The sequence below is a fragment of the Dama dama genome, chromosome 7, assembly GCF_033118175.1.
Source record: "Dama dama isolate Ldn47 chromosome 7, ASM3311817v1, whole genome shotgun sequence".
Classification (NCBI taxonomy): Eukaryota; Metazoa; Chordata; class Mammalia; order Artiodactyla; family Cervidae; genus Dama; species Dama dama.
Genome location: NC_083687.1, coordinates 22151497 through 22290364, shown reverse-complemented (window position 1 = coordinate 22290364; position 138868 = coordinate 22151497). Strand labels below are relative to the sequence as shown.

Sequence of the window (138868 nt, the reverse complement as noted above, 5' to 3'; positions counted from 1 at the left end):
TCCCTGTCCTGATGTTTTTCTTTATAAAATAATATACACACCATTCAGAAAGGAAGACATTTAGTTTTGTATTTTGAAGACTTCCTCCCCCACCCCGACTTTGTGAAGTTTATACTTTATTCATATAAGTAGGAAGAAAAGCATGCTTCCTACAAATCCATTATGTGAAAAGGAATGCATTTTGAACTACTGAGGAACGCGGGGAGGGCAGAATGGTCTGGTTGGACTATAAGGTGAGTCACGTGTATTTTTTTTTTTTAATTGGCTGAACCTCACAGCATGTGGGATTTTAGTTCCCCAACCAAGGATCAAACCTGAGCCCCCTGCCTTGGAAGCATAGAGTTTTAACCACTGGGCCACCAGGGAAGTTCCACATGTATTTTAAATATTTTAGGAGCCACTTTACAAAAAATCAGGAGGAAAAGTGAATTGCAGTAATACTTTTGATTTAACCCAATAGATCCAAAATTTTGGCATTTCAGGGTATAATTTATGTAAACTTCTTAATTAGCTATTTTATATTCCTTTTCGTTTTAACACCAAGGGTTCACCCAAGTGTTCTTTACACCACAGGTGCCCAGCAGATTTCCAGCGCTAAGGACCCACATGTATCTAGAAGCTGCTGCACCAGGGAGCACGGCTTAGAGCATAAATCAGGGACAAATGCTTCTGCTATTCTGTTTCCTCTCTCTGTAGGAATACCAGGGTAGGAAAATAAATTTAAAACAGGCCTTGCCACATCATTTGGGCCAGTCTTTGCAGAGACGCTACACATATGGGAGGTAGAAGGACCAGAAACCCATAAGGCTCCAAATATTGGGGGTGGCCATGAAGTTCATCGGTGTTCATGTTCATTCATGTTCATTCGTAACAGCTTATGGAGAAACCCGGACGACATTTTGGGCCACCCCCAACACTTCAGCTCAGCTCAGTTCAGTTCAGTCGCTCAGTCGTGTCCGACTCTTTGCGACGCCATGAACCGCAGCACGCCAGGCCTCCCTGTCCATCACCAACTCCCGGAGTCCACCCAAACCCATGTCCATTGTGTCAGTGATGCCATCCAGCCATCTCATCCTCTGTTGTCCCCTTCTCCTCCTGCCTTCAATCTTTCCCAGCATCAGGGTCTTTTCCAATGAGTCAGCTCTTCTCATCAGGTGCCCAAAGTATTGGAGTTTCAGCTTCAATACCAGTCCCTCCAGTGAACACCCAGGACTGATCTCCGTTAGAATGGACCGGCTGGATCTCCTTGCAGTCCAAGGGACTCTCAAGAGTCTTCTCCAACACCACAGTTCAAAAGCATCAATTCTTCGGTGCTCAGCTTTCTTTATAGTCCAACTCTCACATCCATACATGACCACTGGAAAAACCATAGCCTTGACTAGATGGACCTTTGTTGGCAAAGTAATATCTCTGCTTTTTAATATGTTGTCTAGGTTGATCATCACTTTCCTTCCAAGGAGCAAGCGTCTTTTAATTTCATGGCTGCAGTCATCATCTGCAGTGATTTTGGAGCCCAGAAAAATAAAGTCAGCCACTGTTTCCACTATTTCCCCATCTATTTGCCGTGAAGTGATGGGGCCAGATGCCATGATCTTAGTTTTCTGAATGTTGAGCTTTAAGCCAACTTTTTTACTCTCCTCTTTCACCTTCATCAAAAGGCTTTTTAGTTCCTCTTCACTTTCTGCCATAAGGGTGGTGTCATCTGCATATCTGAGGTTATTGATACTTCTCCCAGCAATCTTGATTCCAGCTTGTGCTTTTTCCAGCCCAGCGTTTCTCATGATGTACTCTGCATATAAGTAGGGTGACAACATACAGTTTAAATAAGCAGGGTGACAATATACAGCCTTGACATACTCCTTTTCCTATTTGGAACCAGTCTGTTGTTCCATGTCCAGTTCTAGCTGTTGCTTCCTGACCTGTATACAGGTTTCTCAAGAGGCAGGTCAGGTATTCCCATCTCTTCCCAATACTTCCCTTCCATACAACTCCTGCCCCTCCAAACTGGCTTGAAAGCCACACTCTTACACCCTGTTCTTGGAGATCGCTGAAAAGCATGAGGTATCAGTCCCGGAAAATGGCAGCTTCACATCTTTCCCAGGAAGGAGTAAGGGCCCAGAAATCCCCATCTCCTCCTTGTTGAAGGGAAAGCTTGAGGTCTCATTGGTGGGATGCAGCCGAAAGATCACGGCTCTGGGAGCAGAAGGCACTGTTCTTCACCCTCCCAGGCCCTTCACTAAAGCTCTCTGGACCTTGGTTTACCCATCTGAAAAATGGGAATCATTTTAATTATCTCTCAAGTCTATTCTTAAGCCCCCAAAGCATAGTTTATAGGAATATGTTTTGGAAGTGTCAAGTATCATGCAAATAAAAGATCATTTTCAGGACTTTCTTGGTGGCCCAGAGCTTAAGAATCCGCCTGCCAATGCAGGGGACACAGGTTCGAGCCCTGGTCTGGGAAGATTGCACAGGCCATGGGGCAACTAAGCCCATGTGCCACAACTACTGAGCCTGTGCTCTAGAGCCCGTGAGCTGCAACTACTAAAGCCCGTGTGACCTAGGGCTTGTGTCCACAGCAAGAGAGGTCACCACAATGAAGAGTGGCCCCTGCTCGCCACAAATAGAGAAAGCCTGTGCAAAGCAACAAAGACCCAGCATAGCCAAAAATAAATAAATAAAATAATAATAACTTGTTTAAAGCAAAAGATCATTTCCAGTATCACTTTGAAAGGCAGGGAGCAGCTGACCACAGGGGAGCTTTGGGGAGGGGACAGTAAGCTCTGGAGACCCTAGTGAGAGTCCAGGGGAGTTCTAAGCCTGGGTATCAAGGGTCATCAGGAGAGCCCTGAGTCAGGATGGGTAGGGCACTCTTCATCAGGTGCCCACGGGGGCGTGAGGGAGTCCTCAACAAATGACTGACTTCGAAGATTTCCTCCAAGGAAATCATCCTATAGGTAACAAGATGACTTTTCTCGCAGGACCCAAAGCACATAGACGGGTTGGCAATCTTTGGGCACTGTTGCTCCAAGACATGCCTTTACATTGATCTCTTGTGCTTCCCACAAGCATCCAGTCTGTCTTCCTGGAGTCCTAGGCATGGCCTTGTCCCAGGTACACACAGCCCAGCGGGCATATACTGGACCCCTGTCACCCACCAGTGTAGGGAGAACCATCAGAGGCCAGACCAGTCCCAGGTGCCTTCAGAGCCCTCCTGCAGGAGGGGACCCCTAGGGACTGACTTCCAGCCGTGACTACCTCAGGGCCCTTTGAGCTCAGGTCGGAGGGCCTGTCGAGGGGATGAAAGCCCAGGGAAGCAAGAAAGCCTATGAAGCCATGATGAGTGGGTTCCCAGGGGAGGCCTGCTCTGAATACAGCCTCCCCAGCATCAGATGGACTCCAGGTGTCCTCTCTCCCAGGAGCAGCAGCAGCATCACTCACAGGCCACCTGCCCCTCTGGGGGCTCATTCCAAATCATCCTTTATCTCTGCCAATGCCAAGCAGTGGCCGAGAGCAGAGAACAAATCTGCCCCCTGGGCCAGGCCTGTGACACATCCCCCTGTCTCTCTGTTCCCATCCCGGGTCCTGAAGGAGTGGGGTGGGGATAAAGCCCCTGATTGTTCCCATTTACCAACCTCACCGCCCCATCTTTCCTTATGTCCTGGTGGACAGATGTGGAAGTGTAGCCTCTTACACGCTCCAAGAGGAAACAATTTCCATGACTCTACTATTAGTGAATATGGAGCAGACAGGAAAAGAAAGAAGAAAGATGGGCACAATTACTGAAGCCAGCCCTGTGCCAGACTCCTGTTATTTATCTCCAAATACTAGTTTCCATGTGGTGTGGGTTTGATCTAGACACAAGCATCTTGTCTACTTTAAAAATAATTATCTAGACATCTATTCTTTCCTTTTCACCTGAAAACTTTGAGGTGAAGAACTGAAAGGTCATGAGTGCTCCCGCTGCACGAATGGGCCAACTTTGGGGGTTACTCCAGCCCATTCTCATCCCAAGGTTTTTATTTTTTTAATGCAGAGCCAAGTCCCAAACGAAGTATGCTGATGACTCTTAGAAACTAAACAGCAAATTCAGAAGTCCAGAAAAAAAGCAAACAAAAAACAACAAGAAAAAAACAAAACAAAAAACACCAGGCTCTTTCCTCATCAAGAAAAGAAACAGGAACTGAGTGGGCAAGTCCTGAGCAGATGTTTGCCACCTCCCAATTCCCATGTTCCAAGGTGGACTTAGGACCCCGCCTTTTTGGGAACCACTTTTAATGGGTACCATCCCAGGTCTTCCATCCTGCCAAACAGCCCACCCCCACCCCCTCACCCCACCCCATCAAATACAAGAGGCTTTTGATTTTGATTAATCGAGGAAATTCGCACATCCCTTTACTGCTTTTCTGGAACTGAGAGTGTTTCCCATGCCCAGAGGCCCAGTTGCCCTGGTCAGGACAATTCTGATGGACAGCGGGTTGGGCTGATGAGTGACAGTCGTTCTCCACGCGGGGGCTCCTCCCACAACAGCCCGCCGGCTTCTCCTGAGGCTTGATCGCCACCTGCTGGTTATTAGAGGAAGCGCCTCCTCGGAGCCCCTTGGCAGGACCTCAAAGGTGTGCAGCTGCTATTGGCGGGTGGCTGAGTCTGGAGGGCGGCGGGCAGAGGACCAGTAACTTGGGACGCATGGAAGAATGACAGAAACCAGGCACGAAGAATGGCTCGTGATGTCCTCCTCCTAACACGTTCATATTATGATCCTCGCAGGAGAAAAAGAAATGATGCAGAAAGGGATGTCAGATTATAGGCACGCAGTTCCACTGGGTGTGATGGGTTTCTGGGCAGGTGTGAATCCCAGGGACGGGGGAGCCTGGTGGGCTGCCGTCTATGGGGTCGCACAGAGTCGGATGCGACTGAAGTGACTTAGCAGCAGCAACAGTGCATTTCTGAGAGATACTAGTCAGGATCGCTCCCTCCTTCTGTCTTGTATCCTCCTTCACGGACAGAATCTTGTTTATTGATCTAAAAGCAAAGCTAAAAGCAGCCCCGGAAATCACCCGGTCCCCTCATTTCAGACAGGAGTGTAGAAGGCAACTTGGGGAAGTCAAACAGGTGCCTTCCGTGCTTCTAGGGACCTTCCCCCTTTCCCCTCTATGCGCCTTCTAGAGGATGAACCAGGATGGTCTTATTCCCTTTTTTTGTCATTCACCCACAGGAACCAACTGCTGGGCTGGGCTTTCATTTTCCGTCGGTATTGAATCTGCAGCTGTCCCAGGGATAGCGACACATTGGCCAGCAGCCACGGCCAGCTGGTCAGGCTTTACTCTAGTCTCTGGACACACAATGACAAGGGGGCCGCTGACTCTGCAGCCAAAGTGTGATCCAAGAAGATTCAGGGGAAGTAAACAGTACAGCTGCCGAAAGGGCCAGCCCTTGGGGCAAGAAGAACAAGCTGACCTGGCTTGCATGAGAGGCAGATGACTTCTGACTGCAGGGGAATGTCATATGACTGGGGTATTACTCATAGCCTTCAGGATAGCTCTCAGCCCTTCTCCTTGTGCGGGGCATCCCTCTAACAAACAAGATCACCAGGAGAGATGAGGCTTAATGTGGACCAACCTTCAGGAGAGGGACACAGCAAATGATAGCAAAGGCACCCTCCATGGAAAATGGCTGATAACCCTCTATGTTAACTAACATTTATTGAGTTCTTGCTATTTGTTTGGCGCTGTCCTAGAATCTCATTTAAGCCTGACAACAACCCCTGACAGGGTGGAGGAAGTATTTTTTTTTTCTCTTCATTTTGCAGATGAATAAGCACAGAGAGATTAATCGCTTTCCCAGAGTCACACAGCTCAAGAATGATATCGAATGCAGTGTCTGACCTAGAACATGTGCACATCACCACCTCGCTTGTTGCTTTCCTGTGATGCACACAGACTCCCATGGCGGGGAGTGTTCTGAACACAGGAAACGAGAGAGGGAGAAGCTGGTGACACAAATGGTGAAGTTAAGACATCTCCAACCTTAATGCCACTTTATAATTTCATCTTGGGGCAGCCCATGCTAGTGTTTTCTGCAAACATGGAACCACTTCCTTTTCCGGTCTCTGATGGAGCATGAAAGGATGCCAGCTTTACTGAAAGTAGATCTCTCCAATCTGAAAGTTAAACAGCACTCTGCATATATTTTAACTCTACGTTGTCTATCATCCCGTTTTATTACTCTGTAACCCTGTAGATGTTAAAGTGGGCTTAGAGACCTCCTTGGTGGTCCAGTGGCTAAGATTCCATGCTCCCAGTGCAGCAGGCTGGGGTTTGATCCCTGGTCAGGGAAGTAGATTCCACATGCCACAACTAAAGATGCTGCAACAAGGATCCCATGTGCTACAACTAAGACCCAGCACAACCAAATAAATAAATATTTTTAAAATAAAATATAGTGAGCTGGGAAGAGGTAGACAGCTATTACTTCCATTTGACAGATTAGTAAAGGAAGACCAAGCATATGAGTGATTTTATGACAATTGTAGAGCTAGTTATTAATAGATGGCCCATTCAAGTCTGTAGCCAGGGAGCCTAAAGTTCAGGCCTCTTTTCTGTCCACTAAAGCAGCAGTTCTCAGTATTAGCATCACCTGGGAACATGCTGGATGTGCAAATTCTTAGACTCCATCCCAGAGCTACTGAATGAGAAGTTCTGGGGGCAGGGGCTAAGGTCTGTGTTTTAACCAATCCTCCTGGGGATGCTGACGCACCTGTGGCTGGAGAGTTGGTGTTGGGTGCGGGGGTTGCGCCTGCTACAGACTCTTCTCACACCTTTGCATGAAAGGGACTCTTCTTAACACCTTATGTTTATTTCCAGAATGGCCATGAAGTATATACTTAGAAAGCTGATAATGTAACACCTTCCCAGATGGCGCAGTATGGTGCAGTAATGAAGAATCCACCTGCCAATGTAGGTGATGCAGAAGACTCAGGTTTAATCCCTGGGTCAGGAAGATCCCTGGAGGAGGAAATGGCAACCCACTCCAGTATTCTTGCCTGGAGAATCCCATGGACAGAGGAGCCTGGTGGGCTACAGTCCATGGGGTCACAAAGAGTTGGAGACGACTGAGCAACGGAACACACACATACACAAGGGATAGCCTAGACTACTCAGGCTCCTTTAAGTACTGATATTTTCTTTTAGGAAACTTCTAGAGCCAACTTTTTCTGGGGCTTGTGTTGACTGAGGATGGGAACCTCAGCTCTCCTTATTTGATCTCTCTTGCAGCTTTCTCGCCCCGGGCAGTGTGGTCTCCTTAGGAACAATGGAAAGAAAGTATGTCTACAAATACTTTCTTCTACCTGATACTTTCAATTTGTTACTAAGATAATTTTATACAGGAATAGTAGATCAAATACACTTTAAAACTTAAAAACAACTGAAAAAGACCTTTTGAATGATTACTCCCTCCCTCCACACAGACACACACACACAAATTCACATATAATTCTGGACATTTTGAAGGTACTGACAAAATAGCTTTTTGAATTTATTAAAGATTTTCCCCTAGAATCAGAGGAGGAAAGCAAATGCTGTTGCTAGGAGAAACCTTTATTTAAAATTCTTTAACACACAAGATCCTCAAAGAATAATAACACTATTGTGTCCGATGGAAAAACAGGTATTTGAGAATTGGATTCTGGTACAAAAAGAGACTCGTTGGAAAAGACCCTGATGCTGGGAGGGATTGGGGGCAGGAGGAGAAGGGGACGACAGAGGATGAGATGGCTGGATGGCATCACTGACTCGATGGGCATGAATTTGAGAAAACTCCGGGGGTTTGTGATGGACAGGGAGGCTTGGTGTGCTGTGGTTCATGGGGTCGCAAAGAGTCGGACACGACTGAGCGACTGAACTGAACTGAACAAACAGAAGTGTGCATTTCATTGTCTATGTCTTACCTGCAGTAGAAAGCAGAGAGTTTCTACAAGTTAGTTATTCATTCAGTTATTGGTCCATTCATTTGTTTTTGCTGACTGATCCCCTGTGCTGGGGCCAGGCAGGCTCCCAGGCATTGGGCTAACAGGATACAGGAGAGTCTGCCCACATGGAGCTTACCGTCTATGAGAAAGACAGTCCACTAAAGAAAGAATTTACAATCAGGGGGTATGAGTGCGATCACAGGACACACTGGGTTCATCGGGAGGGCAGAGCAGGGTGACAGAGCCACGTGGGGCCAGGGGCGTAGAAAACAGAAGCGTCACCCAGGAGGCTGGAGGCAAAGCAAAACTTTGGAAAAACAGCCCCAAACTACCCTGAGCAGCGGAAGGAAAGGGTGGGTCCAAGGGCAGGGGGCATGTCTGCTTCTGGCTGACGTCCTGGGGCATCACTGCCTTGACCTTTGGTAAAGGATGGAGATGATGGTGAAGGTCAAGAAGATCATGCTGGCCACGCCTCCGATCAGCAGGCCCAGGACGCTGCTATGCAGCTGCAGGGCCTGACATCGCTCCCCCGTGTAGAAGAAGGCGGGGCCCGAGACGCACCTGGGGAGACAGGACAGAGGGGAGGGTGGGGACCACAGAAGCTCCCAGGGCTTCCTGACCAAGAGACCCTCAACAACAATGGCCTTGTTAATCGCATTTGCATTCGTTAATGCTCATTTCTTGGCTTTGCTAATTGGAATTTGGTTACCGAAGATGTTGACTCTAGGTACTAGGAATTCTGTAGCATTGTATCAGTGTATTTGCACATCTGGAATTAGCTCAAAATAAAAGTTTAACAAAGAAGAAACAAAGTGGAGATCAAAAAATGCTGAGAAGGGGACTTCCCTGGTGATCCAGTGGTGAGGATTCTGCACTTTCACTGCAGAATGGGTTCTGCTTTAGGTTCGATCCCTGGTCAGAGAACTAAGATCCCACATGCCACAGGGCGTGGCCAAGAAAAAAAAACTCAGTAATTAAAGAACATTTCCTTTGCTACTAAAAAAAAAGAAAAAATAATACAAAAGTCCATGATGAATAAAAAAAGTTTAAAGAAAAAAAGAGGTCAGAAGAAATGTTGATATTTTGAACCAATCAGACCAGCTCCCACATCTGCTACTATTCTGTCAAATGAAAGTGATGCTTCTGTCATCCCATACAACCTTTTATGAAATATTTTATACAAATAACAAGCATTATAAAAAGAACTATTAAACAGAGCAAAGTACAGATGGTCAGACCTGGATGCAGTTCCCAGCTTCAGCATTTACAGGCAAATTACTTATGTCTTTAAGTTTCAAATTTCTTATGCCCTACAGTGGGATAAGAAGGGCCTTTATGTCACAGGGCGGCTGTGAAGAATTAGATCATGCATGCATATTGCTTGGGGAAGCACACGACATACAGCAAGCAGCCCCCAAGTATCAGGTATTTTTATTACTATTATTGAAAACATAACTATGATTATAGGACAATGAACTAATGGACAATAGAAATAATCATAATTAATAACTCATAAGAATATCTGTAGTCAGGGCCGATTTAAGCTTGGTCCTGAGTCTTGCCATGATGGAGCATGGAAGCTAAAAGCTCTGGGTCACTCTTAAGCCCTGCAGTAGAGTTCAAAATTCCAACAACATTCAAGCTGTTGTTGACGATGCCCCAGAGGAGATTCAGGACTCTTCTGCTCTGGCAGGACCCTGGCTCTGCCCGTCAATCCAGGGCACAGACTCGTGGAGTCCAAGACAGCCACAATTGACCATCTGATGCTATGGATGCTCTGACCTGAGAACTGTGCCTTCTAGCAGGATAAGAAGACATGGGGCTCCTCTCTGCCACCCCTCACCTGTGCCCCTCCCAACCACGGGCCTACCTGCAGCTCACCATCCCCTTCACGTTCACGCAGATGCCCTCATTTTGACAAGGGTTCGGGTCACACGGGTCTCTGAAGTACTGTGGCCAGTTGTGGTCCTCCAGAGGGCCTGTGTTGTCCACTGATCGCTTCTGTCGGCTATGCTGCCCTTGGTCCAGGCTGCTCGGGAGGGCTGTCTCTAAAGAGGCCTTTCTCGAATCTTCTGAGGTCTGCTGCTCCTGGCCATGGAGAACAAGGCCTTGGGGGGTCAGCCTGCTGGTTTGAACTTGAACTTCAGTCTGGTTAAGATGGGTGATATCTCGAGGAAATAGACAAAGGGACATGAGGACAATTCACTTTCACTCCTGGAGAAAGTTCCCTGGGCCGCGTCTACCGCTCTTGGACATCGCCTTTAGTGACACAGGAAAGTGGCTTTGAATCCAGTAGATTTTTATAATGTCAGCTATTTATTTATTATTTTTTATTTTTATTGATGTATACAACTGACTTAAATATTATATCAGTCTTAAGTTGTTCAACATAGTAATTTGACATTTTTATAGTTACACTCCCCATAAAGTTATTATAAATATTGACTATATTCCCGGTGTTGTACATTACGCCCTTGTAATTTATTTCATACGTAATAGTTTGTACCTCTTAATCCCCTCCCCCTAATTTTCCCTCCCTCTACCACTCTGGTTCCCTATATCTGTGAGTCTGTTTTATTATACTCGTTCATTTGTTTCATTTTTCAGATTTCACATATAAGTGAAAACACAGAGTACTTGGCTTTCTCTGTCTGACTGATTTCACTAAGCATAATGCTCTCCAAGTCCGTCGTGTTGTCACACATGGCAAGACTGCATTCTTTTTTTGCTGTGTTTATTTTTAAAAGTAGTCCAATTATGGTTTTATCTATTTAACTTAAAAAAAAGAAGCATCACATGAGCATGGATAGATTGACACTACACTGAAGTCAATCTGAAAACTGTCACATTTGATAAATTATGCAAAAAGATGGCACTAAAATTGTAGCTTCTCCCAAGGACAGTTCAAATCAAGATAGAAGACCTTGAAAAAAGGAGTAAAACCTTGTTCCCTTAGAGCACAGCTATTTTTTAACCTAGTTGCCCCCCAGAATATCCCCACCTTTCATGAGATGCTTAAAAGTCCATGTAAAATTAGTAGAACACCCAGAACACAGGATTCAGGAAAAGAAGCAAAATACCTTCAAAGTCCACAAAAATTATAAGGTCATCATTTTTAAGGAAGCTTCTCCTTTTCAGCATCTGGTGGGAGATGACAGCACTCCAACCCCAGTCAATGCTTCTGAAACATTCACAACTGTTGTCATAGGACCCCACGACCGAGGGCCTGTCCCAGATGACGGAGCCATTTATAGCTGCAAAATTACAGGTAACAGAAAATCACATTATCGCTTTATCTTTCACTTCCCATTTGTCTTTGATGAGTATAGAGAGTTTTGTGGGATTTTTTTTTTAAATTAAAGTATAATTGACTTACAATCGTATGTTAATTTCTACTGTACAGCAAAGTGATTCAGTTATACATGTATGTATATATACATTTTTTAAACATTCTTTTCTATTATGGTTTATCATAGGATACTGAATATAGTTCTCTGTACTATACAATAGAACCTTGTTTATCCATAAGGGCTTTGTTATCAGAAAAAAAAATGTGTTGGAAAAAATCAGGTTATTTACTTTTTCCAGGAGAATTAAAACTGAGAATTGGGAGAGGTAGGAGCAGAGAGAACCACTGCTCTGAAGGGCCATGGTCCACTACTGAGTCACTCCCTCAGTGAAGGGGAAGAGACAGCTATAGCGTCTTCCTTTTAAGGCTTACGTCTCTTCTTTTGAAAAAAAAAAAAAAAAAAAACTTGCCCATTTCTTTATTATGCAATTTTGCTTCATGGACATACTGACAATCAGTAATTTAGGAGTCAGTGCATCAGTTCAGCACAGAGCCTCACAAATTCTGAGTATTTAACCACTGACTAGCTCAGTGAAGCAGGATCTGCCTGATTTGCTTGTATTCTAAGGAACTGGCACAGAATTTGGCACATTGCAAGCCCTTACTAGATGCTCGATGAATGAATTTATGAACGTGAGAGAAGATGACATTGAAAATTTTAATTTACATAGAAAAACAAACATTACTAAAGGGGAAAGGGAGTAGGGGGGATAAATTGGGAGTTTGGGATTAGCAGCTACAAATTACTGTATATAAGATAGATAAACAACAAAATCCTACCGGATGGCACATGGAACTATATTCAACAGCCTGTAATAAACCATCAGAGAAAAGAATATGAAAAAGAATATATATGTATAACTGAATCACTATGCTGTCCACCAGAAACTAACACAGCATTGTAAGTAAACTATGCATCAATTGAAGAAAAAAGAAAAATTTAACTTAATGCTCCAACATGATGATATTTTTAAAATTTATTTTAAATTGGAGGATAATTGGTTTACAGTGTAAATTGCTTTATAATGTTGTGTGGTTCCTGGTGTACAACATGAATCCGCCATAAGTATACATATATCCCCTCCCTCCCAATCCCCCATCCCACCCCTCCAGGCGGTCGCAGAGCTCCTGGCTGAGCTTCCCGTGCTATACACTGGCTTCCCAGCAGCTATCTGTTTTAGGCATGGCAGTGGATATACCAATATGTGCCCAAGGAGGAAGTGTGAGAAGAAAGTTCATTTCTCCTATACAGATGGGAACCATATCTGTTGGCCCTTCCAGGTGGCGGGGCAGTTCTTCCAACCACCTACCTGTAGATGTCTGGGACTTGGACGTAGTAAACACCATGCTGGAGGACATTCTCTTCCTGACATCAGCTTCCTGGTCGAGTATCGTCATGATCACCTGTCTGTTCTCCACTGGCCACTCGAGGACAGCATCATTCTCCCCACTGCACAGGTGAAAGGTGAGTCCCAAGTACCCAGAGTTCCCGGAGCTCGTTCTGCCCTGAGGGTACAAGGTCAACCCCAAACCGTAGCCCTCTGAATTATAGAATCGAGGGCTGTGGAGTTTGTCCCCTTTCACCGTGTTCTGCAGGACCTGGGAGAAATTCCGGACTGTCCAAACCCCTGTGGGGCATGGGGTTTCTGTCAGAGTGACATCGTCCAGGTAAATTCCCCCACTCGAGTTCTGGGGGTCACCTTTTGTGCCCTGGAAAAGGTAGCGAAACTTCTTTTCCTCTCTGAGTGTCACATGGGCAATTTTCCAATTGTGATCAAAATCTCCTGAGGATAGAGAATAAAATTGGTAACAACTGTGGCCAGCATTTTTGGAGCACTCTTTGAGACTGGTACTGTGGCAAGTGCTTTATATGAATGATCTCGTGTGATCTTCACAAACACACACAGGAGAGATCTGCTATAAACTTAAGAAACATTTCCAAAGTCACACATCTGATATGGGAAAACAGCTAAAAAAAAGGAAAAAAAAGACCTACTCTGATTTATCATAAAAATCTTAATTATGAATTTGTTTTCTATTATTATTTCATTCTGCAGGTTCTGGGTTTTCCCCTGGTACAAACGTACCACACGCCTTAATATTAGCACTGCATGCTCCCAACAGACATTTGATAAGCCAAAAGTCAAAAGATGGCAATTTCATATGAACGTATTCACAATCCTTGGTAACACAGCAAATTCTTGCCTCTTAAAGGGCACCTGGCTGTCATCCCTCCATTTAATAAAGATACTCTGTAAATTTCAGCCAGAAAAGTGAACTCCTCAAAACCATTATTTGTAGCATTTTCTACTCACAGAGTGGCCTGAGTAGCCACAATTTGGGCCCCTGTTCTTCTGAGTAGCCTTTTACAAAGGAAGCCTCCTCCCTTCAAGAGCAGCAGCTTCTGGGGACTTTTCTAGTGGTCCAGTGGTTAAAACTTCATGCTTACACTACAGAGGGCATGGGTTCAATCCTTGGTTGGGGAACTAAGATCCCACATACTCGGAGGCATGGCCAAAATATTAAAAAATATATAAATAAAACCAACATTGACTGGTTTTGGGGACTTCCCTGGCAGTCCAACAGTTAAGATTCCACCCTTTAATCCAGGAGGCATGAGTTCCATCCCTTGTCAGAGAACTAAGATCCCACAAGCCCCATGGCACAGCCAAAAATATTTGTTTTTAAAAGATGAGCAGCAACTTCTTCTGGAAGTACACAGAATGCTTCATCTGGACTCATATCATTTTAACTGAGAAATTCTTTGCTGAATGAAAAAATAGAAAAACATATTTCTCCCTTTCTGTTTATGAATGAACCACCACCACAATAAAAGAATGTAAGAATGTAAGTACTTAGCTTTTATAACCCTAGATCTTGATTTTCAGCCAGATTACTCTCACATCCCCCTAACTACCTTAGCATTTTATTAATATGATTTTCATGATCTTCTCATAGAAATACACAAAATATCACTTAGGAATATATAAATGATTTTTAATGAAGTTAATGTATACAAATGGCTTCAGTTCAGTCACTCAGTCGTGTCTGACTCTTTGCAACCCCATGGACTGCAGCATGCCAGGCCTCCTTGGCCATCACCAACTTCCAGAGTTTACTCAAACTCATGTCCATTGAGTCGGTGATGCCATCCAACCATCTCATCCTCTGTCGTCCCCTTCTCCTCCCACCTTCAATCTTTCCCAGCATCAGGGTCTTTTCAAATGAATGGCTTACTTCCCACCAAATTCACAAGTAGGTTTCAAGGTACCTCAGTGTATTAAATAAAGGTATCCTTCACTTTGCTGAAACAGATGCAGAAACAATTGTAGTCCACTATCTAACCGTGTTCTTTCCCTCAGCATCAATTCCTGCTTCCTTTAACCTTCCAGTCTCCACCCTGGAATCACCAGTTTTCTCTGTCCTGGCTTTCCCCAAAGTTCCAGAGAAAACTGGATTTTATATTCTGATCGTTTCCTTTCTTCTTTCCTGACTGGCCTCTTACAATAGTATATTTCAGCCTCACCTGAAACTGCAGCTTTTGAGTGGTTAAAGCATCCCTTGAGTGGTTAAAGCATCCCTTGAGTGGTTAAAGCGTGCCAGGCATTATGCATTTGGAAGACAAGAAGGGAGGCCTAGGAAAAGGAGGAGGAGACAGAGGAGAGGAAGATTGGGAGGAGGAGGCGGAATGGAGAGGGGGAGGAGGGTGAAACGGGCGGGGGAGGGGAAGGAGGGCAAAGAGCACAGTCCTGGGTGTGAAGCCCAGTCAGTCCCCGCAGGACGCCTCCAAGTACCTTGAAAGGTCTTCACCTTGACCAGCGTGCGCACGATGCCCGTACTGTCATCCCTCCTGATCCAGACGACCAGTCTGTCTGAAGGGCTGCCTGTCATTTTATAGAAAAACTGCAGGCATTGCTGCTTTCTCTTGGGGTAAAGAATCCGAGACTCCAACATGGCTGCCTCCTCCGCTGCCCCGAAGCTGGTGTTCAAGTACATGAAGTAGCCGGCGCCTGTGGAGAGAGGACCCCAAAGTCCCATCTCTGCCCATCCACACCCCAGGCTTCCCTCAGCCCAGGCAAGGTGACAACAGTGAGGCCCGGCCATTATCCAGGCAACAAAGGCCGGAACTCTTCAGAGGAAATAGAAAGGTTGTTTGTCAATAATTATCTCCATTGACAGAATTACTGGTCGAAGCCATAGCGCCCCACTATCTCTTTTTGATTACCTTCGTTCCCAAAGTTGGGACATGTACACCTTTGACTTAAGGAAATACAGGGTTTAAGCAAAGTTGGATGGAATTTAGTGTCTATGAGATGAGTTCCATCTTCTTCATTAACTGTGTTGTTAAAAGATTCATTCCCAGGAAAAGAGCTGGCCTCCTAGTTATGTCAAAAATTGTGGGCTTCAAAGTTTTAAGGGTTAGATTTTACATATTCACAATGATAAAGATTCAGTTTCAACCTTTCCTAGCCAAATAACTGGGTGTAGATCACTAGTAACGAATCACCTTTCCTATGTCCAAAGAAGAGGCATTCAAAGCATGTTAGGCACCAATTGAAGGTTTCTCCTGAATGGAAAGAAAGTCTTGGAAGGACATTAAAGTAGGAGGTAAAGGGTCTATATTTGTGCCAGAGGTTGGGTTCACCCAACTCAGATATCTCAAAATTCTCTCCCCTCAAATAGGCAAGTGGCTAAACATAAACATCACTTGGAAAACCAGCTCACTTCTTCAAAGTCAAGGGCAATGAACAATTCTGGCATATAAAGAAGTCATTTAAACTTACTCCAGTAGTCATGTATGGATGTGAGAGTTGGACTATAAAGAAAGCTGAGCACCAAAGAATTGATGCTTTTGAACTGTGGTGTTGGAGAAGACTCTTGAGAGTCCCTTGGACTGCAAGGAGATCCAACCAGTCCATCCTAAAGGAAATCAGTCCTGAATATTCATTGGAAGGACTGATGCTGAAGCTGAAACTCCAATCCTTTGGCCACCTGATGGGAAGAACTGACTCATTTGAAAAGACCCTGATGCTGGGAAAGATTGAAGGCAGGAGGAGAAGGGAACGACAGAGGATGAGATGGTTGGATGGCATCACTAACACAATGGACATGAGCTTGAGTAAGCTCTGGGAGTTGGTGATGGACAGGGAAGCCTGGCATGCTGCAGTCCATGGGGTCTCAAAGAGTTGGGCATGACTGAGCAACTGAACCGAACAGAACTGAACTGAATACTCAACCTCTTACCACATGCTCCACTCAAAACATTTCACCAAGCAAAAAGGAAGTAAACATCTGGTACAGTTCTACGTTCTGTGACACTACAAATGCCTGCTTCATCCTGCCTCATACATGGGGCACATGCCTTCCTTATTGACTGCAAGCAATGATATTTAAATAAGCTTTCCATAAAGCTGAAAAATACCTTAATTGCTTTACTATTTCATCAGGGAAAATTATATTTTCCTGCATGATCTTCTCAATACTTGATCTTAGAAGCCTGAGACTTGAGTGTTGTGAATTGCCGAGGGCTTGGGTTAAGGTAAACAAGAGCTCACAGGTCTAAGAAGGTCTCAGGGTGGTCCTTGATCAGGAATTCCACCAGATATAGTCAGAAGTATGAAGTGCAAATTCAATAACTCAGTCTGGGGAGTCAGGAGTCCTGAATTCTTGTCCTGATGCTGCCACTGACTGGGTGTGCACTCATCTCTCTCGAGTTCAAGTGGGAAGTGGCTTCTGTCCTTCAAGTTCTTTGAGTCTATGCATCTACCCAAATAATGCAGTGCTGTCTAGTGGAGGAAACCTGGTCCCATTAAGTGCCTCCTGTGGAAGAAGCATAGTGGCTGGTCAAGTTAACCTAATAAAGCTTTTCAAGATCCTTCTTCTGGGTCGTGGTCCATTCCTTTCCTACTAAAGTGCTAGAATAGTCTGTCAGCAGATTCTTCTCACACAGAGGTCACGTTTCTGTTTAGCTGAACTTGCACGTAAACCTAGCAGTAAGCCTACAAGGAGAGATTAGATTAGAGGCTACGATGGGGATTGAGAGAGAACCTCAGGTACACATCACCCTTTGGACACTGGAGATTTTACGTTTAATAATCTGATGTGTGACAGAGACTTTCACCCTCTGTCACGGTGGGAGGAATAGGGGCCATGGTTTACAACCTCTGAAAATCCCCCTGCTGGCCTGGTATCTTGGTGATAAGCTAGATCCCTTCTGTGAAGGAACTCTAACCAACAGTCACACAGGTATGGACTAAGGGACTTGATAACAGCCCAGTCTTTAAAGGGCAATTATAATCTATTACCCCACCTGCTTGCAAATAGGGTTGACATGATTTCAATACCAAGCACATAATAAAAGGGTCTTAAGATAGAAATTTAAAAATAAATAGAACCTCCAGAGAAAAGGGGGAAATGGGAGGAAAAAGTAATAGGGCTGGTCTGCTCTTTAAGACTCTGTATGCTTTGTCTCCTTCTATGCTCATGATGAAGTATCAATAGCTTGATGGCTTGTTATTGTTATTTAGTCGCTCAGTCATGTCCAACTCTTTGTGACCCCATGGACTGTAGCCTGCCAGGCTCCTCTGTCCATGGGATTCTCCAGGCAAGAATACTGGAGTGGGTTGCCACTTCCTTCTCCAAGCTTGATAGCTTACAAAAGCCAAGACTTAACAGCAGCAACAAAAACAACTTCTTGTGGTCACAATTAGGCAGATGGAGCCAGATTTTAAACCCAGGTCTCCTCTGACTTTATGGCTTTTTTTTTCACAGCACAAATCATATGTAGGAACTATCTGAAGTTACGCTGTTCATTATGGTGGCTACCAAACATGCATGCTGATCGATCATTTGAACTGTGGTCAGTTCAAAGTGAAATGTGCTTTAAGGATAAAACAATACCAGATTTCAAATACTCACTATAAAAAAGGGTGAAGTACCTCATTAACAGCTTCTATATTGATTACACATTGAAATGCTAAGATTTTGGATATATTGGATTAAATAAAATATATTATTGAAGAGACTCCTTTGTTTCTTTTTTTATGTGACTGTTAGGAAATTTTACATTACATATGTGGTTCGCACTGTAGTTCTATTGGAGGGCACTGCTCTGGAGACATTACCTTAATTTACAACCTTCCATCCTTTTTTTTTAATTAAAAAATTTTTATTGAAGTATAGTTGATTTATAGTGCCATAATAGTTTTAGGCATGCAACACAATGATTCAGTTTTATATATATAAACTTTAGTGATTCAGTATATATATATATATACTACAACTCTCCCTTATAAGTTATTACAAAATAATGAGTATAGTACCCTGCACTACACACTACTGTATATAAAATAAACAATCTATAAGTACAAAGTTGTATCTTATCAACCATCTGCCTGTATCAGTTTTGTTATTGCTTAAATATATCTTTCTTTTGCATGTCCAGAACCTGGATGCTTTTTATTGAGTTAATAATAAAGATATGAGAAATATGTTTTGTCCTCATTCAGAGTTTCAGGTTTGATAACAAGCATTCCAGTTGAAGCAAAACCTGCGGCTGCCATGACCCCTTGAACCTGGTGAACCACCTCGGCGTAGTTCCTCGCTGCCTCTACTGACCTGTGCATTGTCCGGCCAAGGTGTGATCCGCTTGTCCAGGCTGAGCGTTGTCCTCATGGACCCAGTCAGTATCATCCCTGGTACCCTGAATCATCCCACAGATGTTTGCCTTCTCAAAATCACAGTGGTCCAAAAAGGTATGAGTTGTGGCTACAAATGATATTTTTGTCACCTGGTTAAAAACTTGTGGCAGGTCATTTCAAATGCCTAACGTCTTAGGCTACTAAGACCTCCCTGTGTAGCAGAATCATGAAACTTTTGTTTTTATTTTTCTCAAATACAAATCCTACTGTCACCCATTAGATCATGGAACCTGCGAACACAGATGCAGCCCTACACACCTCACAGAGTCAAATGATAAAAATGCTTACCGTCATGCTTTGCTGTAAACACCAACTGTCAACTCCTTTCAATTAAGAAAGAGGTACCAACTATGATGGGCCTTGCCCTTAGTAGATCTTCTCTACGTACGTGTTGAACAGGATTAAAGAATGTGTCTCAGAAGACTAGCAGAGCCATTTTAGACAACATCTCATCTCTGAGGATTAGATGACCCTAGGAGCCACTAAGCCCGACAAAGAATTTTGCAAGATGCCAAATACTTTCAAGCTTATAACTATCTTGAGCTTTACATGATGATGCATACTTCAGAAGGAAGCCAAAGAAGTAGGACAATTCCAGCTCCTTTCATTGGTCCAATACCCTCATTTCACAAAACGCAACCACATAATTGATTTTCGTAACCATTCTGTGAGGTAGGTGTTGTATTTTTTTCTAAGGAGAGAGAAACTAAGTTTATGTAGTCTGTCCATTTCCCTTAATGAAATGGACAGGAAATTAGCAAATTAACACAAAGGAAAATGTATGGGAAACCTATAAGGTCAATGGGGGTATCCAGTCCTCAGACTCAGAGGTACTCACTGCAGTTGTACATTCGGTTCAGCCTCTCCAAATCAATGGCACTGAAATCCATACGCTGCCCAATGATGGAGTTAAACTCAGGGATCTTGGCCGTGATGGTAGGGACACTATCATTCTTGTTAAATGAGAGAGGCCGGTAGTGCATCAGAGACTCGTAATCATAGGGTGTGTTGAGGTCTGTGATGAAGCTGTCATCATAAGTGTTAAAGTTGTGCTGGTAACCTGTCAGGAAGGAGTCCACACGTCCTGAGTAGCCACGCCATTTCCCTGTCCCACCCTCTGACTGGATACTCAAGCAGGGACCAGAAAGGGGATGGGGCAGAATAATATTTCTTTGATTTAAGTATATACACACATTTAACATATTTTATAATTATATAATATATATATTTATGTATTTATTAATATTTACTAATAATATTGCAATGTATTATTGTTGTTTAGCCGCTAAGTCATGTCTGACTCTTTGCAACCCCATGGACTGTAGCCCACCAAGCTCCTCTGTCCATGGGATTTCCCAGGCAAGACTACTGAGGTGGGTAGCCATTTCCTTCTCCAGGAGACCTTCCCGACCCAGGGATTGAACCCATATCTTCTGCATTAGCAGATGGCTTCTTTACCACTGAGCCACCAGGGAAGCCCTATTACAATGTATTAGTATGCTATATAATAGTATATAAAATTACTATAATGAACATTAAAGTATATATTATATTAATAAAAATATGCACATATTTAATAGTATATAATATAAAATGCATGTTGTTAAGTGTATATTTAAATCAAAGATTCATTTTTATACATATAAATAAATATGTGTGTGTGTGCATAAGACTTTGAGACAGAGAAGATAAAATATCAAAGTTGAGGCAGATATTCCTTATGGCAGAAATAAGGAGTTTTTGAATTCAGAAAAATATTCAGGATTGATTCATCTCACTACCAGCCAAGTACCTCATCCACCAAGAGTTATACCTGGACAACTCTCCGACAAGTTAGGAAAAAAAACCTGAGGGGCAAAGAAAAAGGTTAGCAGCTAACAAGAGCATCGCATCCTGTCAATCAAGGCTCACATTCTCCTGCTCCATAAAACGCCCCATGATGAGAAAAATAAAATAGGAAGAAAACGGACTTTCCTTTCAAAATAGAAAAGGAAAATATTTTTGATGAGATTAGCCCAAGGAAGAGAATGTGCATTGTAAAGTGAAATGCCAAAGTGAGATACCATTCAGATGTTCCGTTAATCCAGCAGCCATTAATAATTTACTGTTGTAGCTATAGGAATATGAAGTTCACAGATTTTTCATTTTCTTCTTAGGGAGTGACCAGAAAACTGAACGAGAATGCTCAGCTCTCTCAATCATAAATTTCCACCTTCATCTCCTTTTCCCTTTTTAGTTTTCCATCCAACTGTATTTTTTAATTAGAAGAAACTGTGATCACCTTTCAAAGATATCAACACAGGTACACTCAAAATTGAGGAACTCTGGCAGGTGGCCCCCAAATACTTTTGGAAAAACCTGTGAACCCCTCTGATCAAAAACTTGTTTTAAGTATAAAATGAGAATACTGATGTTTCATCTTTCCAATTCACAAGGCTTTTGTGGGGACTTAACCCGAGAGGGATCGCAGGTAAGACAGACTACAAGAAATAAATGACCCAGATAGGCAAGGAGGAAAGTCATTCCTTCTAGAGCACTTGGTCGTTCGATGGCAGTTAAGAGCTTAAGATTATAGAAAGCATCAAAGTGGTGTGAGGGCTAGGGTCAGGAATCTCCTGGTGACTCTCAGCGGCATCTTAGGCAAGGCACTTTCAATTCACTGGCTGTTTTCCTTAACTTTCAATACAATAATTGGATTAGAATAGATGACTTTATTCTTTATTATTCAAGGAGACTTATCAGAATGCTTGACCCAATAAATGCTTTTAATACATTTTAAAATTTAATTCAACACAGTTTTGTCATGCCTACTATTTACTGGGAGCTGTGTTAGTGGGTGGTGGCCCCTGGCAGTGACTAGGACAGGCGTGGTCCTGTCTTCAGGGAACTCATAACCGAGGGCTTGAAGAGGAAGTGACCTTGTAAAGCAGAGATCATGGGCAAGCCTTTGATGTAAAAGGTCAGATCGAAAATACTTTTGGCTTTGCAAGCTGTATGGTATCTGTCATAACTACTCAACTCTGCTGGTATAGCTCAAAACCAACCATAGGTAACACATAAACAAACAGGAGTGGCTGTGTTTCCATAAAGCTTTGTTTACAAAAGCAAACAGATATGGCCCATGGGCTGTAGCTCTATAGTTTGTAGGTTCCTGCTAAACCTCAGACGTGTTCTCCTTAATGGAAAAAAACAGATTCAGGAAACACAGTTCTGACTTCAGAAACGGAGATGGATTTGGGGAGAGAATTGTATTGCCCATAGAGTCTCTAAGGTAAGGTAAGGTGAAGTCGCTCGGTCATGTCCGACCCTTTGTGACCCCACGGACTGTAGCCCTCCAGGTGCTTCAGGACCCCCATGCTCCTCCATGGGATTTTCCAGGCAAGAGTCCTGGAGTGGGTTGCCTTTTCCTTCTCCAGAGGATCTTCCCAACCCAGGGATCGAACCCAGGTCTCCCACATTGTAGGCAGACGCTTTAACGTCTGAGCCACCAGGGAAGTCTCTTCTTAGTGTAAATAATGAGGCTGCCATCAGCTGAAGATGAGATGCGGCAAAAGTCATAAATTACCCTGAGTAATAATACTGCCATTGCTTATGATCTTAATTGGACTGAATGTCTCGCTTGAGAAAATTTCTCCAGTGATGGCAGGCAATTGAGGCATAAGGAATTACACCTGATGAAAACATAGACTGGAGATGAGCAAACATGGTGAGTCATCCATGCTCAACCCAGAGCTGAGCACATCTGCAAACTCTCCTGGCAAATGTGCAGAATCCCTCAAGAAAGGGGGTTTCCTACAGCCGTTGTTGTTGTTGTTTACTCGCTAAGTCGTGTCCGACCTTTGCGACCCCATGGACTGTAGCCCACCAGGTGCCTCTATCCATTGAATTTTTTAGGCAAGAATACTGGAGTGGGTTGCCATTTCCTGCTCTAGGGGATCTTCCCAACCCAGGGATGAAACCAGTGTCTCCCGCATCGCAGGCAGTTTCTTTACCACTGAGCTACCAGGAAAGAGCCTTTATGTAACCTGCATGCATGCTAAGTCACTTCAGCTATGTCCGACTCTTTGCAACCCTATGGACTGTAGTCTGCCAGGCTCCTCTGTCCATGGGATTCTCCAAGCAAGAATACTGGAGTGGGTTGCCATGCCCTCCTCCAGGGGATCTTCCCATCCAGGGATCAAATCCATGACTCCTGCATTGCAGGTGGATTCTTTACCACTGAGCCACCAGGGAAGCCCTCATATAGCCTAAAACCATTTTAAAAGCACTGAGCATCATGTTCTTCAAGACTTAAAAATGCGCATATTTTCTGCTTCCTCATGTCATGTTCAGCAGAGTTAAGTATACAGAGGAGAAAGTGAGAAATTCAGGTCCCTAGCAAACACAAAGTCTAATAACGCCCTGAGCCTCATAGTCAGAGATTTGGTTCTCTAACCTCTGACCTGCGCTCTTCTGTCCCCTCTATATATATATTTATATCTGACCCAGATATAAAGCAATTAGGCCAGGGAGACAAGCATACGTTTTTGATCTATTATTTCATACCTGGTAATGGATTAGGGTTTTTGGTTAAGTTTTCATTGAAGTTGTTACAATATTGCTTCTTTTTTATGTTTTAGTTTTTTGGCCACTCGGCATGTGGGGATCTCAGCTCCCTAACCCAGGGATCAGACCCCCACTCCCTGCATTGGAAGGTGAAGTTCCAACCCCTGGACAGCCAGGGAAGTCCTTCGATTAGGTTTTTACAAACCACATGCTTTCTCCTCCTCCCACCTGCACTCTACCTTCATAAAATATCAGAATAGGAGGTGCCAAGAGGGACACATAGTGTAATAGAATTAGCCATCTGTACCACCTCCTCCTGTGAGAACCACTGACGCGGCTTCCTCCCAAGGAGCTAGTTCTGGCAGAAGTCTTTTGGGGATTCACATTTTATTTTAAAGTATGGCCAGTCCTTCCAAGTCCTTAAAATTATTAGAGATGCACTACCATCCATGAACTCATATGTGAAATTGAGATCTAAATGAAACAGATAATTACAAGGCCATGATTTGCTTCATGAAAACCATGTGTGGTCATCACTAAGGCATTTCCAATCCATTAAGGTTTCATTAAGCTATCATTGCCAAAAATAATGCTTTTCCACCTCCTGGACTAATTCCTATTTTAAAACTAGGTGTTTTCAGAAACACAGCATGGAATTTCCCCCCACCCATTGGGCAATTCTTTGATAATAATATTTTCATGTACTCAAAAACTTTCAGCTTAGTTGTCTCAAACAAAGAAGGTAGGTAGTGTTGAAGGAAATCCAGCAAAACTACAGAACATCAGAATTGTTAGAATAACTGCATAATAACATGTGAAATAAAATTGTGTTATCCTTTACAAGGCATGGGCTGGGGGGGGGGGGGAAAGAGGCACTTAGAAAGGATAAAGAAAAGATTTATACATTTTGGTTAATCAAAACTCCAAACTATTAGCTACAGTTAACAAAATTGGGAGTATAATTTCAGCTAAAAGACCTTTTTTTTTTCCTAATGTAGTTGTTGTTCTGTTTTTAAACATATATTGTTGATTTGGTAAAAAACCACAAAAATCCTCAAGTATCTCAAGTTTATTACACAGTTTATACTTTCCTGAAGTTACATGAGACTTCACACCCAGAAAAAAAAGACCCTGACATCCTCAAGGATCTAGTTCATTTTACGCACTAAGACAGGAAGTAGAATTTTGGATAGAGTTTCAACAAAAACACTGAAGCAAAACAAAAGCATCTGATTAACTTTTCAACCCCACATTGAGATGAACAACATTCCTCATTTCCTGAGACCCTTATCTGGGATCAATTATGATCAGATCAACTCAGCCCAGAGAAGAGGAGGTCATAGTCTGTGTTCCTCCTGGAGAAACTGAAGCTCCTGTTCACACATAGGTTTGGCCTGGTCATCCCATGGTTGATCTGAGCAAGTGATAAAGGTAATAGCAAATCCCACCCAACCTCCTTGGGTTCATACACACCTGGAAGAATTTCATCCCACCAGATATTCACATAGTCATCTCGGTCCGTCCTTGACTGCTCATGGTAAAACCCCAGAGCGTGCAAAATCTCATGTTCAACGATGGCCTTATAGTCACATCCCTGACCAATAGAGAGGTTCTGTCCCACGTGTCGGTCGCCAACCTCAGACCAGCACCTTTAGAAAGGAGATAGAAATTTTCTTCTAGAGAATTCTCAAGTGGCTGTAATTCCTAAGTTTCCAGAATACAAATTTGAAGGTTAGGTTTGATTTTAAGAAGAAGTTGTTATTAGCCTTTTCGTACGCTAATGGTTCAAACTATGTGACTGGTTAAAAAAGCAACATTTCCTGGAGGGATTATTATGTAGGCTTTACAAGTGACAGACCATTATAAAAGTGGTATCCACTCAAAGGCAAATCAAACCTAATAATGCATCAGGTAAAAAGAAGGAAAAACTGGCTATTTTCTTCACCTTCACAAACCCATGGGGCAGTCCAAAAAAATAATGCTATTGTTTTTATACCACAAAGGTGTCTCTGAGTGGTGGCTATGGTTGATTTATACTTTCTCCTTTACATTTTAATGACTTTTCAAATTTCCTGTAATGAGAAGGTATATGCTTTATGATTATGAAAAAGACCCTTATTAAAAATGCAAGTTCATCAAGTTCATGTCTTGGGATTTTTCCAAATCTGCAGCATTATGACAGCACACAGCAGGCTCCCTAACTTATGTCTAAAAGGCTCCAGGCAAGAAGGACTCATAAATTCCCTCAGAAAATAGTGGACTCAGGAACTGCTGGCAGATACTCTAAATTCCACACATGCGGGCTCTTTCCCTCTTTTTCCCAATTATTTTTGTTTTTGCTCATAAATCTGATTTTCCATTGCTATTAGCAAACCAGGAGCTGCACACAAATTGTCTCCTTGCCCCCTTTAAGTTGAGGAACAAGGCTCTATACGCTGACCCATGCTCAACAGAATGAGAGATGTACCAATCATTTTAAATGCTACCAATGAAGTGTGAGTTCCCTGGTGACAGTCACATTAAATTACCTGCTATTGCTTTCCCCAAATTGCTAACATCTTATATGTTCAGATGCTAATAGACTTGAATTCTACTCAAAAACGGATCTTAGTTATTTTCTAACAACTTTATTAAGGTGTAATTTACATATCATAAAATTCACCAATTTAAGGGTACAACTCAACGATCTTTAGTAAATGTATTGAGCTGTGTAAATATCACCATATTTGCCTTGCCTATCAGATAATAGCATTTCATTACCAAGTCAGAATTTACTCTGCAAAATATCCACAATCCAGAGGAAGCATATATTATTTATCATTTTTAACATCCCTCTCCCAAAGAAAGGTATAAATTGTAAAATACCATGGCATTACCACTCTGAAATTTTGACCTTATCTTTCTGGAAGAGCCCTGTTAACCTCCAGCTTCAGAGCATCAGGATCTCCAAGGGTTTGGGCTGCTTTGGGCCAGTCATTCCCTAGACCTTCTTCCTCCCTTTTTCTCTCCCTCTAACTTAATGTAAGAGACATCCCAACCATAGGCAATGAGAGTCCCCAGACTGATGGGTTGTTTTGTGTTTTTTTTTTTTTCCAAGAAAGAATTTTATTTTCAAAAAATTTTAAAATGTACTATTTGCTTATCTTTTATTGAAGTATAATGTCTTTACAATGTTAGTTTCTGCTGTAGAACACCACGAATCAGCTATATGTATATATATCCCCTCCACCTTGGACCTCCCTCTCACCCTCCCCCCATTCCACCCATCTCTGTCACTGCAGAGCTAGTAGCTGAGCTTCCCTTGTTACACAGGATTTTACCTCTCTTCCCACTCTCTATTTGTTCTTCCTTCTCCTCTGCCTCTACAGTCTTCTCCCTCCTCCATCTCTCTGACACTCAGCGCCTCTTTCCCTGAGCCTTCGATTCCCTCTGCGTTAGAGATCCTGCGTCTGCATTCACTGTAGCATATTAGAGCTATTTACTTATTACCCCATCGCCCCTCCTGCCAAAGTGCACACCTTATGAGGTCTAAGACTCTTCTCTTGAGAAGCTAAAATGATTGCTAACTTCCTTCTCTACCTTTGTTATTCATCCATGATAAAATCCCCACCTTCACAACTAGACGACCAAATCCAGGCAACGCCTAGAGGCTGTGATGGGAACCACAATGTGAAGAGAAACTTCCAGGTGGGTCTTTTTTTTTTCTTTTTCTTAATTTTTATTGGACTATAGCTGGAGAAGGAAATGGCAACCCACTCCAGTACTCTTGCCTAGAAAATCCCATGGATGGAGGAGCCTGGTGCAGGCTACTGTCCGTGGGGTTGCAAAGAGTCGGACATGACTGAGCAACTTCACTCACGCATAGTTGCTTTACAATGTTCTGTTAGTTTCCACTGTACAGCGAAGTGAATCGGCTATATGTACACATACATCCCCTCCTTTTTTTGGATTTCCTTCCCATTTAGGTCACCACAGAGCACTCAGTAGAGTTTCCTGTGCTATACAGGCGGTTCTCAGCCAGTCAGTTCAGTCGCTCAGTCGTGTCCAACTCTTTGCGGCCCCATGAACCGCAGCATGCCAGGCCTCCCTGTCCATCACCAACTCCTGGAGTTTACTCAAACTCATGTCCATCGAGTTGGTGATGTCATCCAGCCATTTCATCCTCTGTCATCCCCTTCTCCTCCTGCCCCCAATCCCTCCCAACATCAGGGTCTTTTCCAATGAGTCAGCTCTTCGCATGAGGTGGCCAAAGTATTGGAGTTTCAGCTTCAGCATCTCATTAGTTACATATTTTATACATAGTATCAATAGGGTATATATGTCAGTCCCAATCTTCTGATTCATCCCATCCCTTCATCCCCTCCTTGGTATCCCTATGTTTGTTCTCTACGCCTGAGGTACATATAAACAATGAAACATTACTCAGCCATTAAAAAGAATGAAATTGTACCATTTGCAGAGGTGTAGATGGACCTAGAGACTTTCATACATAGTGAAGTAAATCAGAAAGAGAAAAGCAAATATCATATAATATCACTTACATTGACAGAACTTTTCATAGAAGTCTAGCCAACGGAGTACTAATAATTGAAAAGAGTACCATCAATAGAATGCAGCTTTAATAAACTTGATTTTTTTTAAAAAGGGCTGTAATTTAAAACATGACCTCAACCCAGAAAAGAACTGAGATGAGTCTCCCTGGTTCCTAGAGGTATCCAAACAATGCATTCTTCATAGAGCACAATAAAAATGTGATGCCACTTGAAGAAATTCACAGTGAAATATTTGATTTTGCTTTTAGTTTCTTTCCAATTTCTTTGTTTAGTCTTTAAAAGAGATCTGTCACTTTTTATAAGTCAGAGGATGGATTTCACACTCTGTAACATTTCATACTCACCCACTAAACTCCTGAAAGATGATGTATGAGCTCTCGCCTTCATAGGGCTTGAAATCCACACAGGACTTGAGGCGGAACATTTCAAAGGCATAGAGAATGGCTCCTTTGGCATTCAGCGCTGCAGAAATCAATAAAGCTATCAGTGAGCCTTAGCTAGCTCTGGGATAATATATATAACCTAGAAACATAGAAACTCATGCTGCTGTATGAAATCCACTGAAGTCCAAGATAAAATTTTGATAGTAAATACAGCCCTTGGAAACTAAAACTGACAAACCATTTGTGTATACAAACACACTAAATGCTAAATACATAATATGTGTGTGTGTGTGTGTGTGTGTGTGTGTGTGTATCTACAAAATAAGAATACACTTATGGTATGTGTGGCTGAACAAAATCATAAAATAATTTCCCCACTTTCTCCCTTTCGTTTTCCCTCATTTAAGCAAAACTTCTGAGTGCATTGCCTCAAGAGACCAACATTGCCGAGCAGAAGACAGAAGTGACTTGAGTCACTTCTGTCTTCTGGATAAACAGATAAATTACCTTGGAGAGAAGCGGTGACAGTGGGGTTCCTTCCCCCAATCTAAAGAGACTCTCCCTCTTGCTGGAGAAGGACAGCAGAGCTGAGAGAGGTTTGAGGGTTCTGAAAGCATGAGAAGTTAAGTGTGATATTTACACAGCTTCCTTGTAGGATCCCCATGAGATGACAAGGCTAGTCAGGGAGTTCTGCAGACAGCCTTAGAAAAGATTTCTGTAACCCAAGTTTGGAACCAAAGCAGCAGAAACCTATGTACCTGAATCAGCAAGAGTACTAGATGCCTGTTAGTAACCTTTGTGGATTGATGACCAAAGATCAAACGTCACTCCTTTTGCTTAACCTACACGTGTGCTTACCTTGGTATTGCATAAGACAAGGACGAGGTGGAGGAGAAAGATACACCAGAGGAAAGGAGATTGTTTCTCACTGTGTGTGTGTGTGGTTTTTAACCCCATCGTTGGTTGTAGGTCTCTGAGTTAAAAATTAAGCTAAGTTCTATAAAATTAAATTGTATTCTTGCATACTTGATTTTTGGGGATTCTCCCAAAGAGTTTATCATTCTTGGCACTTTACCATGTACTTATCTCACATTTTTCTGGCCTTTATTTAAGGAACTCCTGAGTTGGAGACTCTACATTCAGATGTCATAAAATCATATTAAGGTCATTAAAGGAAGTCATTGGAATAATCAGTAAATAAATTGTGGAAATAACACACACAACAACAGTAGGAGCATGCATTAAACCTGTTCGAAGATGTTCATGAACTTTTATGTATTCTCACTGAGTAACATCTTTAAATTGAAGACAGCTTGGTTGCCACAAAATGTAAGAAAAAAGTTTGATTATAATTCAAGTCGCGCTGTCTATAAGCTTGTGTTGCTTTTGTTATCTTCAACCCAAATGGTGGAAACACTGAGAGTGGTGGATTTAAAAATCACATCTCATCTGTTTGCAGGGTAGGAATAGAGATGCAGACGCAGAGAGTGGACATGTGGACTCAGTGAGGGAAGGGAAGGGTTGGACAAATTGGGAGATTAGGACTAACATATATACACTACCACGTGTAAAACAGATAGCTAGTGAGAACCACCTGTATAGCACAGGGAGCTCTGTGATGACCTGGAAGGGCGGGGTTGGGAGGGAAGGAGGAAGGGAAGTTCAAGAGGGAGGAGATCATGTAGTCACGTGGCAGATTCACTTTGCTGTAGAGCAGAAATTAACACAACATCGTAAAGCAATTATACTCCAATAAAGAAAATAACTGAGAACAATAGCATTTTTTTCTGTGTAACTTTTCTCCTGAAAAGGCGCTGGAAGCAACACTGATACAAGTGATGGAAAATCTTGAAACGCAATCTACATCTCCTGAGAGTGGGAGCAGCCCAGCAGCTCATTAAGATTGAGCAACACTGTCCTGACATCCCCTCTGCTCTGGGGTCTTCCCATCCACAGAGGCACAGAGGACGGGCCTCCCAGACAGGCATCGCATCATCGTGGCTGTTGAGCTGTTAGTCAGCTGCTTGAGGTCAGCCAATGTCCACACATGGTTTCTAATATTTATTTTATTTCCAACTACTCTTATTTCCAATGATGAGCAAAATCTAACTTATATTGTCCTTTTTCTTAAGAGACAGAAAAGAATAGAAAATTTTAATACCAAGGAACAAGAGTGATGACCATATGAAATATGGTCTTTTCTATTTCTCAAAAGTGTGACATGTTTGTTTTGCAACAGAAAGGGAAGAAATCAATATGCTGAAACTGATATCCTGGTACCATATTTAGAGTCACTCAAACAAAACTCTTATTTCAGGTGTACATTTTTCATTGCTATGATGTCAAATTGTATTTCATTTTTGTCCTTTGTGTTGCTCTCTTGGTCTAATTAACATGTTAGTGTGTTCTGCATTTTAAAAAGTACTATTTGACATTCTGCATCTTAGATTGGTTAAGCAGCATGAGTTTCCCTGAGATAAAGACTCCTCAGAGCTTAGAAACTCCTTTAGATGTTGGCAGTTACTCAACTTTGAAGCTGATGACCCGGAAGAGAGAGGAGAGAGAAGAGTTCAACTCAAGGCTTCTAATACAGAACAATTAATGTTACCCAGATTGTCGGCCAGGATGTAAGGGATGGGGAACTTCCACCTGGTGCTCGGGTCTCTCAGGCCATTTCTGGAATTCTGCAGAAACAAAAGGCAAAGCAGAGTGGATGGCTGGTCTCCTTGGCTTCCTTTCCCCTTTGTAAACTCTCACATCACAAACTATCTGTCACACTATTTAAATAGTCATGTTGTCTTCAAATTATAAAAACAATAAATGTCCATTATAGACAATATAGAAATTTCCAGAGAAATTTTTAAGACCAAATAAAGGATGCTTGCTCCTTGAAAGAAAAGCTATGACTAACCTAGACAGCATATTAAAAAGCAGAGATATTACTTTGCTGACAAAAGTCCATATAGTCAAAGTTATGGTTTTTCCAGTAGTCATGTACGGATCTGAGAGTTGGACCATAAAGAAGACTGAGCACCAAAGAATTGATGCTTCCTAACGGTGGTGGTGGAGAAGATTCCTGAGAGTCCCTTGGACTGCAAGTGAGTCAAACCAGTCAATCCTAAAGAAAACCAACCCTGAATAGTCATTGGGAGGACTGATGCTGAAGCTGAAGCTCCAATACTTTGGTCACCTGAAGAGCCTACTCATTGGAAAAAACCCTGAGGCAGGGGAAGATTGAAGGCAAAAGGAGAAGGGGGTGACAGAGGATGAGATGGTTGAATGGCATCACCAGCTCAATGGACATGAGTTTGAGCACACTCTGGGAGGTGGTGAGGGACAGGGAAGACTGGCGTACTGCAGTCCATGGGGATTGCAAAGAGTCAGACATGACTCAGCAATTGAACAACTATGAAAGAGACCTACATTTCCTCAAAACTGAAATAGTCACTTTCAGTATGGTGGTGGATTTCCTTCTCTCTCATTCTTCAATTCTTAGGAAAATTGGGTGGACAAAGAATTTAATAACTATAGACTCTTTCGTTTTAGTCACTAATGTTTTCATCTTTTTTTTTTTTTTTAAACCAGCAAGCACAGTGGAAGTCTTTGCGCACACGAATCATGGCTGAGATTCTTCCATCTCCACAATGGTCATCCCAGGCAGGGCTGGACAGAGCAGGGCTCACTGTCCTATCATAGCTAGTCCTGTGGGAACGTTCTGGTGTCACTGGAAGGTACTCACCTGCAGGAGGATGTCCCCTTGAAAGAGGTCCAAGCCTGCAGCTAGATGTGGATTTAAAAAGAGAAATATTTGAACAAGAATTGCTAAAACGCATCTATTATAAAATGAGTCTTTTCCATTGTTGTCCTTAGTTATTCATCTTTATGTGGTTAAACTCTTTTTGAAACAATACAAAAATTCATTTTAATTGAACAAATGTAAATAGCTAATAAATATCATATATTGTCACATCTACTGTTGCCATTTTTTGGGACAAGAAAACTTAGAGGGTATCCTGCTTAATGAAATAAGTCAGATGAAGAGAGACAAGTATTCTATGTTATCACTTCCATGTGAAATCTAAAAAATAAAACAAACTAGTGAATAATAAAACACAAACATAGAGACACAGAGAACAAACTCTTTACAAGTGAAGACTGAAAAGGAGGTTGGGAAGGGCAAGAGAGGGGTAGGGGATAAAGAAGGACAAACTACTGCTTATAAAATAAATGTCACAAAGATTCAGTGTACAGCATAGGAAATATATCCAGTATCTTATAATAACTATGAATGGAGTATGATCTGTAAAAATATTTGATCACTATGTTGTATTTCTGAAAGGAATATAATAGTGTAAATCAACTATACTTCAATGAAAAAAAAGAAACTTTGTCCAAGAATCTTAAAAAGTGAGAGGTGAATTAGATGGAAACTTTTTGGTCATTGGTGTCAAAACTCTTACACTCTAGGGATCAAAATGGGACTTCTGAGATAGGAAGTGAGGTACTAGGTGATCATTTCAAAATGAAAACTGGAAAAATGAATTTTTATAAGAAAAAATCTTGTTATATATTTCTAGAGCCACTGAATACTCACTAGTTCTAGAAAATTCAGTCTAACCATTATTCTCTTTTCATGTTTTCATTTTTCAGAAATGCTGCAAATTCTAATGAGGCACCAATGAATAGTTCTCTCCTAAAGTTACTCAATATCATATTCTGAAAGTTAAGAGATTTTCAGCAATTCTATCGCAGAGTTTTAAATTATTTAAAGACATTAATAATGGCAGAAATTACACCCACCTAAGTTGATTTCTGAAATATCCTTCTGTTCCTCAAATTCTCCATCATATACTGTTAAAAGTGGGGAGAAAATTGTTATCAGTCTTGCTGAGCAAATGAAAGTTCAGAAAACACTCTATGTATTTCATTCAATTAGTTCTTACCATTTCCTTTAGAAAGATGGTTAATCTGAAAAGAAATAAATATTCAGAAAAAGGATAACATATACTAGAATTAATATTTCTAAATACCCTGAAGAGCAGAACCCTACTTACCGATACAGCTGCTATGTGGGCAAAAAAACAGATGAAAGAAATAATGCAAACCAATCTCATCCAAATCATTGTTGCAAGTGAATAGATTTTAGCAACGACACCTTGTGATAAGCAAAGACACCTTGGACCTTGCTCCGGCTGTCATATTAGAAACTTTGACCCTTACCTATGTTCTGTAGCACCGAAGTCACCAGAGAAAACATCTTTGCTGATTTGAGGACAGATACGAAGTTTCACAGAAAAGCTCAAGTTCCAGAGACTAGAGAAGTTTGAAAAAGTTTATACTGAAATGAGCATACAAAAATAAGTAACATTCCTACATACCAGGAATAACCATTCATATACATAGCATAATGTAACAGGTAAAAGATCCATTTCCTAATAGAAATAAAAGCTATCTATAAAATTATAACAAATTACTTAAATCAAATAAAAATGATTTAGAGTTGTATGTAAATATAATCATTGAAGAACATAAAGAACTATCTATACACACATATATATTTATATTTTTATATATATACATAAATTTATATATATATTTATATTTAACATAGGAAATATTCATGGACAAGAAGACTCAGTATAATAAAGATGGCCATTAATTTGATATTAGTCTATAAACTCAATGTTATTTCAATAAAAATCTTTTTAAAAATTTTTAATTGATGTATAGTTGATTTACAATGTTGTATTAGTTTTGGGTATACAGTACAGTGATTCAGTTATACATAAATATATGCATATACTTTAGATTCTTTTCCTGTATAGTTTATTACAAAATATTGAGCAGAGTTTCCTGTGCTATACAGTAGGACCCTGTTGGTTATATATTTTATATATAGTAATGTGGATATGTTAGTCTGAGCATCCTAATTTTCCTTCCTTCCCCCTTTCCCTTTTGGTAGCCATAGTTTGCTTCCTATGTCTGTGAGTCTCTTTCTGTTTTGTAAATAAGCTAAATATCTTTTTTTTTATTCCACACATAAGTGATATCGTATGATATTTGTCTTTCTCCATTTGTTTTATTTCAGTTAGTATGATAATATCTGTGTCCATCCATGTGGCCCCAAACAGTATTATTTCATTCTTTGTTATGGTTGAGTAATATTCCTTTGTATATTTGTATCACATCTTCTTATCTGTTCCTCTGTTGAAGGACATTTAGGTTGCTTTCAGCCAGATAAGATTTTATCTTTCCCTGTCTTCTGAGACTAATTTGCACAACTTACTCTAGTGGTGAACTTGGAATCAGATGGATAGAAAAATTCAATCCTACATCTACCACTGGGCAGGTGTGGCATTTTGAGCATTTGCTTTCCATGTGTCAAGAAAAGGAGGGGTACCTATTTCATGGGTCTAATGTAGAGATTCAGTGAGATGACCTATGTAAACCACAAGGACCATAGGAAGCACTCAGTAAACTGTAACACTTTTATCCATGTACATACCTCCTGGCAAAGGACAGGCGTCCTCTGCTCAGCAGAACCTCTGGGTGGGAGCATATGTCTTCAGCAGGTACAGCTTCTCCCTGGTGAGTTTCTTTTTATGATCTCGATTGCAGGTGTTAATTAGTTACCAGTTATTTGTAGTCCCAGGCACTTCTTGTCCCAGGGTGTCAAGTGAGTAAGGCTGAGCCTCAAGCCTTAGGTTTGAAGGGGCCTATACCTTTGCAGTTAAAAGACAGATTATGCAATCCTTGGGGCAAGGTCCATGTTTTATTTTCTGTACCTGCCCTGATGTTTGGCACACAGTAGGCAGTTGGTGATCATGTTGGGTGAAATACAGTAAAAATACCTTTTTTTTTTTTTTTTAATGTTTTGGATGTAGTGATAAGCTCTGAGTTCAGTGAGGGCATTTTACAAATCAACCAGTTGAGAAAGCAGGGTGAAGACTGGAAGAAGAAAGCCATCGGCAGGTGGAAAGAGGGACAACTCTCCCGTAAGTGTTTCAGACACGCTCTAGCTTCACAAAAGCCCAGGCCAGACCTGCTCAGGACTAAGGTTGGAGGCTGCCAACATCTTCTCACCCCGTCTCCTTCTCAGGAGTGTCCTCTGCCCACTGCTTCCTCCACTTTCTGCTCTCTTCTGAGACACCTGTTCCTTCTCCTTCATGCACAGAGTTCTGCCCTCGGCTTAACCTCCAACTCAACTGCCTTTGCTGTACCTCCAGGGAATCAGCCTGTTCCCTGGGGATCAGAGGGTTTTAGAGGAAGACATAGCAAATTGTTTTCTGAAAAGGTCAAAGAGTAAATATTTCAAGCCGTGCAGGTCTTGTGATCTCTGTGGCAACTATTCAAGTCTGCTCTTGCAGCTGGAAGGCAGCCAAAGATCTGAGCATAAAGGAGTGAGTGTGGCCACATTCCAATAAAACTTTGTTGACAAAAATTATGTAAAGGGGCATAACTTACTGACCCCTGAGTTTTAGAGAATTGACTCTTTAAGATGGTGGAGATCAGCTCAGTTCAGTCATTCAGTCGTGTCTGACTCTTTGCGACCCCATGGACTGCAGCACACCGGGCTTCCCTGTCCATCACCAACTTCCAGAGTCTACTCAAACTCACGTCCATTGAGTTGGTGATGCCATTCAACCATCTCACCCTCTGTAGTCCCCTTCTCCTCCCACCTTCACTCTTTCCCAGCATCAGGGTCTTTTCAAATGAGTCAGTTCTTCACATCAGGTGGCCAAAGTATTGGAGCTTCAGCTTCAGCATCAGTCCTTCCAATGAACATTTAGGGTTGATCTCCTTTAGGATGGACTGGTTGGATCTCCTTGCAGTCCAAGGGACTCTTAAGAGTTTTCTCCATCACCACAGTTCAAAAGTATCAATTCTTCAGCACTCAGCTTTCTTTATAGTCCAACTCTCACATCCATATATGACTACTGGAAAAACCCTAGCATTGACTAGACAGACTTTTGTTGACAAAGTAATATCTCTGCTTTTTAATATGCTGTCTAGGTTGGTCATCACTTTCCTTTCAAGGAGTAAGCGTCTTTTAATTTCATGGCTGCAATCACCATCTGCAGTGATTTTGGAGCCCCCCAAAATAAAATCTGCCACTGTTTCCACTGTTTCCCCATCTATTTGCCGTGAAGTGATGGGACTGGAGGCCGTGATCTTAGTTTTCTGACTGTTGAGTTTTAAGCCAACTTTTTTACTCACCTCTTTCACTTTCATTAAGAGGCTCTTTAGTCCTTCACTTTCTGCCATAAGGGTGGTGTCATCTGCATATCTGAGGTTATTGATATTTCTCCTGGCACTCTTGATTCCAGCCTGTGCTTCATCCAGTCCAGCATTTCTCATGATGTACTCTGCATATATGTTAAATAAGCAGGATAACAATATACAGCCTTGACATACTCCATGGTGGAGATGAAGATGGTGATAACAGTTATAACAGAAACAACAGTAGCAGCAACTGACAAGTATTGACATGTATCAGTACATAGTTTTTACTGTGGCCTGGGCCACTATTCATTTAATCTTGAGAATAATTCTATGAAGTTGGCACTATCTAGCCCCATTTTATAGACTGAGAAACTGTATACATATACCATGGAATATTCCTCAGCCACAAACAGAATTAAATAATGCCATTTGCAGCAACAAGGATGAACCTAGAGAGTATCGTATTAGGTAAAGTAAGACAGACAGACAAAGACAAATATCATGTAAGATTGCTTATATGGGGAAACTAAAACAATAAAGATGCAAATGAACTTATTTACAAGACAGACGTAGACTCCCAGACATAGAAAGCAAACTTAATGGTTACCAAAGGGAAAAGGGAGGGAGGGATAAATTAGCAGTTTTGGATTAACAGATACATGCTACTCTCCACATCCAAGTGGGCTTTCCATTGGCTTTCATCTTGATTTCAGCTTTTCCTCCTCTATAGGATCTAAAGAAGATATTGCCACCCATATTTTATAGTGTGAGGAAGACAGACAAGAAGCTTACTTCATTTTTTCCCAGTTCTCTTCCTATTTATTTGAAATTGAAGCAGACTCAGCTGAGAGCTCTAAGATTGCCCCCTGATTTTAGGAAAAGTCTCTAACTCCTGCTGATTACAAGGGTTATCACTCTCCAAGAGGTCAAGTTGGACCATGACATCTGGGAGGAGAGACTAAATACATGAGAATTACTGATTAAAGGGAAGATACAGGGAGGGGGAGAAATAAACTGGGAGATTGGGATTGACAGATACACACTATTATATATAAAATAAATGGCTAATAAGGACCTACTGAACAGCACAGGGAAGTATACTCAGTACTCTGGAATGACCTACAGGCAAAAGGAACCTAAAAAAGAGTGAATAAATGTATAACTGATTCACTTTGCTATACAGCAGAAAGTAATAAAACATTGGAAATTGACTATACTCCAATAAATAATTTTTAAAAAATAAAGGGAGGGTACCATTGGGATGGGCTTTTCTCTGAAAGGAAATATGACTCTAAAGATGAAGAAGTCTAGCTATTTTCTACTGTCAAAGGACAAAACTAAAACAATGTAATGAATTTGATGTCCTTTAAGGGGAAATAATTCATGGGTCTGGGAAGTAGAGGGTCTCACAGGTCTCCCGAGGGATTTGGGGCAAGCGTTTCATAGAGCATTTGAAGAAGTGATCAGAAAACAAGGCATAATTGACTGGGGTTGCATATCTGACCTAATTTACAAAGATCAAGAAGCAAGGAAACAAGTATTGACCTCAGGGTCGGCTTAGCATTTGGGGACGGACCCAAATGGATTTTCTGTTTATCATCAAGCAGAGCATTCATGAGAACATGAAAGCTTGTTTGGCTGATGTGTCGCCCTGGGCAGCAGTGGGTCCGTCCTGAGCCTAGAAATATATTTCAACACTGCTGTCCCTGAAGTCAGGAGACAAAGAAACTCAGGCTAAAATTTCAGAAAGGATGCTTAATTGTTGGAGGCAAAGCCCTTCCTAATCATCTGAGGATTCTTGGATCCTGCTATGTTTCAAGGAGGCAGACAGCATTAGTCACAGAGAAAAACGCCAGAGTTGCCAGCTGGAGGGGGAGGCAAGTGCGAACAGATGAAATTCTTCAGAAAGAGATGATGATGGAGAAGGAATGGGTGGGGCCTTGCTTGGGGATTTTTCTTTGTCCTGGAAAGTCATTCAGTTTTGAGGTCATCTAATGGAAGCAAGATGATGGTAAGTCGGACGTTTCACTTGATCCAGAGAACAAGAGTCTCAGCCCTCTTAGAAAACAAATGAGAACTGCCATCTTATTTCCCTTTGAAAACCACAACATTGTTTTTGGTACAGTGAATTCTTCTTTGCAAATGGCCAGCAGGTCCATTCAGACCAATTACATTATCTGCCACTTGAACCAGAATCCGAGTTAGCACCAGGGGAAGGTAAGGGGAAGGCCTCTATGGGGACATTATGAGAGGTTTCGGGGATAATTGGTCAAAGTCAATAAGGAGGCTTGCTAAATTAGCAACAGGTCTGTTTATGTTCCTAGGTTGAATCAAAATTTTCAAAATAAGTTGATCTCATTATCAGTGGGGAAGATAGCAGTGGCAGCCACTTTTCAAAGCAATGTTCATTAATGAGAACAGCTTTGCATAGACAGGCAAGCAGGAACATCAGTCATGGATGCCCTGTGAATAGATGGGCTAAATCAGGGGTTCCCAACCCTGGGGGCCACAGACTGGTTCGGAACTGGGCTGCAGAGCAGGAGGTGAGCAAAGGCAAGTGAGCTAAGCTTCCACCTGTATTTACAGCCACTCCTCATCTTGTCCTCCCATCACCCTCAGATGAGACTATCTAGTTGCAGGAAAACCAGCTCAGGGCTCCCATTGAGTCTGCATTATGGTGAGTTGTGTGATTATCTCATTAGATACCACAATGTAATAATAATAGAAACAGCATGCACAAAAAATGTAATGCACTCAAATCATCCCCAAATCATCCCCTCCCTAGTCTGTAAAAACTGTCTTCCGTGAAACGGGTCCCTGGTGCCAAAAACATTAGGGACTGCTGGGCTACATGATGGCACGCCAGGAAAGGAAGAAAACTAGCTACCCCTTCATTTTCCAGTTGAGTTTCTGGGCAGAGCAGTTTGTAACTCCCTACAAATTTTCCTACCTTGAATGGCATTTCTTGTTATTCAAATAATAGCAATGATTATGATAACAACCAGATGACATTTTAGGCATTTATTACCTGGCAGGCATGGTGACAACAAACCATGGAAAATTCTTCAAGAGATGGGAATACCAGACCACCTGACCTGCCTCCTGAGAAATCTGTATACAGGTCAGGAAGCAACAGTTAGAAATGGGCATAGAACAGACTGGTTCCAATTCGGGAGAGGAGTACGTCAAGTTGTATATTGTCACCCCACTTATTTAACTTATATGCAGAGTACATCATGAGAAATGCTGGACTGGATGAAGCACAATCTGGAATCAAGATTGCTGGGAGAGTATCAATAACCTCAGATATGCAGATGACACCACCCTTACGGCAGAAAGTGAAGAAGAACTAAAGAGCCTCTTGATGGAAGTGACAGAGAAGAGGGAAAAAGCTGGCTTAAAGCTCAACATTCAGAAAACTAAGATCATGGCATCTGATCCCATCACTTCAAGGCAAATAGATGGGGAAACAGTGGAAACAGTGACAGACTTTATTTTTGGGGGTCTCCAAAATCCCTGCAGATGGTGACTGCAGTCATCTGCAGCCATGAAATTAAAAGATGTTTACTCCTTGGAAGGAAAGTCATGACCAACCTAGATAGCATCTTAAAAAGTAGAGACATTACTTTGCCAACAAAGGTCTGTCTAGCCAAAGCTCTGGTTTTTCCAATAGTCATGTATGGATGTGAGAGTTGGACTATAAAGAAAGCTGAGTGCTGAAGAATTGATACTTTTGAACTGTGATGTGGAAAAGACTCTTGAGAGTCCCTTGGACGGCAAGGAGATCCAACCAGCCCATCCTAAAGGAGCTCAGTCCTGAATATTCATTGGAAGGACTGATGCTGAAGCTGAAGCTCCAATCCTTTGGCCACCTGATGCGAAGGACTGACTCATTTGAAAAGACCCTGATGCTGGGAAAGATTGAAGGCGGGACAGGAAGGGGACAACAGAGGATGAGATGGTTGGATGGCATCACTGACTCAATGGACATGAGTTTGAGTAAACTCCAAGAGTTGGTGATGGACAGAGAAGCCTGGCGTGCTGCAGTCCATGGGGTCGCAAAGAGCTGGACACAACTGAGCCACTGAACTGAACTGACTGAGGCATGGTGTAAAATGCTTTCCATAGGCTATTTCATTTCATTCTTGCTATAATCCCATATGGTAAGAATTGTTGCCCTCATTTATAAAAGATTGAGCTCAGAAAGGTTATATATAGTATCCATAACTTGAAAAACATCAAAAGAGAGAAAGCAGCTTAATGATGTGTTTCCCTTTCTAGAGCAGTCTCCATGCTCAGTTGCTTAGTTACCCGTGTATTGTGTTCATTCATTCATTTGTTCATCTATGCATTCAGGTGCATTCTCTGTGCTGGGCATTGTGTTAGGCATTGAGGACAGAGTTGTGAACCAGACAGGCACTGTCCTTGCCTTCGTATAGCTTAGACGGAGGTGAACATCATGGGGAGGGAAACATTTACCACCATTTCACTAGATCCCCCAAGTAAAGATGGATCAACAGGTAAGCAGATAAACAAATGGTGATGTATTCACAGATCAGAAGAGGATACTGTCACAAGGAATGCTACTGCACAGTTGATAAGGGCTATATTACACTGCTATATGTAAAATGAATAAATGACAAGGACCTAGTCTATAGCACAGGGATCTCTGCTCAATGTTTTGTGGCAGCCTGAAGGGGAGGGGCGTTTGGGGGAGAATGGGTACCCATGTACTTATGGCTGAGTCCCTTTGCTGTCCAACTGAAACTATTGCAGCATTGTCAGTTGGCTATACTCTGGTATAAAATTTGTTTAGATAAATAAAATAAAAATTAACTAATTAGAAATAAAAATGATTGTACTACTAGTCTATACAGAAACATGAATAAATCTCCAAAGCATTATGCTAATAGAAAAAGAGAGATAAGAACCATATGTTGTGGAATTCACTTATATAAAATACTGGAAAAGGCAAAACTATAGTCAGAATCGAAATCAACAGTTGCCAGGGACCAGAGATTGGGAGCAGAGAGAGTCTGAAGGGCCAAAGAAAAGGTTTGGGGGTAAAAGAAATGTTCTATATCTTGATTTTGTTGGTGGTTATGCAACTGTGTACATTTGTCAAAGAATGTTTTGCTAAAGAATTGTTTGCTAAAACTGGTGAATTTAATGGCAGGTAAGTTACATCTCAGTAAAACTGACTTAAAACAATCAGCAACCTGGGTTCCACTTCCCACCCCTTTCACTAACATACTAGGTGACATTGGGTGAAATACTGAATCTATGTTTTGGTTTATTCTTTTGTAACATGGGTCTCATGAGACCTGTTCTGCCTCTTCTGTTACTAAAGTGAATGTGTTAGTCGCTCAATCGTGTCCAGGTCTTTGCAACCCCATGGACTGTAGTCCGCCAGGCTCCTCTGTTCATGGAATTCTCCAGGCCAGAATACTGAAGTGGGTAGCCATTCCCTTCTCCAGGGGATCTTCCCATCCCAGGGATCGCATCTGGGTCTCCTGCATTGCAGGCAGATTCTTTACCATATGAGCCACCAGGAAAGCCCCTTTTATTACTAAGTAAGAGAATTTCAAATGTGCAGGATAAAAGCTTTACAGGGTATTGAATGTCATGTGAATATGGAACTTCACTGTTATTGTTCCCTCAATGAGGACTATTCTATTCTAGAAGCTCAGAAGTCTAGAGTGAATTTAATTTGGTAGGCTTCTTAACATTTGCGGTCTTGATCTTCTGATAAGAGGGGCAGCCTCAGAGGCTGTGTATGACAGGGCTTCCGAGTCCCAGGTCAGCATGTTCCAGAGGAGACCCAGCCATCTGTTTTGGATTTGGACCATCAGGCAGCTGAGCGAAAGTGACATCTTCTGAAGGTCTTTGCCAATGGCCACACATCCCTACATCATGAACAAATCATGTCCCCTGCCCAGCTGGGTAAGAGACACATTCCAAGGGTGGATCCATGGAGCCTGGTCACAGAACAAAACAAGGAATAGATGGTTGGCTGTGTGTTCAGAAAAGCTCCTTGGTCCTCATCCAGGGATTCATCTCTTTCATGTGAACTGTTTTTCTGAAGAAGCAGAAACTCTTTCCAACTCTGAATGCAATTCCCACACCACTGATTTTTATTTTATTTAGTTTACAGTTCCATAAATCAACAGTATTTACACTATTTACACTAAAAAGGAATATGAGTGGCACAGAAAATCCAGCTTGGCATATGACCCACCCAACTGGTATTCGATCCAGTTACCAAAATTCTCTTGGTCCCATGCTAGATGCTGAGGAGAAAACAGGAATAATATTGCATATTCCTCGCTTTCAAGGGCTTTAAATATAACTTTTTTGAGAGTTCATCCTCCTCATTGAGTAGGTAAAGAAAACAAAAACAGTTAAAGCATGTTAGGATGTTCATTTTGAAACATTTAATAAACTATTGAAAAATATGAAAAAGAAAAAAATCACCACCAATCATACTCTTGACATATAGTCTGTTCTTCCAGCTTCTTATTATTTATATATGCATATTTATAATAATATAAAATTTTATCCACTTAAATGTTGGCCACCAGGGCTCTCAAGGAGTTATTGACACCTATTTTGGCTATATTATCCTTCTATAGAATGTTCATTTATGCTCAATCCTTCCCCAATAGATATTCACCAATGCAGAGTATTGCCAAAAATATAGTGGATACTTGGATGCCTCAGCTTTTTAAAGTGTTAGCCACTCAGTCATGTCCAACTCTTTGTGACCCCATGGACTGTAGCCTGCCAGGCTCCTCTGTCCATGGAATTCTCCAGGCAAGAATACTGAAGTGGGTAGCCATTCCTTCCTCCAGGGGATCTTCCTGACCCAGGGATTGAACCCAGGTCTCCTTCATTGCAGGCAAATTCTTTACCATCTGAGCCACCAGGGAAGCCTCAAACTTTTTAAAGGATCATGTCTATTAAGTTTTCCTGTATTCATCATCACTACTTATTCAATGCAAAAAGTTGGAAGACACAATACAAAAATGCTAACTTCAATCCTACCACCAAAAATAACCACTGCTAGCACCTTGGGATGGGTTCTAGATTTTCCCCCATGCTTGTTTTTCTTTATAAGAATGTTAGTTACATGTGATTTATAGACTGGGCCATAAATGCTTCCTCATGTCAGTATATATTCCTCTGCATCATACTTCTCAGTGGCTCCATATAATTCCATTGAATGGATGGGCCAGATGTAACTAACCAAGCCTATGCTATGTATGGAGGTTATTTTCAGTTGAATCTTCTTATCACAGGCTCTGCTGTAGTAAACATCCCTGCACTTGCAATTGTACACACTTCTAGTTTATTGCCCTAGAACAAATTCCAATAAGTAGAATTGCTGAGTCAAAATGTACTGAGTCGTTTTGTTTTTAAAGGAATATAATGAAAAAGACCTCCAATTTTTCCAAGCTCTGAAAGTATGTCACAGAAAGATGAAGGTGGTTTGAACTCCTTTAGCCAAAGACTCTGAGAATGCAGGAGTTAACTCTTTAAGAGGCAAGGAAAGTAATTATACTATCGTTTGAAGACTTACAAAAGGCAACACAAAAGTGAGGAATATTAGGATCAATAATATGGACAAAGCAATGTCCATTCTTATTCTTTGTTGAATGCTGTGATACAAGTAATAATACACTTACCAAGACAGAGAATATATTTCCAATAGTAGACCTTTCCCATGGACAATGTCTATGAGCACAGTAGACATGACAGGTGTCTTAGGGGGCAAAGAAATTCACCTGTGTTACCTGTATGCTGCAGCCAGAACAGAGTTAGTTTTTAGCATCATTACATCACTTAGTCTTCACTCAAGCCCTCTGATGTATGTTAGTGACAGAATGTGCCTGCTCCCTGTCAAATTCACATGTTGAAGCTCTAACTTCCAGTGCGGCAGTATTTGAGGATGGAGTCTCTAAAGAAGTCATCAAGGTTAAATGAGGTCATGGGGGTAGCGCCCTGATCTTATTAGAAGAGCACCACGGAGCCCACTCTCTCCTCTCCATATGCATGCGTTAAGGAAAGGCCAGATGAGGAGACAGCAGGAAGACAGTCATCTACAAGCCAGGAAGAGAGGTCTCACCAGACCCCAAATTTGCTAAAACCATGATCTTAGACTTTGAGCCTCAATGACTGTGAGAAAATGAATTTCTGTTCTTTAAGCCACCTAGTCTGTGGTATTTTGCTATAGCAGCCCAAGCAGGCTAGTACCCCATGAAGACCATCATCATCACCTATGCTATAGATGAGAAAACTTTGAGAAAAATTAATATCGTGTACAAGGTCACACAGTAAGCAGTAATCACCTTTTAAATTCATCTCTCTCTGATGCCCATGTTCCATCTGGATTATCCCTTTGATTCTCCAGTAGGAAAACTGGTGACTATCTTCCAAGTGTGACTTGAGACACTCAATTCAGTCATTTTAGAATCACGGAAGTGTCAATAGTTATCTGTCTCTGTTCCTCTAAAAAGCCAGATGGAGTGGAAGGTGGGAGGGAGACTCAAGAGGGAGGGGCTGTGTGTATAACTGTGGCTGATTCATATTTTGATGTATGGCAGAAATTAACACAATATTATAAAGAAATTATCCTCCAATAAAAATTTAAAAAATAAAACAAACCAAAAAGAACCCAGTGTCCTCTCTCCCAGAGGAGAACCCAAATTCTCTCTATTTTGTCCCCCTCTTGTAAAAGGCTGAAATCCTAAGAATAATATTTTTAAGCCAAGGAATTTGACATGTAGCCCCCTCTCCAAAGGTACAACCTACATGTAACTTTAGAACTTGTGTCCAATTATCTAAACTCAATAAGAAGACCAACTGGGCTTGACCAGTTTACCCACGAATGCAATTATATGGACAAACAAATGTCAAACAGGAGGCTTGAATCAATAAGGGGTCATCATTGAAGCTAAACGTAATTATTACATCATTGACAGCTACTTAATTCTTGTAATGACGTCTTAAAATTCTTTTGAAATTACAGGCATGATGAAAGTTTACTAACAAAAATAAGACAAAGAACAAGGTCTGCATTATGTTCTCAACTTTTTCTTTTTTGAGCCTCATTAACACTTGCAAGCCAGGCACGGACTTTCTCAAATGCCTTTGTTGTAAATTAAATATCCATGTGGATGTACACACTCACAAAAGATTTCAGACTGTGTGTCCTGATCCTAAAAAAAAAAAAACATGTAGACAACTCACCTATTAACTTTTGCAACCATCTTTACTCAAAGAAGCCCTTATCAGGACTTCCCTGGTGGTCCAGTCGTTAAGACTCCACACTTCCACTGCAGGGGGAGTGGGTTCCACCCCTGCTCCAGAAACTAGCATCCTACATGCTGTGCAGCCAAAAAGTTTTAAAAAAGAAGAAGCCTCTGCCTCAGTTACCATCCACCTAACTACTCCGAAACAGAAACTCAGAAACTATCCTTGCCTCTTCCCCCTCACAGCAGTCAATTTTAGTAAGTTCTGTGGATTCAGCTTCATAACCAACTCTCAAAACCATCTACTTCACACTCTTCCTAATAATCGCCACTCCATCACAAGTCAGCATCACCCATCCCTTTGAAACGGGATCAGCTTCCTAAGTATATCCCCCTCCCGCCACCAATTCACTCAGGGTATGGTGAAAATCTTCAAGAATGTTTAAAGAATACAGAACAGTAAGACATTACTAGAAGTTTTGTTTTTTTTTTAACTTGCCATTCTACATGTATGCATTCCTCTCGACATATATGTCTATGTGGTCTTTTATATTAATGCTGCTTTCATAAAGGGTCTTAAATTCTTAGCGCAACCTCAGATTTGTGATGCTTTATGATTTGAGGGCAGGTTGCTAACTTCTTGGAGCTTTGATTTTCTTATCTGTAATATGATGTCACACCTTCATGATTAACATCTCAAAATCTGAGGTTCTGTGATGTCTTGAAGAAACTTACCATCCACTTTTAAGATTTTATTTGCTTCTATAATTCAAAGCTAGGAATTCAGTGTGTACATTGGTAGGGCTATTGTATTTAGATAATTTAGTTTAATACTTTCTGTCTGAAATCTGTCTCTTTGGTATTACATGGTCCACAAGAGGGCGCCCACTTTTCAGCAAATTGTAGGTTAGCTGTAGTCTTGGTTTCACAGAAATCATCCTCTTAAATTTCAGAGAAATTTCAGCAAACACAAGATGTTAAGCAATTTAAAATGCACTTGTAATTTATTCAGATATTTCAAACCATAACTGTTAGTATAAATAAATTTCAATTAAAAAAGTAAGTGTCCTCACAAATGGAATGAATCTGTGACTTTACCCATGATGTTGAAGGGATGAAATACATAAAATCTGTATGAAGCTAAGCTTGAAGTTCTAGTCAACACCACGGAGAACCCCCAGTTCCTTAACTTTCCAGGTCAAGCTTTCCAGTTACTTTGGCTTCTTCTGCCTCAGAGGATTGTTATGGAGATTAACTCAAAGTATATGGAAACACTGGTCATGGCAAACACCCTCTCCCAACAACACAAGAGAAGACTCTACACATGGACATCACCAGCTGGTCAATACAGAAATCAGATTGATTATATTCTTTGCAGCCAAGGATGGAGAAGCTCTATACAGTCAGCAAAAACAAGACTGGGAGCTGACTGTGGCTCAGATCATGAACTCCTTACTGCAAAATTCAGACTTAAATTGAAGAAAGTAGGGAAAACCACTAGACCATTCAGGTATGACCTAAATCAAATCCCTTACGATTATACAATGGAAGTGAGAAATAGATACAAGGAATTAGATCTGACAGACTGAGTGTCTGAAGAACTGGATGGAGGTTTGTGACATTGTACAGGAGGCAGTGGTCAAGGCCATCCCCAAGAAAAAGAAATGCAAAAAGGCAAAATGGTTGTCTGAGGAGACCTTACAAATAGCTGTGAAGAGAAGAGAAGCTAAAGGCGAAGGAGAAAAGGAAAGATATACCCATTTGAATGCAGAATTCCAAAGAATAGCAAGGAGAGATAAGAAAGCCTTCCTCAGTGATCAGTGCAAAGAAATAGAGGAAAACAATAGAATGGGAAAGACTAGAGATCTCTTCAAGAAAATTAGAGATACCAAGAGAACATTTCATGCAAAGATGGGCTCAATAAATAAATAGACAGATATGGTATAGACCTAACAGAAGCCAAAGATACTAAGAAGAGGTGGCAAGAATACACAGAAGAACTATACACAGAAGATCTTCATGACCCAGATAAACACGATGGTGTGATCACTCACCTAGAGCCAGACATCTTGGAATGCAAAGTCAAGTGGGCCTTAAGAAGCATCACTATGAACAAAGCTAGTGGAGATGATAGAATTCCAGTTAAGCTCTTTCAAATCCTAAAAGATGATGTTGTGAAACTGCTGCACTTAATATGCCAGCAAATTTGGAAAACTCAGCAGTGGCCACAGAACTGGAAAAGGTCAGTTTTCATTCCAGTCCCAAAGAAAGGCAATGCCAAAGAATGCTCAAACTACTGCACAATTGCACTCATCTCACATGCTGGCAAAGTAATGCTCAAAATGCTCCAAGCCAGGCTTCAGTAATACATGAACCGTGAACTTCCCAGATGTTAAAGCTGGATTTAGAAAAGGCAGAGGAACCAAAGATCAAATTGCTAACATCCACTGGATCAGAGACAAAGCAAGAGAGTTCCAGAAAAACATCTATTTATGCTTTACTGACTAGGCCAAAGTCTTTGCCTGTGTGGATCACAACAAACTGTGGGAAATTCTGAAAGAGATGGGAACACCAGACTACCTGACCTACCTCCTGAGAAATCTTTATGCAGGTCAAGAAGCAACAGTTAGAACTGGACATGGAACAACAAACTGGTTCCAAATCGGGAAAGGAGTACGTCAAGGTTGTATATTATCACCCTGCTTATTTAACTTATATGCAGAGTACATCATGAGAAATGCTGGACAGGATGAAACACAGTCTGGAATCGAGATTGCCGGGAGAATATCAATAACCTCAGATATGCAGATGGCACCACATTTATGGCAGAAAGCAAAGAAGAACTAAAGAGTCTCTTGATGAAAGTGAAAGAGGAGAGTGAAAAAGTTGGCTTAAAACTCAACATTCAGAAAACTAAGATTATGGCATCTGATTCCATCACTTCATGGCAAATAGATGGGGAAACAGTGGAAACAGTGACAGACTTTATTTTTCTGGGCTCCAAAGTCATTGAAGATGGTGACTGCAGTCTTCTGCAGCCATGAAATTAAAAGATGCTTACTCCTTGGAAGGAAAGTCATGACCAACCTAGATAGCATCTTAAAAAGTAGAGTCATTACTTTGCCAACAAAGGTCTGTCTAGCCAAAGCTCTGGTTTTTCCAGTGATCATGTATGAATGTGAGAGTTGGACTATAAAGAAAGCTGAGCACCGAAAAATTGATGCTTTTGAACTGTGGTGTTGGAGAAGACTCTTGAGAGTCCATTGGACTGCAAGGAGATCCAACCAGTCTATCCTAAAGGAAACCAGTCTTGAATATTCATTGGAAGGACTGATGCTGAAGCTGAAACTCCAATCCTTTGGCCGCTTGATGTGAAGAACTGACTCATTTGAAAGACCTTGATGCTGGGAAAGATTAAAGGGAGGAGGAGAAGGGGACAACAGAGGATGAGATGGTTGGATGGCATCACCAACTCAATTGACATGAGTTTGAGTGAGCCCTGGGAGTTGGTGATGGATAGGGAGGCCTGGCGTGCTGCAGTCCATGGAGTTGCAGAGTTGGACACGACTAAGCAACTGAACTGAACTGGTATGGAAATAAGTTGAAAAAGTACTGAAATATACGCTACTGCTTTTAGACAGAAGTTTATTGCTGAATAATCAGAACTCAGGATGTGCGTACATTATCTTAAATATAATTAGAAATTCAAAGACTTGGACACAACTGACTAACACTTTCACTTCTCAGGAGGAAAAAAAAAGGTCAAATGAAATCATAAAAGATCCAGTTTTTCTTCTTGAAATGTATTTATTTGGAATTTTCATAAAATGGAAGATAGGTGCTCACATAAGTAGCATGTTTGCAATCAACAGCATCATCTGTTTTATTCTTTTTATGGTGATTATCAAAATAAAGCCATTGAGCCAAGTGCTCTCCTTATAAAAGTTATCTGAGGCAAAATTCTTTACAAAAGCAGAAAATATTTTGGAGAATGACGAAGCAGTTTTGAAGACTCTTCCAACTGTTTAGAGAAATTGATTCAAAGATGCTCATTTATGGGGTGTAGGTAAATTATAATGGGATTTGATGATGGAGAGTGGTCATTATGAAGTGGGTAGGGGAAAATTGATAGGGAAAAGGCTGGGGAAAAGAAAGGAGTGGAGGATTTAGTGCAGGGGTCTGGGCAGAGGATGGACAGATTAAAAGTCAAAGAGACCCTGTGGACAGGCGGACATTAGGTCAGGACCTCAGACAGCAGAGAGCAGCTGCCAAGCAAACCAGACATCTGAAGGACTTCAAATGTCTCATCAAAGGCAAAGCAGCCACCCAGGAGGCTGATCAGGGCATTACGAGATGTGATAGAGGACATTTAAAAGGACTTTAAAAAATAATAATTTTATTTATTTATTTTTTACCGTTCTGAGTCTTCACTGCTGTGTGGGTTTTTCTCTAGCTGCAGCTAGTGGGAGCTACTCTGTAGTTGCAGCGTGCTGGCTTCTCATTGCGGGGGCTTCTTTTTTTATGGGACACGGGCTCTAGGCACTGACTTCTGTAGTTGCAGCACCAGGGCTCAGCAGTTGCGGCTCCAGATCCTAGAGCTCAGGCTCAATAGTTGTGGCACACGGCCTTAGCTGCTCCTTGGCAGGTGGGATCTTCCTGGATCCAACCCGTGTCTCCTGCATTGGCAGGCAGATTCTTTACCGCTGAGAGACCAGAGAAGCCCACGAGGACTTCTTATATGAGGTTATAGAATTAGTAGGAAAAACATGGAATTCTTCTACATGGGTTTGAGTGGCTTTAAGACCATGCATTAATGTCCCTGAGGCTGAGTTTCTTCAACTGAAAAATGAGGATAATGATACCTGTCTCTCAGTGTTGTTGTAAGGATTCAATAAAGTAGTACAGAGAAACCCACATGCGGTAAATACTACAAAAGCATCATTAGGATCCTCCTTCCTCCTCTTCATCATCATCATGATCATCATTGTTTTTCTTCTAAGGCTTAAAGATGGAAGTCTTGAAGTAGATGTACTTAGTTAAGGGTTGTATGCCTTCCCATGCATGAAAACCAAATCAAAACAAAACTCTGATAAGGTACAACTCTATGGCCAAGAAATTCGACTCCTAGATGTTTATCAAAAAGAAATGAAACTATATGTAAATAAAATGTTCATTGCAATTTTGTTTTTTTGCAATAAGAACATTTAACATAAGGTCTATCCTTTTGACAAAATTTTAAGTACACAAAACAGTGCTGTTAACCAAGTGTAATGTTATACAGTTAGATCTCTGGAACTTAATCATCTTGCATAAATGAAATTTAATTTCCATCAAATAGCAACTTCTCATCTCCCAGATCCTGACAACTGCCAATCCACTTTCCACTTTTATGAGTCTGGCTATTTAATATACCACTTCATGTAAGTGGAATCATGCAGCGTTTGTCCTTCCATGACTGGTTTGTTTCACATCAGGTACTATCCTTCGTTTTCATCATGTTGTTTTGTATTACAGTATTTCCTTCCTTTCCAAGGCTGGTTAATATTCCACTGTGTGTATCCACTACATTTTCTTTATCTGTTCCTCTGTTTCCATATCTTTGTTTATTATGAATAAAACTTCTCTGCAGTTTTAACCATAATGACCTCAAACTGGAAGCATCACAAATGTCCATCAAGTGGTGAATTGATTTAAAAACTTGTGCTTTATTTATCTAGGGTACAAACTATGGATGCAGTCAATAACATAGATGCATCTCAAACACACTGTATTGAGTGAAAGAAGCCAGACACTAAGGAATGAATAGTAACTATTTTCTTAGATAAAGTTTAAGAATCAGTCAGTCAGTCAGTTCAGTCGCTCAGTCGTGTCCGACTCTTTGCGACCCCATGAATCGCAGCACGCCAGACCTCCCTGTCCATCACCAGCTCCCGGAGTTTACTCAAACTCATGTCCATCGAGTTGGTGATGCCATCCAGCCATCTCATCCTCTGTCATCCCCTTCTCCTCCTGCCCCCAATCCCTCCCAGTATCAGGGTCTTTTCCAATAAGTCCACTCTTCGCATGAGGTGGCCAAAGTATTGGAGTTTCAGCTTCAGCATCAGTCCTTCCAGTGAACACCCAGGACTTATCTCCTTAAGGATGGACTGGTTGGATCTCCTTGCAGTCCAAGGGACTCTCAAGAGTCTTCTCCAACACCACAGTTCAAAAGCATCAATTTTTCAGTGCTCAGCTTTCTTCACAGTCCAACTCTCACATCCATACATGACCACTGGAAAAACTATAGCCTTGACCAGATGGACCTTTGTTGGAGAATAGGTCAAAGTAGTTCATGGTAAGCAGAAATCATAACAGAGGTTGGGGGGAAGGAGATGGTAGAGATTGATTGGAAAGGGATCTAAGGGATTATCTTGGGCTCTAAGTGTATTCTAATCTTATTTAGAGCGGACATTTCACAGATATACAAGTTAAACTGCTCTTGTAAGCATTGCCCATCTGATGTCTGTAAATTTACTTCATTAGGCTTCCCAGGTGGCACAGTGGTAAAGATCCTCTTGCCAACTCAAGAGACACAAGTTCAGTCCCTGGGTTGGAAGATCCCCTGGCGGAGGAAATGGCAACCCACTCCAGTATTCTTGCCTGGAATATTTCATGGACAGAGGAGCCTGGCAGGCTATAGCCACGGGGTCACAAAGAGTAGGACATGACTGAGCACACACACAACATTTTCATACTTTGGGGGGAAAAGACAAAACAAATTGAAACAAACAAGACCGATATTTGACAAGCCCGAAAAAGCTCACAAAACAAAGCTGGACTACCAAGATATAATGGAGGTCGCACACGTAGAGATAACTTTTCTGGCAAAGAGACAGAAGCAGATAGTGATGAATAAAGCAAGAGCAACTTTCCAGAAGAGCAGACACATGCATAGCCATTCAGAAGATAATCAGCTGACATAGGCCATCTAGCAGAGGCTTCCCTCTGTGACAGCTGAGTTGTCAGCAGGCATAATCGAGGTCTCTGAAAGGGTTGATGGCGCTCATCCTGAGAATGTGTGTATTTTTTTTTTACGGAAGTGTCTGTTAATTTGTCTTTTCATCCAATAACTGGGCCCTCTGCTGGCCCTCTAGAGGAGGTCCATAATCTGGCTATTTCTCATGGCCTTTGCAGCATACGTTGTTGCCAAAGCCACCATCCTCTCTAGCCTGATTATGACAAGCAGGGTGTACCAGCTTCCACCCTGCCCCCTCTGCAGCCTGTTCTCAGCACAGTAGCCAGAAACACGTAGTTCACACTCACCAGTGGCTTTCCCTGACCCTTTAAACAAAATATCTGAGTCCCAGTTTGATCCCAAGGTTACATGAACCAGGTGCTATCCACCTCTCAAACCACAGCTCCTTCCCTGGGACTCCTCCCCCCTCTCAACCCTTCTCCTGCCCCCCATCTATGCTCCAGCCATAGTTACTGTAACTTCAACATCTGGGCTTGCCCCAAGCACAGAGTTTTATACTTGCCAATCCCTCCACTCAAAACGGTACTTCTCTACAGCTTTATTCTGGGTCCTTCTGTGAGGGTGTTTGGGGGTGAAACTGACATCGAAATTTCCTTCCTGAGTAAAGCAGATTGCCCTCCCTAATGTGGGTTGGCCGCATCCAATCAGTGGAAGGTCTGAATAGAACAAGAGGCTGATGCTTTTCTAGGTAAGAGAGGATTCTCATGTCTGGGGACAGAGAGAGAGAGAGATCGAGAGATGTTCTATAGGCTCAGTTTCTGTGAGTTTTATTTTCGTAAATGCTTCATTTTTCCCACAGCTCCTATCACCAGCTGGTGTGCTATATGAATCTGAGTTTATTTGTTTATTGCCAACCCCCCTTGTGTAAGTTCATGAAGGCAGGAACTTCACTTTATTCTACAGCCCAGCACACAGTAGGTGCTCAGAAAATGCCTAAAAAATTGTTCTATTCAAAAGGCTATCCAAGAATACACTAAAGGCTCTCTTTCATAATACCAGACGTCTAGAGTGGTGGCCCTCCCACTTCCGTTGTTCATGAGAATCCACGGGGGCCTTTTATAGATCTGATTTTGTGCTTTTAAAATACAATTTTGAGAAGAGGTTGTGTCACCAGACAACCAAAGGGGTCCAGGGTATGAAAAGGTTAAGAACCTACCCTGCTCAAGGAAAACGGCTTGAAGGCAGGAATGAGGCCTTCCTCCTCGGTCACAGAACTTAACACAGTGCAGAAGCTCAGGGCGTGTTTACTGAACAGAGGGAGGCTTGGGGGCCCCTCAGCGGGCCCACCAGCTCACAGTGGCTGAGCATAGCCTTCATGCCTGGTCCTGTGTGAGACACCGCACCGGCCTCTTTCCACTTAATTCTCACAGGGACAGTCTTTCGAAGACAGTCCGTCAGTCTCCTCAGCTCACAGACGAGAAGTTTAGAGAGGTGACGTTTCCAAGGTGAAATTCCTCACAGATACATCTGGCAGGGAATCCAAGCTTTCATTCACGGGGCTACACTGCCTCTGGGGGCTCCTCTCCCCTGGGCTACCCCAGCTTCCCTAGGTGGTCTTCATACCTTCATACCTTGCCCTGCTCCAATCTGCTTGCACGGCCACTGTGTCCCTCCCCTCCTGCTCCGGGAAGTCCCTCCTAGGCTGCTTGACACCATCCAAGCGCCATCCTAATGCCAGCTGTGAGTTGTCTTCATTTTACCATCCTGGGAACCCCACCCATCCCCACCCCAGGGCCACCCTTTTCACGACCCATTTTCATCTGTTATCATTTTGGGTTGTTTCACTTTTTTAGCTGGACGGGATCTAGTCTGTTTCACTCATTTAAGATAAGCAGCACGCACAGTGCCTGGGCCGTGATTGTCAGTAAGTGATGGATCCAATTTATGAGTCGTAAAGATATGGCTGTCTACTGTGAAGCACTCATCTATTTTTTACGAAATGCCTAGAAAAGATAAACCTATAGAGAAACAGAATCATGTTTTCTGGGAGGGGGAGTGGAGAGCACAGCCTATGAAGCAGGAGGGAACTCTTTGGTATAATGAAAATGATCTACAATGTTCTAAAATTCTTAAAATCATTGAATTTTACACTTACAATGAGAACATTTTTGACATGTTATTATCCATGTCGAACACATGTATAATATTGAGGTATCATGTACATGATACCTCAATAAAACTGTTAAAAAAAAAAAAAAAAACTAGTGTCTGTCAACTCCTTGCAAGTCAGTTCCAGAGATTTCTGATGGCGGGAAAGATACTCCCAAGTGGTATGTAGCTGAACATTTTTGTAAAAGCAATAATATTCAGACATCAAAGTTCACTGTTGCATAGGCAACCTTAACTTCTCAGTGGAAGATATTCACTATTTTGGATTCTTCAGGATCTGTGATCAAGTTTCATGGCAACCGATAAAGAATTTCAGAGTCACGTGGTCATGCAAATTAAATTTTTAGAAAGAAATCTTTGGGGCTTAGTTTGCCTAAAAACTAGAACGATGTACAGAAATGGGATGATGATGTAGCAATCAGAAGCTGTTATCTCCAATTTCTGAGCCCTTGGAGCAATATTGCTAAACAGTCCTTTGGTTCCTAGTGGGAAGAAGGTCACTCCTTTCTCTTCTACAGATTTAGCAATAGTTTGAAGTTTCCTAGGCTAACATGGAGGGACATAGGTGAAAACGGGAGGGCCTGGGACCCCAGTCATATTCTAGGAGGGAGCTGCTTCTTTGCCCTGTTCTGGTTGAATGAGAGGCAGCAAGATATAGCCTGCAAGGGGCTGCAGCTAGACCTAATGGACCTATGAAGTTGCTATATACCATGTTCTGGTTCTCAAACAAAAACCATGGCACTTCTCAGGTCAAAGGTCCTTGGAAAGCTCAAGGCCAGCTGCCTCAAAGCCCCTTGATCTTATGGGATTTAAGACAGCTGGAGTGTGGCAGAGAGAAAGTTCCACTGCTCCAACCCTGGGTTGCCTCTTGCTGGGTTATTGCTCTCTTGCACTAGAAAGATTGGTGATAACCGATGGCCATGTAAGTTTGTCTGCTGCATTTTACAAGATGGAAGGAAGCTTCAGGAGGAAGAGTGAGTCAATGGACAGAGGACTGGACTGGAACACAGAAGACCTGAATTCAAAGGCCAGTGTTATAACTAATCAGCTGTATGACACTGGGAAAATCACTTCTTTCTGAGCATCTGATTGTCCATCTGTAAAACGGAAGAGTCTGACTTAAACGAATTTGAAGGTTCTTTTGACTTTGATACTAAGAATATTAATAGCTCTAATTTCCTAACCTTGGTGTCAGGAATATTCACATTTATTCTTACGAGGCAGGCACAGTTTTCACTGTTTATAAACAAGGAAACAGGATAAGGCAGGCTAACCGAAGGGCTCAAGTTCAAGTGAAAATGTTAATTGCCCACTTGAACTTATGTCCAACTCTGTAACCCCGTGGGCTGTAGCCTGCCAAGCTCCTCTGTCCAAGAGATACTCCAGGCAAGAATACTCGAATGGGTTGCCATTTCCTTCTCCAGAGAATCTTCCCAACCCAGGGATCGAACCCAAGTCTCCTGCATTGCAGACAGATTCTTTACCATCTGAGCCACTCAAAGTACTTGGAAATGGAATTGCTTGAACTTACCCAGATGGTCTACACTGCGTCCTGAACCCCAGCTACACAGCAAAGTGTGAGAGGATGTTCTTCGTTCCCCAGCCTGGGGACGCCATAAACATTTTCAAAGGCCACTTACTGCTATAGAAAAGCTTTAGATTTTTTTCCTCTAACAGTATGAAACTTTTAACAGTTATAACTTTTAACATACAGAAAATTAAAAGAACTTTGCAGAGACTCTGTCATAACTATTTGTTACTAGCTCTGTTTGCTTTGACACTTATCCAGCCATCTAGCCATCCCTCTGTTCCCCTATCAAGCCATCTTATTTTTTGTAGAATCCTTTGTTTTTAATTAACTTTGAGAAAGGTTGCTCCCATCAGGTTTTCTCAGTTCTTTCTCCCTGGTCACGTATCATTTAATCATTACAGGAGCCAATGCAACAGAAGTTGGAGAAAACAATGTCTACTCTCTACATCATCTTCCTATGTCTTACTTCTTTAAAAAAAACTTTTTTTGGCCCTGCAGCACTCAGGATCTTGATCCCCAACCAGGGATCGAACCTCCACTCCCACAGAGTGGAAGCATGGAATCTTAACTACTGGACCACCAGGGAAGTCCCATCTTCTTATTTACACACATCATGCTAGTCTCCAAGCAAAGTCAAAAGGACTTCTCTTTTTTAACATTCAGGACTAGAACTCTCATGACAATGTGACCCTGACCTCCTTTATCCTGCCTTAGTGTGAGTTGCTCAGTCATGTTTGACTCTTTGCAACTCCGTGGACTGTAGCCCATCAAGCTCCTCCATGGGATTCTCCAGGCAAGAATACTGGAGTGGGTTGCCATTGCCTTCTCCAGGGGATCTTCCTGACCCAGGGATCAAACCCAGGTCTCCTTCATCCTGCCTTACAGATGAAGAAACAGGCTCATAAAAGTTAACAGCTATCTGACTGTCACTTAGCTGGGGAGCGCTGGAGCTCCTAGCCTCTCTGGGGCTAAAGCTTTGACTCTTAGCCCTATGCCCTCATACCTTTTGACATGGCAATTTCCCCATCATAGGCATTATGCTTTATCTTGAGTCAATCTTTGTTTATTTCCATTAGGGATTTTCTCCATAGGCAATTAACATCTTTTATAGCCAAACAAAAGAAAGCAAAAACAACTGAGGGTTTATTCACTCTGTTATGGCTAGAAATTCAGATACAGTATCTTAGAATAGTAAATTACATGACCCTTCTCTCATAAAACTTAACATTTACAGTCTGTGTGTGTGTGTGTGTCCTCCCGTGGATTGTGTAATAGTTGTTGCTTTTACAAATCAATGCCTTTGAACCCAGTTCACAAGCTTGACTGTTTCTTTTGAATTTCTTTTCCTTTTACTTGTCCTGCTCTTGAAATAGAAGTTTCATCAGGGGGCACCAAGGTAAGTGTTGGCACTGGTGTGACGTGGGATTGTTCAGATTACTCAGCATGGCTCTCAAGATCCAAGCTTATCATCCTCAACCTATCAGCTTGGCTCAAGAAGAAGAAGAAAAAGTTGCTCAGTTGTGTCTGACTCTTTGAGACCCCATGAACTGTAGTCTGGAGAAGGCAATGGCAACCCACTCCAGTACTCTTGCCTGGAAAATCCCATGGACGGAGAAGCCTGGTGGGCTGCAGTCCATGGAGTTGCTAAGAGTCAGACATGACTAAGCAACTTCACTTTCACTTTTCACTTTCATGCGTTGGAGAAGGAAATGGCAACCCACTCCAGTGTTCTTGCCTGGAGAATCCCAGGGACGGGGGAGCCTGGTGGGCTGCTGTCTATGGGGTCGCACAGAGCCGGACATGACTGAAACGACTTAGCAGCAGCAGCAACAGAACTGTAGCCCGCCAGGCTCCTCTATCCATGGGATTCTCCAGGCAATAATACTGGAGTGGGTTGCCATGTCCTCCTCTAGGGGATCTTCCTGATCAGAGAGCAAATCTGGGTCTCCTGCATTGCAGGCAGATTCTTTACCATCTGAGCCAAATTCCCTGGCCAACCTGCTTGAGTAGTGGGGTGACCTTATGCTCTGTGAAATAAACCTGTCACAGAAGGACAAACACTGCACAATTCCATTTATATGAGGTATACAATATAGCCAATCTGTAGATGTGTAGGGAATCTACCGGAGGCAGCAGGAACCAGGGCCCAGGGTGCAGAGGTCCAGTAGTACCATGGAGACGTGGGCAGGCTGTGGAGCTGGATAAGTCCAAGTTCCAGTTCTGTCCTCTGCCAGTTGTATGGCCCGGGAAAGTTACCTAACTTCTCTCAACCCCTATGTCCTCTCTTATAACATCTGCCTCACAGAATTATTGACTGAGACACAGTGACATGCCCAGCACGCTTGATAAATATTACCAGGTGTTAGGGAAAGTCAATGGAAGTAGTCTTATTCAGGCTTCAGAGACAAGAAAGCAGAGCAGGCCTCTGACCTTGCTTCCAGCCTCCCTGGACACCGCCCTGACTACGAGCCTGCTGTGAATGCAAGCCCAGGGCACCATAGATAAAATAGGGGGCAGATTTTGGAATTGTTGAGCCCCTGGAGGGGGTCTGACCAACCAAGCCCCAGGTTTAGCAACATTCCAAGATTTGCAAGTCAAAACAAACAACATTGTAAAAAACGAAAAAAAAAAAAAACAACAACATAAAACCAGAGCTACAGTTTGCTCCTGTCAACTACAAACGGGCACTTACCAAGAGCACTGCCAATGACTGAACTACAAAGGCATTTGCCATCTGCCTCTATGGAGACTGAACCCCTCTATGGAGACTGAACACCACACAGGCACAAAATGACCTTCAACAATCCCTGTGGGAGTTCAGGGTGGAGTGAGGCACTCTGTGCTCCGGGAAATCTGGTGGGACAGGTCTTGAGACAGTAGGAAGCTTCTAGGAACAGGTTTTATGATCTCAATGCTTGCATCTCTTCATATCTAGAGAAGCACTAAATCTCTTCATGGTGACATCAGATTCTCGTGACTAACAAAAACCTTTTGTAAAATGAGTGCTTCATGGCATTGAATTCTCCCTTCACCAAAACCTTATATATCGACTTTCCCCCACTGCCGCTTTGGAGCAGTCTCTCAGAGCAATCTCAGATGCTGCCTCCTGGGCTGTAGTCCTCATTTTGCCCCAAATAAAACTTAACTCACAGCTCTCAAGTTGTACATCTTTTTTTAGTCGACACTCCCAAACTGATGATGATATTAGTTTGCAGCCTGGGATTATTAGTGAGAACACCCAAATGGCAATTTTGAAGTCTCATCCATGGAGTGATTGTGCTGCCTGGGACCTATTCCCAATGAGGACTCCAGACTGCTGTTACAGGGAACTTCCCTGTGCTGTTTGACCTGACCCTGGATGCTGTCAGCCCAATTAGGAGATGTATGTGGGTTATGACGGTATATTGAAAGTAAATTAGAAAATTCTCTATTAAATATCAAAAGTGTTTATTTGTGTTTAACTAGTGGTTTCTTTTATTAACAAATCCTTCGAACCTGAAACCAAAGCTTAAACTTTCGGCTAAACACCAGGCAGTGAATAGCCCAGCTTGACAGGCAGTAGCAGTCTCCAAGGATGAGAATTCAGATGTGAGATGAGATTACACACTTCAGATCAGAATCAGATAACACATTCATTCTTCTTCATAATTTTGATTTCTGCATTAACTCTATTTTTAAAAATCTATCTTTTCCCTGAAAATGGTAGCCCTGTGGAAATAGTAGTATTCTTGATCAGATGACTTCAAGAGTTTCCTTCTCGAAAGATTTCTTTAATCCACAGTTCAGTCACTTTACCTTCTGAATTCTCCATCTCCTGACTTAGTTAAAAATGTCTGTAGGGGGAGGGATTGAAGAGTCAAAATTTTATTTTCTCCCAAGCCAATATAGTGTATTGCAGTAGCAAAAGAAGATGAACTGACTGATCACTTTAAGTATTATGGGATAATTCAGTGTGAAATGTGTGCTGTGTGCTTAGTCACTCAGTCCTGTCCAACACTTTGCAATCCTTTGGACCATAGCCCACCAGGCTTCTCTGTCCATGGGATTCTCCAGGCGTAAATACTAGAGTGGATTGCCATTTCCTCCTCCAGGGGATCCTCCTGACCCAGGGATTGAAACCAGGTCTCTTGCTTTGTAGGTGGATTCTTTACCATCTGAGCCACCAGGCAAGCCTGTGTGAGACATGGGATTTGGTTAACACTTTTTGATAGGGTATTTTTGTCTTCACCCACGAAGTTTCTCTTTTCAGGGCTTTTAAGTGAACACTGCCTACCAACAGAGTATAGAAGAAAGAAACAGAAAAAAAAAGTGTTGGCCTGAATTCATAAGGTCAAAGATGAAAGTCAGAGTGCTGGTAGAAAAAAAAACTTTAATAATGTTTTTGGCTGAACTCAAGCTGTTTGGGACTCTTTCTCAAGCAATGCCAAATAATTCATGCTGTAAGAAAATAAATGCCACAAACTCCTTGGTATCATAAATACCAAACAATAGAATTGTTGGCTGCATTTTTCCTGTCATTTTCAGGAAGACACACCCTGAGTGCTCTGTTCCATGGTACAGTTCTTAGAATCTGTTCATAAATAATGGCTTTAAAAAATAAGATTAAAAAATTTTCCATGGCCAAGAAAAGATGTCCAGGTAATTTAAAGACCCTTAAAAGTGGAAAGCATTGTACCAAGTGCTTGACATGAGTTATCTCATTTAATTCTCCCCACAACGCTATGGTATAGACATTCCATCCTCCCCAAGTTACAATGAAGAAAACTATAGCTGTTGAGCAACCTGCCCGAGGTTTTAGCTTGCAGGGTTAGAGTTCCTTCCAGTTCAGACAGGCTTTCAAGATTTTTATGAGCATCAGCCAGATAGCTTTGAGGCAGGAGGCAGATGTGCACCCACCAGGGTAAAGCAACTGGGGTTTCATTCCCTGTGGACTGAAACTCCAAGACAAGAATAACAGGACAATAAAGAGAGGAGGTTGGGCCCTGTTCAGACCGCATATTTCTTTTCTTGAAGTTAGGAGACCTCCACCACCACACTGGCACATAAAGGCTCCTCGGAGGGCAAAGGGGGAGGAGTTATGTCAAGAGATATTCTACCCAGACACCTTTTCTGTAGAATCCATCTTGGCTAAGAGATGCATGTACACACATGGGAAGACCCTGAGATATACCAAATATGGACTGTGAACCCAGGCAAATTAAAGTGATTGGCCAAAGGAAATCTGGAAGAAATGCCACATAAAAGTAATTCAAACTGCCACAAGGGTGAGACTCAGCGACTCTCTCTCTCGCCAAATCCACCCACGTGTCTATCCATACATATTGTGTTTTCTCTCTTAAAACATATTTTACTTGCTTTACTACTTTCCGTCTTTGTGGGAATTCTTTTCTGCAAAGCCTCAGGGCCAGGGCCCTTGTCACTGACCACTGATCTAGTGGCTAGGATCTGGTGCTTTCAGCCGCTCTGACCCAACCCGATCTCTGAGTGGGAGCCCAAGTCCCGCTCCAAGCTATTGCAAGGGAGGCCACCGAGATCAGCCTAGGGCAAGTCACTAAGCCTCCCAGAATTTCAGCTTGTGATGTCAACTGGGGATGATGAGACCTGCTTTGCAGGTATGTCAGGCAGAGTAGAGACAATACATGTAAAGTGCTTAGCACAGAATCCGCATGGTAATAACTTCTTCATACAAGGAAGCTATTTTGGTGTTCTCTTTGTGTTGTTCTTATAAACTATACAAACTTGAGTGGGCCCAGAAATATATTCCTTCTCCTGATGCCTCGATGAGGATAACAATAAAAGGAGGACTCACTGAGGACTGGGAGGCCATGGGTTATGGACCCAGTGAAGGACCCTAAGAACACACACCACAGTTTGGTCCAGGTTGGTCCAACCAATGGAAGAAGGGCTATTATCTGTGCCATGAAACGAGGCAGGGGGTATTTATGCCCTGAACAATGGAGAGTCTCACTCAACCCATAAAAGGCATTCTTCCTGGATCTCTTTGGGATTCTCAGGGAAAAACTGAGCTCACCCCATAAGTAATACAATTAGCCATTACATGGACCAGATACAGAGCACCAGGGCCAGCATCTTACACATCATCTCATCTGCACAGCAAACCCAGGATGTAAAGATTATTTTGCCTGTTTCCTAGGGGAAGTTACAAACCTGAGCCTGCTTGACTCATATGCCCATGATCTTAAAATACTGTGCTTATGAAGAAAGATTGGTTGTAAGGGAGAAAACAATCAATTCAATGTACTGTATGCAAAAGAGGAAATCTCATTATGAAAGCGGTATTTCACAGATTTCCTGAGTAAGGAGCCAGAACTGGAAACTAGAAAAGTTGTGAGCACGCTCACTCACTGTCTTGCTGTCTGTCTCTGTCTCTGTCCGTCTTTTCTTTCTTTTTCTAGAACACTCCTCTACCCTTCCTCAGCCCCATTACAGAATTAGCCACTTCACTCTTCTGAGGTTATATGTTATTGGTCCATGTTCTCATGAAGACTTCACATTCCCAGGGGAAGACTCTTTATTAAAAATTCTTTTTCTTTCTTTCTTCTTCTTTTTTTGTTAAAGAAGTGAATACCTCACTGATAGTAAAGTATTTAGGATGCATTCCTTAAAAAAAATTATTTATTTTGGCTGTACCGGGTTTTAGTCGCAGCACTCGGTATCTTTGATCTTTGTTGTGGTATGCAGGATGTTTAGTTGGGCATGTGGGATCTAGCTCCGTAACAGGAACCAAACCTGGGTCCCCTGTGTTGGGAACATGGAGTCTCAGCCACTGGAAAACAGGGAAGTCCCCTTTTTCTTATTTTATTGTCCAGGTGGAGTGTGAAACCTGAAGAGGAGGCCACAGAAATGTCTGAGTCCAGCCTAGTCTTACGTAGGAATCTTATAAACCCCTGGAGAGTGCTTACCCATCTGTTTAGACACTTCAGAGGGGCCAATTTTACAGTAGGAGTCCTGGCTCTTAAAATGTGCATGCTCAGTTGCTCAGTTGTGTCCAACTCTTTGCAACCCCATGGACAGTAGCCCGCCAGACTCCTCTGTCCTTGGAATTTACCAGGGAAGAACACTGGAGTGGGTTGCCATTTCCTTCTCAAAGGGACCTTCCTGACCCAGGGATTGAAACCCATGGTTCTTATGTCTCCTGCATTGAAGGCAGATACTTTACCACTGTGCCATCTGGGAGTTGCGGGTCTTAAACTACCTTCCCTTTCACTATTCCTGCCTCTGTTAATTCTCCTCCATGGGTCCCACCTGGGCTGAGGGAGCAGGCCTGGTAGATGGCCCTATCCCTTACCTCCCAGCTTCTGGTCCATGAGCTCCCATCATTAATGTTCCTCTGAAAATGAGCAGCCAGACCAGAGCCAGACTGGATCTGCCACCCTCCAGGTCTGACCTCCGGGCAAGATTTCCAGGCCATCTGGTCAGCACAGCATCTGGTGGCCAGCGCCCAGAAGGACAGATTGCCCTAGAGGAAGACCCACTAGGGAGTCGCTCAGGGGCCAAAGGCAATGACGAGGGGGAAGGGTGGACATGAAGACCACCCTGCTCCTGAGGATGCTTAGGGAGTAAGGACCCCAGGAAGGCCCTGGCTGTGAAAAGAAGTGCAGAACCCACAGCTTCCTCCCCTCTGGGCCCAGCTTGGCGTCACAGGTCCTGAGTGGGGTCTTTCTGAGGGTGTGACCAGGGCCAAGGGTAGGGGGAAAGTTATGACAAGGGGGCTCCTGAGAAGACTGAGGTTTCTGAATCAGCAGGGGGCTCGGGGAGGGCAATGAGTGCCCAGTGAGGGAGGGGGCTTACCAGTGGGGGGTCCATCAGTGAGGGGCCCATGAAAAGATGGGGCTCAATGTAAGTGATGAGGGGGAAAGCTATAGGACTTTCTTTTTGTCAACTTTGGGGCCTCGGTGTTGCAGCCTGGTCCCTTTTCCACCCACTCCCACCCCGTCTCCCTTTCCCCTCCCCCTCCCTCTCTTCCCTCCTTCTCCCTTCTCCCTTGGCTCACAAGGGATGGTGATGGGGGAATGTGTGAACTTGGAGAGAGGATGGAAACACCGCACAGAGGTCAAGGGCAGTGTGTGTGTGTGTGTGTGTGTGTGTGTGTGTGTGTGGAGGGGTGTCAGGACAGAAGCTGGAGACCCCCCCCCACCAAGTCCCCTGAGTTTAGCCTCATCCTCTAAAACTGAAAGGTTGTTGCTGAGCCATGAAAGATGCCGGGATACTTGGCTCCTGGAGGAGAAGAATTCAATCCGGGGCCAGTGATGAGGCTTGATCACTCGGAGCTTTTGTGTAATAAAGTTTTATTAAAGTATAAAAGAGATAGAGAAGACTTTTCACATAGACATCAGAAGAGGGCAGAAAGATTGCCCCCCTGCTAGTCTTTAACCAGATGTTATATAGCTACTAACGGCCTGCTAATTAGAGAAGGGAAATGTCTCAAAACTCAGCGACTGGCACCAGGCCCCTCACCCACAACATGCATTTTGAGGTAACACTGGCAACAGGGGAGTTGTCCCGGGCTATAATATGATTGACATGAATCTTGAAGAAAGGCAGCTTTCCAAGTAAATACAGTCTCATTAATATAGCTTAAGAGAACATTTGCATGAGTAAATCATACTGGTTTGTCAAGTCTGTTCTGAGTCTTAGGCTCAGAACTTAGAGTCTTGGGCTCTGTCCTCTGTTCTGAGGACAGAATCTAGGGCAAGTACGTTGTTCGTTAACATAGCTTAAGACAAACATTTCCATAAGATTTGAGAAAAGTTAAGTTTAGGTGGAACCAGGTGTCATCACGGCAACAGAGAATTTTAAAAGAAACCTCTTTTTAAATTTGTATAGAGAAGGGGAAAAAATATAACACTAGTAATTTGCTTCCTCCTGTCGCTTAAGAGAGAGAAAAAAATGTCTGACACTTGCAGCCTATTTCCTCTGTTTGGAGACCCTTGGCCTTCCTGTCTGTTACCCTCTCAAAACCAGCAAGCCCAGGGTATCCCCATTCACACTCCCAGAAGAAAATGCATTGGTCCAGCTGGAGCTGCTGCTTGTTGAGGACCCATACAAGGATGGCAAGCAGGAACCACCTCTGTAAACTGCAGGGATGAGAGAAAGAAAACTGATGCTCCAGAGGGATGAAAACTAGACAAGGTGTCCTCCACAGCTACACTGCTTTCCTGTAAGACGCTCAGGTGTTTATTTATTTCCAAAAATTCAACCTGTATTTATATAAGCATCAAGGAGCATGTAATTAACACGATGTCAGGTGCCTCAAGATATTGATTCAGGCAGAAAAATTAGTAAACTTAGAATGCAGGGTAGCCAATTCAAGGGCACCAGATCAGCTACGTAGTGGAGATTCTAAATATTGTCTGTTTCTACTGTAGTACTGGCTCATAAGGTAAAAAAATGAAGCCACCTATGGAATTTTAAACACTCCACTAGCCACATTTTTAAAAAACTGAAAGGAGAAAGGCGAAATTCATGTTAGTAAAATGTTTTATTTAATTCCAATATTCAAAATATTATATTTCAACCTGCAATCAAATTATTGATGAACTATTTTACATTTTTTATTCTAAGTCTTAAAATTACCATCTGCACTTCACATTTATAGCATATCTCAATTTGGATGCATCATTTTCATTGGAAATACCTGATCTATACTTTTTATACAGTTGATCAAGTAAAGTTATACTTACAAGTTCCATGATTTTACACCAGCTCTCATTATTAAGCAGAATAAAATTAATTTAAGGTTTTTAAGTTTTTACTGAGCTAATCTTGTGGCCAAATTGTTTCTCTTGTATAGAAGGGATCTTTGGTGAAATTGGCCCTGTTGAGACTGTGGGCTTCTACCCGACCTACACACACACACAGACACACACACACACACAAATATCTGGAAATTCAAAGCTATATCTCTTCACTTCTTTTCTTGGTTTATACAACAACAAATAATTTTTTTTTCCCATAGATTAACTGACCTGAGAATGTTGGAGATTTCTGAGATTTTGTTGTTGCTTTTTTTTTTCCCCGTTGAAACAACCAAGTTTCCTTAGCAGAAGTTTTCTTTGCCCCTGAAATTCTATAATTGCATATACATGCTCGGGAGATGTTGACAGTGCAAATCACTGATGACAAAATGCAAGCCGCTGATATTTGTCCTCTCTTGGTAGTTTTTGGAGACAACAGGTACTGGCATGGAGGTGACAGCCCATGTGTATAGAGTACCCAGGCCAGACTTCTTGACTGAATGATAGATCAGGAGCTACCAGTCAAAGCCATGTGGGTAATTAAGGATCTAGGAGTAAAATCATGCCACGACAACACATACCTTACAACATCTAGTCAGGCACCATGGAAAGTCTCCCAGCAGGTAACACAGCTCCAGTCCCCGGGAGGCGGGCCTCTCATGCTCCCCTCTCCTTGGTATTGTTGAGCCTGCTGGGGCCTCCAGTTTTCTTGCTCTTTTTCTTATTAGTCTTTTTATTCCAGGAAGGAAGAGACAGCTCCAGCTCCCTCTTCTTGGCGTCCCAGTCTTCATCTTGCTGATCGAGTGGCAGCCCCATCAACCTGGCAGCCTGGCGATATTCCCGGCACTGGGGTTCAGCCCTAGGAGAGGGAAGCCAGCTCTCAACCCCCAACCCCAGGATCGGACAGCGTGCCCAGCCTGTGGAGAGGCCTCTCCTCTCCCCTCTGCATGCGGCCTGGGCACCCAGGCCATCCACTCAAGGAGAAATGAGGCCAAGTTCGAGCATTTCCAAGTGTACACTTAAAGAGGTCTCAGACACTAAAGAAACTATCAATACTTTGAGGTGGAGAAGAATGGGGTGCCTGGGTCAGATGTTCATAGAATCAAAGACAAGCACTTAGCTTGAAGGCCCTGCTCATATTTTAAATGCTCACATCAATACCGGTCAAGGAAGACTTTCCTGTTTGCACGTACGCAGGAAGGCTTCTTGAGGGTCGAAAAGGGAGGGGACCTGACCCCATAATAAGTGTGGACATGCACCCACAGCTCTGTACGATGGGATTCATCTTAGAGAAAAGTTGCTCATGCTTCTTGGGGAGGGTTCAGGGACCATCAGGGGTGAAAAAAGAAACAAGATAATTGGCCAAAGGTAAACAAAGACCCGGAAGGACTATCCTATGTAAGTGATTCACATCACCTCCACACTGCGCTCCGCCTTGCTCAGAATGCCTCACTCCTCTCTGGGTGTGTATCTCCACCTAGTGTCTGACTTACTGCGCTCCTCCTCATTAGAGAGGATGCCCATTCCCTTTCTCTCTGAGCGTGTATCTCTGCCCTGCTTCTGAGTTAGATAAACAAACTGTTCTCCTGTGTGCTCGCCCATACATTGTGCTGTGTCTCTACTAATAAACTTCCTACCTTTTTGCACAGCTTTTGCCTCCTTGAAATATTCTTGTTTTCAAACAGGGGCAAGAGCCCAGGGCCTCTTTGCTTCTAGCCTCTAGCCCCTGGTGAGTAGTGGCTAGGGCTCTTGGTTTTCATCCAGGTTCAGTTCAGTTCAGTTCAGTCACTCAGTCATGTCCGACTCTTTGCGACCCCATGAATCACAGCACGCCAGGCCTCCCTGTCCATCACAACTCCCAGAGTTTACTCAAACTCCTGTCCATCGAGTCAGTGATGCCATCCAGCCATCTCATCCTCTGTCGTCCCCTTCTCCTCCTGCCCCCAATCCCTCCCAGCATCAGGGTCTTTTCCAATGAGTCAACTCTTCGCATGAGGTGGCCAAAGTATTGGAGTTTCAGCTTCAGCACCAGTCCTTCCAATGAACACCCAGGACTGATCTCCTTTAGGATGGACTGGTTGGATCTTCTTGCAGTTCAAGGGACTCTCAAGAGTCTTCTCCAACACCCAGTTCAAAAGCATCAATTTTTCAGTGCTCAGCTTTCTTCACAGTCCAACTCTCACATCCATACATGACCACTGGAAAAATCATAGCCTTGACTAGCTGGACCTTTGTTGGCAAAGTAATGTCTCTGCTTTTTAATATGCTGTCTAGGTTGGTCATAATTTTCCTTCTAAGGAGTAAGCGTCTTTTAATTTCATGGCTGCTATCACCATCTGCAGTGATTTTGGAGCCCCCCAAAATAAAATCTGACACTGTTTCCACTGTTTCCCCATCTATTTCCCATAAAGTGATGGGACCAGATGCCATCATCTTAGTTTTCTGAATGTTGAGCTTTAAGCCAACTTTTTCACTCTCCTCTTTCACATTCATCAAGAGGCTTTTTAGTTCCTTTTCACTTTCTGTCATAAGGGTGGTGTCATCTGCATATCTGAGGTTATTGATATTTCTCGCGGCAATCTTGATTCCAGGTTACCCAGGTTTAATTCCTGGGCAGGGAACTAAGATTTCGCTTCAGGACTGTTCACTGCTCTCCCTCTGAGATCAGAAGACTGTTTTCCTTTATTTGTCTATTTTATTTAAAGATTTTTTTTTAATGTGGACCAGGACCATTTTTAAAGTCTTTATTGAATTTGCTACTGTCCATGGGGTCACAAAGAGTGACTCACGACTGAAGCTACTTAGCACACATGCACAATATTGCTCCTGTTTTAGGTTTTGGTTTTGTGGCTGTGAGGCATGTGGGATCATAGCATGTGGGATCTTAGCTTGAATCGCCTGCAATGGAAGGCAAAGTCTTAACCACTGGACCACCAGAGAAGTCCTATCATTTATTTTTTAATGGCATATTTCACTGATTATAAAAGCTATGTCTGTTCATTGTAGAAAATTTTAAAGTACAGAAATATGTAGAGAAGAAAATAAAAATTACTCACAGTCATGTATATATTGTATGTATAGATAGATTTATGTAAAGCATAGTTAGATGAAATATATACAAATGAGATATATATATGTATATATAAATCATAGAATAGGTGATAGAAAAATAGATGAACTGATCATCAGATATGTACAGACAATGGGAAACATACAAAAAATAGTTTTGCATATGAGGCCAAAGGTGAGTCTGTGACTTCTTTAAGGACACTGGTGAAAGCCAGTTCACAGAGATAGTATTTGAGTCAGTATGAGGACAAATGCAATTTGAGAGGATAGATGATCATATAGCCAGAGCAAACAGTATTTTAAGTGCAAAGCATGATGAAACGCACCATTCATTCAGTGGATAGCAAACCAGCTTGTCCCCCAGCCCCTGTGCCCCCAACAAGATGGAAGGGACCGCTCCATATTCAGACCACACAGCATCCCTCCTCCAGCCTGCCCTTTTGACCTCTGTCACTTTCTATCTCGTGTTAGTGTTATTTATACAACAAGTTATCTCCTCTCTGAGATAGAGAGCTTCTTATTGCCCAGCATTGTATTTGCTGCATCGTTACATCCTTTTTAGTATTCAGTTCAATGCCAGGCATGTGAAAGTGAAAGTGTTAGTCCCTCAGTCGTCTCCGACTCTTTGCAACCCTATGGATCGTAGCCCGCCAGGCTCCTCTGTCCATGGGGTTTTCCAGGCAAGAATACTGGAGTGGGTTGCCATTCCCTTCTCTAGGGGATCTTTCCGACCCAGCAATAGAACCTGCATCTCCTACAGTGCAGGCAGATTCCTAACTGTCTAAACCACCAGGGACCCACTGCCATGCATATAGTAGGGCTCAAAAATAATTGTTTTCTTAAATTTTACTGAAGTAGAGTTGATTTACAATGTTGTATTAATTTCTCCTGAAAGAAATATTTCTTGAATGAGAGATTTACAACTTAAGAGAAGCTGAATCAAGGACTTCCCTGGCGGTTCAGTGGTTGAGACTCGCCCTTCTGCTGTGGGGGACATGGATTCCATCCTTGGTAGGGGAACCAAGATCCTGCCTGCTGTGTGGCCAGAAAAAAAAAAAAAAAGAAAATTTATTGAATTGAATGAAACAAAAATACAACATATCAACTTAAAATAACTATATGGGGAAACTAACACTTTTGAAAACAAAAAGGAGAAAAGCTGAATTGAAAGTTGATTGTTCCACTAGGATACCTAGAATATTCTGAAAACAGTCAGATCTTGTCTAAGCTGCTTTTGATATTCTTTTATATTTTTTTCTCTTCATCATCCTAGTCCATGACCTCACCTACTTGCAAAATGAAGCATTAAAAAATTCCTTATGTGATCTCTTGCCTATGGGGTAAGTATATTCATTCCAACCTGCACAGCATCATGCCACCTCTTCCCCTATAGGAGTAATGTAGCTGGAGCGTCTGTTTCATCTTTCCAGTTCTCTGATGAGTTCACATTCACTTGCTTGCTCACCCATCCAGCCTTATTCTCCATTCCTCTCCACTGTGAAGTCTGCATTCTGCCAGGGCCACTCATCCCATCTCTGTCTCTCCACTTCCTCACATCCACACACAACCTACTCACATTTCCAACTTGGTACCTTCAGTCCAAATCAGGAATCTTTTTCTCTCCTCCATTAACCAAGTCTTAGCTAGCTTTTGGGATCCAGATTAATTGCTCCTTAACCAGAATTCCTTCCCTCTAAGCCCCAGCTGTCATAAGCGAAGTTGCTCATAGGAGATGGTAAGTAGAAATGACTTACACGTGATGTGGTTAACTTTTGTTGTATTTGTCTGCTCAGCACTGCCTGCCCACTTTTCCTGGTAATAGCACTCATTCCCCATTATATGGAAGAATCACTCCTCCACTTCAGTTATGCTGCGATCGGGTATCCTAGTCATTCACCTACCGGTTACTACAGAGGGGCTGAGATTATTCAGAGAAATTCAGTAGAGGAGAACCAAGGACAGGTCCCTGAGGAATTCCAGCATCTAAAAGGCATGCAAGAATAGGAGCTTAGAAAAATCATGAGAAGAAATGGTCCTCAAGTAGGAGAACCAGAAGAGAGCAGCAGCAGATAAAACAACAGGGAAGAGCAACTGAATACCAGATGAAGTGGAGGTAAGATGTGCACAGAGAAAGAGGCCATTAATTTAGCAGTGAGATCTCCATGGAGGAGAGCTGATTCAGTATGATGGGGGAAGAAGCCTGAAGAGTGGGTGAAGAAGTAGGGACAATTGCACAGATGACCTTTCAAGTAGCTTAGAAATGTAGGGAAGAAGAAAGGCATAGCAGACACTAGAAGGACCTCTAACTCTTCATGTGTTTGTTTAGTAAAAGCTATCTGAGCATGCTCAGAAGACAAAGAGAAGGGAAGAGAAGGAATAGAGAAAACTTAAAAATACAAAAGATGCAACAGAGAATGAGGAAATGATGATCTTGAAGGAGACATAAAGGTTTGGATGAAGGATCTATATGGAGGGATAACACTTGCCACAGAAGGATGGATGGGAAAGCAAGAAGGAACAGATGTATATAATATGTTAGTTTGAGAGTTTGAAAATGTATACCCATGACTTCAACATTCTCTATGAAGTAGAAAGCATACATTCTGAAGGACACGCTGAAATGTGATGGGGACTTGCAACTGTCAACATTGGAGAAGGACAGGAAGCGATGGCCAGAGTAACTAAGGGCTCAGCTGGAGACAGAAGTCTTAGAACTTCTGGTGCTACTGGTTGATTTATTTGTGGTCTTTCCCCTAGGAGACCAAGAACAGGCATGGGTAAGACAGAGACCAATCCAAGGCTAGGAATTCTGGGTTATATACTATAGAAGGACTGGGGGGTGGGAAGTTAAAAATAGGGGAAAGAGAGTGAAAGAAACAGTGTACCACGACATAGGAAACAAAAGAAAAGGATGTTTTGCCCACCATCCAGTTCTACAAAGATTAGTCTGCTGCAGTCATTGACCCACAGGGCACTCTATGCTTCAGACAGAAGAGACTGAAGTGATGAGGTACTTCATTTAGTACTCTGTGCTTCTGACAGGAAATGAAAGATGATAACAGGATGCTTTGTGCTTTGGATAAGCAGGTTCTTTAGTTAGATGTGTCTCAGGAGGAATTTTAAAGAATCCAAAGATTCTTGTATCTTCCTGTACTTAGAAAAGCACTATAATCATGACATCTGTTCTTTGTGATGAGCAGTAGTCTTTTACCAAGATGTATCCTTGACTGCACGTACTCCTTTAACCAAAAAAATCATATATAAATTAGCCCTGCCCCCACCTCTTGAGATCAATTTCTCAGAGCTACTGAAAGGGTATCTCCTGTAAGACCTCAAATAAAACTGAACTCACGTTGTGCATTTTTCTTTTAGCCCGCCGTGTCCAGCTGGCAGACAAAGGAAGATAGTGAAACCTTCAGGGAGGTGATAGGATGGAAGGGAAAGAATTTGAATGACATGAGATCTGGGACTCAAATACCTGCATGAGGATTCAAAAACTGGGAAAATGAAGACAGGGAGTCATGGTCACATGGTGGTATGTTACAGTCATAAAGAGTCGCGGAAACAATGCTGCTGATGTTGAGGTCTACAACAGATGGAGATTATTGAATGTAGAGGATGACGGCAGGATCAGGGAGAAGAGAGAGTCTTAAAGTTAGGACTCAAGGTTCTGCCTCTATTTCCCAAATCACCTTAATGATGATTCTGAATATTTTTAAGGTGGGACACCACTTCTCATCATAAGCAAAGATTTTACTGGTTTAACTTTCTGAAGATAACTGTATTTCTGAGAAGGGCATTTCACTATCACCCTCATTCTCCAACGAATATACAGTTAGATTTACTCTTGATTTCATTTTGGTTTTCAAGCAGTGTTGTCCTCACTCTGCTACTTTACTGTCTCAACTATGAATTACTTATTAGCCTAACCAGATTATGTTGTTGTTGTTGTTTAGTTGCTGTCCTGTCTGACTCTCTGTGACCCTGTGGACTGTAGCCTGCCAGGCTCTTTCGTCCATGGGATTTCCCAGGCAAGAATACTGGAGCGGGTTGCCATTTCCTTCTCCAGGAGATCTTCCCAACCCAGCAACTGAACCCACAACTCCTGCACTGCAGGCAGATTCTTGACTCCTGAGCCACCAGAGAAGCAGCCAGATTATACATTCTTCAATTTTATCAACATCCCTCTCAGAGCTATCACCTTCATGTCCATGAAAGTGAAAGTGAAGTTGCTCAGTCAGGTCCGACTCTTTGCAACCCCATGGGCTGTAGCCTGCCAGGCTCCTCTGTCCATGGGGATTCTCCAGGCCAGAATACTGGAGTGGGTTGCCATTCGCGTCTCCAGGGAATCAAACCTGGGTCTCCCGCATTGCAAGCAGACTCTTTACCCTCTGAACTACCAGGGAAGCCCAATAATGTACACAATTGATACTTAATTCTATCTGAATGCTTGGCTGAGAGAAAAAAATTAATGGGTTCTAGAAAAGTTCTTAACTTTGGTGAGTGTGTAAGTAGGAGAGTCACAGGTAAGAAGGCATTTTAAAAAGTAGAAGGACCCTTATGGATGATAGCAGCCTAATTCACCTGCTTCACTTTAAATAGGAGGAAACTGAGGACCAGGAAGGAGGCAATTTGCCTAAGGTGACACAGCTGGATTGAAGATTTTTCAAGAATCTGAAGGGGGATCCAAGAATCTTGTACTATCTCCCATTTTCAAATTTGTGTCCCACCTCTCTTATCTGAGATAGTTTATGTATAGTCTAAAATAACAATTATAATAAATGTATATTATTAAAATTATAATAATCATGTAAAGTTATAATAATTATAATGTCACATCATTTTAAAACAATAGATTTTTCCAGAAAAATAATAATATTTTAAATTGATTAACTGCCTGACATGCCTCTCTAATTTTTATTTTCTGTAATGTAATGATAACTTTTTAAAAAATGGAAGTATAGTTGATTTACAAAGTTATGTTAATACCTGGTATACAAGCAAGTTGATTCTGTTTTATATATACATATGTGAATATATATATTCTTTTTTCAGATATTTTTCTCTTATAGGTTATTACAAGATATTACAAGATATATTGAATATAGTTTCCTGTGCAATACAGTAGGACATTGTTGTTTATCTAGTTTATATAGTGTCTCTGCTAATCCCAAACAATATATTTTTATATTACATTTAATAATAATCTAAATATTCTAAAATAATATGATTTCCACCCCAAACTAGTCATTTCAATGAAATACTAATAAAAAACAACGATTGGTTGGATTTTGTCACTTCATTTTCATCAAGCTGAGACCACTGAACTGGTAAAGACCTTGGTCACTGGCTCCTGTTTCTCTGCTTTTTTTAGCTGGGTGTACAGTCCATGGGGTCACAAAGAGTCAGCCACAACTGAACATTGAACACAGCACCAAAGGAAACTCACTTTTCCAGGAACGCCACGCAGGCTTTCTGCCCATAGATCTGTGCGATCCTCTTTGGTGTGTCTCCAAAGAAGTCGGGGGCGTCAACGGCGGCATGCAAGGCATGGAGGGCTTTGAGCACGTTCAGGTGGCCTGATTCAGCTGCGAAATGAGCGGGCGTCCAGCCCACATCAGTTACCAGGCACGGCCGGGCTCCGTGTTCTACAAGGAGTTGTAGCACCTCCATGTGTCCTTCGATGAGCGCAGAAGAAACAGGAAGTTACGATGAAAGTGTCTCTGCCAGGCTGAGGCCAGAGCTAGCCTAGGTGGCACAGAAGAGGGGAAGACATTTGCCCCGGAGGCCCCTCCAGTTTCTTAGCATCATCCCTTCTTCTGTCCCCCGTCTTCTTACCAGGGACTCAGGGCCCCACCCTTGCCCCTTCGCTCCTGCTCCGGGTCTGAGCCACTGAAGGATTCCCTGTGCTCCTTTCAGGATGCTCCCCTCTCTTGTTCATTCTTGCAGATGCCACCCAGGAATTTTCTTTTTCTCCTAAGTTACTCTACCCACTCCCCAACTCCCCATCTGAGCTGGCACCCATAAGCTTCCCTCTGCTTTCAGCAGTACCAGTGCTGATTGCAAAACCAAATATTTTGCAACAACATGGATGGACCTTGAGGGGCATGATCCTAAATGAAATAAGTCAGACAGAGAAAGACAAATATCATATGATCACACTATGGGCAGAAGCTAAAAACAAAAAACTGAGCTCATAGGTACAGAGAACAGAGTGCTGGGGTGTGGGTGGGTGTGAGATGGGTGGAGCTAGTCAAAAGGTACAAACTTCCAGTTATAAATGTCGATAGGATGTAATATATACCATGGTGACTATCACCAATAATACTCCGTTGCATACTTGAAAGTTGCTAAGAGGGTACATCTTAAAAGTTATCACAAGGGAAAAAATATATATGGTGACAGAAGTTAACTAGACTTATCATGGTATTTGACAATTTATACAAAAATGGAATTATTATGTTAGACACTAAAACTGATGAAATAGTGTATGTCAATTACATCTCAATAAAAAATACTTTAAGTCCCAGTTACGTGAAAACTAGCACAGATTAAGAGCTCATGCTTTCTAAGTCATATAGATGTGGGTTTATACTTGAGAATAAATACTGCTTGCTAACCACAACAACCCAGGTGAGAAACAAACGGCTGAGGTTTGGTTTCCTTATTTGTATAAAATATCATTTATCTCACTGAGTTCTTGAGAAGTACAAATGAAATCAAAGGCAAAAGGTACATAGCACAGACACCAGCATACAGCAAATGTTCCCCTGACAAGTGCTTTAGTATAACTCCCATCACTGTATTTAAATTTCTGCAAAATTCTCCCAACTGATTTCTCTGGTTTGCTTCCTGCCAGCCCAGTCTCCATACAGGAGTCAAAACAAATTTTTAAAAAGCAAAGTTGACTATCACACTTTCCTAACATTCTTTAATGGTATTCTATGGTTGAATGTCTTCACAGGCCCCTTGGCTAAGTTTCTGCCATGATCCTCCTCCAGTCCTATAACAGAGACCACTTAGGTGTGCCCCCGGCCATGAACAAGACAAAGTTCCTGTCCTATGGGAAGGAACGATGCTCCATTTCTGCTAGAGGTTAAGAGGACAGAGAAAGTGAAGTCACTCAGTCGTGTCCAACTCTTTGCGATCCCATGGGCTGTAGCCTGCTAGGCTCCTCCAACCATGGGGTTTTCCAGGCAAGAATACTGAAGTGGGTTGCCATTTCCTTCTCCAGAGGATCTTCCCGACCCAGGGATCGAACCCTGTCCGCTGCACCGCAGGCAGACTCTTTACTGTCTGAGCCACCAGGAAAGCCCAAGAGGACAGAGGGCTAGTATTAGTTAAGAGTCCCTATGTGCTAGGCAATGCACACTATCTTCCTGAATTTTCACTGCAAAAAGCATTACTGCTCTTATTATACAGATGAAAAGACTAAGACTCAGAGATGTTAAATAACTTGCCTAAGGTGCTACAACTAGTTTAAGTGGTGGTGCCAGGACGGAAATGTCTGTCATTCATGTATCTGATTTCCAAGAAATGTTCTTTCTATTACCCCACACCGACTTCCTACTGGGAACCTCATGAACAGTGGTCTTGGAGGGACCTATATGTAGGCAGTGCCCACTCACCCTTGATCGCAGCCCAGTGAAGTGGGGTTCGGTCATTCCAGTCCACGTCCTTGTAGTTTGGGTCACAGAGACCTTTCTTCAAAATCTTTTTCACTGAATTGTAGTCCCCTGCAGCCACAGCTTGGTGGAGCTTTGTCATGTCGGACAGTTTGGTCAATTCCATGATCAAGAAAAGCAACTGTGGGAAAAGCATGCCACTTAGGAAATTCTCTGCAACACTTGATTCCTAGTGAGTGACTCCATAGGGTTCCGACTGTTTACTTTCTTTTTTACTTCATACATTTGCATCCAGGGTTACTTCATGTGTGTACCCTACTGAGGGTGTATTTGGATCTTAGCTACTATGTGGTCAGTGCCTGCCAATGCCCCATGCAAAAACTATCAACGGTTCTTTTCTACCTATAGGATTATAGGCTAAACTCGAAGGCTGACATTTGCTAACTGGCCTCAAACCACTTCCCAGTACCACTTCCCACTCCGACTTTGAATTGACAGCAATGTGACCCTGAGCTAGTTGTGTAACTCTGTACACATCATCTTTCTCATCGAAAGAATGAGTATAATTAGCCAGGGTCTTGTGAGGATACAAGGACAATTCATGTGAATAGTTTATACTCGATGTGTGTGTTAGTTGCTCAATCATGGCCAACTCTTTGCTACCCCATGGACTGTAGCCCACCAGGCTCTTTTGTCCATGGGATTCTCCAGGCAAGAATACTGCAGTGAGTTGCCATTTCCTTCTCCATTTATACTAGATACAGACCAGGTAATTAACTACTGTTGCTACACGAATTCAAGAGATGGTGTGTCTGCCGGGTTGCTCAGCTGTGTCCGACTCTTTGCAGCCCTTTGGACAAGAGCCCACCAGGCTCCTCTGTCTGAAGGATTTTTCAGCAAGAATTCTGGAGCGGGTAGCCATTTCCTCCTCCAGGAGATCTTCCTGACCCAGGGATCAAACACACATCTCCTGTGTTTCCTGCACTGTAGGCAGATTCTTTACCTCTAGCCACCGGAAAGATAAACAAACAAATAAAATGGCTAAATTATTTACAACATTGAGACACAAACCCACGGTTCTCAAATTACACTCTGTAGACAGTTAGGACTTCAGGGAACTTTTCTGGGGATCCAAGGGGTCAAAATTCTTTTTTATTATAATATTAAAATGTCATTGGTCTTGTTCACTGTGTTGGTGTTTGGCCTGATGGTTCAAAAGTAATGATGTAGAAAACTGCTAAGGCATCAACAACAACAAAAACCAACTAAGTTTTGGAAAGAAATTAAAGCAGTAAAAATGATTTATATCAGGACTTCCTTGGTGGTCCAGTGGTTAAGAATTCGCCTGCCAATGCAGGGGACAGGGGTTCCATCCCTGGCCAGGAAGATCTCACAGGGCAAATTAGCCTGCAAACTACAACTAGAGAAAAGCCCACATACCCCAGTGTGCTGCCACTAAGACCCAACCCAGCCAAAAGTAAATACATTTTTAAAAGAAGAATAGATACTTGGGTGTCAGCCCAAAGTGGTTCTGAATCTCTGGGCATGCAGGACAAAGATACCTCTTTTACAGGAAGTGGGTACTCCATGCATATGCTGAGTAACCAAAGATGACACAGGTTATGTTTTAGCTTTTTGGCTTGCTTGTTCTATTAGAAAAACTTGACACTGGAACATTTGCTCAATGATAAAATGAAATGACAAACAGAAGTACTAGAGGATTTCCAACTTGCAGGTGTCACAAAAAGTCATACCATTGTGTCTGGGAGCCTCTTTGCCCTTCTCACAAAACTTTAAGCAGGTTTATGCAAAAATCAGCCCCATTTGTTTTGCAAAGATTTCATCCCAAGGATAATCCACAACTTCTTATTGGAAAGTTGCAATTCAAGTATAAGTTTTCAGTGGAAATAAACAGAAGATTTTTTTAAAAAAATGTACAGAGCCAATAAGCAACGAAAAGATGCTCAATATCATTAGTTATTGTGTGTGTGCTAAGTCACTTCAGTCTTGTCCAACTCTTTGCTACCCTATGGAATGTAGCCCACCAGGTTCCTCTATCCATGGGATTCTCCAGGCAAGAATACTGAAGTGGGTTGCCATGCCCTCCTCCAGGGGATAGTCCAACCCAGGGATTGAACCTGTGTCTCATGCAACTCCTGCATTGCAGGTGGATTCTTTACTGCTGAGCTAATGGGGAAGCCCCATTAGTCATTAGGTAAATGCAAATCAAAACCACCATGAGACACCATTTCACAGCCAATAGGATAACAAATAATTTAAAAGACAAATAAAAACAAGTGTGAGGATGTGGAGAAACTGGGACCCTCATACCCTGTGATGGGAATATAAAATGATGCAGTCACTTTGGAAAGCAGTTGATAATTCTTCAAAAGATTAAACTTAAACATGGAGTTCTCATATGACCAGAACTCCAATTCTAGGAGTAAACCTAAAAGAAATGAAACCGGGGCTTCCCTTGTGGCTCAGCTGGTAAAGAATCTGCCTGCAATGCGGGAGACCTGGGTTCGATCCCTGGGTTGGGAAGATCCCCTGGAGAAGGGAAAGGCTAACCCACTCCAGTATTCTGGCCTGGAAAATTCCATGGACTGTACAGTCCACAGGGTCGCAAAGGGTCAGACAGGACTGAGCAACTTTCACTTTCATATGTATACAAAAGAAATGAAACCATATGTCCACACAAACACTTATACACAAATGTTTATAGCAGTATTATTCAATATGGAATACTTCAAAAAGTGGGAAAATATGTCCAACAGATGAATGCAGAAATAAAATATGGGATATTCATATTTTATTGGAATAGTATTTGATAATTTAAAAATGAGGACTTGATACATGCTACAATTTGCATTAACCTTGAAAACATGCTAAGTGAAAGAAGCCAGTCACAAAAGACCACGTGCTGCAAGATTCCATGTATGTGAAATGTCCAGAGTAGGCAAATCTATAGAGATGGAACATAGATTATTGGTGACCTAGGACTAGGATGACTTGGGGGTGGAAAGTGAGCTAAGGAGCATAGGATTTCTTTCTGGGGTGATGAAATGTTCTAAAATTAGGTAGTGGAGGGTGATGCTTTCACAACTTTGAATATATTAAAACCACTGAACTGTGTACTTGAAAGAGATGAATTTTATGCTGGTGGTGGTGGTGGTTTAGTCACTAAGTCCGACTCTTGCGACCACATGGACTGTAGCTTGCCCAGTTCCTCTGTCCGTGGGATTCTCCAGGCAAGAATACTGGAGTGGGTTGCCATTCCCTTCTCCAGGGGATCTTCCCGACCCAGGAATCAAACCTGGGTCTCCTGCATTGTAGGCAGATTTTTATGGTATGTGAATTATATCTCAAAAAAGCTGTTTAAAAATCAGTGATACTATTAATTAGTGACTTTCTTACAAAAAGCCAAAAATTTATTTGTAGAAAACAGAAACAATACACTAAGCCTACCATAACTGTGAAAATTGAACAAAATTTCCAGCACTAGAATCCTTGTAAATTTGATTGTGCACCTGAATTTCCATCTTTCTTATGACAGGTGTCTCAATGTCAAAAAGTTGCCAGTAAATATAAGTTCTAATAAATATGAATGATCTAAAATAATTGCAGTAAAGATCTGAAGACAGAAGCAATGTAAAAATACTCACTGTCTTGTTTGCAATCTGCAGTGCTCAGGCTTGGCAGGAAGTCCTAGCTGCCTGTCTTGTTGTGTTCACACCATGGAAACTGACTCCACCTGCTTCATTAAAGCCCACCAATCAAGGTCAGCCTTACTAGGTGGGGCCCCTCTATCGTGGGCGGAGACTGTCCCTCTATTGGCACTGATGCTCTTCAGCTATTTCTGTCTGCTTCTGTAGTTCAACTGAGGTCTTTAACAGGCTGTTTGGAACTCTATTTGATTAGAAACCATGAAAATTAAAAAACAAACAAAAAAATCACCAGTTCCCAAGATACCATGGAAGAGGTAAGCTGTTGGTAACCAGCTTGGGGTAATGAAAACAATGTGTGCCCTTTATATTCAGCACGCTACTATTGTGCTTTAAAAAAAAAAAAAAAGTATTTATTTAAATTTAATTATTATTTATTTGGCTGCCCTGGGTCTTAGTTGTGGCATGTGGGATCAAGTTCCTTGACCAAGGATTGAACCCAGGCCCCCTGCATTGGACCACCAGGGAAGTCCCTGCTATTGTTTTGTTGTTGTTGTTGCTTGTTTGTTTAAATGTCAGATAATTGCTTTAGAATGTAGTGATGGTTTCTGCCATACAACAATGTGAATCAGCTAAGCACACATATATCCCCTCTCTCTTGAGCCACCCACCCTTCTAGGTCATCACAGAGTACCACGCTGAGTTCCCTGTGCTACACAACTGCTGCTATTGTGTTTTAATTCACCTCTTACCGATTCCCCCACCCTAGTTAAGCTCAACATCCAGAGTAGAGGCACAGTAACTTCAAGTTTGAGCTGGCCAGTTTGTCACTCTCTTGCATATATATATCCTGCTTACGGGTGACCCCCTGTTCCGGATGCTGTGATTTGATTCTTTTCTACCTCCCTCCAATTTGAAAGAAGATAGTAACAAACCTATATAAGTTTTGTTCTTAGTGCTTTAAGGTATATTTACAAGTTTAATCATGTGGAGCAGGTACAATTGTGATTCCTACTGAAAGGTCGGGTATGTTGAGACATGCCCTAGAAAAGTGCCACAAGGCAAATTCCGGAGGCTGGCTAAACTTCCGGGGACCGACCCCCTGCAGCCTGGTCCAATCAGGTACCAACCCGGAGCCCGTGGACACCAACTGCCGCTGTAGCCCACGCTTTCTTCCTTATATGAAAAGACCTGGCTTGGACGCCAGCCCTGGCTATAGAACCCCTCCCCACCCCTCATACCTCGCAGACTCCCTTTGTCTCCTCACTCACCCGCCCCTGGGAGTTCTGCCCGAGAGCGACCGCTCAATAAAGGCCTTCATCAACGGTCCTTAGAGGTGGCTTTTTCCCTCCCACAGCGTTTTTCTAACACCTACTTGACAGAAGAGCGAACTAAGGCACACAGTAATCAAGCAACTCTCCTATGGTTACAAAGCCAGTTGTTGGACAACTGAGTAGTTTGGCTGCAGTAGCCACATTCTTGTCTATTCTACCAGTGAATATTCAGGACTGATTTCCTTTAGGATTGACTGGTTTGATCTCCTTGCTGTCCCAGGGACTCTCCAACACTGCATTTCAAAAGCATCAAAGTCACTTGCCAAGATAAATCAAGTGAGTGAAGTGGAGTCGCTCAGTCATGTCCGACTCTTTGCAACCCCAGGGACTGCAGCCTACCAGGCTTCTCTGTCCATGGGATTTTCTAGGCAAGAGACTGGAGTGGGTTGCCATCAAAGTCACATGCAAAAGCGATTGAAGTTTAAGCTTTCCCCACCTGGGAAACGATGCAGTTCCCGTCTCAAATCAATATTGTGAAAGAGACAACACAATGAGGCAGATAGAATGGCGATATGGGAGCTGGGTGCGGCAGGAAGGAAATTAACTCTTTGTTAAATGCTTTTGTGCATCAGGCCTTGTTCTAGGAGTTATGGATATTATCTCATCAATCCTAATGCCAAGTCTGAAATATAGGTAGTTTCCAAGCAAGGAAACTGAGGCTTAGAGGGCTTAAGCCTACTTAGGCCAGGTCTGTCTACTTCCTGTTGGGAGCTGAGTGTGAGAACATTAATCAGACTCAGTACATAATGGTGTTATTGTCAGAATCTAGATCTCTGGGAAGTTCTGGCATTCCTTGCACTTAGGCCTGGGAGGGTGAGAGTCGGGGTTCATTTGTGAATTCTGGATCATATGTTCCCTTCCTCCTATAACCAGCTTGTAGGAGCTTTCATGGCTGTCCCTGGTGGTGCAGTGGTTAAAAAATCTGCCTGCCAATGTAGGAGACTTGGGTTTGATTCGTAGGTTAGGAAGATCCCCTGGAGGAGGGCATGGCACAACCTACTCCAGGATTCTTGCCTGGGGAATTCCACGGACAGAGGAGCCTGGCGGGCTACAGTCCACAGGGTCACAAAAGGGTCAGCACGACTGAGTGACTAAGCACACACATGTATTCTAGGAGCTTTCATGGGGTCTCTATTAGGGAACTTGGTTGACATCTGGGACCATCCCTAGGATCAGGAGGAGAAGGATGTGCTGGGTCTAGGATTCCAGCTCTTCTCCTGATCAGCACAAGCTGGAAATGTGTGCCAATCCAGGGTGAGAGTTATGAAAGCTTGTTCTGGGGAGAGAGGATTTGCAGATTGGTCTTGTTTTTTCTAAGGTGCTAGTTTGCCATCATGTGTCCTTCAGAGACCACCTTCAGAGACAGAGCTGTAGTTCTGTTCTCAGCCTCTCCTGTTTCTACACAACTTGAATGCAGGTCTTTGTAGCTTCCTCATATGCTGACTTTTGTATGGACTTCTATAAGGGATTTGTATTATTGTCTTCATACCAGGTACCCCTTCCACTGAGTAGCCGTTGTCCAAGCATTTCATCTTCCCTACCATCTCCTGTAGACCTGCCTCAGGCCCAACTCCCTCGAGGAAGTCTCTCCCATTTGCTCCTTGAGGCCCAGGGTGTCTAAAGAGGCACTGCATGATGCCTTGTGGGATTCCCTAAACCCTGCTCCCACTTTTAGAAACAGTGACTTTACCAAACATTCATCAAATAAACCAGTCTGAGGATGATATGTACTTCTCATCAGGATCCAGCACAGAAGGACAGGCTTCTACAAGCAAAAGCAATGCCCCAGCATGGAGGCCAGAATGACTGTGTATAAAGTGAGTTGAACACAAGAGACCTAAATGAAAAGGAGTTTGAGGTCAGATCCTAGAAGGCCACAAACGCCACCTCAGGACATCTGGACCTTATTTCTCCCTGTGCACAATGGGAAACATTGACCGTTTCTGAATGGGGAAGTAAGATGATTACAAGTCCAACATTTTTAAAGAAGCAATTTTGTCACAAGTTGGTACAATGTCTTCTGGGGTGAGGGCACCCACAGAAGAGGGAGAAAGAGTTAGAAGGTTTTAAAAATGCATATACTTTGAGAAAACTTATTTCTAGGGATTTATCACAAAGAAATCATTGAAAAACATGTACAAAAATATAACTTTAAGAATATGCACAGAAGTGCTATTTCAAAAATTACGAATTATAAATAACCTAGTTTTCTAATAAAAAGGTATTAAACCCAGCTTTCCAGATTTTCATTGTAAGGGAAAATAATATACAGCCTTTTTAAATGATACTGCATATGTGTATTTATTAGCTTGCTAAAAAGTTAGTATTATACTATCGTTGTTGTTTAGTTGCTAAGTCTTGTCTGACTCTTTTGTGACCCCATGGACTGTAACCCACCAGGCTCCTCTGTCCATGGGATTTCCCAGATAAAAGTACTGGAGTGGGTTGTCTTTTCCTCCTTCAGGGGATCTTCCAACCCATGGAACCCACATCTCCTGCATTGACAGGCAGATTCTTTACAACTGAGCTACCAGGGAAAACCTAGTATTATACTGCTAAGTTAAAATAGAATATTACAAAAATGACCAATAATGTAGTTTATATGTATTAGTTGTTTATATGACAAAAAGCTTAAAAGAATATACATTGAATTTAGATTAGTTGAATGAACACCTATAACTCATGCAAACAAGAGACATTTTATAATTGTCAAGGGTAGAGCTTTTAAGGACTTGATTAAAGTGGTAGCTGTGGAAATGGGAAGGAGAAATTGAGGACACTGTGGGTGCAGAATCAGATAACTTGGCAGCTGGATAAGACAGTCAAGTGACTATGAATCATAGTGTCACTGAGAGAAACCAGGTGTCTTGGTCTTAGTACAAAGCTTCCTACATCTTGACTGAGGTTAGTAGGGGTGTTATCAATGACTGGAGCAAGCAAAAATGTCCTGGAGACTGGTTTGGCAACCCAGATCTTAGAGTCCAGTTACTGAATGGATACAAACAAGTCAGTTGTGACATCCATAGTTCCAAGAGTCCATAAATGAACCAAGTCTATAGAAGGTATTAAGACATTGCCAAGGAGGAAGGATGGCTAAGCCTGGCATTGGATCATGACTTTGGAAATTGGCTAAAATACTGAATAAAAGATACTCTGTCTTCTCTCCACTTTTGAAATTTAGAGGCATGAGCATCTGAGACCTGGTGTCTTCTGGAAGTGCTTCATCTCTGAAGTATTAAGCTTCAAATCCCATTTTCTTACCGCAACTTTCTACCTTCCCATTTCTGTCACTCTGCCTCAGGGTAGGTTCCTCCAACCCACTGAAATAACCAATATTTTTCAGTTTTTCCTGGTTATTCATGTTATTCCTGGTATGTGTGTAGACATGCAGATATGAATTCTCTTTTCTAAAGCTGTATGTGTGTGTGTGTGTGTGTGTGTGTGTGTGTGTGTGTGTGTGTGTGGTATGGCCATATAGATATGAATTCTCTTTCCCTTAGGTGCATGGTATACATACATATGTGTGTACAGATGTATAGATATATAGACATACATCTAAATATCAAGTGCTCACTCTGCTTGCCAAATATTGTTCAAAGCAATTTACATGCATTATCTCTTTTAATACTCATTGAACCCCTGTGATATAGATGCTATTATTATTCCTATTTCACAGATTAGGAAGTGAAAGTAAAGTGAAAGTCACTCAGTTGTGTCCGACTCTTTGCAGCCCCATGGACTGAACAATCCATGGAATTCTCCAGGCCAGAATACTGGAGTGGATAGCCTTTCCCTTCTCCAGGGGATCTTCCCAACCCAGGGATTGAACCCAGGTCTCCAGCATTGAAGGCAGATTCTTTACCAGCTGAGCCACAAGGGAAGATATTGAATATGAGGGTTCCCTCATAACCCCAACCTCATTAGGTAATTATTTAACAAGTATTTAACCCCTCAGTTAGAGGGGTTAAAAGTCTGTAAATTGCCCTAGGCCTTAGAGCTAATAAAGGTAGAACTCAATTGGAGCCCAGGTCTGTCTGACACAACCCTCTTAATTACTACATTTACCTCTGGAAAGATATCTGAAAGATATGCACCACATTGTTAAATAATTACCTAATGAGGTTGGGGTTATGAGGGAACCCTCATATTCGATATTTTCTCCTTTGTTTTGCTTAGATCTCTATCTAAAAATTCCATATTTCTACATTAATATCAATTCCTTCTTTCTTCACTGCCTCTGGCTAATTTGCTCTCCCAAGTCCTGGCCGAGGTAACTCTCCTCTCTGGCCTAGTTTCTAGTGTGGCAAACATTCCTGGGGAAAGTTCATCACCTGACAGACTGACTCCATGACTAAGGAGTGGATTCCAGTCATCTCAGGGCTCAGAAAGCTTCCAACATCCTCAGGCAGATCTCCTGACCCTCCCCCAGATTTTCACTCTCCTCCTTTCTTCTTTCACTCACACTGTTGCCAGATGTCTTTTCTTTTGTTTTGCATTAACTGTCTTAAAAGTCTACACATATTGTCTTCATATCCTCATCTCTTTACCTTACTGACCCCCTGCCTTCACTGCTCTATTATACTCAAGTTGATTTAGGGGTTAACAAGACCTTCCTAAATGGGAAATCCCATGGCCCTTGCTTTAGTCCGTTCTGTTTAATCAGCCATGTCAATCACACTTTTAAAACTCCTTTCTCTCTTGACTTCTGTAAAGCTTCTCTCTCACATTTTCTATCCTCACTTTGACCAACCTCTCATTTTCATTCACCGCCTTCTTTTCCTCCTATCTTCTTCCATGAATGTGATGTTACTGAAAATTTTATCTTCTACCTCGGCTCTGTTTAAATCCTCCATGCCAATTCCATGCATATTCTCAGTACTTTTATCTCCTAATAAACGACTTCTGTCCAGGTCTCTGTATTGAGCTTCAGGCCAGTATAGCTAACCACTCAGAGGTGTGCTGGCTCTCTAGAGGGGACAAAGATCACATTTCGTAGTGTTTGCTGATTCCTATAACATGAGGTTCTCACTGTGATGATTTCAAGCCATCCATGTGAAATCACTGCAGACAGAGTTGGAAAATGTGCACTCTCTCAAGCACGGATAAGTTTTAATTTTAAATTTAAGTAACTTAACCTTTTTTTTTCTTTTACATTCTGTTATCTTCTAAGGAACTCAAAGATTTCCAAGTTTCCAGTTATACACTTTCAGTTTTGTTGAATCCCATTGTTCCCTCCAGTTTCATTGCTTTAATCAGGATGGGTTAGTTTCCAGGTCAAGGCACAGCCATCACCCAAGGACTTCCCTCCTCGGCGTATCTGTATCATAGTCTCTTTTCTGTGGACCCTGTGCAGTATGGATGCCTTTCACTTCCACCCCTTTCAAGGAGAAGTAATAACTCACTTCTTAGAAACCCCACAGTCCTGGACGTACCTACATAGGCTGGCCCACTATGGTGTCATTTCCTTAGCCTCCAAGGCTAGTCACCCTTGAAATGGAACCTAACATACAGTCTGCCCTCAATAAGCACTATTTGAAAACACTACTGAGTGAATTATTACTATTTATTCCAATATCTTGATGGAAGACAGAGTCATCAGAGTTAGGAAGCACTGCTATGTTAATGGGAAACGGAAGTAAGAATGAAGAGGTAAGAAATGGCAAAACAGCTCAAAACAGAATCAATTTTTAAACAGAAGTGAATTCTTTTTTCACCACATCAAAACAAAAATAAGTGACTTCCCTGGGGGTCTAGCAACCCACTCCAGTATTCTTGCCTGGAGAATCCCAAGGACAAGGATCCTGGAAGGCTAAAGTCCATAGGGTCACACAGAGTTGGACACTACAGACTTAGCATGGCTAGGGGGTGGTTAAGACTTTGCAGTTGCACTGCAGGGGGTGAGGGTTCAATCCTGGGTTGGGGAACTAAGATCCTGCATGACTCATAGCATGGCCAAAAAAAATTTTTTTTAATTCTTTGAGCTCTTATATTAAAAACAAAAACAAAACCCTTATCAGACCCACCTTATAATCTGTATGTCTATGTTGACTTGCCATCCTTTTGGAATCTGAGGCTTATTTATTCATTTCACTGGACTAGGATTTCCAGAAAAAGTATAGGAAGCCTAGTTAAATTTGAATTTCAAATAAACAACACATAATTTTGAGTATAAGTAGGTTTCAAATATTGCATGCAATTGACTTATACTAAAACCTTTTTGTGGTTTGTCTGAAATTCAAATTTAACAGGGTGTCCTGTGTTTCATTTACTGAATCTGGCATCCTTACATTGGAAACCTTCTCAGGACGTTAACCTGCTAAATGCTAGCCACTCTAACATCCTCAGAGAGTGTGATCTGATTACAATGAGAGAAGGCATAGAGCTGGCATTGACCAAAGAAATAAACTATTTCATACTAGCCTTCAAGACTTGCTTTCAAAGCCCACCACCTTTTTAGGTGGGATGATGAATCTTCTGATTGTGTCTTCTAAATCTTCACGCAGTCTTAAGGGCAAAGGGAGCAGGTCCTGAGAGACCTCTCGAGTAGCATATCATGTTCCCTTTTAGATTAATATTCTGGGGCAATTTGTATCACAGGTTATTCCAGAAGTACAGGAAACTGTCATTAGGCTGAAATAGTTTAATTTAAATTTGCATCTATTGTTAGATTTAAATGTCACAACTTCTTTAAAGATAATACAGTTAGATACCAGTGTGAATGCTTCTCCCATGCCAGGTTCCGTCTTAAGTATTTCATGTATATTTGCATTTCATTTTCACAAGGTGCCTCTGACTAATGTATTTTGATTAGCTCCACTTTACCGATGAGAAAACTGAGAAGCAAAAAGGATAAAGAACATGCTCAAATTCATGGCCACTAATAATATTAGCATGAGAAAGGAACTATAATCCATGCCTTCTTATCCAGTGTGTGTGTGCTACATCAATTCAGTCGCGTCAGACGCTTTCACACTATGGAAGGTAGCTGCCAGGCTCCTCTGTCCATGGGATTTTTCAGGCAAGAATACTGGAGTAGGTTGCCGTTTCTTGCTCCAGGGGATCTTCCCGATCCAGGGACCAAACCCGTCTTATTTTGAGTCCTTCTTAAATAAAAATAAAATAAATTTCATTTACAGACCTGTCAACCTTGCCAAAAATAAAAAAAAAAAAATACAAAGAATTAACAGCTCATGAATTTCAAATTATTTCCTCTGCGTCTCTCACTGAAGCTTAAATGAATAGTATTAAGTTAGAAAGTGGATCGAGGAGAAAGCATCGGAAAATAAAGGAAGGGATTTCAGTTAAACCCCAAAGAACTGGGATGGCTCCTTTTTACACCGCTTCCCCCAATATCATAAAAGCGCTTACTGAATGCCCTTCTCTGTATTTACACGGAGAAATGAAACTAACTCAGGGGCAGGTCTTCCAAGCCGGAGCATCTTCCACATAATTTCTGAGTTGGGGTCCAATGCGGTAATACTACAGACCCGAAAGCCGGATACGCCGGGCATTGCGGATCGCAGATGGAAAGAGTAGCCAGGGGTTCAGCGAAATAAACAAGCAGGGAGTTAATGAAATTGAGAAAGGTCTGATCAGAATCGAGGCTGAGAACAGGAAGTGGGGGTACAGCACCCGCCCTACACGTGTGGGTAGGTCCCCGGGGTGGGGGGTGGCGTAGAGGGCTAAGTTAACCCGTGGGTCCAGCTTGCGGACTCCAGGCCCTGGGGCTGTGCGGTGTGCGCGGGGCTCGCCGGTCCCAGCGCCCCGACCGGTGGGAGGCCGGCGGCCACACAGCTCCTCCCCGTCCCTCCTACCGCGACGCCGGGGCAGGCCAGGGTCGGGGCTACCAGATCGCCCGGCGCTGAACGTGCGCAAAGCCGGAGCGCAGCCCCCCGCCCCGGCGCCCCGCGGCCACGGTGACGCGGTGACTGCGGGCGACAGAGCCCGCCGTGCTGGCAGCGAGCAGGCAGCAGGCGGGATCGTACAGCCTTGTCCCGGTTCCCGCAGGCAGTTCACCGCGGCGTCCGGGTGAGGAGGGACCCCGAACTGGCCGGAGCCCCGTGCGGCCGCGGGCTGGGGGTGGGGTGGGGGTGGGTGGCTGGGATGTTGGGGGATGGGAGGATGGGGTGAATGGGAAAATGGGGGTGCTCGGGAGGCTGGTGCGCTGGGAAGATAGGGATGGGACGATGGGGGTGCTGGAGGTTGGGGGACTGGGACTCAATCCGCACCCACCCCCCAAGCAGGAATTGGACTCGCGGTCCCCGCCGCCCTCCTAGCAGCGCTGGGATCTTTGCGGGGAGGGTGATGGAATTTGAATTCAGTTCTCTCAGACCTTTTCCCCCCCGGGAAGTAACCTCTAAGAATTTGGTGCTAAGAGGGAATTTGGCAGGCCGCGGGATCCCGGAGCACCGGAAGCTTTCTTATCCGTGGGTCATCCGCGTGCTCAAAAGAAACACACACACACCTCCCTCTGGGGAGTGTTGCTCCTTCCGGAGCCTAGTTCTGAGAAGCTGCGTGAGATCAGAATCAGAAAAACAAGGCGGGCCCGCCTCGACTCCCTGACACACTAGGCACAAACTCAAGAGTTCTAGGCTGCGATACCCTGAGAGGCTTATATATATATAAGCAGAGAACATTCTCTTCCCCATCACCCCCTGGAGCCTCTCGTAGACCTTTCTATCTCTGAAAACGACAAGGTCAGGCTTTCATTCAGACCTGTGGTTCCCAGGAAGGTTGCGGAGGTGAGAGGCGGGAGGAGGGAGAGGTGCGTGGCCGCCCTTGAAGGACTTAGCTGATCAGGTTCTAGACGGATTTGTGTTAACAGATCAGTCTTGCAAAAATTACCTTTGACCCCAGTAAGAATGCTGAGCTGGAAGATTGGTCTCTTTGAGTAGGAGCTGGGTGAAATGCTTCAGAGTGTTGACAGTCACGGAAGCCACAGTACGTGGTCTTGGACTAACACCGAACTCGGGGATCTGGGCATTAAGTATTGGCCTGGACCATACAAGGGGAAGGGCTAGGGGAAGGGGGGAGGATTTGGTCTTCTGGCCTCCAGGAGGCACCGGTGAACTGCCAGCATCTTCCGATTTCCTCGCGAAGGGCTTTCTGGTGGACCTACCGAAGCTGGTGAGAGAGCCCCGGACTTGGCCTTTTCTCGCCGTCTCGTTGTCTCATATCGGCTCTGAATATCTCCCCCATCCTCGGCCATTTGTGCAAGAACTCCTGCCATGGCTGAGGTGATGATGCTTTGTGTGGAAATGGACCCTTCTTACTCAAGCCACTGGGGGTGAAGGACTAGCACAGTTGAGGGGGGCGGTGATTAATTTGGTTCCGCCACTCCTTATATATGGGCTTCCATGGTGACTCGGTAAAGAATCCGCCGGCAATGCAGGAGACCTGGGTTCGATCCCTGGGTTGGGAAGACCCCCTGGAGAAGGGAAAGGATATCCACTCCAGTGTTCTGGCCTGGAGAATTCCATGGACTGTAGAGTCCATGGGATCTCTAAGACTGAGGGACTTTCACTTCACTTCTTTTACAGCTGAGAAATTCTCGCTGAGGTGTGAAAGGGTTTGCTCAGCATCTGGAGGAGTTTCTAGCTAGCAGAACTCTGGGCAGCTGGTTCCTCATTTAGCTTCCACTGTGTATCTGTACCTTTTAAACTTCAGTGGTGAGGAGTACGGTTTCCAGCACCCAGTTAGGCTTGTGATCCGATACCATTTACCACCCTCTTTGAGACTCTCAGCGTTGAGCATCAAGGAAAGAGCTACCTAGGTACCTGGCCAACTGGAGTGAGCCCTGAGAATGCCAGCTGGTGTTAGGAATCCGTATCCTTACCCTGACACCTTAGAAAATGGATATTTCCTGGAAACGAAGATCATTCTGAGGTTATTTATCCCTTGGTTCATCTTAAGCCTGAAATTTTTTTCAAGACTCTTTTGATAACCTTCATGAGACATTGAGAAATTTCCATAAACGTGATACATTGAAGACAAAGTAATGAGTGAAGAGACGCTTAAGGGGAACATTTAGCTCTAAAATCATACTGTTTCAGAATTTCTACATTTTTTTTTTTTTGCTTTCACTAAAAAAGCAACTCTTTTTCTTATTTAGAAAGGCTAATCATAGCCATTTGTCAGTATTTTCAGCATTAAGGAAACTAGTTTAAAAACATAAAAATGTAAGTACACTCAGCAGTAATTGCTATGAAACGGTTGTGAACAGGCAGAAAATGTAGGCTTTCCTTTTAGCAGAATTTCCAGAATTTTGAGGAAGCTTTGTAGTTTGAAGAGACAGGCCATGGATTCTTACTGCCTTTCTCTATGAAGCCAAGCACCTGTTCAGAGTCCTGTCCTTTGCTCCCTGTTACAGGAATGACTCATAACACACTAATAGACACAGTCTAACAGTCTAGTATATATAAGCTTGTAGTTTAAAAAAATAAACATAGCAGTTGAGGAGAAAGAAAAACTCTGCTATCTAATTAGGTATCAACTGAATTAAGTGGGCCAGTTGATTCCTAGTACAAAATTCATTCATTCCTTCATTGACTTCAAGAAATCTTTATTGAGCACCAACAAAATGTCAGGCACAGTGAGTATAGCAGTGTGGTTTCTCTTCTCATGGAGTTCACTTTCTAGAACCATGGGATGAGCAAGGTCCATTTGGAAAGGACTAGATGTTTTAAAGCAAAGGGGGAAAAAATGCTGTAATAGAGTACTGGGGTGTGTATGTGCGTGTGTGTGTGTGTGTGTGTGTGTGTGTGTGATGGGCTTCTTGATTGGGTTTTAAGAAGAGATGGTTTTAGGATGAGCCTCCAGAAGATGGACAGGCGGTTCTGGTGGAGAGAACCACAGGCACATGGGGATGGGAACTAGCTTGATTTGGTCCAGGCATGGCTGAGGGCAGTGAGTCTGCAGAAGGGAAGGAGGACAGTGGCTGAGGCATGAGGCTGAATCCAGGTCAGGCAGAGATTTGGAGGCTGAGGTAAGCAATCCGGACTTTGTTTCACAAAGTGCAGTGGGTAGCCCAGAGCCGAGGCAAGACTTGATAGATTCACATTTTTCTCAAGAGTTCCTCTGGGTGCTCTGTGGAGGATGGATAATAGGAGGAGAAGAGGAGAGGTGATGAAACTATCTCCAGGTATATTAATTATGGAGATTTACCAGAGTGTGGGAGCAGTCTGTGTTTTGGGGCAGAATGGGAAGTCACTTCATGTTTCTGTCTCAAATTTCCCATCTGCATAGTGAGATGACATTGTTATGTCTGGTCCACTCATCTTGCAAAAACAAATAAGCTAGTGAATAGGCTCTTTAAAGTAAAGCAGTCCTATTTGCAAAGCAGAAATAGAGACACAGACATAGATAACAGCTATATGGATACCAAGCGGATAAGGGGGCGAGTGTGAGGAATTGGGAGGTTGGAGTTGACACTATACACTATTGATACTGTGTGTAAAACAGATAACTAATGAGAAGCTACTGTATAGCACAGGGACTGTACTCAGTGCACTGTGGTGACCTGAATAGTAAGCAAGTCCAAAAGGGAGAGGATATACGTACAAGTGGGTTTCCCTGATGGCTCAGCAGGGAGAAAATCTGCTTGCAATGCAGGAGACACAGGAGATGCGGATTTGATCCCTGGGTCAGGAAGCGCGCCTGAAGGAGGAAGTGGCAACCCACTCCAGTATTCTTGCCATGGTCAGGAGCCTGGTGGCTTTAGCCTGGTGGGTTACAGTCCAAAAGGTTGCAAAGAGTTGGATGCGAGTAAGCACAAGCACCTGTGTATAAGTACGGCTGATTCATTTTACTGTACAGTAGGAACTAACACAACATTGTAAAGCAATTGTACTCCAATAAAAATTTAAAAATGAAGCTATGTCAGATTTTGTTACTATTCTGATATGCTAATATTATGCTACTTTGAATTCCCTGTGCTTCGTTTGCCAAAGTTTTATACCAGTTTCAATGTCTTTTTCTTTATTCTTTTCAAGAAATATAATCTACTAAACATAAAAAATATTTTGCTCTGCTCAAGGTGTTGAAAAACCTAAACCAAGAATTACTAATAAAAAAAAAAAAAAAGAATTACTAATGAAACATACCATCATAGAAGGTAGGGAAATTAATGCTAACATAATAGCCAGTTTACTGTTTAAACATATCCCATCAAAAATTTTAATGTGGGATAAAAGGTAGTTTATTAAACTGATGTTCAACATAAACTAAAATTCAGAAATGAGCGATGATGGTCAAAAGGCACAAACATCCAGTTATAAAATATATAAGCCCTGGGGATATCACATATAGCATGATGACTATAGTTAAAAATACTGTTTTGTATAGCCAGCTTACTTTTTTATTTAATTATTTTTTATTGGAGTATTGTTGCTTTATCTATTTTAGCCAGCTTACTTTTAAAACTTTAATGTGATCAGATAAAATTCAGAATAGAAGCTAGACATGGAAACTATTTTTTTTTTTTAATTTAGCAGATTTGTCTTTGTGCTGGATATGGCTGGGTACAGATATATGTGTGTGCCAAGATCTGTTGACAACTGAAAACCTATACATGACAGCAGAATTTCTGGAGGGAGCTGGGAACCAGGGTTGAATAGGTTGAATTTCCCTTAGTGAAGCGTCCTCTCCCAGAGGAAACTCTTGAATTTTCCCTAGTTGATCACTGGCTCAGTTTCTGGGGGCCAGGCAAGAGTTTCCAAGTTATTTACCAACTACGGTAGGCCTGACCTTCTCAGCAGCCAGACAGCTGAGAAAATTTGTCTCTCTTCCCTGCCTCATTTTGACATGTAGCATACTAGAAGAAAAGGTGTCTGTTAGAGGGAAATAGAAGCCTTTCCTCATTTACATCTTGTGCAATGCAGTTCTTAGTGACTTGTGGTTCCCCAGTTAGCTTTCCCTTGCCAGACCTTATTAATTATTTATTGGTCGGCTCATCTGAATACCAGCTTGAAGTGGCCAGACTGGTGATTCAAATTGCAGACAAGATGTGACTGTAATTCTAGAATCTGTACGCTTTCTCTCCTGCCTTATTTACTGTCAGAGTCCCTTAGGGTTGAGGGTGGTTAGGGCATCTTTAAGGAAGTTGTTACAGTTTCTCCCAGAGGCCACAGCATCTTCTGTTTAACTTATATCATGCTCTGAAATATTGGATTAGGTGCTCTTCTTTAAAAATCAATAGGTTTTATATACAAATATGGTTTTCTGGCTTTAATTGAAAAAAAAAAAAATGAAGATCTGGTAACTTGAAGAGCTCATTCCAACATGACAGCAACCAACTGGGATAGACTTGGACCCTTTCAGATGGCCCCATCTACTGCAGCCGCCACCACTATTTTTTCTATTACACAGGGTCTGTTAAGCTCATTTAAGTTACCTAACTGGGAGCCCTAGGGTTAGGGTTATCTAGTTTGGCCCGTCCAGTTCACATTCACCCTTATCCAATGCAGGAATTCCTTCTCCAGCATGCTTGATGGTGTTCTGCAGATGTGCGTTTAAACTGCTCCTGTGATAGAGAGAATGTGGTAGTTGTCAAAGAGCTCCAGCTGACAGAGGTCTACAGTCTGGGTCCACGTAGGACTCATCCCTTTTCCATAGAACTGTAGCTGTCATGTGCCATCTGGGTTTCCCCCAGCGTAAACATCCCTGTTTCCTTCAACAGCTCCTCATGTGATTTGCTGCCTTGTTCCCCCATCTGTCTGGTTATTGCTGGGTTGTTGTCCCTTTCAGTAAACTTTCATTTGTCAAAGCCTTTAAAGCTCTACTAGTTCAATGAGATGTGGTTTAACTGGCATGGAATGCACCAGAATGCTTCCAATATGGCCTCCAACAGCCCAGAGATCTTAGATAACTTAACCATTTGTGATTTGAAAGCCACAGACAGCAGCAAACATCTGGATATTTGCAAAGTGGAGGCAAATGAGCTCCCGTGTTCTAAATATGAGTAGAATCAACGAAATTGGTTCCACAATAGGGAACTACTGTTGCTTCTTCTTCTTTTTTTTTTTTTTTTTGGCCATATCTCTTTTCTTAGGTTGTGAAATGATTGCACAAGAGTTGTATCAGCTGTGCCCAGGACAAGAGGCTTTAGATTTTTCTGCAGAAGTCACTTGCTTATTACACATTTGGGATAATGTCCATATTAAGTTTTGATCCCATTAGCTAATATGGTAGAAATAAAACAAATTAATAGAGCAGGTATTGCATTTTCTCTTTCCTAGTTTCAATAATAATAAGTATAAAGTAGGAAATGTTTGCTGGTGCTTTTAAATGGAATCATATATCTTTGATAAAGGTGAAAACTCAGAGTCCAACTACACCCAAGGACCCCTACCTTTTTCAGCATCCCAGCATGGGACCAGTTAACTCGGTTAGAATCCTTTTTATGGTAGAGAGCTGTCTCTACATTGTGAGGAATACATCATAAATGACCTGATTATGTTAAAAGTTCTTCCTTGTATTGAGCAGGCATCTACCTTCCTATAGCCTGTCTCAGAATGGAATAAATATGTCTTTATTATTAAAGAATATGGTTTATTATTGAAGGATACAGCTTCACCCGCATCCTTTTATACCAAGGTCCTTCTATCTCAGCATTGTTTGCATTTTGAGCTATAAATGTCGGTGTTGTGGGTCTGTCCTGTGTATTGTAAGATGTTTAGCATCATTCCTGGTCTCTGCCCTCCAGATGCCAGTAATCATCACCTCCCAGTCATTACAACCAAAAATGTCTCCAGACACTGCCAAATGTCCCCTGGGGAATAAAGTTGCCCTGGTTGAGAACTGCTGCTATAGTCTGATGTTCAAGCTGCCTTTAGCCTGTTTCAGAATGGAGTAAATATTTTTTTTTATCAAACAAGGGTATAGTTGCTTAAAATGTCACTTATAGAAAAATAACTGAATATAATCCCATCTATGGTATTCCTTTACTGTTTGACCTCTGTAGGGTTTCCATGCGTGTTGATTCTTCTAGAGTTGGAATAAATGAAGTGGCATACCATTTTTAGGATTTTACTTCCCTGTGTATAAGATTTGTGTGTTGTGTGTATCTCAGAAATGTAGAGAAAAGATCAAAGGATATGGACAGTTGAAGTCTTGCCAGATTACCATCCAATAATCAGGGTGCCTTTTATACTCCCATTAGAATCGCTGGTTTTGCTTTGGTAAATTTGGCACTGTTAAGGAATAAATAAGTCCTGTGTTCCCAGCCTTTTGTTTACTAGTTATTACTGTCTGTCCAGTTTTATCTTTCTCAAAGAAAAGACTATATTGGCTGGTGGTGGTGGTAGTGGATTTTCATACATTGTGATTGTAAAGACTGTGTGTCATCTTGTATTCCCTGTTGTAAATGTGCAAAGTCAATATTAGACTTCTCAGGGTCCTAGTTTGTCAATGTAAATACATTTCTAGCTAAGCTGTATCCCATAGTTGAGAAAAAGGCACTTTTCTGCAAAAAGAGGACTGGGAGAAATAAAAGACTTTTTATGAATTATTCCTCTGTGTTCAGATACGAGAGCCTTATGGTCATCCTCCCAAAGGTCTTAATGACCATCAGAAGATAAAAAGAAGCCAGTGTCCCAGCAAACCAGTGACTTAGAGCCAATTACAGTAGTTCTTTGTTTGGAAAAGCAAGAAGCGCTGTTTTCCTTTTAGCAACATGGGGAGCGTTTGGTCATATTTACCTAAATTGTGTGATATCTCCACAGAAGATGGGCCGCTTCTTATAAAAAAATCACATAAAAGAATAAAACAGCTTACTTTAAGAAATAAAGCTAGAGAAGTGAATCAGAAACCAGAGGAACATTGTTGAGGAACATTGTTAAGGACCTCCCCCACCAAGTACATAGAACTATGAGAAATTTAAAAAGATGAAGGATACCGGACCTTTAGTGGGAGCAGCTTCATTCCATTTGAGGGAAAATGGACAAGAACCCCTACATGGGGTTTCATGTCCTTATGGTTGCTTAATACTCAGCACGTAGTGCTCTGTAGATGTTTGAATGGGTGGATGGTTGAATGGGTGGTCTGGTGGATAGGCTGTTGTGGTAAAGTCAGCACTGTCAGAGGTGAACACACAGTCCAGTGGGCATTGTGGGAAGGGGTAGGGCTTCTGGGCAAGGGTATCATGGGAAGATCCCCAACTAGATTTCTTGGAGAATAAGATGAAAAGCAAATGAGGTGATGCATACATATCACATATGAATTCATTGATGAAGAATTCACATATCTTTGTAAATCTAAACCAGCACATACACTGAATACTTAGATACACCAGTCTGCTTAGCAAGAGGGCTCAGAGTAATAGTTATTTGTCTTAAAGTAGATGGCTTCCCTGGTAGCTCAGACAGTAAAGAATCTGCCTGCAGTGCTGGAGACCCCGGTTCAATTTCTGGGTCAGAAAGATCCCCTGGAGAAGGCAATAGCTACCCACTCCAGTATTCTTGCCTGTAGAATTCCATGGACAGAGTAGAGTGGTGGGCTGCAGTCCACGGGGTCACAAAGAGTCAGACATGACTGAGCACGCACACACACACATGCAGATGGTTTTCAACACTCTTTCTAAGTGTGTGGTTTTGCCTCATCTCCTAGGTAAGACAGACCCATGCCTGTGCCCACTTGCCCATTATGTAGCCCAGGGTTCTCAACTGGGGGCAGTTCCTCCCTGCTGCAGAAGTCACTTGGCAATGTTTGGAGACATTTTTGCTTGTCACAAGTAAAGGGAGGGGGCGCTACCTCTGGAATCTGGTGACTAGAGGTCAGGGATGCTGCTAAACATCCTACGATACACAGAACAGACCCCATTCCCAGGAATTACCTGGTCCCAAGTGTCAATGATGGGCTTCCCAGTGGCTCAGCGATAAAGAATCTGCCTGCAATTCAGGAGATGTGAATTCGATCCTTGGGTCAGGAAGATACTCTGGAGGAGGGTGTGGCAACCCTCTCCAGTATTCTTGCCTGGAGAATCCCATGTACTGAGGAGCCTGGCCGGCTATAGTCTATAGGGTTGCAAAGAGTTGGACACAACTGAAGTGACTGAGCACGCATGCATGCACACACAAGTGTCAGTGATGCAGAGGATGTGAAACCTGACGGAACCAGAGCCTGCAGCACTGATGCTGTGTTGACAGCTTGGCAGGACAGTTACCGGCTTTCGGATCACTGGGCTCTCCTAGGTAATCTTGAGAATCTAATCTACTTTGCTTCCAGTGAAGCTAATCTTGTTTCTGGGGAAGAAGGGAAAAGGGCACTTTGCTGGTTTGATGGTTGAGCTTTTTGCTGGCATTTTCTCATTTCATCAACCCTACAAGATAAGGTTGTTTCTTTCATTTCAATGATTAGGTGATTTAGGTTCCAGATACCCAATGACTGACCCGGAGTTGATCCTTCTGATTGCAAACTCAGGCCCTTCCCATTGCCCAGGGGAATTTCCTGGGCAGATCTCCAGTCCAGATCTCCACAGGATCCACATTCTTCACTCCTCACCTACAGGACAGGTCTCACTGCTGCTGCAAATCTGATGACTGGGTGGTCAGGGAACAAGATCTTCTGTTCTTAAAGTGGCCACTAATTTACTGTGTTGTTCCTGGCAAGTTGCTTCCCTTCTCTGGGCCTCAGTTTCTTTGTTTATAAAACAATAGAATTGGACTAAATATGGTCTCCTAACTTCACCTGAACCAGAGTAGATTACCTCGATCTTCATCTAGATCACAAAACTGGGCACACTTTTTAACATTTTTAGACATTTTACATTTTTGTCTGTTCAGTGAGGCAGGTGGGATGGGATCTTAGTTCCCTGACCAGGGATTATACCTACTACATCCCCTGCAGGGGAAGCCCGGAGTCTTAATCATCGAACCACTGGGAAAGTCCCAAACTGGACACACTATTTGTTTGTTTGTTTGTTTTTGGCTCTTTGTTGCAATGCGTGGTCTGCGTAATTGTGGCGTGCAGGCTTAGTTGCTCCAAAACATGTGGGATCTGAGTCCCGTGACCAGGATCAAACCCGAGTCCCCTGCAATGGAAGATGGATTCTTAACCACTGGACCACCAGGGAAGTCCCTGTTTTTTTTACGGGGCATTCTTTGAAGCATGTTTGTCATCCTACACCTCATCCCCACTCTGTACCCATGCAGGAACACACACACTCGTATTCCACACACTGGGACTCCCTTAAAAGCCTAGTACAATGACTGGCTCACGGGTCCTAATTTGAAATTTTGAAAAACCTACTCCAGTTTTTTAAACTGAAACTAAAGCATACCTTTCTTCTAAAATTAGTGCTCTAAAGCAAAGTCTCCAATCTAACATTATCCCTAAATTGGACCTAAAATATCTAAGGAAGTGGAAGTGTTAATTGCTCAGTCATGTCTGAATCTTTGCAACCCCATGGAGTGTAGCCTGCCAGGCTCCTCTGTCCATGGAATTCTCCAGGCAAGAATACTGGAGTGGGTTGCCATTCCCTTCTCCAGGGGATCTTCCCAACCAGAGACTGAACCCGGATTCTTTACTGTCTGAGCCACCGGGGAAGCCCAACATATCTAAAAATATAGCTTATTTCTGGCAGGAAGCAATCGATTTAGATTTAGTTACTCAAGGAAAGAGCTAGGGTTTTGTTTCCTTTCCTTTTTTTTTCATACTCAAGTGATTCTTGTTCACTGTTGACAGATTAGAAAAGCACATGTGAAAAAGGGAAACTAAAATCACCTGTAATCTTGCCCCTTAAATGTAACCATTGAGAATATTCTGGCTTTATACTCATCTAGACTTTTATTTTTCCTATTTATGTATAAATGTGCATATTTAAGTAAAAAGTAGAGCCTATATACTGATTATTTTTTTCTCACATCCCTCAGAGGGCGGGACTTGGTAGTGAAGTCACTGAAACCTACCAGTCAGTACAAGAGTAAGCCAGTCTCTCCAAGCCTCAGTGGGTTTTGTTTGTTTTTATTTTTAAATTTTATTGAAATATAGCTTATTGATAATGTTGTGTTAATTCCTGTTATACAGCAAAGTGACTCAATTATATAATCTTTTTCATATTCTTTTCCCTTATGGTTTATCACAGGCTACTGAATATAGTTCCCTGGGCTAGGGACTATAGGGCTGTAGTTCCCTAGGACCTTGTTGTTTATCCATCCTGTCTATAGAAGTTTGCATCTGCTAATCCCAGACTCCTAATCCTTCCCTCTCCCACCCTGCTTGGCAACCACATGTCTATTCTGTATGTTTGTGAGCCTGTTTCTGTTTCATAGATGAGTTCATTTGTGTCATATTTTGGATTCCACATTTAAGTGATAGCGTATGATGTTTATCTTTCTCTTTATAATTTACTTTGCTTAGTATGATCATCTAGAGATCATCTAGGTCCATCCATGTTGCTGCAAATGCAAGCCTCTGTGTTTTATCTGTAAAACGGAGGTAATAATACCCACCTAACTCTACTCCTGGGAGAAGGCAATAGCACCCCACTCCAGTACTCTTTTGCCTGGAAAATCCCATGAACGGAGGAGCCTGGTAGGCTTCAGTCCATGGGGTTGCTAGGAGTCAGACATGACTGAGCGACTTCCCTTTCACTTTTCACTTTCGTGCATTGGAGAAGGAAATGGCAACCCACTCCAGTGTTCTTGCTGGAAAATCCCAGGGGTGGGGGAGCCTGGTGGGCTGCCGTCTATGGGGTCACACAGCGTCGGATATGGCTGAAGCGACTTAGCAGCAACTCTACTCCTTATTGTGAGGACTAGACATTACATAAATTACCCAGCTATCTACCGCTGGCCTACAGTAGATGCTAAGTAAAAGATAATTAGTTAGGCCTCATATCACCTTCTTCTTATTTCTTAACCAAACCAATAATCAAGATTTGGATTCAGAAGGCCTGAGTTGCAATCAAAACATTTCTTTGTCTTTAAGAGTTTAAGCCTAATATTAAAGCCAATCAAAAACCAAAATCACCAAGGGGAGATGCAAGAAAACCAACCCCAAGTCTCCTCTCAGACACCTAGGACACTTTAATCAGGAGTGTTTGTTCACTCTTCGAGAATCTAAGCCTCATCAAGTCCCCTTACTGGTCCAAGTAGCTCTGAGTCAGCTTTTTATAAAATGTAAAACTGATGCAAAATAAATATCAAAATCTTTTTTTATTACTTAGTTGGCCTTGGGCACAGCATCAGTGATTCAGTTTCAGAAGGACTTCTCATCCAGAATTGCCTGTTTCACTATTAAACCTCCTGAGAGAGGGCTGACTTCTACTTCCCTGAAGTTAGGGGGGAAAATGTTTCAGAAGAGAATAGTTGTCCCATTTTTATTTTAAATTCTAAGAAGAGGTAGCATTCTTAGAACAGAGATGGTTCTAACTGTATGGTTTGGGATGTAACTTCTGTGTTTAAGGGAGGAGATGGGTAATAATAATACCTAAGGATGGGGGGTGGGATGAAACCTCAGAGCAAATAACACAGAAGTTACATCCCAAACCATACTTGATTCAGACCCAGGCAATTGGGATGTAGGCACTAAAGCCTAAGAGGCCAGGCCCCGCTCACTTTGTGTACAGTATTGGAAACCTAGTGCTGAAGCGTCTGTGAATGGGTTTCTCAGTTTTCTAATGGCCCAAACCAAAAAAAGACAGTATCCTTCATTCTCCTTCAGGAAGCATTTAGGAGTGTTTGCTATATATAGCCTGGGCCCTTCCTTAAGAATCAATAATAGAAAGACAAATGGGACCGTTCCTTGCTTTGGAGGAGCTCACGGGTTACTGGGGTAAGCAATTCTGCACATTTTACAACAGAGCATCACAGTAGAGGGCAGATAGTACCCCGATGGAGGCATGGCCTGAATGTGCTGGGCCAAGAGGGTACGGCCTTCTGTGCTGCCCGTGGCTCCGCCTCCTGACTGTGCCCAGATGGGTGAGCTCTGCTCGCTGAGCTGGGAACTGTCTTCTCCTTCTGCGCCCCGGAGGAACCAGGTCAGAGATCACCTCCTTTCCTGGCCCTGGGAAACTTTGGTGATGGTTGGTAACGGCTTTGTGTAGTCTACTGGGAAGATCTCATTGAGAAGGTAACATGGAAGCCAAAACCTAGGAGTGAGGGAGCCGGTTATTTGGGTATCAGAGCAAAGAGCCTTCCTGGAAGTGGGACACAGGTTCAGATTCCAAGGCGGAGTGGATGCCTGGATGCCTGGAATGTTTGCTGGATGGCAAAGGTGGTGTGTGGTTGCAGCGGGTGTGTGGGTGAGTGTGTAGGAGGGGCTGGGGGGGTGCTCAGATCAGGAGTCTGTTGGGTACACGCTTTAGAGCCTTTTTAGTTACTTTAAGGCCTGTGGTTTCTGCTCTATGTGATATGAAGTCTTCTCGGGGCTTTGAGCAAGAGGAATGGCATTGTCACTCCAGCAGCTATATTGGGAATTGAAGGCTTTGGGGGAAACCAGTTAGAGGTTACTGCAGAATTCAAGAAGATAGATGGTGGTGACTTGGACCATTTCCATCACCCCGAAAAGCTGATGGGGGAAATGTGCAAGGGGACTGATGAGGCATAGATCCAAGATAGTTTTTTTGCTGATAAGATGTTAGCAAAGAGTCTCACTGTAATATAGTTTATTTTTACCATGAGTCAGGCTTTATTTACCAGTTCTACTGACATTTGTTCCACCCTGACTGCCTGCTAGGTCCCCTGTTAGACACTTGGAACAGCAAATACAATCTGCTCCTTGAAACTCTCAGTGGAGCAGAATTATAGAGATTCTACCCAAATATAACATCACCAGCACCATAAAAAAACCCAGCTGCTGCAATATGATGTTTTTACAAATATAGGGAAACATTAGCCAAAACATTGAGGATTTACTATGTGCTTGACAAGCCCATGTGTATGATTATGATATGTGATTGTTATAATTATTACAGTTGGATGCTCTTCTTTATAACCCAACTAGACCGCTACAAATTAGGAAACTAGTGGCCAACAACCTAATATTCCAGCCTAAAAAATGTTATTTCTGGGCTCTGCAATCCAGCATTACCAAGAACCCTAACACCCTAGTGCCTCCCCAAAACCCATCATAGAAAATGCATGTGCCATTTTTTTCCAAGCGTCTTCTCCCTTCATAACCCATGGAATCATGTTCCTAGTCCCTTAATCTCACTGACCGGTCAGCCTATTTAAGTCCTATTTATTGCATGTCTGTTTTTCCATGTCATTCTTTGCCTTAAAGAAGGTTAAGCTGAAACGGCAGCTCAGCTTCGGAGATGTTACCGTCCAAATTGCATGCGCTTTTCTGCCTCTGCACCTGCCTTGCGCTGGTTTATCCTTTTGACTGGCAAGACCTGAATCCAGTTGCCCATATTAAATCAGAAGGTAAGAGGTATATTTGTTCAAGGGCTTGAACTATCCACCTGTTGCCAGACTCGAAGTGGCCCCAGGGACGTTATGTGTGGGATCGTCTAAGAAGGTGCTGGTGGAGATCCTTAACTCTCCTGAGGGAGTGGAGGGGCCTCACTCTTCTTCCTGCTGAACCTGGAGAAAGAAGTGCCTTCTTCTTCAACATCAGAACTGCAAGACAGGGACCTCCACGGTGGTCCAGTGGTTAAGACTCTGCACTTCCAGTGCAGGGGATATGGGTTCGATCCCTGGTCGGGGAAGTAAGATCCCACATGTGGCATGACCAAAAGAAAAGGACTGTAGGACTGCTCAGATGAGGCCTTTTCAGACAAGCTGGAAGCTCAGCTTGCAATCACGGAGGAGAAGGTCCACACTGCCTTTTTTAGTGCATCACTGCCCTGACCCATGCCCTCTGGGTACAGTAACACATCTCCCCTGGAGTGCCCTCCGAGGAAACCCCAAACCTGCCCCCACGATGGTGAAGAAGAGGCAGGTGTCTCGATCAACAGGTGTAGTCCTGGTTCATGGTGGGGAGGTGTTAGAAAATGGTGATTTAGAATTTGGATCCAGAGTCAGACAACCTTTCCTGTCTAATGTCGGGGAAAAGCAGGGACCAGCAGGCACCTGGAGTCCCAGATAAGAATGTGACTCTATCCTACCTACTCTTTCTTATCTTTTGTGGGGAGGGAAGGAGAGGAGGTGACAGAGGATGAGATGGTTGGATGGCATCACCAACTCAATGGACATGAGTTTGAGCAAACTCTGGGAGATAGTGAAGGACAGGGAAGCCTGGCGTGCTGCAGTCCGTGGGGTCGCAAAGAGTCAGACACGACTGAGCGACTCAACAACAGCGACAAAAGAAAGGAGGCGGAGGGTTGGTCAAGCCCAGGAGTGGGGGCCAGAGTAGGTCAGCCATCTCTAGACAGGGACATCTATGACCCCCAAAAGGACCTTGATTGCAAAGTGATTCCTTCTGGAGTCTTGAGAACGCTTGCTAATTTCAGACAGTTGGGCTCAGGAATTCTCTCATCTGCTCAGGTGAGCAGTGTTGGTGGCCTCTGAAAGGTGCCACACTGTCTGTATCCACTGACCTGTGCACCTAGGGAGACATGACTTCTCTGGATCTAGTTGTGCAGGGTTGATGGGTGACTCCTGACTGTGACATTTACCAAAGATCTTTGATAACCCCATGCCTTACCAATCTGGCCCTACGTCATAGATGGGGAAATGAACACAACAGCAGGAGAGAGACTAGATCTTCTGTCTATATTTGCATAGAAATGACCTCTTATCTCACAGGTCCATTCATGCAACAATACTTATCAGAAAGGTGAGGCATGAGTCATATCTCATTGGTGACTAACACAGAGGACTCATAATCGAGTTCAAGGGGCCTGCAGCCTGATTATATTAATTCTCTCGGTACCTTATCTGTAGGTTGAAAACAGGTGGCACCTTACATGATGAGCAGATTCTTTTACATCATGTGCTTTATATTGGTACAGGGTGGGAATTTCAAAACATGTACCCTATTCCCCCAAGTTTGGAAATAACTGGAAAGCCGTTATTGAGCCAGCAGAAACTTGAGGACACTGCTTGATTCATCTGTCCTCCCAGCCCATTCATCCTAAATACTCAAAAAACAATGCATGAATATGTTTAAAATTATTAGAAATAGTTTATTCAATAAAAGATGAAAGTAATATATGATTATTTGTATCATTTGTATTAAATGAATTCATAGAAAATATGGTCATATAGCTAAAAGGTTTATCAGCATGGCTAGAGATGTCCCATTTGTTAATGGAGGACATAAAATCATAAAGAGAGGGTCATTTTCCTCACATTTGTACAATCCATCTCCAACCCCAGAAATAGACATCGGGACTATTTGATAAATGAACATCACCAAAAATGTATACTAAGATTAATAGCATGCCATAGATTCTAATGCTCCTATTAAAATGAAGTTGAAGAAAAATAGGAAGTGGCGTCTATAAGTTCTGAACTATAAAACTATATCATCTAGAGAGTGGCCATTCAACCTGGCAAGTCTCCTCCTTGTCTCTTTTTTTTCATGATGTGTGCTGATCGATCGCTAGAGAATGGGAAATCCAGAATCCTATCCATTAGCTGTGGGCTGATGAACCTTTTCTTTTTTTAAAACTTTGCTGAAGTATAGTTAGTTTACATGTTGTATTTAATTGCTCCTCTACAGCAAAGTGAATCAGTTACACACACACACACACACACACACACACACACACACACACACACACATTTGTTCTTATTCTTTTCCATTGTGGTTTATCACAGGACATTGACTAGTTCTCTGTGCTATACTGTAGGACCTTGTTGTTTGGTGAACCTTTTCTGCAACCATCCTGGCACTCACCAGCCACAGGGCCCTGGAGACCTATACTCAAACCTGAGTCAGCTCAAAGTTTTCTGAGACCATCTCAGGGGTCAGGCATCCTGGAACTGGCAGCCTAGCAGTTTTACCTTGACCTGGGCTCCTGAATGCTGGATGAGGCTTTTTGGTAGAGCTGGTTTTAGAGGACCAGGTTACTCTGAGGTGAGAGGAAATGTTCCCAGAGCCTGGGTGGAACTGACATCTCATAAGAGGAACCTTGTACAACATGGAACCCATGGTTCTAGAACTGAACACTCAATTCTAGAGGTAGTTCCCAGGCAGCTGTGGGTTCTCCGGGGCTCCTCACCAAACTGTGGTTGGAGTCCCTGTGGCCACACCATGGTTCCTGTGGGTGGGGGCTGCAGGAGAACCCAGGCTGCTCGTCACAGAAGGCCTGCCCTTCTGTCCTCCGGACTTGAAGTCTTGCTATTACATCATGAAGGACCACTCAGCCAACAGTCTTAAATGGGAGAGGAAAAGCCTTTTGTAATTCTAAATAGACCCTAAAATGTTAGCCTTATAGGCAAAGCTTTTTAAAAAATTGTTTCAGAGGAAATGCCTTGGATTTCGTATCTATACAGAGAAAAATGGTATGATCTAGTGTGCGTGCATGCTAAGTCGCTTCAGTCTTAGTGTCTAACTCTTCGTGACCCCGTGGACTGTAGCCCGCCAGGCTCCTTTGTCCATGGGGTTCTCCAGGCAAGAATACTGGAGTGGGTTGCCTGCCCTCCTTCAGGGGATCTTCCTGACCCAGGGATTGAACCCACGTCTCTTATGTCTTCTGCATTGGCAAGCAGGTTCTTTACTACTAGCACCACCTGGGAAGCCCATGATCTAGTGTAGATCTGCTAAAACTCCTCTTTGGGCTTGAATTTGGGTAACCAGAGTTAGCTAACTGTAGGGAAGGGGCAAATAACCTCAGTTGTCTGCCTGTTACAGGTGGTGGTCATAACACACCTGTAAGTCAAATCAGGACATGAGTTTGAGTGAGTTCTGGGAGTTGGTGATGGACAAGGTGCGCTGCAGTCCATGGAGTCGCAAAGAGTTGGACATGACTGAGTGACTGAACTGAACTGGTCAAGTCAAGCTACCTTGATTTATGTGATCACTTGATCCGTACAGCTGTCCTGAGGGCTGACCAACTGATTATATCCCCACTTTACAAATGAGGATCAGAGAAGGAAGTAAAGTGTCTAGGGCAGAGCGGCATAGCTTATAAGATGTACAACTGGAAGCCAAGATAGCATCACTTGGCTCCAGCAGCGGGGTCCATTCATCACAACCATTGCCTTCCTTGGAGCTATCTCCTACAATTCGAACATGAATTGCTGACTGTGTGTCAGGCCAGGTGGTCTGGTATCTTAGCCCAGTGCTTCTGACAAAAGACACAACTTTTCAGATTCAGTCGAATTGAGGTGAGGCCTAAGAGCCTCATTCTCAAGCTCCCATTTGATGCCAGTTGATGCTGGTCCATGGACCAACTTGAAGTAGCAAGGCCTTGTGAATTGAAAGGCTCATCACTGGCAGGTGCTTCACACACCAGTGTGGAGGATGTAAATGACCTTCTTCTCATGACTCAACACCTTTCTGAGAGATGCCCTATGAAGTCAGATGCCATGCATAACATAGTTATGTGTCTACATGGCCGTGGCAGAGTGTGATAGAAAGCATGAAAGACTGTCCAGCAAAGTAATCACCTCTCACAGTCCAGAAGAAGGAACGGAGCAGGCTAGCTGAATCTAGAAAAGTGAGTCCAGATGCCTTGATACATACTGAAATTAAATGTGGACTTGATTGTGGGTTAGGAAGGAGAACAGGTGAGACTTCAGGTGGGTTGAAGGGTTTTGGCACCAGAGAGAGAAAATATTTCAAGAATGAGGGGATAAAAGAATATATGCCATAAAGCATTTAACAGAGACAGAAGAGACCCATTGACAGTGTAAAGTTTAGTTCTGGTCATTTTCACAAATATTTATTGAGCTCCAATCATGTGCCAGATACTGTGTTAAAGATCTGAGGATACAAAGATGTGGATGCAGCTCTTATGAGCTACTCTTAGGAGACAGAGTAGTAAAACATAATTTTAGTCTAATGTGATAGGAAGATAAAAATATATACAGGGAATTTATTTAATAGTGAGGGTGAAATGACTAAGTCTGGGGAATCAGAGAAAGTTTCAGAGAAGACCTGACATCCAATCAAGATGTTAAAGGTTGAATAGGAGTTTGCCATGGGGATTTCAAATGCAGGGAACAGCATTTACTAAGGTGCAGATGCAAGGAACAGCCCACTGTGTTGCTCAGGAGTGCTGCAGCACATCCAAGGGTCTTTCTCACAGTGCCCGGGAACTTGGGATTTAACTTGTATGCCTATGAATCTCTCCGAGTTTCAACTCCCCAGTAGAGAAAAGAAGCCGCCCCACACTGGAAGGCATTGTAGATTTGAATACAACCTACAAACTGCCTTCCAGAAAGATTCCAATACATGCTCTCTTCAAGGAAAAACAACTGGTGATAGGAAGGCATTGAAGGATTTGAAGACTAGCCTGGTGAGATTCATACTTTCAATCCTTCCAGAAACTGTGTAAAGGATACAGTTGAAGGGGTCAGGATCCAAGGTGAACAGAATGTTCAGGAGAGATGGTGACTGGTCAAAAACACTGAAGGTGTAAGTGAGACAGTTGAGCTAGCAGAGTAGAGACATACTGGAGAGAGAATGCTAAGCTAAAAACAAATGTTAGAAATTGGAACTTGGTTGGATATAGATGGCAGGGGAGAAATAAGAGAGTAGCATGATTCCTAGGTTTCTGATTTGGGATCCCCAAGCTATGGAATTCTGGAGCTGCAGGCTGTGTGGTTGGAGGGTGAAGTGGGGGAGTTGGGAGACAGTCATGTAATTTCACTCTGGATCATGGGCTTTGCTGTTCCTGTAGGAAGGTTGTCAGATGTAGGTATCCAGTGGGAAGAGCTCAAATCTGAAATATCAGGTAAAGTTCATGTTTAGGAAAAATAGATTTAGGAAGTGGTCTTTAATATGCTCTGGACAGGTGTAGCAGGTAAGGGCAAAGCTACAAGGATTAGGAGGTGATGATGATCTCAAGCATCTTAGGAGAAAGGGGATGTTGACTGCCATCTTTTTCCCCACACAGTTCTTCACATACAGAGGGTCTTCAATAACTATTTGTGTATTTTACTAGTTAGTGAAAAAATGAAGGCCAGAAACTATGGGTGGTCACTTGATTCCCTCCAAGTTTCTTGGCATAATAATCAAGTCTGGGGAGTCATGGATGACAAGTGAAATAATATTGACCTGTTTTCCAGCATGGGTCAGTAAGATGCAAGCTCTGATGGCTGCTGTAAGCATTGGTCAAACTAAAATCCCAAGAGGAAATGGATCTTATTCCGTCGGTTGTACAGACTTGATGTTTAATTACACTAATAAGGTAATGTTTTAATACCATTTATCCTTATATTCTAATATTGACTGTGGCTATGGTCCATGAGAAGGTTTTGAAAACTGACCCTGCTTTCAGCTGAGAATGACTCATTTTGTCATTGGTATGATTTCATGGCAAGCCTTTGGCTGGTGAAGCCATTCCTCAGGTCACTGCTGTCTGCAGATTAACTTATTTATAAACTCAGTTTTCCTCCCTTCTCTAATGTCTGAAACCAGGCTGCTTATACTTTCTTTTCATTCAAAAAGCATACTGTTCTATTTCTGTTCCTTTTGATTATATTTAGTCACCATGGCATCTTATCAAAAAAAGCTCTCTGGACCTCTTCACACACAACAGAGGTATTTGGGTCCCTACTAATTAAATATGCAAAACAGCTGTTGGAATAGGTTTGAGAAGCAACTTAACTAAATGCACATTCATTTCCTTCCTCTACAGGGCACCTTCTTGCGTTTGTATTATCCATCTCAAGATGATGGTCACTCTGACACCCTTTGGATCCCAAACAAAGAATATTTTTTGGGTCTTAGTAAATTTCTTGGAACACACTGGCTTGTGGGCAAAATTATGAACTTACTCTTTGGTAAGATTTGGTAAGATTGATCCTGCTTTGTAAGCTCTAGACTATAAGGAAAGCTTGAAAACAGCAAGAGTTTCAGGCAGTTAAAGGCCAAAGTAGATTGTCTCCAGTCCAAACATCTCCTAAGATGACAAAGTATTTCTTAAAAGACCAGGTGACTATCAGAGAATCAAGGGTTCTTGTTTTGTCTGTTCTGAATAGGACAGGGTGGGTGGAGGGAGAGAAGGTATCAGACTTACAGACAGGCTCTAACATCTTTCTGTGGGTGGTCAGATTTTTCCTTCTTCCATTCTCTGTGGGGGCAATAATGTGAGGAGAACAGCAGCTGGGCTGGTGTGCCCTCTGCCTTCTATACTATGTGCTGAAGTGTATTTACAGTTGGGCAAAGAGAGAAAGAAGGCAGAAGCCACCATACCTCTCCATATCCTAAACCAAGGAGTGAAAGCTAATTTCTTATTTACCATAAATGAGGAAACTCCACTGTCATTCCCATAACCACCCCCAAGGGGCCAGCCTCTCTCACTAAGACAATCCAATGTGCACCCATCACTTAGTATGTCTACATTTCATTAATATTGGCTTTTGTCCTTCTCTATCTGTCTCACCAGATACTACTCTTGACCTGGTGTTAACTACATCTTCACATTTCCCCCTCAAAACTACCTACACTTTTTGGCATTCATTTTAAACATCTCCTTGGAGTTTTCTTAATAGCTCACTTTATATGAGAAATGATGAACATAATCACGTGTCTTTATGATGCTGAATAGTTTATAGGTCACTGCTATAGCAATCATTACATTCGATTTCCATGGGCACATCTCCATTGTGCTGATGAGAAAGTGGAACACAAATAATTGATGATAATGATGACCGTAATAAGTGAGAAGTGAAGGAAAAGACCATATCCTCCATTTTGAGCCCTTTACTATGTGACTGGATAGGTGTGCCTTACATATTGTTGTTCAGTCGCTAAGTCGTGTCTGACTTTTTGCGACCCCATGGACTGCAGCACACCAGGCTTCCCTGTCCCTCACTGTTTCCCGGAGTTTGCCCAAGTTCATGTCAGTTGAGTCAGTGATGCTATCGACGTATATTCCCACTTAAATATGATTCTCACCAAACCCCCATGATGGAGCTATATTTTCCTTCATTTTACCGAAGAAGACTCGAGGCTCAGAGAGTTCTCTTGACCTGCACAAGGTCAGCAGCTCCTCAGTGGCAGAACTTCATCCAAAGCCACATCTGAGGGTGAAGTCTAAAGTCTCTCCATCTTTCTCTTGACCTTGATCAAATTAGAGTGGGAGGAGTTTCCCATCTGAAGATTCTGAATCTCAGTATAATACTCCTGAGGTTTACTGGTTGTTTGGTTTCAGAACATTCCCTTTGAAGTTTTGCCAAGATCTGGGATTGATGATAAGGAGCAGCCTTCCTGAATACACCTCTCAGTAGGAAATGTCTCACCTCAAGTTCAGAGCTGACAGTGAGAACTGATAATTCATGATCCTATGGTCTTAAGAAAAAAACAAGTGGTTCATGCCCATGCTTGATGATATCTAGTAGGAGGCTTTTTTTTTTTTTTACATGAATTTACTATTGATGCATAAAAGAATAAATTCCATGGGTCAGGTTTTTATACTCAGGAGATGTAAGTTAAATTAACCAGCGATATTCAAGTCAGAAAAAGACACTAATTATCATCTCCCACTGCTCTCTAGGTTCAATAACAATTCCTGCAGCCTGGAATGCACCTCTGAGGACTGGGGAAAAATACCCACTAATTATTTTTTCTCATGGTCTTGGAGCATTCAGGTAAAGTGTCAAGAGGCTGAACAATTTTAGCCTCTAGGGATCAATCACTGAATGCATCCCCCCTCAAAAAAAAAAGGGGGGGGCAGCAGATTTTGTAGTGTCAGGCTGGCCCTTGTCCTGGGAGGACTTGGAGTTCCTTCAGAATTAGCTGTGATCTACTAATCAATCCTTAGCCCTGTCTTTTCCTGCCTCCAGCCCATGGAGACCAGCCTCCAAACAGAGGAGAAGGCGGTTGCAATTTGGGTGGTTGTCTTTCTATATAACAGTATTTACACTCTCAAAATCATTCACTGTATTAGTTCAGGTTCTCCAAGAAATAGACACCATGATTAGATTAGCTATGAAATGCATGTATTGGGAAATGCCCATGAAGGACAGGAGGGAAGGAGCAGAGAAGATGGGGAGAGATTTCAGCCTGTGATGCAGGCTGGACAGCTGAGAAGGAGATGGGAAACAGGAGGACTGGGTATGAAGGGTATGAATGTGGTACAGTTCTAAGAAAAACTGGGCCAGGCTGTTGGAGGGAGTGCTTGACCAAGATTTGCTCATCAGAGTTCTGCATCTCATAGGAAAGGACCTATGGTAAACACATGCCATGTTCTGTCACGGGAACCAACCTACAGGAAGCCTTGCTTTTACTTGGACCCACTAGGGCAGGAGCTGGGTGGGCTCTTTAGTCAACTATGGTCTCTGGATCATGACAGGTAGCATGTTTTCATGGCCACCACCCTATCTACTTTTTTTCGACATTTTCTCAACTCCCTTCCTGTCTTCTGACTCAGGTTTATAAGAATTTTAGAAAAGAAAAAGTAGCTTTTAGCTGGTAAAAAAAAAAAAAAAAATCAGGTATCATCTGCAATGAGAAATTTTCACTTGTTTAATTGTTGCCCAACTAGTTATTTGATTCCTATGAGACCAGTGATTGGCATCTTAGACTCTGAGGACCACATTCAGCCTGCTGCCTGCATCTATGTATAAGGTTTTATTGAAACACCAGCCACACTCATTTACTTCCCCCATTGTCTCTTCTAGTTTTGTGCTACAGCAGCAGAACTGAGTCTGAGACAAATAACGTAAGGCCCACAGTGCTGGAAGCAATTACTCTCTGGCTTTTTACAGAAAAGGTTTTGCTGATCCCCTGTACTAGATGATTTTCCCTTCATGAGTTGGTCTTGCATCATCAGTAGAAAAAACATGATACTCACCTACCTCCTTTGTGTTCTTTATGGCCATTTACTATGGAATACATAATAGGCAGGAGTTCCCTTTTGATCCAGTGGTTAAGACTTTGCCTTCAAATCCTGGGGGTGCAAGTTCAATCCCTGGTCAGGGAGTTAGGATCCCACACGCCTCGCAACCCAAACAAAACAAAACAAAAAACAGAGGCAATATTATAATGAATTCAATAAAGACTTTAAAAATGGTTCACATCAAGAAAAAAAAAAAAGAATACATGATAGGAGGAGAAGATTGTGCAGAACCAAGATGTGGAAGGGATTATAAATGTAGTTGCTTATTAGCACATGACTCGTCAACCATCTCACCCTGTCTAGTCATTTATCTAACAGCTGACTTGTGTTTGGTATTTCCACTGTTTTAGACATGGTTATAAGCACTGAACATGTGTTAACTTTCTAAATCTTTATAATAATCCCACCAGGTCCCAGATGTTATAACATCACCCTTCTGCAGGTAAAGAACAAAGGCAGAGAGAAGTGATTTATCCCAGGTAGACAGCTAGTAAGTGAAGGAGCCAGGATCCAATAACCTGTAGTGGTCAGAGTGTAGGTCCTGTTGTCTTAAGCATCACATTGTACCACCTGCCTGTTACGTATTTTCTTATCAGAACCTAATAACTGGGACTTCCCTGGTGGTCCAGTGGTTAAGACTCTGTGCTTCCAATAGGGGCGTGAGTTCAATCCCTGGCCAGGGAACTAAGGTCCCCATGCCACTTGGTGTGGCCAAAAACTGAAAAACAAAACAAAACAAAACAAAACAACAACTAAAAGACCTTATAATTATTCTAAAGCCAAGACTTTATTATTTGTCCCCACCGATGAGGACAGAAATGGAGTAATATAATTCTTTAAAGTCATATAACTGGAAACAGGCAGAGGCAAGATTTAAACCCAGAACTCTCAAAGGCAATATTTATAATCACTGCACCAGTGTTTCTCAGCCTTGGTACCCTGGAAGCTTTGGACTGGATCATTTCCTGTTGTGGAGGTAGTCCTGTGCATCAGAGAATGGTTTTAGCAGTATCTCTGTACCCACTGGATGGCAGTAATATACCCCCTACTCCTGATAATGAAAATACCTCCAGACATTGTCAAATATCCCCAGAGGACTAAAATCAGCCCCCTTTGAGAACCACAGCTTTACCCCAGGGCACTCCTACAGGGATATAAGTACCTCCCAATTCCCAGGTTTTATTTGTGGATCCCTTGTAATTGTGACTGGTAGTTCACATGAGCTTCTCTCATTTTTGTTTTGAAGGATGATTTATTCTGCTATTGGCATTGATCTGGCATCCCACGGGTTTATAGTTGCTGCTATAGAACACAGGTACGTCACTTGGTATGTGGCTGAGCTCTGCCTTTCTTAAAGGTTTATACAAAGTACTGTTAGAGGGAATTCCTTGGTGGTGCAGTGGTTAGGACTCATTCTCACTGTCAAGGACCTGTGTTCAATCCCTGGTTGCGGAACTAAAATCCTATATTCTGTGCCACTCAGCAGGAAAGAAAAAATATTGATAGAATTGTCAATTACATAATTAAAAAAAAAAAAAGAATTGTCAATTACAGTTACCCATGACTGAGAAAAAAAAAGGAGACTGAATTAGATTGTCATGTATATAAAAAAAACAGCTAACATTTCTAGAGTTCGTGTTCATATACCATCATTGAGTTCATCCTTGTGTTCAGTGAGTGTCGTGTTCATATACCATCTCATGTAATCTTCATTAGAATCCTTTAAGATGTTATTATCACTGTTTCATGGGAGGCAGAATATGAAGCTGAGGAAGGGTAATTTGCCCCAAACTACACAGCTAGTAAGTGGTGGTGCTGGGATCTGATTCGGGAGAGAGTGTTCAACTCCAGCGTCTCCCAGAATTGTGAAGACAGAGTGCCTTTTTACAGGCAGCAATGTCTTTTTCTCAGGACTCCCTTGGGAGCCTCTTTGATTTAAAAAAAAAATGTAGAGTGGAAGAAGGGAAATCAGAAAGAGTCAAGGATGGGCGTGAGGAACACGAGTGCTGTAAGGCATTGATTCTGTTTGCATTATAGAGATGGGTCTGCATCCTCGACGTACTATTTCAAGGACCAGTCTGCTGTAGAAACAGGCAGCAAGTCTTGGCTCTATCTCAGAACCCTAAAGCGAGGGGAGGAGGAGTTTCCTTTACGAAATGAGCAGGTATGTTGCAGGAAGAGGAGAGGTGGCGTGTTGACCAAAAAGCATAGGCAAAATGATGACATTTGTTCATTTCATTATTTTACATGAGGCAGACTGTGTCCCTGGGTCTCCTTACTTCCCATTCCCAAAAGATATGTCAGAAGAGTCTCTGAGTAATCAAATTCTCTTAATGAAATATCTGGATCACAGTAAGAGCAAAGACCAACATGAAAATCCTAGGAGATGACTGAATATTCAGAATTCTTTTGTGTTGAACTAAAGTCTACTTTTCACTGAGGTGATAGAGGATATCATTAAGAGTTCAGGCCTTAGAATGCAACTTTCTTTGTTTGAATCCTGATGCCATCACTCTGCTGTGTAGTGGGCTTATCTTGGACAAGTTACTTCTTTTTGTTTTGTTTCCATGTTTTATCTGTTACGAAATAATGAACATCTTATATGAGGCTTTGAAATAAAGTGAAATAAATAAATAATAAGTGAAATAAATAAATAAAGTGAAATAAAGCATGTTATTTTCTACCTCTGTGCCAAGCTTTATGGCTTCCCAGGTGGCTCAGTGGTAAAGAATTCACCTGCAATACAGGAGACCCGGGTTCGATCCCTGGGTTGGGAAGATCCCCTGGAGAAGGAAGTGACAACCCACTCCAGTGCTCTTGTCTGGGAAATCCCATGGACGGAGGAGCCTGGTGGGCTACAGTCCAGGGAGTCACAAAAGAGTTGGACACGACTGAGCAACTAAACAAGCCAAGCTTTATAGTGGGTGCTTTTTACATGTATTATTACATTTAATCCCACCCGCATTTCACTGAGGTGGACATTATTATACAATAAATGGAAGCTCAGAGAGGTTACCGGAGGTCACACAGTGGGTAAGCAACAGAGCCAGGATTTGGACTAAGCCATAACTACCTGCAAAGCTGGTGCCTGGGTCATTATGCTAGGTTGTGTTCTACAGGCAACCAAGTTTTTTTTTTCCATTTTTTCACCCTCTGCACAAACTTTAAGTGTTACAACTTTTTACTTTGTCATGTCCCTCTTCTAATCATCCTATTAGGTACGGCAACGAGCGAAGGAGTGTTCTCAAGCTCTCAGTTTGATTCTGGACATTGATCATGGGAGGCCAGTGACGAATGTATTAGATTTAGAGTTTGATGTGGAACAGCTGAAGGTGAGCTTAAAAAAAAATTCATTTTCCTTTGGCCTGGACTTCTTTATTGCTCTTATTATTGTCTGTTTTACTGCTGTAATACAAGGTACAACATGATAAAGGGCTGCAAAAAAAAAAAAAGTACTGAGAAAGTATTCCAACAGTGAGAAATGCATTAGGTTGAACTACATATACAATTGCCACCAGCCACTTTTGATCTACAAAAAAAAAATGGTAATTTCATATGTTCAATATAATATAACCAGTGGAAGTATTGTAATTTCTTGGGCAGCTCCTGCATGTTTTTGAGCAAGGGAACAAACTAAGATGATGGTCTGTCCTCTAGACTGTGAGTTGTTTGTGTCACTCAACTAGCCATTCTCCTATCTCCATGGCTTTGGACGTGTGGTTCCGTTAGTCTGACTCCCCGTCCTCCTGACTCAGACCTGCTTAATCATCAACCTAAGTCAGGCATCTCCTTATCCATGAAGCTGGCCTGGGCCCCCCTACCCACCTGGACTGGGATAGCCATCTATCACACATGCTCCTTAGCACTGCCTTACCTCATCTGCGTTGTGTATCTGTAACTCCTTCCCCAGTAGACTAGGAACTCGTGGGACATGAACTGCAGTGCCTGGCTCAGAGCAGGTGTTCAGTAAATATTCCGAGAATGGACAGAAACTAATGAATGTGGAGTGTGGGAGGGGGAGCGATCAGCAATGACATTGATGTTGCAAGTGTGGGTATGAAGAAAGCCATGAAGTTCACTTCTTTGTTTATTTGAGGTTTTTGCTTGTTTTTTGTTTTGGTCCTGAAACCAAAGAAGTTTCTCTCTATATATAGATAAAACTTATATATATATGTTTTATAAGTATATATGTTTTATAAATATTATAAGTGTATATATATATATATAAAACATTTGTTTTTGTATAGAAGTGTTTGTATATATATAGGCATGTATGTATATGCACATATGTGTGTGTATATATATGTGTGTATGTGTGTATATATGGGTGTATGGGTGCATGTGAGTGTGTATGTATTTCTTTTCTAAGAATCAAGGTACTTAACCATGCCTGTGAAATAATAATCTTCTGATTCACAAAATCTCTGCCTGTCTTCTGAACAGCCTTTGAGATACTTATGCATTTATATCATGCTTCTTTCACATAGGACTCTATTGATAGGGATAAAATAGCAGTTATTGGACATTCTTTTGGTGGAGCCACAGTTATTCAGACTCTCAGTGAAGACCAGAGATTCAGGTAAGAGAATAAGGCTGAGAGAGAGAATGCTAAGTGATTGGAAGAGGGGGAAGTGATAACACATGTGCTATAGAACATATCCAGTTCTTAGTGAGGAAGAGATCTTTTGGAGTTCACAAGTCCATTCTTTTGCCTCCATAAAATCCTTCATATGAGTTTTCCTAAACAGAAACATCTACTTTTGCTATTGAAAATTCTTCCCACCTCTATTTTTCCTCATTTATATTTATGTGTTCAAGGGCTTATCATTTTCATTTGGAAATTTATCTTTACATATACATATTATCTGTGACATAATGATGGTAATAATAATGTTGTCATCTTATACTATTTTCTAGATTCCGCAATAGGCAGGGCATTTTAAAAAATTGTTTTACATTTAATTTATTTACAGCAACTCACATTTGCACTATCTCAGCTCCAGGTTTTCACACATGAAATTTATACTGAGAACATACCACCTACTTCCAAACTTTGATTCCTTGGATCTCAGCTTTGACATCCTTTTCTCTCAGAAGTTGACTCCAATTCTATGTTAGATGAGCAGGGCATTTTTAAATTTTTTTTTTTTCCATCTTTAAGATTGAGCATGGGCTAAAATTACATAACTACTGGGGTGGAAGTCAGGATCTCAGTCTTCTAACTTGAAGGAACATTTTCTTTCTTGAACCACTTCATCCAAAACTGATGAGATCACGTAGAATCGACCATGTAGAAAGTAGGTAGGATCATTCATGAAACTTTAGCTAACATTTCTTCTTATGCTATTTCAATATAAGGAGATTCTCTTCTTTCATCCATTTAGCACATAAAATAGAGTCTCTAAAAGGCCAAGAAACATTAGATAACTTAACTTTAAAAAAAAATGAATTACATTTTCAAATGATATACTCCATATGCTTTTCTTCAACTCTCCCAGGGAAGTATCTTTACACATAAAGGAATGGGTCTAACTGTTACTCAGAAAGGTATAATGATAATGAGTACATGCCAGGGTCCAGAAGGACTAGAACGACAGGGGCAATAGTGCATAGACTGTATCTTTTCAGACACCCCGCAATTCTATTGAATTACTTATTTTAAAATTTATCTTGAAGGATGACAAAAATTTTAAATGTTTCTAAAGGTTGTAATTCTCAAATGCCTCCTAAAGAAAATGGTGATATAATTACAAGTTTGCTGCCTTGCAAAGCTAATGATATCCCCTTCCCACATTGAAGGGTAATACCTCATCTGCCCAGTGAGATCACCCATAATGAACTGGTGAGGTGTTTGTCTCTGAATCTCTGTGATATTAGAAATCCCTGTATTCGGGCAGTATGTAACCAGCCTTCTTCCCTCAGGTGTGGCATCGCTCTGGATGCATGGATGCTTCCCATGGGTGATGAAGTATATTCCAGAATTCCTCAACCCGTCTTTTTTATCAACTCGGAACGATTCCAATATCCTTCTAATATCATAGGAATGAAAAAATGCTTCTTACCTGATAGAGAACGAAAAATGATTACAATCAAGTAAGTATCAGTAAGTGACATTACATCATCTGAAATGGAAACCTGAAACTTGGATAAACAATCAGTGAATATCATTGAGTAGCTAGTCTAGAATTGTTCAGTTTGTCATTTAGACTTGAAATAAGGGAGACTATTAGGTAATCTCAGTTTCCAAGTACATTTAGACTTCCTCTTTTTAAAATGCGCTTTTTGAGTAGTGTTTGTAAATACAGCACATACGATAATTAAAATTTGCATTAGGATGCATGCTACTTCTATCTGAATATAAGCCTAAACATTTTTAGGACTGGGGTAAGGGGAAGTATTCCATCATTAGACTAGGCTTAGAACTTTTTTTTTCCTAAAGTAAGATGATCTGCTCAGATCTGCAGTGTGTTTACTCGTTTGATAAGTATATGAATTTATTAATTCCCAAAGCTATAACGGGATCCCTTTGAGGGTTGACAATATACTTACATCGTGGATAAAAAAGAATTCCCATAGGGTTTTGAACTTGTAGTGAGATGTTACAAAAACTGAGTTTCTTCTGCTTCTGTCTGAAACCTGATTTACTTAGAAGGGCAGAGAAGAGGCAGTGGGAAGTAAACACACCATAAAGGCAGTGAACACTCTGGAGTCAGAGAATGGAGGGCTCTTTTCTAAGTGAAAGTGAAAGTGTTAGTTGCTCAATCATGTCTGACTCTTTGAGACCCTAAGGACTGTAGATCGCCAGGCTCCCTTATCCACAGAATTCTCCAGGCTAGAATACTGGAGTGGGTAGCCGTTCCCTTCTCCAGAGGATCTTCTCAACCCAGGAATCAAACCTGGATCTCCCCTTTGCAGGCAGATTCTTTACAGTCTTTGAGCCACCAAGTAAGGTGCTCATAAAAGGCTGCTTAGAAGAAATGGTGGTACAATTGGGTCTTAAAGAATCAAAAGACTTTAGATAGATGGTGAGAAAGGACCTAGATATTTAAGGTAAGGATGTCAATTTAGCTTATTGGTATATGCAAATCTATTTAATTCTAAGTCTAATTTAGACTTTAAAGTCTAATAAGACTTTAGGTCTCTACTTAAAGTCTAAGTAGAGAATACTCAACCTTCCTTACTAGGCTTCCTCACTCTGTTTTTTCCCCTCTCTGCTTCCCTGTCCTGACTTCCATTTACTCTGACTTCTGCAGTCTGTCTTCCTGACCTTGGCAGTGAGCTGAAGCTGGCCCCACTAAGGATACCGATGGCCCCGTTGCTATTTGCAGCCTCAGCCCTTCTCTCTGCATCCCTCCCACCTGTGGACTAACCCCATTTCTCCTCCCTTGGGTACCGCAACCCCATTCTCTCGAGCTTCTCAAGTCCTGTAGACGGCTCCCTTCTTCTCTCCTCTACGCTCTCTTTCTCTTCAGGCCATCTCTCCACTGTGGGTGGCATTCAGGGTTCTGTTTTCAGGTATATCTTGTGGCCCTGACTCTGTTTACCTTCTCTCGACTTTTGACTCGAAGTTTGGATTGGAATGTGGGAAACAGTGAGCAGAGTTCTGGGCTCTATTTGGGGTAGAGATAACTAAAATAATAGGGGTTTGCTTAAAAGTAGCAAAGTAAAGAGGAAGAATGACATTGGGTGGGGCTGGAAAGGTGTTTTTTGTTCTGTTCTGTTTTTTATATTTTCTTGGCTGCACCACATAACATGTGAGATCTTAGTCCCCGCATCAAACTCACGCCCCTTGCATTGGAAGCAGGGTGTCTTAACCACTGGACCACCAGGGGAGTCCCTGGAATGCGTGTGTTTTAACCTTTAGATATATGTGTCTGGCCACAAATTGGAAAAGTATAGAATTTGTATTCAATGTATTATCAATGAAATCTATGGAGGAGCTGAGACTGCAAAGTGAGAAAAGAATTGGTCTGAAAATAGCATCTTGAGGATTTGGGGGATGAGCCAGTCAAGAACAGAGTAGTTCAGGCAAAGGAGGAAAGATGTGATGTCAAAGAAATAAAGCAGGGGGAATAATGCAAGAAAATCAAATGTCAAATGCCCAGAGATAGTAAAAACTGTGTATTAAAAGTGGCTGTTCTATTTGATGTTTGAAAGTGAAAGTCACTCAGTTCTGTCTGACTCTTTGCAACCCCATGGACTATACAGTCCATGGAATTCTGCAGGCTGGAATACTGGAGAGGATATCCTTTCCTTCTCCAGGGGATCTTCCCAACCCAGGGATTGAATCCCGGTCTCCCGCATTGTGGGCAGATTCTTTACCAGCTGAGCCACAAGTTCATCAATTAGCAACATTTATGAGGTGCTTTGCAGTTTAAATAATACAAGGCAAATTTTTGCTTGTCTTTTAATCTACTTAATCCAAGGCTGAAATACAAAGTGTTTTGTTTAACAGCAAATTGAGATCCAGTTAAGTGTGGTGGTAAGGGGGCAGGATTCTGGCTGTGGGTTTAAAGACCCTCAACATAAAAAACATTCCATCTACTGAAATCAGAAGTGACCTACAAAGCAGCAATCATCTCTTCTAAAACCAAGATGCCAAGCAAGACAAGAATCTTTGCCTTGTTTGTCGGGAGGGAAGGATGCTTACATACTTGTGTGGGCATACTAAGTTGCTCAGTCATGTCTGACTCTTTGCAACCTCATGGACTGTAGCCCACCAGGCTCCTCTCTCCATGGGATTCTCCAGGCAAGAATACTGGAGTGGGTTGCCAAGCCCTCCTCCAGGGGATCTTCCAGACCCAGGGACCGAACCCCCGTCTGTCTCCTGCATTGGCAGGCAGGTTATTTACCACTAGAACCACCTCTCATACCCCTAAATGAACAGTCTTGTGACCCTTGAGTACACCTAGGGAGATCAGATTTACCAGTTTTGTTTCCTTGGTTTTTGGCCAGCATCTTTCCTGCACCTTAACTACAAAAATAATATTGTCTAACAACGTGATTTGCAGATAACTCCTTTCTCTTTCAGGGGTGCAGTCCATCAGAATTTTGTTGACTTCACTTTTGTCACTAGCAAAATGATTGGCTACCTATTCACGCTGAAAGGACACGTCGATTCCAATGTAGCCATCAGCCTTAGCAACAAAGCTTCCCTAGCGTTCTTACAAAAACATCTAGGTAAGATATGGCATCTTCTTTCCTGACACAGACCGGATGATTCTCAGGACAAAACTATCTATCTTAACTCATGTGCGTGTGCTCAGTCATGTCTGACTCTTTGCGATCCTGTGGACTCTAGCCTGCCAGGCTCCTCTGTCCATGGGGATTCTCCAGGCAAGAATACTGGAGTGGGTTGCCATGCCCTCTTCCAGGGGATCTTCCCAACCCAGACGACCACACCTGGGTCTCTGGCATTGGCAGGCGGGTTGTTGTTGTTGTTTTTTTAACCACTGAGCCACCTGGGAAGCCCTATCTTAACTTAGCACAAGTCCTATTTTAACAGTTCCCAGTTGGTTTACAATGTAACAGTGCAATCAGTTCGAAAACAATTTAAGTTTGCTGTTTTGTGTACTGTCAGAGGCAGCAAGCCTTCCTGTTAGAGCTAACAAACAGTATTTCAGTGAAGCCTGGGCGGGGGGGGGGATTGGCCTCAATCCTCTCATTCAGATGTTGCAGCTATCTCTGTTCTCAGAGGGCTTGTGACTCCTTAATCCTGACGTGGTGTGTGTGGTTTGTGAAGCTACGATGCCCTCTAGAGGCACTGAGCTGTTTAATGCTCTCAAAAGTTGAATATGTTTATGACGTTTCTATCTTACAGGACTTCAGAAAGACTTTGATCAGTGGGATTCTTTAGTTGAAGGCGAGGATGACAATCTTATTCCGGGGACCAACATTGACACAACCAACCACGAAGCCACTCTGCAGAACTCCACAGGAATACAGAGACCAAATTTAGATTAAAAGAGCTTTCTAAAAAGTTTTGTTTACAAACTTGTCTAAAAGTATGTATGTGTGTGTGTGTGATTTTAATGTATTTTCTCAAATAGCTCATATTAAAAAATATAGGCTATACCATAGTAGTGACTGAAGCTTGTATTTTTTTTCCCTATAAATTTAGAAAAAGACGGCTACATGTGAAAATCATAGCAGCCTAAATTTTAGTTTTACTAAAGTGATCCTTTTTCACAGTAAAAAAAAACTGATTTTACATTGGTTCAACAGACACATATAATAAAATAGGCACAATGCCACTGAAAATGTGTCACAGTGACCTAACACTCCTAAAAATATCATAAAAACAGATTTTCTTGCCTCTTTTTTTCTGTTATAGGCTATAGAATTGAGTTTTAGCATCATGGTCTGCTATGTAGGATTTGGCAGCGCTTCCATTTGACCTTGGGTCACAGTAAAAAAGTAGACCAAGTGGATAATAAAGCCATTGCTTTACCGTGGAATTAGTGCTAGGGCACAACTTCAATATGACGACCACACAGGGATGGATGCTGCTGACAAAACAAAGGCAGCAGATTAAAGCAAGTTGGTAATTTGTTTGCATTTACTTTGCTTACCTCAGAGACACTCTGTTTACTAAAGAAAGGTGCATATGAGTGGCCCTCGATTCAAGCCATCACACATAAAATTACTGATTCACCCAAAGGCTGCGAAGGATAAAAAGGGAGAGAATATAGGTGTGTGTATGGCTGATACATTTTGCTGTCCAGTAGAAATTAACTGTTAGAGCTAACAAACAGTATTTCAGTGAAGCCTGGGCGGGGCGGGGGGAATTTCCATCCTCAGACAGCATGGGGCCAATGCTCCATATAAAAATTAATTAAAAACATGAAAACAGGGAAAGTGGAAAAAAAAAGATCGAGTCAACTTTAAAGAAATTCCAGTTTTGCTAACTTAAAAAGAAAAGGCCATAATTTTTACTGGTTCATTTTCCATGAGTTTTATTTAATGGATCTTTTAAATTTTATATGGAGTATAGTGAAAGGAGAAAAATACAATAGGAGGTAAAAAGATCACTGAAAGATGTGTACACTTACGCCTCTGGGAGTCATGAAAAATGTGTTTTGTTTCCCAAGCAGTATAAACACTTTTGCCACTCATCAGTCAGATATATCTGGGTCTAAGAATGGTCTTGTTCCTATGAATGCTTCATAATTAACTTTCACGAAAGCCAGTGAGAACAAGGATAATCAGTACTTAGTAAGCAAGCCTGGTTAACTATTCTATGCCTATTCCTTTTGCCTTGTTAATAAGAAACCGTGTTTTCTGATTTGGCACTCAGGCCTACCTTAATGTTTTAATGTGAAAAATCACTCATTTTGAGAAATATGATTTCTCCTATAACTGTTCAAAGTAAATATTTTAAAATGAAGAGTTAAATTCTTTATCATGAAACTGATGGCTTTCTATAATCTGGCCTTCATACATCTTCTCTGACCTTTGCTCCCAGGAATTAATTCACAACTACAACTCCTACATGAATGAGCCAAATTTGTCTATTCATTATCCTAGGAACAAGCAATATACTCATCTACTTCAATTATGCTTAATGTAAAACCCTCTCCTTTTTTACTTATTGAAATTTTACCCAACTTTTAAGGTTTTTAATTCTCACTCTTCTCATCAGGCTTCAGAGTTCTCATAACGTTTCATACACATCTTTTTAGAAATGGACAACCATTTCAATAGAACTGATGTTCCATTCAATAGCACCTCTTTAAAATCCTGTTTGTGGCATATGCTGATGTGAAACAATTCAATGAAGTTTAAAAAATATAACCTACCATAGTGCATACTGAGCCTCTTTCAGGGAAAAGAAGGAAATACTTATCAAATGCTTACTCATTTCCTGGCACATTATTTAAGTTATTTCTAATCTTAAAAACACTGCAAGAAAAGTTTTATTACCCCCATTTTACAGCTGAGGAAGATCAAGGCTGAACAATAATATAGTAGCCTGCCCAGGTCACATACCTAGTAGGCCGTGTACAGGTAAGATCTATTTCCTAACGTTAGGATCTGTTTGCATGCTGCCACCTATGCAAAGCCTTGTTTTAAAAGCATGGGCTTTGAAATTAGATGGGTCTAGGTTTGCTCAAGCCTCTGAGATTTGCTAGCTCTTTGACAGGCAAATTATTTATCTTCTCTGAAAAGCTTCAACTTTCTCACCTATAAAATATGGGTAATGTTAATAGGCACCTCAGAATCAAGGATTACAATGGATTACAAGGATTTCAATGCAAAAAGTGCATTGAAAGTACAGCTGAGGGACGAACACATGAAAGCTAACATTTACTATTACTATGTATCCCCCAACTGTAGAAGTGTGGTTTGTTCCATGACCACAGACTTCTTTTTTTTTTTTTCCTTCTTTCAGCTGCAGTGTGGCATGCAGGATCTTAGGTCCTCAGGAATTGAACCCCTGCCCCCTGCAGTGGAAACTCAGAGTCTTAACCACTGAACTGCCCAGGAAGTCCCAGATATCTTCTTTTTAATGAAATGAAATTATACTTTTAAGGACAAACTTTATTCAAATCTTGTGTCATATTAGTATACTTCTAAATTCAAACAGAGGATCAGTCAAAACTAGAACAGCAAAGCTTCAGAAACAAAACAAAAATTTTGAAGGTGTTACTGCTAACAAAGCCATCCCCCCAAGTAGCATCATATACTATACTTGTCAGAAACCTGTAATTTTCTACTTTAAACTGTTATTCAGAAGACACCAAAATACTCCTTTTTTTGCAATGTGAGTAATGTGTTAGCAAACTGTTTAGCCAAATAAATCCTCCCAACTGATTAGAAAGATGACACATTTAAAGGGAGAGGAAACATCTCAATTCCAAATATACAGAAACAGCACTATAAATACACCACACAGGCAGTCTGAGATTTGTTTTGTTTTCAACACAAAATTTTCAAAAATGACAATTTCTTGTATTTACACGCTCTCAATCTTCTCAAATATTTTTGTTGGTCTGGTTGAGATGGCACTTATTTCAGAGCAGCTTTGAACTGACTGACCACACTTACAGATCCACAGTTAAATCTCTTATCATCTCCAGGCCTCTTTTCTGAAACAAAAAGAGAAAAACCTCAGGTTGAGAAAGAAATGTAAAAATAAGGAAAAAAAAAAAAAATTGGGGGGGGGGGGCAGTGTAGGGGGAAATGTGTTGCGGCTTACAGAATCTTAGTTCCCTGACCAAAGATTGACACCATGTCCCCTGCAGTGGAAGGATGGAGTCCTAAACTCTGAACCAATAGGGAGTGCCCAAGAAGGTTATTTATGTGGGTACTACCATGACAAAATCCATGTCCTTTAAAAATGGGGAGAGGGAATAGATGTGTATTCTAATTACTACAGGAAATTATTCCTACAGATATGATTTTTAAAAAAATATTTTAGTCCTCACACTGTATCCATTATCATACAAAGTTTCTCTAAAAGATTATGAAATTGGCATATTTTATATTTTACTAGGATGATGTTGGCAAATAGTTCTTTGTTCTCTTTCATTAGTGCATACTTTCACATAACACTAAAGTCATTAAGAGCTGATTTCATTCTCCACATGCCTCAATATTGAGAGTTCCTTGGACTACAAGGAGATCCAACCAGTCCATCCTAAAGGAGATCAGTCCTAGGTGTTCACTGGAAGGACTGATGTTGAAGCTGAAGCTCCAATACTTTGGCCACCTCATGCAAAGAGCTGACTCATTGGAAAAGACCCTGATGCTGGGAAAGACTAAGGTCAGGAGGAGAAGGGGACGACAGAGGATGAGATGGTTGGATGGCATCACCGACTCGATGGACATGGGCTTGGGTGAACTCCGGGAGTTGGTGATGGACAGGGAGGCCTGGCGTGCTGTGGTTCATGGGGTCGCAAAGAGTCGGACACGACTGAGCGACTGAACTGAACTGAACTGATGCCTCAATTCTAAGAACCAGTGTTCCACTTATGAAAAAGATCATGCAATAACCAGGAACATTCAACAAACTGAATCACCATATAAACTAAAAAATCTCAAAAGAAATTCCAAGAGATAATTTAACAAAGACCACTTGAATGTCTGTATCTGATTAAGCAGACGCAAACCCTGACATGACCAGATATTGGAACTAGCCAATACAGATTTTGAAGCAAGAAGTTCAAACTCCAAACAGGATAAACTCAAGTGTCTAGACATAGCCTGGGAAATCACCTATCATGTAGTCTTAACTGAAAAACACAATTTATGTGTGTACGTATGATGAAATCAACCATGTTCAAAATATATTGCTGATGTGTTTATATCCCATATAAACAAAAATTATTAAAATCAAACTGATTAGTCTGTCTTTGGATGGATGTATTACAGGTGATTGCTACTTCCTCCTTTTTAACTTTACCATTTTCCCAGATTTTCTGCATCAAATGTATTTTATCAAGGTCACTAACAACAAACAATTTTCTTTTTTTTAATCCCAAAATGAAAATCAAGGAGGAAAACATTAATAAGTAGTTTGCCCAAAGAGATACAGGGCATAAAATCCAGAAACATTGACTGTATTGTTGCTGTTTTCCATTGCTGTTATTACAAGTGTTTCTTCTTCCATTATTTCTAAACACAAATGCTTAGAAAAAGTTCAAGTTGAAACAGAGCATGACTCTATGGTCCATGCCCCACTGTGTCCTCAGCCTGCCTTTTGTCTGAAAATCAATTTAATCAGAAAAGTAAGACAATGCAGAAACAAAGGAAAACAGTCAAAGGAGACCAAATAATAAAAACGTAGTCATTAAGCATAGCCAAGGACCTTCTCAAGGCTCCTTCTCAAGGGCTGTAGATAACATGCTGAGCCATATCCTGTGAGCTGTCTTGCAGATATTGAAATACCAGATACAGAAATTAACTACATGATGATCAGACTGTAGCCATGACATAACCTGACGTAATTCCAAGAACAGGCCTCGAAGAAATGGAAACAAACTGGCCCTGGAACTGAAGATCAACTGTACCTAAAATAACCAAGATGACTCCAGTCAGACCACTGATGACCAGGTTCAGGATGACTGCCAGAGATGACTGTGTTGTTTCTACATGTAGTGCCCTCCTTCTGTCTATCAAAGCTCTTGCCCACTGACTGTCAGTGGGGGGAGTTGGCCTTTGGACAGACGTCTGCCCTCTGCTCACCCCATCCCAGATGTCAGCATCTGAAATAAAGCAAACTTTCCTTTCCACCAACCTGGCCTCTTAAATGGCTCTAAGTGGTGAGCCGCAGGACCTGCACCTTTCAGTAACTAAGTCACCTTTCAAAATGAAGAACAGTCTCATTAATTACTGTTTAAATATACTTATACCTCAGATGGACTCTTATCCAATTTGGGTATACCATTCCAGACATTCTCAGGGTTCACTACCTCCTCTATGCCATTTGAAAGGTCCAAAACCTACAAGAGAAAAAAATTAATAAAAACTGGTAATTCTAAATAGTGTCACTGATTTATGTTAATTACACAGTATCCTTTTGCAAATGAAATACTTTAAAATGCAGTTACAATGATTTTGTTAAACTTCAACATCACATTTCAACTCAATGGTACATCATTCCAAAAAATCATATATTGAGTATCTATGCCTAGACATCAAAGATGGATATTCTCAAATTCTCTTGGTGTAAGACTGTACATTCCTAATCCTTCCCTCTAGAAATTTTCCATTAGTCAGCCAGCAGGGGCAAAGTCCAGGAATCAATACTTAGGAAATGTGCCAAGGGATTCTGACACAGGTGGTTTTTCAAACCACAAGAAAAACACCATCTACTGAAGGTTTCCAAGAGATTTTACACAAGGGAATGATAGAGTCAGATTCTCATTTGACAAACAGCACACTGGCAATGTGGAGAAACAACTGATGGAAGACTAGAGGTAAATCAATAGGAGGTTATTAGAGGAAACTAGCTGGGGTTGGTTCCCTGGTAGCTCAGAGAGTAAAGAATCTGCCTGCAATGCAGGAGACCCAGGTTCGATCGGTGGGTTGGGAAGATATCCACTCTAGTTTCTTGTCTGGAGAATTCCATGGACAGAAGAGCCTGGCGGGCTACATGGGATTGCAAAGAATCGGACAAGACTGAGCAACTAACAGTTGTGAGATGAGAAACTTAACCAAAATAGTGGCATTAGGTATAAAAAGTTTTAACTAAGAGATAAGAAGTGGGACTCAGTGACTGATAAGATTCCAGGGCTAAGGGAGACAAAAGAGCCCTGAATGCTTAAATATAAACTTTTTAAATGGTTTTTGCACTTCATCAGTCATCAGGGGGAATGAGCAGGTAACTAATCTGTTCAATGGGATTTTCGAATCCGGTAAAGTTTGGTAAAATTTCCTTGACAATCTACAAGTACATTTTGAGACTAAGTACTTCACTGCAATTTTAAATACCTTTGTGCCCTCTTCAGCTATTTCCAGAATCTCACATTTAGACCACGTATTTCTGAGACTTGACCACACAACACATTTGGATCCGACAGTAAATCCTTTCAGAGTGTACATGTTCTCTGGTTGAGCTGCCAGATTAAATACAGCAAGAGTCAATGCATCTCTCTTAATTTCTTAATGTTAGACATGCAAGCAAAGCATTTCCCTACCATGCATTTACTACTCTCCTATCAATGATATCATGGCACAGTACAACGTGTTCTAAGTCTGTCTCTCTAAATAATATGATCTCTATTTAGTTCTTAAAACTGTATGTATGTGGACACACAGAAAGGATGAGAGACAGATGAAAAAGTATATGCACCATCACAGCATTCACAGTGGCCATTTCCTGGCGGTGGAATTATGATGATTTTCATTCTCCTTAGTCTCCTGTTTTCTCTATTTTGTACAGTGTAATAATATTGTAATTATGCAACAATCTAATAAATAAAATTGACATTTAAAAGTCTAACATTGATTTTTTGTAAAAACCTAAAAGATAAGCCATTTTGTGTAACTTTCAAATCTTATTAAGTAGGCAAGAAAAGAGCAGCAAAAATAATTTATAAAAAACTTATAAAAAAGTTAATGGTAATAAGTGTTCTCCAATATTTACTCATGGCTGTTAACTTTCTTGATTAATACAGGCTCCCTAACTCCATTCTTTTAAGGGTTTAAAAATGAACGGCAAAGTATATGCATGCAGAAAAACAGTTCAGTTTTAAAACTCTGCTAAAATGATCCCCAATGTAAATTTATGCCTACATTAGGCTTGGCAAAGGAACACTACATATTTTTAAAAGTTGACCAAAAAATATAACCTCTTGATCTAGAGATGATTTGTTTACATTTGAAATGGCACTACGTTTTAGAGACATAGATTTTTAAGCATTCTATTTTTAAAAGCAAAAATAATTCAGCATTTTGCACAGCATATAAAGTATTCTTTCACAGTAATTTCATCCCTTAATTTCTTCATGTTTAAAATACCCTTCATAAAAATCCAAAGCTAATTCTCTTTTCAGGTTTTCAACTTCCCTCAAATTATTTTTTTAATTCAATAAGAATTATTCTCTTCTCTTTAAGACAAATAACTGCTTTTCCCTATGTTAAATAAAAGTGAACAGGGGGTCAAAAACTGCACATACCTGGGATATGATCTGGTAAGGTGTAATTGTGTTTCCTTGCATCTCTGTATTCTTCAGAAAACAGAGAGGTCAGTGACGACACGGCATCTCTCTTTGTATCTTTGGTAAATTCTTCTTTATAGATACTCATTTCAAGCTGCATCTTGGCATTGCAAGTCTGTTTGTGCAGGTGCAGCCTACGCTCCTCATCAAAGCTTTCTGCACAACTAGATCCTCTCAGGTCCTCAGTGCACAGGGATTCTTGGGCTTTCTGACTAACTCTTAAAGACAAAGGGTTTATTCTGTCCTCCAGACACAGCTGGGCTGTAGGCAATTCTAGCTCAGGCTGTTTCTCATCCTCACCGTTGAGGGGCAGCTGCCCCGGCAATGGTGGCAGGGTGACCTCTGGGTCACAGCCTTGGGGAAGAGTAATGGTTGGAGGCACCAGGCCCAGATCTTCTTTCTCCTCATCCCCAACCAGGGAATGCTGCAACTCGATGGATTCCAGCTCCAGGAACTCTTTGGACTCATCATCAGGAGAAAGTGGTACCTCGAGAGAATTCAGTTCCAGGACCTCCTTTGCTTCGGTGGCATGTGGTAAGAATGTGTTAAATCCTGGCATTGGGTACTTATCATCACACTTTGCTTTGTCACCCAGTAGGCCTTTGACTTTTTCTTCCAGCAACTTGGTGCCAATCTTATCTTTGCCTGGGTTTTCAAAAGCTTCAAAAATGTTACCAGTTTGGGGGTCACAGAATTTACCTGGTTGCATTTCAAGGATGTCTAAGTCTTTGTTGAGTCTTTCCAAGAGCTCAGCTGTCTGCGATTCAACATGAAGTATTCTCTCTTGTCCAGCTTTACTGCTTGATTTCTTAAATCCAACATCGGGACTGGGGAGCCCGAGAGCTCCCTTTATTTCTGCATCATTTTTTTCATACCTCAGATCACTGCTACTCATACCAATCTTAGAATATTTCTTCATTTTCTCACTAATGCTTTCACCTTTGCTTTTCAAGTCAACAATGGCTAAAGGGATATCACAAACGTCCCTTTTGATGTCTAATATTGTTATCTCCAACACATCTTCTGTAACTATTTTGTAAAAGTAGTCACATCCCTCACGAGGGCATGTGCCCTGTGAAATATTAAATCCTGAGAGGCAACATGGAAAGGCTTGCATGGGCATGGCCAAAAGCTCAGAAGGGATGTTCCAGAGTGCTTTTGGGTCCACGGAGTCTTCAATGTTTCCAAAGTCCACAAGTCTGATGGACACAAGATAATCTTCACAAATACTGGTGACAAGGGCCCTATAATAACGCCCATCTTCTCTGTATCTCACTATGCAAGGATCTCCAATACGAGGGCAGTGGATACGACTTCTCCCATCTCTCACCTGCTCTCCCGCAGTCTGTACTTCCACTTCTAAATGCTGAAGTTTCTCGGTATCCGCAAACTGACACCAAAAATATTCAGGTCCGTCGATCACCGTGGCATAAGCTCTTATCATCTTCATCTTTGGGTTATACCAGTTAAGAAACATAGAAGTGTCTACATCTGTTTTCCTGACTGATGTGGAACAGACCCCTTGAACTATTTGGGTAGAAAATCCTAGTTGAGATTTTTCACTGAATGCATATCTGCTTACCATATCTTCAGCTATGATCCCGTGTTCATCAGCAAGAGTAACTTCCCATTTGTCTTGAAACTGAACAAATTCGCATCTTATTTGAGCCTCATCTGTCCTTTGGGAAAAGTAATGTATCACTTCCTTATGGTTTAAAATCCCAGGAACTGCAAATCCCTTTAAGGAACAGGGAATGCACAGTCCTGGTAACAGTGCATTAACACGGTCAAGTTTGCCTATATTGTTGGTGTGAACTACAGAAACATTGCCATAATCTATAAACTGCACAGAGAGAAGGTCATTGGGTTGTGGTTCCTTGACCATAGCACGATACCATAAATTGTCTTCTGGGAAAACAGCACATATTACATCTCCCCTTTGCAAAGGTGGACCTGCATAATATTCAGGCCTTGTTCTAGTATCATTTAACCTCTCTGAAAGACGATCAATTTCAGCCTCATCTTCTGTTAGTTGAACGTAAAAGTCTGAAAGGTCATTTATATGAGAAACATACACAGTTGTTTTAAATCCAGGCATTATAGCCTTCTGAGGGAACTCAGAAATTTTTAGAGGCAAACCTTTGTCACATGAATCTCTTAGTTTTCTCTCTGAAAGAGAGGCTTCTAGTTTTGTGGCTTTCAAGGAGGGCTCGGCCAAACTTTCTAATTTCTTGTCTGTTGTTAATGGAGACACTTGATTATTTTTATTTCCCACAGAGTCCTGGTGATGAGTGACTAAGTTTGTCTTTGTTGAACTCTGTAAAAATTTGAGTTCCCTACACGCTGAGCTGATCCTAGGTTTGTACAATTCTCCTAAGAGTGCCATACTATCGGGTTTGTTCTCTGATTTACTTAAATACCCTGTAGGTGACAACTTCACATCTTCCTTTTTCACTTCAAGAGTTTCAGCTGTAGAGAGGAGTGCTTTGCTCTTTTTTCTCCTTGTCCTACCTTTGTAACCCAGAAGCCCTAACTTCTCATTAATATTAGCATTAATTTGCATGGTATCATTGTATAGTTCAATAATCAGTCTTCCATCTGGATCTTTGGCTACGACCAGAGCCTTCAATGACTTATCTAAAACAGTCTCCCGGAACCATGCTGTAATCTCTTCTGGTATGTGATCAGGAATATCAGACAACGAACATTTAACAGCTTGCATGGGCAAAAGTAAGACATCATGTGCATCGCTAGGCACTGCGCACAGATCATCACTTGTTACCACATAAATGTTCCCAAAATCAACAAAGAACACTTTATTTGGTTCTTTCTCTATGATTACCCCCCTACGCCAGTTTCCGTCAGTATACTTGGCAAGGCACAGTGTGCCAGGGATCAAGTGAGATGTTCTTAAATGCAGCAAAACTTGACTTAATTGTGTAATATGATGGGACAGCTGTTCTAAAATACTTGCATTTCTTCCCAGCTGGCAATAAAATGTCCAAGGGTCATCAACATGTGTTATGTACACTGATTCTTCACTTCCAATTTTGATGTCATGTGTAGAATAGAAGTAAGAATGGAGCTGAACAGAGAACTCCAGAGGTTTCTGAAGTTTTACTGGCCTTGCAAGTCTCTTTTCTACCAAAAAATGACATACACTCCGGAAAGGTGTTAGTAGATCCACCACATTAAACAGTTCTTCATCATGAATGGAAGCCAGAGCAAATACTGTGCACTTTAAGTGTAGATGGTTTTCCTGTGCATTATCTATAAATTCAATAAAAGCTTGGATTGCCTTCTCATCCCAAAGAAAAGGATTTTGTCCCATTGGCTGAATTAAATTATAAAGGCTGCACCTAAAAGCCTGAACCTTAGCCTTTAGAAATTCTTCAGCAATTGAATAAATATTCTTCACAGATACCATTTCTTTGTCTCCATAATCTACAAATACGATGTTGACATGCTCTGAAGATTGTGCCCCGGTAATTAGAGCTCTGGACCATTTTCCATCTGCTGTCCGTTTTGCCAGACAAGCAGGAGTCGTTCCCTGGTGGGGAGGAGCTGTGTTGTTGCAATAGTCCTGAATGCTACACATGAGTGCTTTAAATCTTTGTGTGTTCCTGGTCAGCTGACACCAAAAATAGCCAGGATTTTCAATGCAAGAAACTCTGACTTCCACTGTACTTCCAACTTGTAGCTCTCCTTTACAAGCAGAGCCTGGCTCAATTCCCAAGAAATTCTGTACCAGGGGAGAATAAACAGACACTCTTGTCTCGTTGTCCTGGACAAGTCCAGCTGAAATGTTTGTCGTAACTGCTGTGTCAGTCACTACTTCTGGAACAGCTGTAGTTTTACCATCTCTCATGTCTTTTTGTTCTACTTCCTTCTTGGCAGAAGATATTCCGTTACTGTCTGTGGTAAAATGGTTTGAAACATGCCCTGGAGAGTGGACACTCAGGGAAAGACTGTCCTTCGTTTCAAATTCCTGGTACTTGGCAAATCCAGCTTGAGCCATCACCTTACTAATGTTTTCCTCCCCTGTTCTTGATTCATCAAGAATCTCAATAATATACTGATTATCCTGCTTATCAAGCACATGGATAACTAACTCTTTGTGGAGCACAGTCTTTTTAAAAAAGGAAATCGCCTCTTGGCTCCAGTTTTCTCCCAAAGGCCAAATATCGGCCAGGGTGCACTGCAGGGCCAATATTGGCAGCCGCCGAAACTGAGGCAGGAGCATCCTCACGTCATACCGGTCCACGTTTTCCGAATTGCCCCGGTCAACTAAGAACACATCCACATTCTGGTCGTCTAGTCGGGTGACCATAGCCCGGAAGTAGCCATTTTCTTTCCATTTGACACAGCAAAGATCATCGGCTTCAGGTTTCAAGATGACACCATCCAGCTTACTGGCGGAGGCATAGAAACTGCACATTTTCTTCATCAGTTTGCTGAAGGTGCCATTGTGTTTCCTCAATCTAATCCAAAACTCGGAAGGATTTTTCACAAACTCCACCTGGGCATCATAGAAGGTGTTCATCTTTAACCTGATAGACGGTAAGGTGGGGAGTGAAATCTCTTCATCCATTTCTTCCGCAGAAGATTGACACTGAAAAGCTGTTTCCGGTTCTTCCTCCGCCTCCTCCTCCTCTCTGCCCTGGCTCTGAAGGAACCGGTCAGCCAAGCAACAGGACTGCACTCCGAACACACAGTTAAGATTAATCCCATCTTCGCCATATAAGGTGACGTAATACACATGCTCGAAGGAACAATAAAATTCAATCTTTGCGTTCACTGCCTGGCCCAGAATCAGGGCCTTCAGGTCACCGACCTGTGACCGAGACCAACCTCTCCCACCATCCCAGAGTCCGTACAGTGCGCAAGGGTAGGTCACCACGGGCATCCTAAAATATTCAGGCAGCAGGTAGCGGAGGCTACTGCAACTCACTAGCTCCTTCCTTCCGTAGTCGACGTGAAGCACCTGGGCACAGCGCTGGGGCCGGAAAGTCTCAAGCAAGAGCGCCCTGTACCAAAGTCCATCCAACCCGCAGGATGCGCAAGGAGAGCCCGGCTTGTCTGGGCTCTCCTCTCTCTCCTCCCAGGGGCCACTGGTAGAGTGCTGGTCCCCAGTCCCCGGGGAACCCCGGTATACCTGAGCCATGCTCTCGGAGAGGCGGTGGATCTCCTGCGAGAGGCTGCGGAGCTGGCAGTGAATGCGGTGGGGATGGCACACCTGGGTAACCACCACGGGCTCCGTCACGCCCAGCTGCAGCTGAGGGTAGAAGTAATCCAGGCCAGGCTGCTCCTGCTTAGGGGAGACTCGCGGGACCACCGGGGCCCTGGGGCCCAGGACAGGCGTGGTGGCCGAGAGGTAGCGCTTAAGCAGAGAGCGGAAGAGACTGTCGGGCACCTGCCGGGCCAGGCCGAGCTCCTGCATCCGCTGGGACAGCTCGGGCACCTCCAGGAGGACCAGGCGGTGGAGCAGCAGCACGTCCAGGACGCGCCCGTGCACTTCCTTGCCCTGCAGGCGGCTAAGGAAGTCCACGGCGCTGGCCGCCCAGTGCTGGGGCTCGCCCCCGCCGCCCGCCGGCACCAGGCTGGCCAGCACGCAGCCCAGCACCTCCGACGGCAGGTGGAAGAACTCGCTGCGCCCGGGAGCCAGTGAGTCCGCCCCGGCCGCGATGGTGCGGCCCTCGTCCAGCAGGAAGACGCGGCTCTCCTGCGCCTGCCGGCTGACCACGCGGCCGCGGTGCCACAGCCGCCCCACCTGCACCAGGCACAGCTCGCCAGGCAAAGCCGAGGCGCCGCCCAGCATCCACGGGCCGCGCGCGGCCGCCGCCGCTTCCTGGATCTCCCGGCTCAGCCGCACGTACTCGTCTCGCCGCTCGCCCAGCAGCCCCCACAGCTGCACGGGAATCACCTCGGGCTGCACGTCCACGAAGGACACCCGCAGCACCAGCGAGGCCCCCGGCGTCGGCAGCCCGGGCGTCGAGCACATCTCCGCCGCGCCGCCCGGCCCGGCCCGCGGAGCCCAGGCGCCGCTAGGAGGAGAGCCCCGCAGACGCGGGCTCGCCGGACACACGGACAGGGAAGGATACCCGGCCCGGCGCCCACGCCGCAACGCTGCCGCCGTCGCCGCCGGGCCTCACCTGCTCGCGCCGACTGGTAAGACCCGACGGCCGGCCCAACCGCCCAGGGTCGCGCTGCCGCGCAGGCATTTGCAGCGCGAGGCGCCCTGGCTTCCGGCCGCGGGCGGCGGGCGGCGGGCGGGTCTGCGTGGACCGCGGGGCGGAGCCGGGCTCCCCGGGGGGCGGCGAGGACGCAGGCTCGGGGCGCAGAACGGGCCTCGGGAGCCGAGACGCGGCGGGATCCCGAGGCCACCTGTTACTGCTCTGAGCGCCTTCGACTCGCTTCGGCCCGGTCCGGGGACCCGGCGAGGCCCAGACCACGCAGGGACCTGCTTCTCGGTTGTCTGACCGAGACAGACGGAGGCCGGCGCGCCCTGCACGGTGCGAGCCATTGAAGAACCGCGAAGGAGAAAGGGAGGCGCGAACGGCACGTTCGGGGCGTTGGGCCAGAACTCTGAGACCCGGGCCGCTCCCCGGAGCGGGCCGGGCGCTGGCGCTGGCGTTCCTGGGGCGGGACATTGGCTGTGCGCTCTCAGCGATGTAGCCTCGGAGCCTGTCTCGGGCAGTCTCGTCTATGAACTTGTTGGATCACCTGGATAGAGTTATGATGACGGTTACATTAAAGTTGAGAGAGAATATTGAGGCTGTTAAATGCTTCCTTCCCCATGATTACCCCGTGTGTTTCTTTGCTGTTTTGTCTGCCCACTTTGCAGGCGTTTGGTCTCCATTTACGCACGGAGCTACTGTAGAACCAGACACCCATACACACTTGTAAAACTGGTAAAAATCTGAATTTGTGGGTTATTCCAATGTCATTTTGCTGGTTTTGATTGTGTACTACAGTTGTTCAGGATTTGGGTAGGACTGGGTGAAAAGTGCATGGAAATTTCCCGGACATTTTTTGCAGCTTTGAAATTAGGTAGTGCTACCCTTTCAACTTTATTCTTTTTCCTCAAAATGGTTTTGGCTATCTAAGGTCTCTTTGCTTTTTCAAATGTATTTGATTGGGTTGGTCAAAAAATTCATTTAAGGTTTTCCATGTATTACAGAAAAGCTGTAACAAACTTTTTGGCTAACTCAGTGGAATACACTTGTCATTTCTGG

The 138868-nt window shown here is 42.5% G+C and overlaps 4 protein-coding genes across 6 annotated transcripts; 1 reads left to right on the top strand and 3 right to left on the bottom strand.

Annotated features, from left to right (window-relative positions):
- Positions 1–7547: 7547 nt before the first annotated feature.
- Positions 7548–33641, bottom strand: MEP1A (meprin A subunit alpha). Of its 2 annotated transcripts, XM_061146094.1 has the most exons (14): positions 33551–33641; positions 33440–33464; positions 33297–33347; positions 32236–32276; positions 31105–31180; positions 28458–28575; positions 25034–25209; positions 19854–20075; positions 18933–19082; positions 15110–15325; positions 12626–13099; positions 11047–11220; positions 9837–10134; positions 7548–8527 (listed from the first exon to the last, which is right to left on the bottom strand). In XM_061146094.1, exons 1-14 carry the CDS (start codon positions 33617–33619, stop codon positions 8371–8373), a joined length of 2247 nt encoding a protein of 748 aa, XP_061002077.1. In that variant the 5' UTR covers positions 33620–33641; the 3' UTR covers positions 7548–8370. The 2 variants fall into 2 exon arrangements, with proteins under 2 accessions (XP_061002077.1, XP_061002078.1); XM_061146095.1 differs by lacking the exon at positions 18933–19082.
- A 33381-nt stretch (positions 33642–67022) lies between these two features.
- Positions 67023–77243, bottom strand: ANKRD66 (ankyrin repeat domain 66). The gene is made up of 3 exons (XM_061146093.1): positions 77081–77243; positions 74902–75130; positions 67023–67242 (listed from the first exon to the last, which is right to left on the bottom strand). The coding sequence occupies exons 1-3, from the start codon at positions 77241–77243 to the stop codon at positions 67041–67043; spliced, it is 594 nt and encodes a 197-aa protein (XP_061002076.1). The 3' UTR covers positions 67023–67040.
- A 12588-nt stretch (positions 77244–89831) lies between these two features.
- Positions 89832–124049, top strand: PLA2G7 (phospholipase A2 group VII). 2 transcript variants are annotated; one of them, XM_061146874.1, is made up of 12 exons: positions 89832–90104; positions 104295–104437; positions 110195–110316; positions 110767–110911; positions 112627–112720; positions 115217–115285; positions 116008–116134; positions 117189–117302; positions 118458–118549; positions 119893–120063; positions 123002–123150; positions 123791–124049. In XM_061146874.1, exons 2-12 carry the CDS (start codon positions 104329–104331, stop codon positions 123931–123933), a joined length of 1335 nt encoding a protein of 444 aa, XP_061002857.1. In that variant the 5' UTR covers positions 89832–90104; positions 104295–104328; the 3' UTR covers positions 123934–124049. The 2 variants fall into 2 exon arrangements, with proteins under 2 accessions (XP_061002857.1, XP_061002858.1); XM_061146875.1 differs by lacking the exon at positions 104295–104437 and having other exon boundaries at positions 89835–90104.
- A 2408-nt stretch (positions 124050–126457) lies between these two features.
- Positions 126458–137634, bottom strand: TDRD6 (tudor domain containing 6). Its single transcript, XM_061146873.1, has 4 exons — positions 131592–137634; positions 130405–130529; positions 129324–129413; positions 126458–127058 (listed from the first exon to the last, which is right to left on the bottom strand). Exons 1-4 carry the CDS (start codon positions 137632–137634, stop codon positions 127014–127016), a joined length of 6303 nt encoding a protein of 2100 aa, XP_061002856.1. The 3' UTR covers positions 126458–127013.
- Between the last annotated feature and the right edge of the window lie 1234 nt (positions 137635–138868).

Excerpts from the sequence above, each read along its gene's own strand:
- MEP1A (XM_061146094.1), bottom strand. The coding sequence starts at position 33,619 with ATGATTTGGATGAGATTGGTTTGCATTATTTCTTTCATCTGTTTTTTT. Across the intron at positions 32,277-33,296 it reads TATTTCAGAAATCAACTTAG|CTGCAGGCTTGGACCTCTTT; the intron begins GTGGGTGTAATT and ends ATCCACATCTAG. Across the intron at positions 15,326-18,932 it reads CTTGGCCGGACAATGCACAG|GCGCCGGCTACTTCATGTAC; the intron begins GTCAGTAGAGGC and ends CTCTCTCCACAG.
- ANKRD66 (XM_061146093.1), bottom strand. The coding sequence starts at position 77,243 with ATGGAATTGACCAAACTGTCCGACATGACAAAGCTCCACCAAGCTGTG. Across the intron at positions 75,131-77,080 it reads TCACTGGGCTGCGATCAAGG|GACACATGGAGGTGCTACAA; the intron begins GTGAGTGGGCAC and ends CGCTCATCGAAG. Across the intron at positions 67,243-74,901 it reads TGCGTGGCGTTCCTGGAAAA|GGCTGAACCCCAGTGCCGGG; the intron begins GTGAGTTTCCTT and ends TCCCTCTCCTAG.
- PLA2G7 (XM_061146874.1), top strand. The coding sequence starts at position 104,329 with ATGTTACCGTCCAAATTGCATGCGCTTTTCTGCCTCTGCACCTGCCTT. Across the intron at positions 110,912-112,626 it reads AATTATGAACTTACTCTTTG|GTTCAATAACAATTCCTGCA; the intron begins GTAAGATTTGGT and ends ACTGCTCTCTAG. Across the intron at positions 118,550-119,892 it reads AGTGAAGACCAGAGATTCAG|GTGTGGCATCGCTCTGGATG; the intron begins GTAAGAGAATAA and ends TTCTTCCCTCAG.
- TDRD6 (XM_061146873.1), bottom strand. The coding sequence starts at position 137,634 with ATGTGCTCGACGCCCGGGCTGCCGACGCCGGGGGCCTCGCTGGTGCTG. Across the intron at positions 129,414-130,404 it reads TAGCTGAAGAGGGCACAAAG|GTTTTGGACCTTTCAAATGG; the intron begins GTATTTAAAATT and ends TTTCTCTTGTAG. Across the intron at positions 127,059-129,323 it reads TGGATAAGAGTCCATCTGAG|AAAAGAGGCCTGGAGATGAT; the intron begins GTATAAGTATAT and ends TTTTTGTTTCAG.